At 36.9% G+C, this 127615-nt stretch overlaps 2 protein-coding genes and 1 non-coding gene across 4 annotated transcripts; 1 reads left to right on the top strand and 2 right to left on the bottom strand.

Annotated features, from left to right (window-relative positions):
* Nucleotides 1-32142: 32142 nt before the first annotated feature.
* LOC125231475 (semaphorin-5B-like) lies at nucleotides 32143-98182 on the bottom strand. The gene is given in 21 exon segments (XM_048136957.1): nucleotides 32143-34583; nucleotides 35206-35351; nucleotides 36502-36618; nucleotides 37545-37688; nucleotides 38211-38378; nucleotides 39201-39302; nucleotides 39305-39410; nucleotides 39657-39733; nucleotides 40004-40252; nucleotides 40746-40949; nucleotides 41659-41814; nucleotides 42107-42317; nucleotides 42765-43059; nucleotides 43435-43596; nucleotides 44018-44214; nucleotides 44725-44884; nucleotides 45380-45534; nucleotides 46187-46394; nucleotides 81782-81881; nucleotides 82811-82927; nucleotides 97793-98182. Coding segments are annotated over 20 exon segments (3297 nt in total). The 5' UTR covers nucleotides 82914-82927; nucleotides 97793-98182; the 3' UTR covers nucleotides 32143-34346.
* Nucleotides 35752-35843, bottom strand: LOC125233960. The gene has a single exon (XR_007177910.1). It is a non-coding gene; the product is annotated as a U6atac minor spliceosomal RNA (small nuclear RNA).
* Nucleotides 56432-64941, top strand: LOC125231464. 2 transcript variants are annotated; one of them, XM_048136939.1, is made up of 9 exons: nucleotides 56432-56618; nucleotides 57273-57397; nucleotides 58174-58284; nucleotides 58364-58573; nucleotides 59836-60007; nucleotides 60426-60631; nucleotides 60903-61047; nucleotides 62086-62228; nucleotides 62738-64941. In XM_048136939.1, exons 1-9 carry the CDS (start codon nucleotides 56510-56512, stop codon nucleotides 63065-63067), a joined length of 1551 nt encoding a protein of 516 aa, XP_047992896.1. In that variant the 5' UTR covers nucleotides 56432-56509; the 3' UTR covers nucleotides 63068-64941. The 2 variants fall into 2 exon arrangements, with proteins under 2 accessions (XP_047992896.1, XP_047992905.1); XM_048136948.1 differs by lacking the exon at nucleotides 58364-58573.
* Nucleotides 98183-127615: the final 29433 nt, after the last annotated feature.

Below are 127615 nucleotides of genomic sequence, written 5' to 3'. Positions count from 1 at the left end.
AAAAAGTAAATTAATTGGCCGTGACGTCACTCCTCAGTATTTCATAGTAATTCCATACTAGCAAATCGTTTTGTCAGTTCTTAAAAAGAAGCTGATTTGACTAGTAGGAAACTAGCCTATTATACCGTTAATGGATAAAGTACCTAGGTCCGGGAAGTATGCGGACTGTGTTGTGTGATCTGGGGTCAGGTTGGCTTCAATGATTTGCAAACGGACCACATCATAAGCCCTTATAAGGGTTTAAGCATCGCTTAAACCCTTATAAGATTTACTACTCAAATACTACAGGCGGACCGTATACCTGTTTGCCACCGACGTGATATAAAAAAAAATCTTAAAAGTACCTAAAAGTATAATAAAATTTACCTTTACTAGTGGTTATGTGAGCTGTAGTCCTTAAGCGCTGGTGGCCTAGCGGTAAGAGCGTGCGACTTACGATCCGGAGGTCGCGGGTTCGAACCCCGGCTCGTACATAGAATTTTTCGAAACTTTACATATGTGCGAAATGTCATTTGATATATGCCAGTCGCTTTTCGGTAAGGAAACCGGACTAATTCCAATAAGGCCTAGTTACCCTTGGGGTTGCAAGGTCAGATGGCAGTCGCTTTAGTAAAAGTGGTGCCTACACCAAATCTTGGAATTAGTTGTCAAAGCGGACCCCAGGCTCCCATGAGCCGTGGCAAATGCCGGGATGAGGATGATGTGAGCTGTAGTCCTTCGCGATATGGTTAGAAAAAGCAAAAGTGAAAAACTTAGGTATTTTAAGTCATTATCACAGTAAGTCACGCAGCTCTTCATTCATTTACTTATAGCGATTTCCGCATTTTGGATTGAAAATAAAATTTTATCTAAATATATAAAAGAAGAAACTGACTGACTGACTGACATATCAACGCACAGCCGAAACCGCTGGTCCTAGAGATTCCAAATTTGGCACGTAGGTTCCTTATTATAATGTGTAGAGGAGCAAAAAGAAAGGATTTTTCAAAATTCCCCTCCTAAGGGGGTGAAATGGGGGTCCAAAGTTCAACGTTTAAGATTACTTTTAGTACGCGAGCGAAGCCGCGGGAAAAAGCTTGTTTAATCATAGAACCCATTCACTAAAAATCACGGTTGAGAAATATGACTTGTAAAGGCGAATATCCGGACATACAAAGCAAATCAAGTTGAACGGTAAATCATCGCCATCGCTCAGGTCAATAAGATATACCTATTACGACACAACTAGGCATGCGGCAGTAGTTAAACAGCCCCCTAGAGCAGTCAGTAAGACTGTTGTTTTTTCAGATCAGATTGGGTTAGGAATGGGCCCATTATTAAGCTACCAGTTAGAGCAACAAGTGACAAATTACTGTTATCAAAACATTACTTTGTCTCATTTATGTGACCTTATTTCAAAGGGATGTTATGATAGCAGTACTACATTAGTAATTTTATTAGGAAATAGTCTTAATGTAGATAAGCTTAGCATAGATAAATTGATGTCCACACTAAATGTTATTGAAAAATCTGGTGTGGGGAAAATTATATTATGTGCACTACCTTATGCAGAAAATGTATCATATGACTATAATTGTAAGATAGCTTACTATAATTCTTTAATGTACCATGCCATAGCTGTTAATAAAAAGTACCATTTCTTTGACTTAAATAAATTCATTGAGCGCTTCATGCTAGCTCCACGGAAGGTATTTTTGCCAAAGAAATTATTTGTATATTTAGTGGAGTTATTGGCCTTCAATATTGAGCCAAATAGATGTAATAGTGTTATATATAAGTCTCAGTCAGCTGACAAAGCCAAGGACCCCATGCCTCATTTAAACTAGATTGTAAGACAGCGGAAAAACACCTGAATATGAACGTTGTTCACCAGAATATTCAGGGTTTTTCCAGCAAAGAATTAGAAGTAGGATTATTTTTAGATAGTAATAATGTTGAAGTTATGTGTATTACTGAACATTGGTTGAAACAAGAACAGTTGATATTTGATTATGTTAATTTTAAATTAGCTAGTTTTTTTGCCAGAAAATCTGCTGCTCATGGTGGCTCCCTTATTATTGTTAAAAATTGTATGAAGTGTAAAGAGCGCAAAGATGTTGTAAAATATTCCATAGAAAGAACTATAGAAATTTCATGTGTTGAATTAGACAGATATATTATTGTATGTGTTTATAGACCACCATCAGCTGACTTCAGCATATTTGAATCTACAATGGAAAATGTTCTGAATTTAGTATGCAAGGGCCAAAAACATGTTATTGTATGTGGAGATTTTAATGTTAACTTGCTCGAGTCATCTAGTAATACTGTTAAAATGTTCTGTTTGTTTAAATCATTTAATTTATTTCTTGAACCTACCCGGGTAGGTGTGACTAGTGCAACATGCCTAGATAATATTTTTTGTAACTGTGAATGTATAGATAAGAAATTATTCAACTGTTTTCATTCCGATCACAGCGGCCAAAGGGCAGCTTTCTTAAACGTTATTCATGATACTCCACAAACAATAACATATAGACCCATTACTGGATCTCGCTTGGAATCATTCAAAAATGAAATTCTACATAGTTTGTCTATAATACCATTTTCGCATTATGACTGTAATCATTTGTATCAAGATGTTTTCAATGTAATTCTTAATCAATTTAATAACAATTTCAAAGTGAAATCTATTAGTGGGTCAAAAGTTAAAACAAAGTTTAGTGAATGGGCTACTGTAGGTATTCACAAAAGTAGAAAAAGACTTTATGAACTTTATGGTGAGAGAGAGCTGAACAAGAATTCAGAATTCCTGGACTATGTAAGAAACTACTCAAGAATCTTCAAGAAAGTGTGTTTAACTGCCAAGAAAAACTTTATTAGTTCTAAATTGAAAGTGTCGGACAACAAAGTGAAAACAACTTGGAGTATTATAAATAAAGAAGCTGGTAAATGTAAATCACGCGATTGTCAAGTCAACATTGTATCAGATAATCAACAAATAGTGTCGAACAGCGATGTTGCCTCGGCATTCGAAGATTATTTCTCAAATATAGCCGTTAACACCACAAAATGTTTACATTCTTCTGCGGCTCAAGCCCATTCATTACTTTGTGCTAATGTTAAGAAATGTAATAATTCATTTGAATTTAGTCAAGTAGACTCTGTAAATATTGTTAAAACATTCAAGTCACTCAATTTAAAGAAAACGGAAGACTTATGGGGAACATCAGTTAAAGTAATTAGTCATGTCATAGATATAATAGCACCTTACTTGGCCGTAATATATAATATTTCAATTTCACAAGGCACCTTTCCAGATCTTATGAAATGTAGCAAAGTCATACCGCTTTTTAAATCGGGTGATTCGAGTGATATAACCAATTTCCGTCCCATATCAATACTTCCTGTACTAAGTAAAGTCTTTGAGAAGCTAATGTTAAATGATCTACTGGGACACTTCAACAGACATATATAGATTACTTACAAGCAAACAGTTCGGTTTCACAAGGGGCCGTTCCACGACCGATGCTGCTTCGGTACTCATTAAACATATATATAATTTTTGGGAAAATTCTTGTGATGCAATTGGCATATTTTGTGATCTTTCAAAAGCCTTTGATTGTGTGGATCATGGAACGCTCATTTTGAAATTAGAACACTATGGTTTGTCTATAAATGCCCTAAACTTTATGTCTTCTTACCTTAGCAATAGAACACAAGCAGTAGTTGTTAACAAAACTCGCTCTAGCGGGACTGTAGTCCAATTAGGAGTGCCACAAGGCTCAATTTTAGGTCCATTCCTGTTTTTGGTTTATATAAATGATTTGCCATGTATAGTGAAAAACTTTTGTGAAATAGTACTTTTTGCTGATGATACATCACTGCTTTTTAATGTTGACCGAAAATCTACGGATTACAATGTAATTAATAGCACGTTAGCTGATGTACTGCAGTGGTTTACTGTCAACAATTTACTTCTTAATTCTAAGAAAACCAAATGTATTCGATTTTCTCTGCCGAATGTTAAACCAATCGATACAAAAATACTTTTGAATGATGAATGCTTAGAGATGGTAGATACAACACTGTTTCTTGGTTTAACATTGGACAAAAATCTACAATGGAGTCCTCATATAAAGAAACTAGCAAGCAAATTAAGTTCAGCCGCATACGCCGTTAGGAGAATCAGGCAACTGACTAATGTTGAGACAGCTCGCCTAGTGTATCATAGTTATTTTCACAGTGTAATGTCATACGGTATTCTGGTTTGGGGCAAAGCAGCTGACATACAGACTATCTTTGTATTACAAAAGAGAGCCATTCGTTCTATTTACAACTTAGGAACACGTGAATCAGTAAGAGAACTCTTCAAAGAAATTAATATCTTAACTGTAGCTTCCCAATACATTTATGATAGTATAATTTATGTTGTTAAGAATTTAGACTGTTTCACTAAGAATTCTGATATCCATAATTATAACACTAGAAACAAAAATAAGCTTGCCATAAAGAAGTTTCGTGTCCGTAAAGTACAGAAGTCATTTGTTGGGCAATGCATTCATTTTTATAATAAGTTACCTGACACTGCTTTGAGATTACCCCTCCCAGCTCTTAAGAACTACTTAAAAAAATCATTGATGTTAAAGGCTTATTACAGAGTCGAGGACTATTTGACAGACAAACATGCATGGCCCGAACCAGAAACTACAAAAAACGAATAGCAATTAAAATAATTGTATTATGTATAGAGGACACAGTTCAGATAAGTATGTATGTACTTCTTACACAAGTAATACGAGTATATGCCTCCCTATTGGTATAAGTTTCGTCTGTAAAGAGAAAAACCAAAAAAATGCGTAATATCCTTTGTAGTTCGAGTCTGGGTGAAAATATACGCGCCTTTGAAACGAAAGATGCGTGTTCGTCTGCAAACAAAAAATAGTTATAGCTGTACTTATGTATAGTTTACTAGCTTTTGCCCGCGGTTTCTTTCGCCTTGAATTCGAATTTTGCGGAATGCTTCACACAAATTTCCACCCCCCCCCCCCCCCCCCATTTTAGGAAAGAGGGGGGTTAGAAAGAGACAAAAAGTAGCCTGTCACTCTCCATCTCCACTTAAAAAAATCACGTTATTTCGTCGCATGTATTAGAAAGTTTCATTTATAATATTAGAAAGCTGGACAAAAAACAGACACACACTTTCCCATTTATAATATAAGGATAAAACACTAATATGTATTCTTACGGTGTCATTATTTAGGTTCTATACCAACATTACCAACTCCATTAAAAAAAAAAACTATATCCATTACAAAAATATTAAATAAGTCTCCTTTGTTTACACATGAAAATGTTTCAAAAGCACTAAAATATTTACTGCACGTCTCAGACAATTTAATTTTTATTCTAAAATAGCTTCAATAAAATGTTACTTAAGTATGCGATCCGCTGAACTTTCTTTTAAGCGCTGGCGAAGCACTCAAACTTTTCGAGATACTGTCGAAGTTGGTTATGCTCGTACCTGAAGCTTTAATGTTTTTATTTAGCGGCGTAGAAGCAACTTTATGTAAGGAGACTTTCATGACGCAATATGTATTTTCAAAGACATATTTAACTAGGCTTGTGCCGTTTCGTTCGTTGATCGGAGCGCTCCGATCTCGTTCAATCGCTCCCACGAACTAGTTCGCTCTTTTAGGTCTTTTGCTCATTTAGTTCAGCCAGACCAGCGATGACACGAATAGTCCACAGATAGTATTATTTCGGGCCGAAAGGTTGTAAGTAACCGAAGTTCAATATGAAAACTTGACTTTTTTTGTTGCTCTGCTAAGTAGCTCTCGCTCTCGGTCGGCGCAGTCACACACTCGTTCTCGATTCAAACCGCTCGCGCTCGCCGATCTATATTTAACTCCGTATAGACAGATAAAGTCTAAGAAAAAAACGTACCTCAGTACCATACAGAAAAAGCTACGGTGGCCTAGATGGCGTTACACCTTTGGGATACGCTCGGCTAGATGGCGCTAATATTAATATTTGACATTTTAACACATATCAAGGTAAGAATATGGGCCAAATTGTCAAAACTGAGGTTCAAAAGTTTTAAGCCTGTCTCAAGAGATGGCAGTCCATGCACTGTGATTATACATTTTACTTCGACAGTAACTCTCTATAATACTCTATCCTCTTTGGTATTTTTGGTATTTGTTTTGGATGGCAGTTATAGTATCTTAACATTTGAAAATCATTTTTCATCACATTTGCTGTTTAAATACAGTCTACGTGTACTGTGTATTCCATACAAAAAGTGGTAACAATGGGTAACGAATAATGTATCCAGTTATAGTATCTGATCATACGAATCGTATAGGAAAATGGACGTGGATTGTTGTGGTGCGTTCTGAAAAAAAAAATCTCATCTATTTAAAAAAACAATGTAGTTAGACTCCTTATGTCCGATACTAATCGTTATTAAAATATTCGCCCGTATGGAATATACACGCTGTATATGCAAGCCAAATATATACCTAAGTATAATAATGTAAAAAAATAAGACAGGCATTTGACATGGAACCAAAAAATTTGATGAACGACTTTTTTGCTGAAATATTAATGAACAACTATTTTAACAAAAGTCTTAATGCGATTTCACATTATCCGATCCAATATCGGATGTCGGAAGGATTTCAAAGGCAAAAATCGGTCCTACATCCGATAACGGATCGGATAATGTGAAAACGCACTTAGTCTGATAAAATGTTAAGCTGTGTAGGAAAATCATTGTCAGCTTTTCGTACTCTGATTTTCATGCTACGGCATCTTGTTGTAATTGTAATTACTTATTTGTCTGTTTGCCTGTCTGTCTGTTTGTCTGTCTGTCTGTGTGTGTGAAACACCAACTCTATTGATAAAACGTATTTCACTCGAAATAAACAGGGTTCGAGGATATATATCAATGGATATAAATATCCGATATATATATATATATATATTTATAATTATTCAATACAAAAATTGTTAAGAAAATGTAACATTGTTAAAAATACAGGTTTTATATAATGTGGTAACTGCTTTTTAGTAGATTTTTCCTTATCTAAAGTAGTATTCATAAATAATGCAAAAAAAAAATATACCTTCCATACAAAATAGATATATATATATATGTTGATATATGTATAACATAAATATCCGATATTTTGATATTTATTATAAATATCGGATATTTTCGAACCCTCCAATTAAATGAATAATACATACGGAAAACGACGACCTGTCAGCTTCTCAGCTGCCTCTAGGTATCTGAAAATAAGGCCGAGACGAATACCCCATACCAAACACGTTGAAACATGTACGTTACCTCAATATTCTATATGACATATCTCATGTTTACACGAGCGGAAATACGAAAATAAGACAGAATCTTATATTAGGCCTGGAGGTGCGCGATAATAACATGAATGTCACATGAATATGAGACTATATGTCTCATAGCTTATGGATAAGCAGAGTGACACACGGGCCGATTCAAACGTGCACCGGCATCAGGGTACGTAGCCAAATGGCACAAACGCTCACGAAACGCTCACGAAACGAAACGCTCGTAGATATCTATCTCTATCGCTCTATTGCGTATTGGAGCGACAGACCTAGACTATTTACCTTTCGCGGCGTTCCGTTTTCGTTTCGCGTCGCAGAAATGCCATTCGGCTACGGCACCAGGGTGCGTAGCCGAACGCTCACGAAACGAAACGTTCGTAGATGTCTATCTCTATCGCTCTTGCGTATTGGCGCGACAGAGCCAGACTAAGTACCTTTCGCGGCGTTTCGTTTTCGTTTCGCGTCGGAGAAATGCCATTCGGCTACGGCACCTGGCTAGCCGAATGGCACAATCGCTCACGAAACGCTCACGAAACGAAGCGCTAGTAGATATCTATCTCTATCGCGCTTGCGTATTGGCGCGACAGAGCCAGTGGCGTATCGCTTTCGTTTGGCGTCGGAGAAATGCCATTCGGCTACGGGGCCTGGACGGCATTGAAAAGATGTCATCCTGTCATCTTGCGTCTCGCCCGCGCCAACGGGCAAGCACGAGGGAAATGCATGATATCCGAATGACATGGGTACTTCAGATGGCAGCAGATATCAGTGTTAGAATTTTTTTGCCACTCGCTTTTGTTCGTACGTTTACTCATTGGAGGTGTGAACGTACAAACGAGAGAACTAGTAGGAACGTATTTACTGATGTAAACAATTTTCAACCGATTAACATGTATTATAAAAATTTGGGAACCTATCTGTGTGTGGATACACACTCTCCAAACTTAACTTTATCCCTAAGTGCGCTTTCGCATTATCCGATCCGATCTCGGATGTACTGGAAGGATTTCAAAGACAAAAATTAAAGATGGCGGCTCAAATATATGGGATATCGGTCCTACATCCGATATCGGATTGGATAATGTGAAAACGCACTTACTTAAACCGTCACTCTTGCTATACGTATATAGGTGTTCATCATGGTTGAAAGTTGAAATCTCTATTTTTTTTATCTGACTTTTATAATAAATATATACGAGTATGAAGGTGCTCAAACACAAGCGGTGAACTGGCATGCACCCGATGCACAATAAATGATAGATGCTCATATCGACCCGCGGCCTGGCTGTCTTCCAAACAAAGTTTCATGCAGTTTTGTTATACATATGCTACGATAAAAGTGATAGAAGGATTCTTTTATTCATAAAAAAATGTATTTATTTAATTCATGTTAGGAGTTCAATGATATCAGTGTGATACCTACCACAACTGAATTTAGAATCCCCAATTTGTACGAAAACAATAGGTACGACTACTATTTATAAAACGGCCTAGTAGCTCCATTGACTCATTTTGCCAAACCGACTAAAGACTGTGTAGAGCAGGGAGAATTTTCAGAATCTGTCAAATTACCCCATTACACACACAAACACCCTTCACTCACACTACCTCAATTTACTGTGAAAGGTCAGTGACCCTTAATTTTTTTCAAGAGTGTTATTTTGAGTTTGTAGTCAACTACTGACCTCCTTTGAGAAATTAAAACTGTAAAAAAGGTAGCATACAAGAAGACAGAGAAAAAATACGCATCATCTAGCTTTCCTTCTCTGTTCATGTCTCATGTGACTTAAAACCTAAATATGTAGATAACGTTCCTTATTCAATTGATTGTTTATCTAGGTGTATTTCAAATTACTTTGCACTTCATTTTGCGTTACTTTTCTATACTTAGATTAAAAATCGTCAGCCTGCCTATCCCCGCAAACATTATTCAAAGACGTGTGTGAAGGGCTAAAGGCCGATACCTCCAGGCAGACAATTATGGTCGCGTGATAAATGATAAACCATCAGCCCTATCACACTATTTGTAAGTGCGATAGGGACGGCCCGATGTTATACCATTTATCGCGCGACCATGATTGCCCTGCCGGTCTTCGGAGGCCTGTGCTGTGCATTACGTATATGCGGGGTGTATTAAAGACTAACAGATAGGTACTTTATTCTTTTTGGTCGTTAGGTTTTTTATCAATTTATCATTTATTTTGATACAAAAATAAAGTATGTGTATAAAATAAAAACCTAATGAATAGAGTACAGCTAGCAGCAGTCATGTCAGAGACACAAAGAAAGACAGGGAATATCGACGCATATCTTATCTTATCCAATACTGCCATCGCCATCTGCATCAGACTCTTGATCTTACCCAATTTCCGAGTCCCTTCTCTTAATTTCAGTTCCTTGAGTTGAAAATGTTGAAACTCATACTTAGTATTAAATAAACCACAAATACATATAAAAATCACAATATAATTTTAAATTATGGCTTAGGCCCTGTACCAGTTGCAGTCGCCACGTCTGTAAAGCCCCTTGTAGTTTCTTTTAAATGGAAAAATACCTAGATGTCATGTCATACACATCTGTGATGTAACTGAAAATTAAAAAACATCGCTTAGAGATAAGGTTCAAATTAGCATGGCAAAAAATACAGTGCAGTCAAAATACCATCAAAATACGAAAAAGCATATGTCAATGTCAATATCACTGCCGTATGCCGTATTTCAGGCCATAAGGGCTGTTTTCTCAAATATGAAAAAATCTCAAAAGCAGAACTTTAAATAGTACTTTATGCAACAGGCGTTTAAAGGAGATCAAAAAAGACGAGTGGCGTGGGTAACAATTTGAGGCGAAGCCGAAAATTGTTATTAAGACGCCACGAGTATTTTTTGACTCAGTTAAACACCGTTGCATACAATACTTTTTCTACGACCATGCACTTAGTTGTTAATAGGTTTCTCGAATAACTTTCGTGAAATTCACACTGTTTCCTGTATTTTGACGCAAAGGTTTGCACTGTCAGCTCAGCTGCCCAAAGCCTTCCGCGCACGCGCGCCGTATCGTTATAAGGCGTTGCCATGGTTACCGAGCCAAACAATGCGTTTTCAGTTTTTTCGATACTGCGCGCATGCGCGGAAAGCCGGCGGACACTGGCTTTGGGGAATAGACTTTTATGTAGGGTTTTAAAGATCTATGCACGACCCTGTAAATGACGAATAATAGTTCGGGAGTAGAAAAAAGACTTTCTAGGAAAATTATTTTGAACTTGATAGGTAGAACAATTTTTAAAAGTTGTACAAAAAAATCTGAACTAAGTTTGTAACTATAATTATGAAAAGCATTTTTTATCTTAGATTGCATATTTTATATACATATTATCGTAACGAATTTTCTTTCAAATAAAAAGAGAATTATTAGAATAGGTTGACGGTGTCTACCGTAAACTGGGGTTACATTGACCAATTTGGGAATTTAAACGTAACGTAACTAAGGAAGAAAAAATGGGACCATCAACTTTTTCAGTCTTTTCCTGCTAAAAAGCTAACAAGGTAACAAAATAAGTGATAATATTGTCTTCGGTAAGGAGAAGCGATATATACCCAGAATGTTGCGAGAGGCCATTGAGATCAAGAAATATCCAAACTTTAATAGAGAGGATGGCTTTACTTTACCACCGGCTTGGGATCCAGTAGTACATCTGATAATGGAACAAGCACGACGAAGGCTGTGAGGCATTTGTGTTGTATGGTGTTGGACATTTGCAGTTTGTTTCTTTGTCAATTTTGTGTAGATTAATTGGTTAATTATTTTTTAACAGAGTAATGGTAAAATTTTTTTGAATATTGTATAACTGGCTTTATTAATAGTGTGTGAACCTGCCTTAGAAATCTAGATTATTTGTGGTCATGGTTCGTTAATATTTCTTGTAAGTGGGTAGCTTTTGCACATTTTAATTTTTCCTCAGTCACCCGTTGACCACGAACGCCGTAAAGAGTTCGAAACGTCGGGATGTATTTTAAATTCATTATACGCGATTTAATCCGTTTCCATAGTTTTATTTCAAAAATAAGTGATATCAGGATTATTGTTTTCTGTCACAATGCCTGCACGTATGAAATGTTTCTTTTTAACCCAGTGGTTGACTGGTAGAGAATGCCTTAAGGCATTATGTCCACCATTTGTACTTATTTTTTTATGTGCGATAAGGAATAAATAAATAAATAAATAAATAAATAAATAAATAAAATAATGTACGCAGAAAAAAAAACGATGTGATCAAACATAAACTGACATTGGGGTTACTTTGATACACTATATATTTTTTTTAATGATAATCGAATGTAATCCCTTACAAAAGTATTTTATGTCAAGAAAAGATAAAAAAAAATGGTTCGCAGTCAAATATTACAACTCTTTAACGCTATTTTGGGGTTACTTTGATCAAGAATAAAAATTAACATCTTCGAAAAACCAACTTTTTTTGCAATTATTTCAATATTTATCACAAGAAGCGATCAAATTATCAGCCTCAACAAGTACCGTGACAAAATCAGACAATAATTAACTATGTGTCATTATGGTCAATGTTACCCCATGCAAGTGATCAAAAACACCCCACAGAGTAAATCATTACTTAGTAGTAAATACCTAGTTTGACTTTATGATACAAAATTCAATACAATGGTATAGCTAAACACATTTCTGGCAACCTAATATTCACTGTGAACCTTTTACTTTAATACCCACTACGTTAGTTTATAAGTTTATTTAAACATGAAAAATAGCAATAAACTATGCTTATATTTTGACACGTTATCCGCACTGCCCACGACCATACTTACTTATTCACCGCGTCAGAGCACCATCTAACTATAAAGGTTGGTTAAGGGTTATCATAATATGTGTAGATTTCATTACCGACCACTCATAACATATTTAATCCTTATTTTTTGGTAAAATAAATATAATACGCTCGTGACAGGTCATATTTTGTTCGCAATCCGAAAGAGTCAACCCTTTTCCCTATTCACCCCCTTCTCGACCCTATTCACTCCAACGTTAGGGTGAGCGAAAATTACTAAATAAAACGACATATTTTCAAAGACAAACCGAAGTTCACACTGCCGGAAGATTTTTTTGTGTAAAAAATTAGCAGCACATATAAAAAAACGGCTATCGACGTTCAAAAGTCGGTTTTGGCCCAATTCACCATAAATTACGTTAGTTATACCCGTTCCGACCCCATGAACCCAAAATCTTCAGAAAACGATGTACTATGTAGCCCAATTTTATTTGGTATTTTGGAGGTAACTAGTAAAAATAATTTAGTTTTACAATTGTGCGAAAATAAATTCTCATCTGGCCGGTTTTTTTAACCTGGCCTGGTGGCCTAGTGGTAATAACGTTAGCTGCGTAAGCTGAAGACCCGGATTCGATTCCCGGCTCAGCCACCGTGGGCCTTGTCGTTTTTTCTTTCGTGTATGATATCTATTTCAATATATGTACCTATGTATGTATGTGAACACTTTATTGTACATAAGACAAGTTAGGACATAAAAATACAGTATAGTTATGATGTACAAAGGCGAACTTATCCCTATAAGGGATCTCTTCCAACCTTTGAGCGAATTGAAAATGTATTATTTATATAAACTTGAAAAAGAACAAATCAAAAATGATTCAATAAAATAATTTTATTTCTTCCCTAGTTGTATAGTTTCATACTTATGATTTTTATTTTAAAGTAATCCGTCTATATTATAGCAACCATGGGTGATTTTTGCGGACTTAAGTAGAAACGTGGAGGTAGACAGAAGTGTGATTAACATTTCTAAGTGTTAATTTCTTGTATCTAGTCTAACTACGAAGCAATACATTGACGTATAAATTGCGTCCATATACAGAGAGGTCATTCATAAAAATACCACTTTAGGTAAGTTATTGTATACAATGTGACAAGCATTGACCACACATCCCAATTCACCCCTCTTCCGACCCTAATCAGCCCCTTCGTAAACCTATTCACCCCCTTTGCGACCCGATTCCCCCCATTCCTGATCCCATTCACCCCTCAGGCCGCGGATATTTATTCATCCCGTAAAAATTCCCCAACACAGTTGCATCGCTTTCTTCATGAAAACCATTATAAAAATGAAAATATGTCTTATGATTTTCTGTTATACATAAACTTTAGAAGTGTATACACATTCAAAAGGATAATGAATGATTAAAATGAGTAAAAATCTAATAAATTTGAACGTCAACTTTGACAGACATGAAACTGTAAATAAAAATGTGTGGCTTGCACATTTTCACTGTAATTTTAAATATGTAACACATTTTTTTAGTAACATATTGTGTATAATACTTTTCATTCAACAGATAACTGTTATTGGCCTAAGACTATGTAAAAATACCTATGTAAGTTGAATATTTACGGCTGTTGTCCTAAATACCAATAATAATAATAAAAAAAAAAACATAATATATTATTTTCCTACTTTGATTGCGGAAAATAGAAGGAATATGTCAAGAAATATAATAATATTATATACCCCCGGAACCCTTTTCACCCCAAATTACGGTATTTATTAAATTGTCAAGAGTGAACAGGCATCTTCTGGGCGAGCTCACTCTATCGTAGGCCACGTCTTTGCCTTTGGCTAGTCTGTGGTCAAGAGTAAGCCCATTTATAATTAAAAAAAAAAAACCGGCCAAGAGCGTGTCGGGCCACGCTCAGTGTAGGGTTCCGTAGTTTTCTCAAAAACTACTGAACCTATCAAGTTCAAAACAATTTTCCTAGAAAGTTTTTATAAAGTTCTACTATTGTGATTTTTTTCATATTTTGTGAACGTAGGGTTCAAAAGTTAGAGGGGGGGGGGGGACGCACTTTTTTTTCCTTTACAAGCGATTATTTCCGAAACTATTAATATTATCAAAAAACGATCTTAGTAAACCCTTTTTCATTTTTAAATACCTATCCAACAATATATCACACGTTGGGGTTGGAATTTAAAAAAATCTCAGCCCCCACTCTAATAAAACATTTTTTTTTCATTTTTTATTTTTGCACTTTGTTGGCGTGATTGATATACATATTGGTACCAAATTTCAGCTTTCTAGTGCTTACGGTTACTGAGATTATCCGCGGACGGACGGACGGACGGACGGACGGACGGACGGACGGACGGACGGACGGACGGACAGACAGACATGGCGAAACTATAAGGGTTCCTAGTTGACTACGGAATCCTAAAAATTGTCATTATGTAAAATGTCGGAAACTACGAAACCCTACATTGACGCGCTCTTGGTCGATTTTTCGTCTTAATGCTATGTAAGAGATAATAAAAAATTACACCTCCCAATTTATAATAAGTTTTTTTTGCAAAAAAAATATTTATTGCTCTCCGAGACATTTTTAAAAACCCCTGACTCAATGGGTATACGACGTTTCATAACAGAGTTCCTATGATCACCTTTCTGCTCCATCATCAGATTAGCTCCATGATACCATAATATTGCATTGTCACTTGATTTACATAGGTGTGCAAAATTTCAGCTCAATTGGAAACCGGAAAGTGGGTCAAATTTAGCTTCTACGTTTTGACTCAAACTAACATACCTACTAACAAGGCAAGTTGAATAAAAGCTTGTATAAAGGCTCGTTTTCGTGAACTGTCAAATCACCTCATACAATTTACGGCTGTAAGGCAACCAGGTAGGGTTTATTATTGCACTTTAATTACATATTAATGATTTCTAGCCCGTAAGATATATATTTGCTTTAACAATGGATAGATATTTATGCGAGTGAAAGTGTAATTTAGGTTTTTATAAAGAATCAAATATTTTTAAGCGACCCGATCAGATATGTATGCGGATAAGGACCCTCCCACATCTACCGTCTTGCGATCGTAGCGTCGGGCCAACTGTATGGCTAAGCCGCGCTGACGCGGCGTCTTTTTCCATACAGTTGGCCCGACGCTATACGCTCGCGAGACGCTAGAAAGAGAGACGATGTTTTTGCCGGTCACGGAGCATCACAAATTTTTGCCGGGAACATGTCGTCATATACTTATGTTATGGCCCACTATAGAAAATCAGATATTTTTGCACGGCTGTTCATAGTCATTTATGCTGGTCACCAGCTGGTGTTCCATGAATATTTGGTTTAGTTGAGTGGAGAAGTGCCATTCAAAACAAGCGCTTTGTAAACAACGATGTATTTAGGTGATTTATAATTATTATTGTTTTCAACTTACGGTTACGTGTTCGCGGTATGCACAGAGTAAATCTTTAATGAAATTGAGTCATTTTTTTATATACACAATTAAATTTGAACCAGAAGCACTATACCTATACCCGCTCGCATTCCCCTTTTTTCTATTCTAAGTAAGAATCGATTAATACGTATCTGAATATGTATGAATAAATTAAATTGTAATTGTTTACATACAACCTGTGAAGTTTGGTTGACAAAATTTGACGTAGGTACTGTCATATATATTTTTAAAATGACGTACTGTTAATACCAGCGTAATGAAAATGTATTCCAATGAGTAAAACAAAACATGAAACTTTTTTCAATTTAACCGAACTAGAATGAAATCATTTATACTCATTCGGTTGTGTTCGTTATTTTCTTTGATAATGTGATATATTTTTATTTATTTTTTATGCACAAGCCATGCACCTTTAAATTTTAAATGAGATTGGATCTCCACCTGACATATTTGATTTACCCTATTTATTTTGAGCACAGTTTTACACTGGTATGGTTTTTCGTGTACGTACACTATTTTCTGTCAAAATATTTGTCAAATTTAATTGTCAACGCGGAGCGACCGGCGACACGTCTGCCTCCGACGAGCCGCTCACGGCATCTAATCGAAAGGAGAATTCTGACAGCAATGGCGAATGTATGGAAATTTTACGATAGTTTAAATTTAAGGTAAAATTTCTTTGTTGCCTTTGAGAGGAAAAATATAAAAAACCTCAAAACTTCTAGTCCATTTATCTGGCTTTTAGAATCACTTAATGTTATAACTAAAGTATTGAATTTTTTTAACAAAGTTTACTAAACGGCGACATACGTTTTTCTCATTTTAGGTCAACTTTGCGTGGGTTTATTTATTATACCTTTAATAATTAGAGATTCTGAATAGTCAAAAGTTGTAGACACACTCTTTAAGATAATAACTCCATTTATTTTATTTCATTTAATTTAGAAATGCGAGCAGCATTTGTTAAACGCCGAATGCACTTTTCGAGGATTTCGTACGACCCCCTCTTAAGTATGAGGACAACTTTGAGTAGCCGTATTTATTTGCTATTATATTTTTTTCTTAAAACAAGACATAGGCTTAATAAGGCACATAATAAGGTTCACATTTTGTCCTAGAAACTCGACGTAAAGCAAGTGGTTTAGACAGTATTGACTTAATCCTCCCGAGTAACAATTACGATTCCGGACAAATGCTACTAGAAAATTCACAAAGTGCGTAAAAAACGATACGATTGCGAAAAAAAATTGTACTGTGTGAACCTCAACGACATATGATCCACAAAGCAGAATATCTGGACATAGTCTAGCCATAGTTATTTTTAAAAATAAAGTTCAGGATCTGTGTATGGCGGCCATTTAGAGAATGTGGCATGGTGCTTCCTCTAACTCCGACTTTGATGTCGAATTTAACTATCATACACTGTTTATATCGATTTGGTTTAGGCACTGTTCAAACACCGTGAATGTCAATTAGACTTTGGCCTATGGCTAATTTTTTTATCTGTTTCTCTCATCCTGCTTGCATCAAAAATTTACGACAATCCGGAACGTTGCTCAAAATAGCGTTTTTTTTAATTATATAAATTCACCGCATTTATTCTGCAAGTACCCAATTGAAAAACCATGAAGAGGACTCTTAAAGAATATATTTTGGCAGCATATTAACCTTTGTTTGTTGAAATCGTGCAAACAGTCATTGAAATATTCTCAAATTAAGCCAGATAGGGGTTGTCCGAAATTTATTTGCTAGACCTTAATGAAAGTACCATTAAGTCTCTAAAATAAAATAAAAATTAGACTTTCTTATATCAAATAGTGCTTACCAATACCTTCAGATCATACTCTCGGAACATAATAATATAAAATTATGCACATGTCAACATTTAGACGAGGTTTGTTTTGTCCTTATACTTATCGATACAGTCCTTATTATAATTATTTTATTTAGGTACTATGTCATAGTCATCATCCTCCTTGCGTTATCCCGGCATTTGCCACGGCTCATGGGAGCCTGGGGTCCGCTTCGACAACTAATCCCAAGTTTTGGCGTAGGCACTAGTTTTTACGAAAGCGACTGCCATCTGACCTTCCAACCCGAAGGGTAAACTAGACCTTATTGGAATTAGTCCGGTACTCTATCGGCCGGTGTCGGTGGGTCTATGTCATAGTAACGTAATAAATCAGATTGTAAGAATTCTCTTACTGCTTGTCATTTTGACATGGTTGTAGTGGCCTAGGTTGACTATACATGTACGTCCTTGCGTATGCGAATAAGTCTTGTCATTATCCCTCGACACACCGAGCACGTCGCACTGCTACAAGCGAGCAGGCTAATGCTTCTCGGGATCATCCCACATGCCCACTGAATCGTAATGGCCCGTCCCGTGTGTCATAAACAGACATTGTACTGGTATTTTCTTTTTACGTTGGGGAAATGCATGTACGCATGCCACCCGGCCCGGGGGAACCAGGGGCGATGACGGACAAACTAGTCTAGGACTACTTACCGTCTAAAACCACCAACGAATTCTGTCTCCGCCTTGGAGTGCCGCAGGGTCGCTATATTCACTCGACCATGTACAATAGGCTGCTTGCCTCCTAGTCAAATCAGATTCTTTTTAGGACTGTCAAAAGTGTCAAAACGAATTTGAACGACTTGCTAATATGGGATTAATATGAAATCGTATTGAGTGACGTCACGGTCAATTCAGTTACTTACCAACTTTATATACTTCTACCTGACTTGTTAAATAGAAATTGGATTTAAAAATAACTTTTGTCCATGTTTTTCTTATAATTATCTGATGGTTTATTCCGTGAAAGGTATAAAATATTTTATGTTAAGAACAGTCAAGTTCCCTATTATACTGGTACTGGCTCATAATATGTAGCCACGCTTTTCTCCCATGGGTATCGTAGAAGTCAACTCTAGATTTGGGTTCAATTGTTTGTGAGCGAAGGAGTAGCCTGTCACTGCCCTGCCTGCTAAGCTGCGGTCCCGGGTTCGAATGGGTAAGGGCATTTATTTGTGTGATGAACACAGATATTTGTTCCTGAGTCATGGATGTTTTCTATGTATATATGTATGTATTTATCTATATAAGTATATCGTCGCCTAGCACCCATAGTACAAGCTTTGCTTAGTTTAGGGCTAGGTTGATATGTGTAGTCCCCCAATATTTATTAATTTATTTATTTATGTCACGAATTAAAATACGAGTATCTGAACACGCTTCTATCATATGCTGGTATACTCTTGGGTCGACTCGTTCGTTTTTCGTCACGTTCCTAAATTTGTCCGATTCTGCTTTCGTCAGCCATTCTTCATTCGTCAACTTAGTCTGCAGTCATTATCGTCCTTACCATAATGAGTTGTTGGCTTTTTTCTTATTTCGACTCAATCGTTTTTCGTCATTTCGTATTTGGTCATATTCTAAGTTGGTACCGACCTAAGAAAGAATACGAAAAAACACGAAAAACATAGATTTAACAGCGAACATGCCGAAAGAAGATTATGACGAGTACAGAACGAAACGAATTAAGATGAAGATGAACAACGAAATTGACCGTAGTTGAGAAAGACCATCGATGATCGTGACGAATAAAGAATGGCTGACGAAAGCAGAATCGGACAAATTTAGGATCGTGACGAATAAAGAACGTGTCGACCCAAGAGTATACCCATATGCTCATAATATTAGAGGAGGCGTCTTCACTGTGCGTAGACGAATGCACAAACGCTGACGATAATATCTCTTTCGTAGCTATCTATCTCTATCGCTCTTGGTGCGACAGAGCCAGACTTTACATTTCTGCGACGTTTCGGTGGCGTTTCGCATCGTAGAAATGCCATTCGGCTACGGGGCCAAGAATTATTATTAACGTACCAATATTCGAAAGGGCACATGAAACTGCTCAAATTTCAGCGCCACTTACCAATTGACGGGTTGATAGAAAACGAAATTGTGATATCGCGCACGTGCCAATATCGAACCCGAGAAAGCGAAAGATTTCAATGTTGAACCGCGAGCGTAACGAGTGGTTCAAAAATTGGAATCTTGAGCGTTGCGAGGGTTTCAAGGCACGTAGCCCACGTAGGTTAAACAAACTTTGTCACCGAGTGAAACACAAAATTGTTCACCACACCAACTACTCGCTAGGCCAGACCGGTCGTCAATGTATGCGATTAATGCCTGTCTTGTATATGAAAAATGTCCACATAGCTCGTATACTAAAGACAGAGAGTAAGGTCAGTGTGGGGAAGACCGTCTACCCGGAAAGACCGTCTATTGACTATAACTTTTGTGTTTATATATCTACGCCTCTCACACCTCCGGAGGTATAGCAGTTTTTCATCCTTAATCCATTGGTCTTCGATAAATATCCCTAGGACGAACACTAGTTAACAATAAACTTGATTCGTGTTTCGAACTCGAACATCGAGTTCAACATGGTTCCGCAAAAAATTAAAATAAAATAGCAGCAGTCGGAATATTTGTATATCATGTATGTAACGTAGTCATTTAATAACCGTTCTTTCTGACTAGTACTATTAATCTACTCAAAACTCGCTCAATTTCTAGTTTTATGTTCTGAAATATGTAACTTCGAAATTGTGCCTACTCAGAAAGTCCGGCATAAAAGAGCAAGGCAAGACCGGCATATGATAAACAAGGAGTTGCCAACCTTTTTTAGGCTTTATTGGAAATAAGTCAAGTGTAAACAATATCAATATATAGGTACGTTTTTGGCTTCTGATAGTTGTACCGTTTTTGATTTTAACTTCGAAATACAGTTTTGATTAAAATCATTCGAAAGTATTAAGTAAAAATAAAATATATGTGACATGGTTGTGAAGAATGATAAGAGGTGAACAGAAGTAAGCCTACACTGCACTATTCATCATCATATTTAAGTTGGTAGAATTATCGTAAGTTCTACCCGTTTTTTATTATTTTTGTTTAAGTATATGTAGATTGTGCAACATGCGGCGACAAATATTTCAAAAAAGAGTAGGGTTTCAAGTTGGTCATTATTTTTATGATCAGCATTACCCAACAGAGACCGTATGGGTACCCTTTAAAACGCTTTTGACCGACTATTTTACGGCTACCCGACCGTTAATTGACATTGCTGACTATCACTTTGACACAAAAGTCGTCATGGGTGTCGTCAAATATGTTTTTAGGGGTGCTAATTTAAAAATTAATGACCAATTTGGAATCTGACGTTGTTGACTGCCACTTTGACACAAAAGTCATCATGGGTGTCGTCAAATAGATTATCGGGGGTGCTGATACCAAAATTAATGACCAATTTAGAATTCAACTTTGCTGACTGTCACTTTGACACAAAATTGTGGGTGTCATCAATAGGTTTTCGGGTAAAAATTAAACACTACTTTGGAATCTGACATTGCTGACTGTCACTTTGACACAAAAGTGGTCATGGGTGTGGTAAAATAGGTTCTTGGGGGTGCTGATTCCAAAATTAATAACCAATGTGGAATCGGACATTACTGATTGTCACTTGACACAAAAGTCGTCATGGGTGTCGTCAAATAGGTTTTTGGAGGTGCTGATTTCAAAATTAATGACCAATTGGAAATCTGACATTGCTGACTGTCACTTTGACATAAAAGTTATCATGGGTGTGGTAAAATAGGTTCTTGGGGGTGCTGATTCCAAAATTAATAACCAATGTGGAATCGGACATTACTGATTGACACTTGACACAAAAGTCGTCATGGGTGTCGTCAAATAGGTTTTTGGAGGTGCTGATTTCAAAATTAATGACAAATTGGAAATCTGACATTGCTGACTGTCACTTTGACATAAAAGTTGTCATGGGTGTCATCAATAGATTTTCGGGGCTGCTGATTCCAAAATTAATGGCTAATTCGAAATCATGACATTGCTGACTGTCACTCTGACACTTAAGTCGTTCAGCCCTACTTTCGGTCGGGTTACCCGTAGCTACTTGAAACGGTCAACATAAGAACTCAATCGCCCGTTTTAGATTCACACCCCGTATATGAAATATTAGATCATGCCTGGATCAGAAACAGGTATTACTCGATTAACCTTTTATCCGACTAATAAATCGTTTAAAAAAATTAATCGTCAAAATTAGTCGACGATTAATTTATTCTCGATAAACGTTAATCGAAGATCTTAGATTACAACTCATTAATCGTCCTTTTCAATCGATGAAAACTAATTAATCGTCTTATTTTAATGGTTAATCTTTAGTCGGTTACTTTTTGTCCAACTCTGGTAGTGACTATAGCAAAACCAAGCAATGCTAAGAAATGTTACCAAACTAATTCACGTATCTTAATATCCTATTACCTTTTCTTAATAACAAAGTTTCAAAAACAGATAAGTAGTTGGATTTATATGAGCCTGTAATATCGTGACTAAATTGTATTCGCAGGTGTTCGTTGGTAAAACAGTATTATGCAATATCTGGACCTGAAAAGAAAAGGTTATGAACACCATCTACGGGACATATGCCGGTCTTGCCTTAAAAATAGAAAAATGCTTACATGTTCAAAATTTCAACGTTATTTTATTAATTATCTAGTACATTCTGCCCTGTTATTACGTAAAATAACAATGATCAAGATTTTGGAACCTAGTGTCATATGAAATTACGCGACAACAAGCACTAGACGGTCTTTCCGTGCTCATCGCGGGAGAACGGTCAACCCGCCGAGCCTTAAAAAATGAGATTTTTATCACTTAAAAGTACCTTATTTCACCAAAATATTGTAAAAGCTTTGTAAAATATAATATTTGCTATCCCATAGGACCATGCGCACTACGCCAGACTACATTAATTATAGAGTTTTATCCACTCAAACTTTATTTCAAATAAACAATGCCGGTCTTGCCCGCACTGACCTTAATGAAATTGGCTGTAGCTAATAGACACCCAGATTGGCACTACCGCTCACCACGCGAATCACGTACGACGGTTAACACGGGCAGAGACCAGTAGCCAACTATGGAAACACGTTAGTTGACAACGTAAACGTCAAGGATGACGACGTTAATTGTATGGAGAAAGTTAAATGAATGTTAAATTTTCATAGTACTTATATAAAATTCGAAGCGATGTCCTAATAATATAATACTTTAGTAAGCGATTCGAACATGTTTAGAAACAATCAACTTTTGTACCATTGATAATATAGCGGTGGTTTATTCCCTGATCCCTATATGACAGGTTAACCTAGTTTAGGGCTCAGGACACTATTCCAAGGCTATATTTACATTAACTCCATTATTCATATGTACTTTGAGCAATAACACACATCCCATGTAATAAGCTGACATTTTGATACCTAAATAAAGCAATTTTCATTTTAATTTTCAAAGTCAACAGCTCCTCCGAACGTTTCCTTTAGAGAATCAGAAACTATAATTATCTATCGAGTAACGTATTTTAAAACATCAAAAGCTCGGAATCTACGTATTTACATGTGATTTATAATTATTATTTCACAACATAGGTATGTAATAAAAATTGATTCATAAGTACCTATAGATTTTGACCTACAATATTATATTCATGATACTTTAGGAACGATACCCCAAATGAGGTTCTCTTTGTCATGATTCCTTTTCGTTGTTGTTGATGTATTATATTCCAGTAAACAAGCTTCCTAAACCCAATTTGTATCAAAGCTGAACATCAAATAAACATACAAATACGAAAAGAATACTCTAGTTTAGGTATTGAAGAGAAAATCTTCTATTGAATTATGTAGGAACCCAATAAGTATCTCATGTTTATCTTCTAATAAAATATTAAAAATATCATAGAGTAGAAAAAGTCTTAATTTTATAATGGCTTTTTTAGTATATTCTTTTAGAGTTTTTGAGATACGTAGGTGTTGGCTTTGGAAAGTTTATTTAGGGTTCTTATTTAAAATTATATCTTGAATTGTAGTAATTGTACTATCGAACCAACTGGATCGTGAGTCATGATTCAGTTGGCAGATAATTCGTTTGAAACTTGTAAGGTCTATCGCTTATAATGTCAGGTCGTTTTAAATACTAAACTTTGTCACTACACACATGTCAGTGTCTAATAATTGATAACAAGTTCGTCACCAAGGAAACTCTATCTTTAAGCGAATTTCGATCTACTTACATACCTGTATTGTATCTTGAACAAAATATTGTTGCTGTGACATAGTTTTACAGTGGCCTCGGATTCCAATTGGTTGACAGTACAATGAGAATGAAATCAGTACAATATTTCCGTGTAAAAAGCACCACAAACATTGCATCAAAAGGTGTCTAAAATAATACGAAGTCTCAGTCTACTCCTACTGTTTTGTTTGTGAACCTAATCGTCAACTTTCAATCCCATCAATCCAGATTTGAATTTCAAATGTTTGATTTGTTTTGACCCCGTTCTGGATTTATTCAAGCCCGCCCATCGTTTAACAGCTGACTTATCAAATTCATAAAAGTTTTAGATCGAATTATTAAAATCAGAATCTGGTTTTTTATTTGTGCTTAGTAAAACTTTGGCTAACTGGTAGATGTCCTAGTTAGACGGTAGATATTTCGAACATAAGTTCGGAAAACTCATTGGTACGAGCCAGGGTTCTAACCTGCGACCTCCGAATTGAAAGTTGCATGCTCTGACCGCTAGGGGCGCTAGGCCCCCAGTAGGTACACACAGCAACACCCTTAACTATCCATCAGTAGACTTTAATGAACCTGTAATAAGGATTACAAATGAACAGCTAACAGTGTTGCCGATGGTAAGAAGTATAGCGTGACTATTCATTTCAATTCCGTCCTCAAAGTCGCGTATTACTAGTACCTACTCGTATAAATTGTACAAATATGAAATGCATCCGTAAATCGCTCTAGGTATTTACTGTTTATTCAACAGAAAGAGGAAGAAATCTTAACTGAATGTTCCTCGAACTTTCCATTAAAGACAACGATTTGTTTATTCAAAATGTTGAGAAGGAACAACAACGGAGAAGTTTTCATGTTAAATAAGCTTATTAAACATTCCAGATCCCAGTTTATATTTTAGCTTTTTTTTATTGTTCATTTTTATGTATTTACCTCGTTGTTTCTTTGCCAAGAAAAATGTCGTAAAATTTTGAAATTTAAAACTATGCGAAGAGAGCGCTGCTAGGCTGCTACCTTTCGCACTTGCTCTACACTATCTATGTAATTTTTAACCCCCGACGCAAAAACGATGGGGTATTAATAAGTTTGACATGTCTGTCTGTCTGTCTGTGTGTGTCTGTCGGTGGCATCGTTAGCTTCCAAACAGATGAACTGTTTTAGATTTAGTTTATTTTTGTTTGAAATCTGAATTAGTCAGGAGTGTTCTTAGCATGTTTGATGGAAATCGGACCACCATGTCGGGTTTTTTACAAAATTAAAATTTTTTGGTAAGGTTATTCCTGACATTTACGCTATCGATAACATATTATAAACGGTAAAAATCTTGTGGTAAAGGCTCTATCCCGCCCTGATATGAGTACCTACACATCATACATTTCCAAACAATGTCATTAACATCCAGCCGAACACTCGCAATCAAGTCACGTCGCAGTAATATACTCGGCGGAGTACCTACTAATTTATACGCCGACATGCCGCTGATTAATACCGCTACGTCAGTCACGAGCCTAATTATATCACTGCAGAAACAGATTTAAATTAATGAGATAGATATAACATGAACGTTGCCATTTTGGAAGTTAACAAAATTTTAGGTGTACGAGGCTCAGACAAATCGAATAAACGTCTGAATTCGGTTTAGATTCTTATTAAAAAGGTACCTACAGGTGCATAACTTGGCAAGTTTTGTTTAATATTAGTTACCATACTATTTATAGTTATTTTAACCCCCAAATGCATGAGTTTTTCTTTTAACGCGAAATCAATGTATGGGACAGTTTGCTACACTCGCAAGTAAGCGCGCCAAGCGTCATCAGCGCGATACGTGTTCGCCAAGTGCACACTTCACCTGCCCGAGTTGTGGTCGTGTTGGTCGCTCCCGTATTGGCTTACATAGCCATGAAAAACGTGGTCGCCCCACTTGACACTGCTTGTATATTCTGTTATAGACTTTGATGCCAATGATATGAATATATGTGATAGACAATGGTTTTCTGACTCTCGAAAAAATAATGAACAAATTATTTAACATCGAGTTTAATACCAAATCAGTGTTAGAAGTTAAATAGGCTATCATATTTATACAGATATATAATTATTGGTAAATTTTATATGAAACATTTTACTACTATTAGAAAGGTACATTATTTGTGAAACCCCTATGATAAAATGTTTAAACTTAAAATAATTACTAGCTCTGAAACAATCAGCCTCAATCACATACTAACAATCGCCATAATCCTGTTTTTCACACTTTTTCGCCATTTCATCTTAATCCTGAAATAATAAATAATTAGTAAATCATAATACTATTAAGTTTTTTTTAATTATTTATTAAAAACTAATAAACAATGAATAATAATTATGTCATAAATGTAATTTTGGATAGCTAACTACATATTGAGCCACGGGCCTTCAAAGATACGATGCATAAATGTAGACATCATCATGCATTTAAGGGTTAATTAAATATTGTAGTAGATTTTTTTGTCAATAAATATATGATTGTAGTTGCAGTACAGTTGCATTACAAACCGGATTTATCGACTTGGCAACAATAAAATATTATTTTAATGAATTATCTTAAGATTACTTATCTTACCCTTAATTATTGTAAGGTAAAAACTGTTGTGGCATTTACCAAAAATAAATCGGTTATTAATTACAAACCGCCTCGAGATTTGAAATCTGAAACGATTCCTTCTGCCTCCCGTTTAATTTACAATCCAATTAATAGTTATTTGTTTTACAAGGGGGCAAAGTAGTTGTTTAACCGCACGTGCCAATATTGATACCTGAGCAAGCGAAAGATTCCAATATTGAACCGCGAGCGTAGCGAGTGGTTCAAAAAGTGGAATCTTGAGCGTTGCGAGGGTATCAAGGCACGAAGGTTAAACAAACTTTGCCACCGAGTGAAACACAAAATTTTTCACCACACCAACACGAACAAAATACCGACTATAAAACATCAAAATAAATCAAATTCATCAATTTATTCAATATTTTTGATTCAAAATCATCATTTATAGGGTAAAATCTAGCAGACATATTAAGACATCGGGTTAAAATTTGCATGAAATTACTTTGCCCCCTTGTGGATAAAATGCAATTTTGCTATCTGTTTTCGAATAGCAAAGAATGCCTTTACCAGTTGGTGTGGTGAAAAATATTTTCCCCTCACTACCTCGGAAACACGTGTTTTGTCCTTTAATACCAGCGGGTAAAAACGCATTTATCCACTAGTGGGTAAAGTAATTTGACCTTGAATAAAGTCAAATTAACTGCTTTAAAATTGATAAAAGCAGGTGAATCTAGTAATAAAGATGATTTACCATCTGTGGAACTACTGGAAGCAGTGATAAACGCATTTTTTGCATTGTAGTCTCCTTGCTATAATGAGGGGAAAAGTTTTGTGTTACACTCGGGTGCAAATGTATTTTACTTCTCGTGTGTTAAAAAACTCGCAAGTTCAGGATTCTATTCTCGAACCACTCGCTTCGCTCGTGGTTCAACTATAGAATCCCTTCAATTGCTCGTTTTTCAATTCCAAACTCGGCGTTAAAATACAACTTTGCCCCCTTGTATAACAAATAACTATTATGGCATTTACCAAAAATAAATCGGTTATAATTACAAACCGCCTCGAGATTTGAAATCTGAAACGATTCCTTCAGCCTCCCGTTTAATTTACAATCCAATTAAAATATTTATTAGATCATAATTTTACCTTCCCTACAATAAAATTAGATAACGAAGGGATATTTGATTTCATCAAATTTGAGAGCTCGGCTCTTCCTAATGACGACGTGGAGTGAGCCCTTGGAGGCTTAGTTAAATAACGACGCCCAAAATCTGTAAGGTAAGTAGGTACCTAAGTATATTATATTCTTAAAAAAGTTGGTTTTGCTAGTGAGTGCTCACATCAGTATGAAGCAAAGCGTAACGAGCGTTTTACATACATACATACATACATACGATCACGCCTGTATCCCATAAAGGGGTAGGCAGAGCACATGAAACTACTTAAGCTTCAGTGCCACTCTTGGCATATAAGGGGTTAGATTAGATTTTTAAAATTAAATGGCCTCAGTCCCATTGGTGGGACTATTTTGCCAGTGTCAAGGTGGTATAAGCTTATTGTATTCGATTTTGGTACGGTAAGTACGACGTTGTTCGGTAGTTGGCACTTGTAAATTGATAGCTAGATTTTACAAGGGCACGTGGACTATCGACCGTCGATGACAAAAAAGGGGGCTAAATGCGTTTCGAGATTAATTCTTCATCAGCTTCTCACTATAACATTAGTTTACTGCATAATAAGCTATCGATATTACACTTAAAACAACGTTAATGAGCAAAAGAAGGAGAAATTATTCACGACACGATACCACTAAGATGGCACCCGAAACCGGAAGTCCATATAAGGGGTTGAAAGAAAACGAAACTGTGACATTGCAGTGACAGGTTGCCAGCCTCTCGCCTACGCCACAATCCACAATTTAACCCATATCCCATATACGAGCGTTTTTTTTTGTACGTTTAAAGCTACATGATAATATCGCCGATTTTGAGAAGCAATTTTCTTTTATTTTTCGACCAAGTTAAAGCCACAAACTTTGGTTTTGGAATTTGAGCATTCGTCCACTTTTGTCTTAGGTTATTAAACCTATTTGCTGACAGTCGACCGACAGGTGAACCACTGCCGCCGAAAAGATGGGGTATCTTTGGGTTTTATGAATTTCCAGTGACAGTCGTAGTCGACAGACGCGAGACGTAGCACTGTTAGCGAAAAGGTTAGATATCTACGAGCGTTTCGTTTCGTGAGCGTTTGTGCATTCGGCTACGCACGCTGTTCACTGTAGCTATTTTTCACAAGGGGAAATAGTTATTTGTTATACAAGGGGGAAAAGTTGTATTTTAACGCCGAGTGTGGAATTGAAAAACGAGCAAGTGAAAAGATTCTATAGTTGAATAGAATCCTGAACTTTGCGAGTTTTTCAATACACGAGAAGTAAAATACATTTGCACCCGTGTGTAACACAAAACTTTTCCCCTCACTACAGCGAGGAAACTACAACGCAAAAAATACGTTTATCACTGCTTCCAGTAGTTCCACAGGTGGTAAATCATCTTCATTACTAAATTCACCTACTTTTGTCAATTTTAAAGCAGTTAATTTGACTATATTCAAGGTCAAATTACTTTACCCACTAGTGGATAAAATGCGTTTTTACCCGCTGCCATTAAAGGATAAAACACGTGTTTCCGAGCTAGTGAGGGGAAAAAATACTTCCCAGCAACACTTCGTCTAACGCAAAAATAAACAGCGATATTTGCCGACTTCCCTCGGGGCGGTTAATGAAATCAAGTGAGAAAACTTCATTGTTTGAGGATAGTGAAACCAAAGTCGAAGGTAAACTTGTTTTAATGTGCTAATGATAAATAAACAGGTACTGTCGAACCTCTAACTATTTATTCAGATTTTTTATGAACCTAACAATTTTAGCATGCATTAAAATACCGTGTGACTTAACATAATTTGTAAACCATTAATCTTATAAACCGGATTTATACGTCATTTTAAATTACCTTGACCTGATTGTCATCGTTCTGACTATTTTGAGGACGTTTGTTTGTTAAATCTTAGTCCTTGACGTCAAAAAATCAATACGAAATGTTACCACTACGCATTAAGTATCTACATAAATAAATAAATAGTGTGTGAACTGTGGATATCGATTCACAACTCAAGCATTGATACATTGCTCTCTGTGCACTGTGTAGGCATTAGGCAAACTAGATATGTCCTTGTGTTCCTGGAATCTGTATGACATTCGGGATTAGAGCAAGAGAGGTGGATTCAGAGTTTAGAAATTGGATATTGACCGATTGGTTCAACTCCTTCGTTGCTACGGGCCGTAGTTTATAGGCATTCAGCTAACTTACGAGGATATCGAAATCATTCAGCTCAAAAAGTTTATCGTAATATACTCCGGCACCGATTGGTCATATGGGGATGTACTGAAAATAAATAAGCATAATATTTTTGGATTGGAAATCACCCCAGGAGCATCGTTTGTCTAACGTGCTCATCAATATGTATTGTTTATGTTATCTCTACAATATCCTTGCAAACTAATGCCTTTGACTTGTGAGGTAAATATAGACAAGACGTGTGTATATACATAATTTACTGACTATTAATTAACGTCGTAGGTAGGTACCTGTGTTATTCGACGGCACAGTCACACCAATTTACGGGTTCAGTCATCTGTGAAATTTTTAAATTGAAAATTGTCATTTTCCATTTCATTGAAGCTGTGTATTTAAAAAGTAGGTACAATTATAATACTTTTATCCATATTTAATGCATCTGCAGGAAAATTAATGAGAGGAAATTAATGAGAGCAAGTATAATTATCCTACTAATTGAAAGGTTTAAATAATAATGCTAATGAATAACTCTGAGTGCGGTAATTATACAAATTATTAATTAGTGTTTAATATCCAAGTATACGAAAAAAATATTTGCTTAAAGGAACATTGAACGATATCATAATGAAATAAAATAAACCTAGTGTTACGACAGCTCATAAAAAACAATCATTGTTTTCTGAATGATCGCGTGGTTTGAAATAGCAACCTCAATATTATTATTTATAGTAGGAACTCAATCAAATATTATCAACATCAGACATTTATTGGTTCATAATATCAATAATATGGCATTACCTTTATTCACTACGTGCACAAATGTTAGGTTACCTAGCGCCCACAAATCTGACGATAGATTAAAGGGCGACCGAAAGGAGTGTTTTAAATTGGCATATTGACAAAAGTTACGAATAGGCTACTTGACTCTAGTCAAATCAGCTTCTTTTTAAGAAGTGTCAAAACTAATTTGAACGACTTGCTAATATGGACTTAATATGAAATCGAATTGAGTGACGTCAGGGTCAATTCAGTTACTATATTTTTTTTCTATTACTCTCACTTATTTTATTAAATAGAAATTGGATTTAAAAATAACTTTTATCCATGTTTTTCTTATAATTATCTGAAGTTTTATTTCGTGCATGGCATTAAATATTTTATTTTAAGAACAGTCAAGTTCCCTATTACCTATTCACATGTGTACCTATCGTACAACTTTGTGCAAGCACCAAACCCAGTCGCTGAGGCCGAAACCGGCCGGGACAAGATGATGTGATGATGATGATGATGACCTAGGAAACTACGGACGTTAGTGTAACTATTTACAGTAAAAAAACAGATATATTTCTGACAGTCTTTATTGTTATTAAGTAGAAGCTAACAACATCATCAATCTGTAACATTGTATATTTATGTAAATCAGGGGGGTTACCATGACGTACTAAAGACGTTCAGTTTAGGTTGAGAGAAAGGGACACAGCTATAGCAGTTACATAGCTCCGTCCCTCTCTCTCAACCTAAACTGAACGGCTTTAGCACGTCATGGTAACCCCCCAGGAATGAAGGCCCTTGGCGAACAAGGCCCTAATCTCTAGAATACATCGGTGAGTTAATACGAGGAAGCCTCAATATTATAATAGGATATAGCAAAGGTGTCTGCCTAAAATAATACACCCTACAATGTTTTACAATCCCAGTCGTTGTCGGACAGAATAGTCGTGTTATGCATTTCGTCAGTACTTTGAAAAACCTAGTAATTTACACTGTTAATCAAAGTTAAAATGCAGTAACTCAATGTGCATCCCATACATAGTACTTTTTTTATTTTCTTGGATAGAGGAAGATACAAGTTTTTTTTTCAAAGTAGTGACGGTATTTATAGGCGAAAAATATGTAAGGTACAGCGGGACAAATCTCGACTGGGGGGCAATTGTAACTAATCCATTTTTTCCATTATTACACTATGATGTTAAGTTCTACATGTATCCACTGAACACGTGAACCTATCATATACACTAACCACAGACCAACCCCTATAGACATCCATTACAAGACGACTCGTGGTCGCCAGCCTTCCTAGTATTTGCACTGATATAAGCGCGGGCGCTCGCCGTGCCCGATCAGTAGCGACCAAGTAACAGACCCGAAAGCAGCGCGTGTTTTTCGCAGTAAAAAAATTGAAAAAGGGTATTTTGATGTCTTAAAGATGTCCACCTGTAGTGTGGAAAGGTAACAAGAAGCTCAAATTTAAAAACAGACGTCATTACATTCCACATAAAAGTCATATTTATAATTTATTCAGAGCCGGCATAGGTCAACTTACATTGGCCACTTACGCGTCAGTAAAGGGACAGTCCCTTTCATCTGGCGCGACTGCCCGCCGTCCTTGAAACGGCCAATCACAGCGCGCTTAACACATTCCCCGCCCGCTCCTCGCACCCCTGGCACTGGTGACTCTTATCGCGAACAAAATATACAAGACTGCTACTCTATAGGAGGTTCTCTGTGACACTAACATATATAATATAACCGGTTGACACTCTGTTTAATAATGCAAACATTGTAAAATATGAAAAAATGGACCAGTTACATTTGACCCCCAGTCGAGATTTGCCCCGCTGTACCTTAATGTAATGTATCATTACATTCATTACAGTTGTATGAGCCATCCTTAAAAACACGATGTACCCGGATAAAACACCTCCAGGGCTACTCTAAATAAAAACCGACGATGACGATAGGGATTGTTAGTTATAAAAATTAATTATTTTAAACAAAAATTAATAGACAAACAAAAACAAAAATATTCATATAAAAATACAAAAATATATCGTGGAGCAGTTATCTCCGTGTACCGAAGGTATCAAAATAAAAAGAAAATGTTTTACATTCCTACGATCAGTCGCCTTACTAAAAATATCCTATTGTTTTTATGTAATTTCTGAGGTGATTGGGTCCAAGGAGCAATTGCTTCGATAACCAAAATCTGGAAAGTATAAGGACGTTTCTTCGCTGGAATTACTCCATGCCTTTTCCATATATTTGTACCTGTACAAAAAGCAACACTCCACGGACACAACTATCTCAGGTAACCTTAAAACATAAAATAGTGGCTTTCCTTTAGAGAAGGACCCCTACCCTTCAAGTGCATAAGCACTTTACCAACATTATAAGTTGGAAGACCCTTTTCTGGTAAATTGTTTAGGCATATGAAACGTAAGGTTCCTTATCTAATGGAAAGTAACAATTATAATAAAATACTTCGACTCAACATGAGTCATGCTCAATGTCGTATTGTCAACATTCAATAATATAAGTAAAACTATAGTTTTCAGCTATAACTTGCGTATATAATCATTGTATGTATACATAATATCCCAAGGCACCTGATTTTGTACTAAGGACTATGTGTAAATATATATAAATTTGATATATCTTAAATAATTACTATTTACATTAATTTTATCTTATTTACATGGCACATGATTGGCTTTGTCATATTGGAAATGCCTAATTTTAGTAGCAATAATATTTACAGTTGTAATTATTTAACTTAATAAGCTTACTATTCAAGATTTTATAAAAATAGATTATTTTTACAATTTTAATCACCATGGCACTGGATTTTTCATAAAATTCACTCATTCATAATCGCTATCACATTAACAATACAAGGAATCATTCAAACACACAATATTTTACAACAACCCGTAATAACTAGTAGGGCAAAAATTCAAAATAATTAAATTAGTCATTAAATGTCAATATTTAATTTTGTAACAGCGTCTATTGCTTCTCAAACAGAAACATGTCGTTTCCAACAATGCTAAAAAATTGTAAAATAACGCTATTTCTTACTATCTACTAATACCCATATTTAAGGCACACAACGTCAAACCCCATCGGTTGCAACCAGTGTCATGTGTCATCGCCAACGGAACACAAGGCTAATATTGCCCCATAAAATATTCCCATCAGAGATCTAATAAAGCACTACCGTCCTTGACTTTGACACGTTTCCGCCATATTTAGACTGCAATATGAAACTGGAAGCGTTTGTCTGTTCGTGTCTTTGCAGCTACAAAAGTAGCACAAAATTATATTCGTCAAGTTGGTTAGTTGTATAACCAACATGATCCTCAAACACTGATTTAAAACTTTCGATTAAGTCCCGTTTACAATATTCAACATGATCCTGTAATCGATCTCCATGTTTTTATAACCAAGACCTAATGATCGCGCGCGATCAACGCGCAGCGCGACGTGCAACAAAAGTGCAGCTGTCGAGATCGCTACTGATTCACTGCCATTGCTTGAAACTAGAGACAAAACTATATCCCAAGATTTGTTGCTTAAATAACGACTACCTGAGTCAACAAGCCTTATGAGCGAGCTATATTGTCTCACTCATCATCCTCCTTGCGTTATCCCTCCATTTGTCACAGCTCCTGGGGTCCGCTTTTGACAACTAATCACAAGATTTGGCGTAGGCACTAGATTTTTACGAAAGCGATTGCCATCTGACATTCCAACCCGAAGGGTAACTAGGCCTTATTAGCTCACTACGAATTGTAAAAAGAAAACCTAAACGGGTAAACCCGCGGGCTAACTACGAGCTAATAAAACTTGTCCTCCTCACTGTCAAGGTTGTTCCTATTATTAGGCTGGTTGGAATGCCGGCGCAGCGTACCCATGGAGTCGTATTCGTTAGCGATGGCCTTGGGGTACAGTTTCGGTGTGGTCGCAGTGTTGTTGTGGTTGTTCGCGTTCGAGATGTTGTTGCTTTTGGAGAGTAGGATGCCGCTAGAGTTGCCGATGCCCGTGAATGATGGTTGGCGCTTTGCTTTGCGAGGCTGAGGAAAAGATTTGTTACTTGTGTTATTCTTAATACTTACATTATTTTTAGTTTACCCTAATTGTACGCGAAGAAATGCTTTCGTATGCTGTCCTCTGACGGTAGCATTTTCTCAACTTTAGGGACATCTTATGAGAAAGTTCAATGGGGTAAATTGCTAGTAGCTGTCCCCCTTCCAATAACTGGCCTTCTTTTACTAAAAATGAACTCAGTATAGTTTGATATAAGTACTTAAGTTTTCGTTGTAATTTTCTTTTCTTTCTTTCTTTTCTTTTGTGAATATGTGTACCTATGGACTAAAGTTGCCTGAAATAAATGATTTAATAATAATAGCTCATTTTAGCATAACGTGGCCAGTTACTGAGAGGTGGCCAGTAATAGAATATTTATGCCAAAGCGAATTCTTTTTACAGGTAAAGAGAATTCAGGGCAGGGCAGTAACTGGCAATTTACCCTAGTAGTAGCAAGACATAACTCAGAAAAAAAAACAAATAAAGTCTACGAAGTCCTGAATTTTAAAAATGATCTAAATGACAGAAATTGACAGAAAATTACTTTCAATTAATCAATCAATAATACAAGCATTGCACAAATTATTAATGTTACAAGTATACACTTACAACATCCTTCAACGGGACTGTGACATAGCTGTTCTGCTTGGCCGTAATATAATGCGGGCTAGAAGGCACGCGAGTCGACCGTCGCCACGGCAGGCGCGTACCGCGTCTTTGGAAGTATATCACCCCCGCCAAACACACTAGGCAGCCTGAAACAAAAATATAATTGTAGATCTCTGAAGTACAGGTACCAGATATATCGGAACGGCACACGGTGTACAGCCCTAACATTAGGGCTTGTTCAGATATTTTTAAACGCCCCAGTCACTCCTATATATCTGATGGCTGATATAACTATACTAAATAATAGAAAAACAGCAATGCTTTATCGTCATACAACACACTTAAGTCTACAACTTTCCTAGGCCACGCCCCTCGGCAGATGCGTTAAGTAAAATAAATAAAAAGTCACGAAATATTTTCATGTTAAACGATATTCATAAATATAAACTACAAAAACAAAAGTTGCTATTTTTAAGCATCAAACAAAATTATCTGTAAATACAAAAACCGTTCATTTTAATAAAAACAAAGAAATTTTTTTATTAAAAAAAAATGTGGTCAAGTTTGTGCCCTTAACCATTTTGTGTGTTCCATCCTTGTCAAGGGGAGTGCTAACCGTCTCTCCTTTCAATAGACACGGGCTGACACAGTTTGCATTTCCTTATATACTAACTGCAGTCAAAACTTTCATAGCGCGTTTTATGAAATTCATAAAAAAAATTACAAATACGAGAATATTACAGCACTTTCTTGTACACCGGACCACAGTAACACTATAATAATGCAATGAAGCTATTATTACAGATTAATATACTTTGCATTGGAGTAAAATCAACATAGTTGCGAAATTCAAACAGACTTAACCCGGTAGCGCCATCTATCGATAGTGTTGCACAACTGGTACAGCGAAGGTCATGAGTATCAGGCAAAATAAAGAGAATATACAATTTATGAGTACCAACTTAGCCTTTAAAAATAAAAAAACAACATTCAGCAAAGAAGTAACGTTTCGTAAACATATTTCAGACGCAACACGAGAACTAATTTCTCCATACAAACACTTTCGACTGTCTCCTCCCAGTCGCCCATTTCTCGAAGCTAAAAGTTAATTTACAAGTAGTCACTTTCTAATTTCACAAGTTGAAAGGAGACTGCCGCTTGTAACTTTCAGCTTTGAGAAATGGGTCACAGTGGCCTGGTTTATAAAACTAGACTTTAACAATGATTTTTTAACACAAAAGTTAGAGCTCTTATTACTTTGTGTACTGCCATGGAAATTAAGACCAAATAACTTACCCATAGCAAAGGCAGCTACTACGCAGCCGACGATGCCTCCTACACTGAGCGAGTCTCCCGCCCTCACGAACGAGGCCATTTCTACGCTGTCGCTGTAAGCGGGCAACGCGTATAGTTCTGTAAAAAAAAAATACGGCGTTAACGTTTTTGAAACGATTTAAAACGTAGATGACATTGTATTCTGTGAATGACGCATATAATGTTTCCGTGGCAACTTAAAGATGTAACAGTGGGGGAAGTCGAATTGAAGTTTTGTACTTTAGATATGGCTCATGGCGGATTTGAAGAACGATATGTTAGAATCTAACAAGAAGTTTTACCTTTGAACGCCACGGCTGACGTGCGGGGCGTGTCATTGTGAGCTTTCAAAGTTGTTACCGGCTTGTAACCACGCGCGTCAGGTGACATCGTTAGCCAAATGGTTAGGGGTTAGGTTCAAGTAGGGTCTTATCGATACTTGTAATATTTTTAAACGGGAAAGGGTGTGTACCTGTTTGTCCTTCTTTCACGGCAAAACGGAGCGACGAATTGACATGATTTTTCAGGTAGAGATAGTTGAAGGGATGGGGAGTGACATAGGCTAATTTTTGTCTTTTTATAACCCTCCACCTCCCTTAAATGGGGGTTGGAAGTTTTTATGGAGAATTCAGCAATATTCGAGTTTAACGCTGACGAAGCTACGGGAAAAGTAGCGTACCAGAAGAGAGGCCTATGCTGAGCATAGCCCTCTCTTCTAGTACGTAGTGGGCGATAAAGGACTGATATGATGATGATGAAGCTACGGGGAAAACTAGTTTTATCAGGGACGGCTCACTCCGCGATTCTATCACCGCGCTACAAGTACATGTCGGCGGCCGCGAGCATTCAGCGGCGACGACCTTCGTGTGCCGCAATAAAATTCAATGTCGGCTGGTCGTGTGTGGTCCGTTTGTTAATGTAGGTAAGAATTTAGAATGGCGGCATTTTGTGAACATCAAAAGAGTGAGCCTTCTGTACTTGTACTATTATATATTCTGTGGTTGTATTTATATTACAGTACTGACCGTTACTCATGTCGTCGTTGTCACAGGGCGCCACCTGCAGCATGGCTCCGGAGCAGGCGCCACTGTCGCAGCTGCGCCGCCGGGTCCGCTCATTGTTCTCACACTCGCTCCACTCGCCCCACGCACTCCAGTTGCCTTCCGATTCTGGATAAAGATAGTCTTTTTAAGTAATGGTATTATCAGCAGTTTCCTAACATTATCATATATTTAAGATGTGTAAAAAAGTAGGAAGTTAGCCGACAAGGTGTTACATAATTTATTTCTTACAGACGCCTCGACCGCAGTACACAAATGGCAACCTCGAAGCCTACACAGTAGGAGTCTTCGTTAAATAAGGAAACATTGGCAATAGGTTCTTGCTATTTGCAAGCACTACCGAGCCGCCTCCACCGATACTATTATCGTTGCTAGACGCATCACTAGTGCTCGCCATAACATCCGCGAGTGATAGCGAGAGTCCGATAAAAATGGTTTATCATCTGGACGCTCAGATGGTAATGATTCTACAATAGTGCAGTGTGCGTAGCGGAATGCACAAACGCTCACGATAATATCTCTTTCTTAGCTATCTATCTATCAGACTACATTTCTGCGGCGATTCGCGTCAGAGAAATGCCATTCGGCTACGGGGCCTGGGCTGCAGTGTGAGCAGCCTGTAGACAGTACCTGCACAGGGCAGCACGCAGACGCGCGTCTCGAGCGCGGCGCCCGCGTCGGCGCAGCCCTCGCGCGAGCGGCACGTGCGCGTGCGCGAGCGCCGCCCGGCCGAGCCGCACCCGCCGCGGCTGTCGCTGCTAGTGCACGGGCTCCAATCTGACCAGCACGACCATTCACCTGAAACAGAAGTACGAATTAATACTTCTGTAATGGCTGTGAGGGATTTATGCTAAAATGAAATAAATAAGACAGGAGAGCGAGAGGAGACCTTATCGAATGTTTTAAGATCGTTGCCCACTGTTACAACCTCCCCGACATTCACAAAGTAGTCGCTATGAGAAGTACCAGCCGCGAGACCCGAGGTCACAGCCTAAAACTGATTCGCACTCCTACTACTACTAAAGCTGCATATCATTCCCTATCCAATCGTGTTGTAGTGGCTTGGAACCGTTTACCGGATAGTGTTGGTACTGCTCCCTCAGTGAATGTGTTTAAAAACAGACTAGACAAGTGGCTTTTAAATAATAAGATAGTGACATGACTTTGCTAACTATAAATCATGAGACACTGTGTGACATAGGCTCATCAGCTGAATAGCTGCTCGCCTATAATTGAATAATAAATTAGAATGAAATTATAAGTCGTAAAGTAATGCTCGCCGCCACACAAGGCGCAGAGCAGGCGCCCCACGGCTCCCAGCCTGCATCGTCTGCTGACACGCATAGGCCTTGCGGATCACAGTAGCGTCACATCTCGAACACTGGCGATCAAATATATGAAAGAGGCGCGTTCCTAGCACACGTTCCAATCTCGTGCAGGTAAACGCGTACGATGCTTGTATGAGTGAGATATGACAGGTCGACTGTTCGCGTTTTTAACAAGCGGTAACTGTGAGGTAACCGAGAGGGGGTGGGCGGCACTTTCAGCGGGGAGCGGGAGTGGCCGTACTGTACGATAGTACTCTTTATTATACTGTGGTAGCGTTCCTCCTACACATACCTGAACAAGCGTGAACGTTGCAAGCACGGAGCATGTCCTGTGCTCCGGCGCAGGGTGGCCGCCTGCAGCGGCGCCGGCGCGCCTGCTGGCCGCCGCCGCAGGAGCAGAGCAGGCGCCCCACGCGCCCCACGGCTCCCAGCCTGCGTCGTCTGCCGATACGCATAGGCCTTGAGGGTCGCAGTAGCGTTCTTCTTCACGGGCGAGTGTCAGCTGGTGAGAAATAACGAACATATTACTGATAAGAGAATTGCAATCATTCGTAGACGAGGAGCTCGAACGCTGCCAAATTTCTGGCGTATCAACGCCAGCGATGAAATAAACCAATCTTGTTAAACTTGTTCGGAAACTTCGCTCATTTTATATTTCGTCAACTCGGTATAAACATGATAGACCGCTTGTTCATCTTCTTTGTCAAAGAAATATTCGAAAATGCAGTACAAGTACTTCTCTACTCACTTTTACTTGTTCCGGAGATGGCGCCTTACATGAGAATTTAAACCTCTTTTCGGTGTAACTGCCATCCGAAGCATTACCTGTGAAAATAAACATAGAATTTGTAGCAATCATATCACGTTGTAATACAATTTATAAGAAAACTTAATGACCACAAAGAAATGATTATAGGTGCCATCAATAACTTTTATAAACGAAAGGAATGAACACCTACATAAGTTACCAGTAGAGTGCGCGATCTCATGTTGCACACCTGATCGATCCAATTTTCCTTCTCTCTTCCTCCTGATCTCGCATGGCAGTGTTAAAGCAGGTTCTGACCTGGCACTCTAGCTAGGATTGTCTCTTACCCGGTATCTGCACCCATGGTGTCCAAGCAGTTCCTTTCCTGATCTCGCAGGGCCGCATGTCGCAGACCTGACGGTCCACCTTGCCGCCCTCGCAGTCGGCGCCGCCATATTTAGGTTCAGGGTTGGTGCAGGTGCGCTTGCGCTCCTTCCAGCCGGCGGAGGGCCCGCAGCCCGGCCCGCCGGCCGCGGCGCACGCGGACCAGGGGCCCCAGGCTGACCAGCCGCCGTCTACTGGAGCTAGCGCTGGATCTGAAATTAAAAAGAAGTCGGTTAATTAGACTCTAGATACTACTCAGTATTTACACCCTTCGCGTTCTTCCGAGCATCATGTTCGCGCTTTTTCAACCGGTAAGGTCCAACATTTGGACATCGTGTGACACCAGTAACCACCTGAAGGTAACTTGAAAGGCGTGCAGTAGTGATTTCCGCGTGAGGCGGATTTTGTGAGCAGTAGTATTTTCCAACACAATGTCAAAACTTACTTTTGTTTTGTGGTTACGGATATTTTTCAACGACTGCAATTGAGAATGTAACCATATGTGAAATGGTTTGTGCTCCTTTAAGGGTCCAATATCTCACTCACCGGGACAGGGTGGTAGGTTGCAATACTAGTGCCCTGACCGACGCACACGCGACCGCCATGTTTGGGTTCAGGAGCGGTGCAGGCGCCCCGCCGCGACTTCACGTCAATGCCGCAAGACGTAGAACATTTCGACCAGTCCTGTGTATATGTTTCACTCACCGGGGCAGGGCGGCAGGTTGTTGCAGTACAGGTCGTTAGTATCTTGACCGACGCACACGCGGCCGCCATGTTTAGGTTCAGGCGCGGTACAGGCACGTCGCCGCGACTTCACTGCGATGCCGCAAGATGCAGAGCACTCCGACCAGCCTGACCACGCCGACCATCCGCCGTGCACCGTGCAGTTAGTTACCGATATGCTTGCGCCTGGAAAATAGAAAGAAATGTAACATAATGGTTCATATGGACAGTTTCCGTTTCGTCTGCCACGCCGAAAACATCGACTTCGGAAGACAGATTAAATAGGTCGTCTGAAATGACTTCTTGTCTGAAATCTATTTCAGTTATAGTATGAATTTTCTGAGATGAACGTTTCGCTAAAGCCGTAATCTGTTAAACAAAGGCCTTTGTGTCTATTGTTGACGGCGGCTAGCTCCCGTTTAAACGGCACGTGCTGTAGTCTCAGTGTAGTTAAAAGCAACTATCATGATAGCAATAAGGTTCAAATTTATTAAACAGTTTGCAGTATGCAGGTAACTTTTTTTGAAGATGACAAAACGTGTTATCTCCGAAAGGGCTTTTTATGGATTTGAACCTTATTACTATCATGATAGTTGCTTTCTAACTACACTGTGACTATAGCACGTGCCGTTTAAACGGGAGCTAGCCGCCGTCGACAATAAACACAAAGGCCTTTGTTTAACAGATTACGGCTAAAGCGAAAAGTTCATCTCAGAAAATTCATACTGTACTACTGCGGGGAAAATCAGTTAATGATGGTGTGGTGTAAGCCGACTGGTGTTGCTTAAAAGATCTACTGAGGGAGTGATTGAGCGATAGTATTTATGTCACACGGTTTTTGAAATGAGTCATATCCAAATCCGAACATAATAAATACGTCAATAAAATTGCTTACCTTCACACGTCCGGCCGCCGTTCACCGGTTTGGGGTTGTCACATTTCCTCGTGCGGCACATGCACATGTCTGGCTTCTCGTCCCCGTACACAGAGTGCGACGTTCCGTCCTGCATGCACGGCTCCCATTGCGACCATGACGACCAGCCGCCGTCCACTGCAGCAAAAACCATTTTTAATTAAGAACTTAACATTAATATCAAAGCTTGTTTATAGCCATAAACATACTGAATAAATTCAAAATAGAAATTTCAGTTTCAGTCAAAACAAATTCTATCCTAAGGACAACTTCCCATCTACCCACCAACATTTTTGACTGGCTTCTTGAACTGGTGCAGTGTTCTGTACGAAGTACGCGTCATGTAGGCGTCACATTCGTACACAGGTGTCACTGTGAGTGTGAGCGCCAACAAGGCTCAACGCTGATGCTATATATCTGAGTTTGGTACCTGGTGCAGTCTTCTCCGGGCAGCTAGCAGTATTCTGCACGAAGTACGCGTCATGTAGATGCGTCGATGTCCGCACACAGGTGTCGCGGGCGTCGTCCCACCCGCAGTGCGGGTCCGCCGCGCCCACGCAGCCGGAGCGGCGGGCGTGCCGCGAACAGCGCTCGCTACCGATACGCAGAACGCCGTTATCGTTGCCGATGTATAGCGACATCTGGATCGGAAGATTGGTCACGTTAGTAAAATCATTTACATCTAAAACCTAGAACACAAATTGTAAATACTAAAGTAGCTGGTAAAAAAAATATTATAAGAGAAGATAAGGTATAAGAAAGATATTCACAGCAAAACCCTTTCCATCCTTTAGCCTCCATCTCTCCAGCAAACACGCGCCATCATACCGCGGCAACACAGCCAGTTTCAACACATTCACTATCTTGAGTCGCTACGAACAGCACCAGCTATTTCCCCACGTATAAGATATAAGGAAAATACTAACCGTATCTTTAACAAACTGCATGGCCCGCACTGCGAACCCCTTCCCATCTTTTTTCCTATCACGGCAATACAGCCACTTTCGACACATCGCTATCTTTAGTCGCTACAAACAAGACTAGCTGTCTCTCTACGTATAAGATAGTGATATTATAAAAATACTCACCGTATCTTTAACAAACTGCATGGCCCGCACCGCGAATCCCTTCCCATCCTTCAACCTCCACCTCTCCACTAAACACGCGCCATCATACCGCGGCAACACAGCCAATTTCAACACATCACTATCCTGAGTGGCCACGAACAACACCAACTGTTTGCCAACATTCTTGGACTGTGCCACGTCGACGGTGACATGGGTGAACCGGTCAGAGGTGATGCGGTAGACAGGCTCGTCAGATATGGGCTGGATGGGGTAGTGCATTAGCATGTAGTTGTGGTACTCCAGACTTTGTTGATTTCTGAAAAGAAAAATGATTGCAAAGCATATGTTAACTACATTAGAAGATATTAGAACTTTATATTTTATTGATAAGCGGCTCAATAGTTGCCGGCTTTAATGTTTAATGAGTAATAAAATAAATGTCAGGAGCCAACGAATAGTCAATAATTGAAATTATTATGGGAGAAACTATACCCCTAGAAAAAAAAACTTAGATACCTTCATCTCGATCACATAGCAATCAAGGAATACTGTTTTAGTTTTCATGTTTTATCTATAGTAAATGATAGACTTTGTGCATAAAGAGAAGTATCACAGAATGTAAATGGCCCCATACCTTCCACGACTCCCCTCTATCCGTACAGACTCTAAGTATTTATTATGTAGAACTTACCTTGGATTTTGTACGCATCTGTAGTGCTCCCTTGCCCAAGTAGAAGGCGTTCTGTGTTCCCAGGACGACGTCGGGGTGCTTTGAACCTTGAACGGGCCTTCAAATGCAGCATCGATGTCCGACATGTTGTATATGCATACAGCACTGCCGGCTATACCGTTTCTGCAAAAAAATGGAGAAATAAGTTAGCACAATCTTTATAAAATCGCCGATCACAAAGAGGGACAGTTTTTACTAAAATAAATTATTTGGATTATTCATTACTCAATTATATTTTCTCTCTTAACCAACTTCTTTTAGATCGCATGAACGTTTAGATCGTATCGTAATTTAACTTTTTGACAAACAAAAACGTCCGCAATCGATGATCGTAATCGTAATTTTTTTCTAAAGATAGGTGGTGTGGCGAATCCAGAATCTAAAGATCCAGAATTATTAGGTAGATAGTGGATGGATATGCACATTGATTCTGCTCCTGTGAGTGTGTCACATGTGTCTGAGTCAAATGCTTAGCGACCTGTTTTTGCCAACTTAATTTATGACTGTGGTGTGGCGTCGTAAGCTACAGTAAGGACACACATACCTGGGAGTAGTGAAGGTGGCAACTAGAAGCTTCTCCTGCGGGAGATACTCGACGCCCTGCACCTCGTCATAATGGAAGGGCACGTCGCCAGGCACGGAGCACGCGAGGCGCGCCTTCAGGAATGTGCTCCAGTTGTCTCGGTACAGCTGACTGCCGCCGTCGTTCTTGCAAACTCGGGCGATGCGGGAGTATATGGCCTGAGAAATAATGAGTGTAAATAACTATGTATTTGTTGATTAGACCTTCAAAGGCGTAAAGTCCTATAATAGTATCACCCTTTATACATTCTAACAAAGTATGGTCCGACAAGAAATTGTAGAAATGAGAAAAGTAGCAACCAACACTATAGTTAAAGTAGTGTCGTTTCTTTTAAATTAATAGGTACGTTTAAAGGAACGGGCGACACTTCACACTACAATGTACTTAGCCAAATTCTAATTTGTACAATTTTTGACGGACTGTACGCTATACATTCACTAAATTGAATGTATAAAAAACATTCTTACGATACGAGAAAAGAAACATTAAAATAAATATCAGTAACAGAACTTGACAGTGTTTTTGTTTTCGTTTGTATTTGAAATCTAACATAAAATAAATAGAGAAGGCTTCGCAAAAGCAACACAACAGGATAATGATAAATTATCTTGTTTAAAAAAGTTTCAAGTAAGTAATTGGATTGCAAAACGGAATGCAAATATTCTCACCTTGCCACAATTCATGAACTCGACAGCGTACTCTCTGAACACGAAGTATACATAGAAGTCGTCTTCGAAGCTGCCAACGAACTCTGGCTGGTTGAGCCAAGTGAGGTCGTATTCGCGGGTGCGGAGCGTGCCCGAGTTGTGAGCTGAGGCGCCACGCGTCCTACGGGCGAAGTAGTTGGTTAGGGTTGCGGTAGATGGCGTTTATATCAAAACAGCAGCTAGATGGCGCTAATATTAATATTTGTCATTTTAACACATATCTAGCTAAGAATATGGGCCAAATTGTCAAAACTGAGGTTCAAAAGTTTTAAGCCTGTGTCAAGAGATGGCAGTCTATGCGCTGTGATTACACATTTTACTTCGACAGTAACTCTCTATAGTACTCGATCCTCTTTGATTTGTACACACAAATTGATTGAGTTTTTTTTTTGGAGTTTTTAAGAAACGAGTACACATAGAAGTTATATTTGTTGCCAAAATAGTTATATTTGGTGCATGCATGTGTAACCTACATCCGTTTTTAGATAGTTCAAAGATTGTTTTTCAATATATCCATCATTTTAGTTTATCAAAGGCCAGTTTATGAGTAAATATCCTGGTACATTGCAGTTTGTGAATTGGCGAAATCAGTTCTAAGTTTTGTAAGTAAACGTACCTGTAAATAGCGGTCTGCGAACTGGCGAAGTCGGTAGGAGTGGCCGCATAGAACTCGCCACTGCCGGACAAGATCGTGGTAACGTTCGAGTGCGGATTGTACGGGCAGTTCGCGACGCCGGACACCCATTCCGTCACCGTGTTTATTGACTCGATCTGTAAGGGAGAATAGTTATTTATTATACAAGAGGGCAAAGTTGTATTTTAACGCCGAGTGTGGAATTGAAAAACGAGCAAGTGAAAGGATTCTATAGTTGAACCACGAGCGAAGCGAGTTGTTCGAGAATAGAATCCTGAACTTGCGAGTTTTTTAACACACGAGAAGTAAAATACATTTGCACCCGAGTGTAACACAAAACTTTTCCCCTCACTATAGCGAGGAAGCTCACTGCTTCCAGTAGTTCCACAGGTGGTAAATCATTTTTATTACTAGATTCACCTGCTTTTATCAATTTTAAAGCAGTTAATTTGACTTCATTCAAGGTCAAATTACTTTACCCACGAGTGGATAAAATGCGTTTTTACCCGCTGGTATTAAAGGACAAAACACGTGTTTCCGAGCAAGTGAGGGGAAAATTTGTTTTGCTACTAAAAGTTAAGGTTAAACGAAGCCGTTTTACTACAGTTTTATTTACAAACGGGACGGGAATATACCTTTACTTTAATTTTCTGTTAGTAGATTCCGAGTAAATAATGAATAATCTGGGTTTTCTGTTCTTTTCAGATATGAGGTCACACACCTAGTAAATGCGTATCACTGAGGTAAATCGAGACATAAATCACTAGTGTCTTTTCAACTTTATCTTACCTCTCTCCAGCTGCACTCGGGGCTGAACGCATTAGTCCCGCAAGCGAACAGTTTGTGGCCGTAGCTGAGCAGCACTTTGACGTAGTTGTGGCAATCGTCCTCCGTCTGGCCTTTGTCTTGGCACAGCTTCGACTTGTTAGCAGGTGCTGGCCAGTCAGCGCGCTCTAGCGGCCGCAGGCCCCGAAGTGAGAGGCGGTACAGCGTATCCCTGTGATAAAAGATTGTTTAGTCTGATATGATTGTCAATTGGACGTAGGTAAGCAAAAATTATCCATCCTCTAAAAATTGCCATTTTGAATGATTTTTGACAGCAAATTTAAGTATAATTGACAGATTTTGTGGATCCTTTTCCTTAAACAGTGCTCTGTAATCCTAATTGCGAAGATAAAAGATCCTTAAGCATTGACGATGATGGTGTTTCTGTTAGTATAGTTAAAACTTTATGACTACGCTGGCTTACAGTTTATTAGGTGTTCAACATAAATACCGACGTCAGTGTGTAACTTTAAGTTTACATTGTTGTCACGTGTTATGAGACCGTTGCTTTTTACGACGTTTTTTATAGTGATTCGACTGCTGCAGATGAATTTTCAGTCATTCTTAGTTATGTAAGCGCTTTATTAGATTTTTAGAACGAAGTAGTTAACAATTAGGTAAACAATATTGACTTATCACAATGTTCAACACAACCACCCAAGATTTTGATTACCTCAGGTTTATTAATACATGTTATGGATTTTCTAGGGAAATATAGGTTATCAAAGGAATAATACGATTGTAGTTTAATTTATTCGAATGCTACCGGGAGGTCTAAGATTTCTAATAATTAAGGAAACTGCAGCCAAGTACCTGTTGACGGTGTTGTTATCGGTAACGATAATAGGACTGATATGACATTATACACGTTAAACTTCCGTGAGACATATTCGATAATAGGACTGTTATTATATGTTTATGTTTCGGGTCAATTCGGGGGCGAATTACTTGTCGTAGCAATATTATGGCAAAAAATTAATTATTTAGGACTGATATGTTTATAACGCATTACTTACGTAGTATTATGCAAAAATAAATCTAAATGCCTTGATGTTATTATCGCGCGTATCGTAAAGTCAAAACCATCGTAGTCAAAGTAATATGCGCTAGTCTAAAACCACCTTCAATAAATACTGTTCCATAAAACCTATCTTGCACACCTGAATAAACAAACCAACAGATGATATTTAATTATATGGTAACTTTAGATGGCAAAGATTAATAATTTTATTAAATTCTGTACCTACAGTAGATACATACAATTATTACAAATACACAATACAAGTACTTACAAGTACATATTATTTATGGACAGCATATACATATGTCTTTATTTGAAGAAAATGCAGCAAATGTTTCCCTCGTACCACTTTACTGAAAGTTTTTATTTCGCGCCTTATTCCTTACCTAAAGTGTTATTTTTAGTAGGTATAATATGCATCTTATAATGCGTTAGGTACCTAACTAATGATGAACCAACAATCAAATAATTGCTTATTTGCATTAGCGCGGCCTAATCACTGAATGTCAATCATGTCATATTTTTTATAGAAAAATTATAAACGAAAGTGTGAAAAGCTAAAAAATTACTAGTACCAATGATTCGCAACGAAAGGTATAAATGTGCGAGTAAATAAGTCATAAAATAAGGCTGTGCACTAGACCGCAGTGAAACCTAACACCCCGGCACAATCGTAAGTTTCCTATATCGAATGACCCCCACGGCCACCACAATGACTTCGATCCGAGACAGGTATATGGTAAAAACTATCAATTTATACTAGTTGCGTTCAGTAATACTTTTATAGAAGGTTCCGTTTAGTAAAATAATATTTTGTTAGCCCTTTAACGAATTTTAACGAGTTCAGTGACACTCCATTTACTCGTACCAGGACATTCGCTAGGTGCATCACATTGCTTTCTTTGCTGTCTGCCCCAAACACACCTGTGAGTCCAACTAAATATATATTACCTAAAGCCTCTAAGGCACATTTGAGATTAATTAAATAACACATATTCGTTGAAGGCACTGAGTGAAAATCGTTCAATATACATATGAAATCACACACGCGTTCAAGGCATTATGTGAACGGAAAATTATTAACACGAATTACTTCAACCCCATGTACCTATACATTGTCGAAATTTCGCTATTGAAGAAGTGTCTTGTTGTTAAGCTTGTGAATCTTGTTAGCTAAATATTGTAAATATCCGTGAAACATAAATAGATAACGAAATCACAGTGTAAAAAGTCCTAATTTATTAGACTGTGACCAAGTAATTGCCTCTCTTTTCTTAGAAGTAAGGTTCTACCACGCAGCATAGCTTACTACTTCAGTCTTTATTTACTAAGTATCTTGCTAATATACTGTTGAGTGTAATATTTCTAGCGTTGTGCAAACTGTGCACTATCCGATCGGGAGCTCGTGCAAGAGTATATGATTCCATGTTTGTGTCGTAATTATAATCATAGTATAAAACTAAATGCGTCAGGGAAGTCAGGGGACGGTGAAATTGCAGTTAATTTTACAGATTTAAGATAGATTTCAAACTGATCCAAAAGACTTGTCTGTTTAAAGCTCATGTTTTAACTCTTAAATGCATGATGATGTATATATGCATCATATATTTTATGGCCCGTGGCTCGATATGTAGCTATCCACAATCACATTTATTGCTTAATTATTATTCATTATTTATTATTATTTAATAAACAATTAAATAAATTAAATAATATAATAATTTACTATTTATTATTTAAGGATTAAGATGAGATGGCGGAAAAGTGTAAAAAAAACAGGATGATGGCGATTTTTAGTATGTGATTTAGGCTGATTTTTACGAAGTTAGTAATTAGTTTATGTTTAAACTTTTTATCATAGGGGTTTCACAAATAGTGTACCTTTATAATAGTAGTATTTTTTTTTAAATAAAACTTACCAATAACGATATATTTATATAAATAAGATTTAGCATATTTAACTTCAAACACTGATTTAGTATTAAAATCGATCGTATAAATATTTTTTTATTATTTTTCCCAGAGTCAGAAAACCATTGTCTATCACATAAGGTAAAATACCCCATAATGGACGGTGATGCCATTATGGACAAAAAAACACAAATGCTTAAAAATAAGTATCTAAAAACTGACGGCTATGTACCATAAACTAGAGTTGTAGAGCTGTTTAATTTTGAAGTTTCAATTAATTCGGTTATTTCTGAATGATTTGGAGACAAGATAAAATTCACCAGTTTACTGAAAAAAATATCAAGGCGAATTCTTAGTAATGTTGCTAAGAGAGATGAGTTCATGTATAAAATAATAAAAAAATAACGCACGGCGTAATCTTGAATGCGTTTTACTTACTGCATTAAGCATGAGATAAGGTATAAAACATACTAGTTTGTTGCTCCAAAGATATAAAGAAATGACGTTATTTTGCAAGTGTCCATTACTGGACCCGAAAAACTGCCTACCTCCTATGATGGACAAGGAACAATTTACAAAACCCAAATTTACAAGAAACAATCCTATGTTAAAATAACCTAAACTAATTGTATTTATGGTGCATAAAATTGACTCATTGCGTATCAGTTGGCTTTAAAAGTAAAATTTTAAACTTATTTCACTGTCCATAATGGGGGATCCATTACTGGAGAACTGCCGTCCATAATTGGAGAAAAAACACCTAGTTTTAATTTGTTAACTATGAAGAAACCAATAGGAGTATCTATTCTGCAATACGCTTGAAATGTAGAATAAGGATAGGACATTCAAGATTTAACACGCTTGGCGGTAGAATTTTTACATTTATCAGTGAAATATCAAAAACAGGCGAATTTTTTTCTTAAACTGTCCATGATTGGGTTCGTCACCTTATATTCATATCTAGTTAAAGGAAAAATTCATGCATTTAAGGGTTAAAGCAATTTAAAAATGGATCGTCAACGGTCAAAAACAGTTAATTAAAGCAGTTGTTAAAAAATTTTAGTCAAATCAGACGTGAGATCTCGTAGTGAACAATTTTAATTGACTTGTTTAAATTGAGATTGTGTTTTGAGGCCGAAATGCCAATTAGTCAAATTAAATTGTTGCCTACTTTGTTGTCTTATACGATGGGATAGATTAAATCCTGACAGATAAGGATTAAAAAAAATAACTTCGTTGTTTGATGGTCAATATATCCCCCTTTCACTAATAATGTAAGTAAGTTAATTCTTAAAAAACCGGCCAAGAGCGTGTCGGGCCACGCTCAGTGTAGGGTTCCGTAGTTTTCCGTATTTTTCTCAAAAACTACTGAACCTATCAAGTTCAAAACAATTTTCCTAGAAAGTTTTTATAAAGTTCTACTTTTGTGATTTTTTTCATATTTTTTAAACATATGGTTCAAAAGTTAGAGGGGGGGACGCACTTTTTTTCCTTTAGGAGCGATTATTTCCGAAAATATTAATATTATCAAAAAACGATCTTAGTAAACCCTTATTCATTTTTAAATACCTATCCAACAATATATCACACGTTGGGGTTGGAATGAAAAAAAATATCAGCCCTCACTTTACATGTACACTGAAAAAATGTCTTGGTTAAATTTACGAATTTTTTATTGGTTGATTGCAATTTCGTAAAATTTAGTGTAATTTTAGTTAATATTACAAAACCTGCAAGATTGAAGCTACGAAACTAACTTATGTTGATGTCGTAAACAAGTACTTTTGTAGATTTTAGATGCAAATATGTTAAATTTACCAAACTGTAACAGTATATTTTACAAAACTTCTTGTTTAGTAAATTTTACAAAATCTCCTTTTAGTTTTTGTAAATACAACACGTTATCCATACCAAACTGTATTAATAAAATTTACAAAACTATACGTTTAGTAAACAATACAACATTTCCTTGTAGATATTAGCAAACACAATTTGTTAAACTTACCAAACTGTGTAAGTATAATATACAACACTATTACTTTAGTAAAAACTTCAGCAAAACAGTTACTTACACTTACCAAACTGTATAAGTAAATTTTGCAAAACATTGAGTTAAGTCAATAATACTAAATCTGTTATTACATTTAACTAAATCCCACAGTTGATTTTAAGAAAGTGCTAAGTTCATTTTTATCTTTGCTTTAGTTAAAAAAACAAATACATTTTTTATTAAATCTGACGAAACTGTAAACACGATTATACGAAAATTTCGTGGAGTAAAGAGTATAATTTACAAACATTCATGATTAATTTTAAGTCCATAACTTTAGCAAATATAACTAAATATTTCAGTACATTTTACGCAACTACAAAGTCAATTTCACAAAAGCTACATTGTAAAAATAACATAATTTACAAAACATAATGCTTACATTTTAAAGCCTTTACTTTAGTAAACAGAACTAAACACTTTTTTCAATTTAACGAAATTTCAAAGTTGATTTCATGCAACTGCGATGTTGATTTTACAAAACAATCACGTTTAATTTTACAATCTTTACTATAGTAATTCTAAATATTTTCTTTATTAAATTTAACGAAGCCGCAAAGTTCATTTTACAAAAGGTACACCGCAATAAGAGCAGAAGCGACGAAACATTCTCGATAAATTTAACAACCTTTACTTTAGTAAATGTAACTAAACCTGTTATTATTTTTACGCAACTGCAAAGTTAATTTTACGTATATATACTTTACGTGTATATACTTTACGACCTTTACCTTAGTGAACAGAACAAAAATTTATTTTACGAAAGCTGTATCACAATAATTACAATAAGTATAATTTACGAAATAGTCACGATCAATTTTACAACTTTTTAATTCAGTAAATGTAACTAAGCCTATTATTAGATTTTACGCAACTGCAAAGTTGATTTTACAAAAGTTGCATAGTGAAAAGCGTATTATTTACAAAAAAAGATAAGTTTAATTTTACAACGTTTACTTTAGTGATCAGAACCAAACCTTTTTTGGGATTTATCGAAATTGCAAAGTTGATTGTACGCAACTGCGAAGTTGATTTTACAAAAGTTACATAGTGAAAAGCGTATAACTTACAAAACAATCAGGTTTAATTTTACAATCTTTACTTTAGTTATTCTAAATATTTTCTTTATTAAATTTTACGAAGCTGCAAAGTGAATTTTACAAAAGTTACATAAGAGTATAATCCACGAAACGTTCTCGATCAATTTTACTACCTTTACTTTAAGTGTAACAAAACCTGTTATTATTTTTACGCAACTGCAAAGCCAATTTTACGAAAGTTACATCGTGAATATAACATACGTGATTGACGGATGTTTTATCCCCGAACATATTTTAAAGTGATAAAATTGGAAGCATGATACGCCGGGGTGACTTAAAACGAACACCTTAAAGTTATCTCCTTTCATATAAATAAAATACCGGCCAAGAGCGTGTCGGGCCACGCTCAGCGTAGGGTTCCGTAGTTTTCCGTATTTTTCTCAAAAACTACTGAACCTTCCCAGTTCAAAACAATTTTCCTAGAAAGTCTTTATAAAGTTCTACTTTTGTGTTTTTTTTTTCATATTTTTGAAACATATGGTTCAAAAGTTAGAGGGGGACACTTTTTTTTTCCTTTAGGAGCGATTATTTCCGAAAATATTAATATTATCAAAAAATGATTTTAGTAAACCCTTACTCATTTTTAAATACATATCTAACAATATATCACACGTTGGGGTTGGGATGAAAAAAAAATCAATCCCCACTTTACATGTAGGGGGTACCCTAACAAAACATTTTTTCCACTTTTTATTTTTCCATTTTGTCGGCGTCATTGATATACATATTAGTACCAAATTTCAGCTTTCTAAGTGTTAACGGTTACTGAGATTATCCGCGGACGGACGGACGGACGGACAGACAGACATGGCGAAACTATAAGGGTTCCTAGTTGACTACGGAACCCTAAAAAAGGAATTACTGAAGTCGGATCACGGGTGCCTTTGTAGGTAGGTACTCACTGATCACATTTTTGACTGACTGATTTTTTTTTATATTAAAAAATCGTCATCATTATCATGAAAATAATCATCATCATCAGGTTCACTTTATGAAAGTGCTAGTTTTCGAGAGAAACTACTCGAGTTACTTAAGAAAACGCCGGTATCACCATACATTGTGCCTTTAAAATTTGAGGAGTTCCCTCAACTCTTCATGGATCCCATCATAAGAACAGCTCCAGATTAATATGGGACCACCTTGGAGGTAGCTCCTTTCAAACAATTCGGAGTAATCAGTTAACATAGATAAAATTAACCCGAATATATAACCTCCTTCTTCTTTAATTTCAGTAAAGAATAATAATAATAATATTAGTAAAGAAATCGGTTAGAAAGTAAGTCAGTTTAAAGACTTTCGTGTTTTTGTTTTACTTACATATTAATATTGTAAAATTACAATTATTTACCAAACTAAACTATTAAAAACAACCCAACCTCCTATGTACCTATATGACTATTTTACAGCTTTGTGCATGAGTGAGAGGGCGAGATATGTAAACAAGCGTGCGCGCACGGGATAATGCGTATGTCCCTCTCGCTCGCCCCTTTCACCTGCACCTGCAGTGTTGCCAGACACCCCACTTTTTCATTTTTTTCAATGCGATTTTGTTATTGGTCCGCTATCCACGTTAAGCTAATTCGAATCCGTTTTTTAGGGTTCCGTAGTCAACTAGAAACCTAAAACCGAAATAAATTACATATATGAAAGAAAAAGTGACCAAGTCGTCTGGTGCCTGAGGCTGGAACCACCAGAGGACTTGGTCACTTTTTCTTTTTTAATTTATATACATAGTAGTGTGACTACTTTAAGACAGCACAAGTTGAAATATTTTCAATAGATTATAATTTAACTTGTGTTCATTAGAACTAGAAACCTTTATAGTTTCGCCATGTCTGTCTGTCCGTCTGTCCGTTCGTCCGTCCATCCGTCCGTCCGCGGATAATATCAGTAACCGTTAGCACTAGAAAGCTGAAATTTGGTACTAATATGTATATCAATCACGCCGTCAAAGTGGTAAAATAAAAAGTGGAAAAAATGTTTTGTTAGGGTACCCCCCTACATGTAAAGTGGGGAATGATTATTTTTTTCATTCCAACCCCAACCTGTGATAATATATTGTTGGATAATTATAAAAATTACTACGGGCTTACTAAAATCGTTTTTTTGATAATATTAATGTTTTCGGAAATAATCGCTCCTAAAGGAGAAAAAATGTGTGTAGGCGGGAGGATGGCAACCTGTAATTACAATGTCACAATTTCTTTTCCTTACAACCCATTAATTGCCAAAAGTGGCACTGAAACTTGAGTAGTTTCATGTGCTCTGCCTACCCCTTTATGGGATACAGGCGTGATTGTATGTATCTATGCAACTGTGTGACACTACATATTCGCTAACGTCTTTACAACGAAGGCCGGCAACAAACAGTCTTAAAAATTCATAATCTTATAAAAGATTTCTATGCAAATTGACACTGACGGATCTGTCAGTGTCAGTTTGAACTGTCAGTTAGCATACAATTTTTTTTTAAGATTATGAATTTTTAAGACTGTCTGTTGCCGGCCGAAGTCAGGGTTGAAAAGGCCGGTGAGTTAATGGATCGGAGACTATGGAGTATGGAACTGACGAATCAGGCCCCGTAGCCGAATGGCATTTCTCCGACGCCAAACGAAAACGAAACGCCGCGCCATTTAGTCTGGCTCTGTCGCGCCAATACGCGAGAGCGATAGAGATAGATATCTACTAGCGTTTCGTTTCGTGAGCGTTTCGTGAGTTTTTGTGCCATTCGGCTACGCACCCCGGGGTTACGCCGTGGCTTGCGTGGACGACGGTCGCGCGACGGCGATGCGACGCCACAAAATCAAACCTTCGATATCTATGGAAGTAGGCGATGCGACGGCGACGGTCGCGCGACCCACGCAAGACACGGCGTTTGGAGTCCAAACAATGCCACCCGCGGAACCTCCTTCTGGCTATTTTTGGAAAAATGTCAGTCGGGTTGTAGCTTTATATTATATAGATAGATAGCACACTCACTTGAACTTGACAGCTGTTGCAAATTTAAACTCATAACCTACTGTTTTCAGTAGGTAATGTTAACATAACAGTTCCGTTTATTTCTGTTGGTTGGTAATGTTGCACGGGAAGCATGGTCACGCGATAGACGATAAAATATCAAGCCGTCCCTATCGCACTTACAAATAGTGCGATAGGGACGGCCTGCTATTTTATCACTTATCGCGCGACCATATTTGCCTGCCTGGTCATTGCCTATGATATTTGAACGCATTATATAGCGTTTATGGTATTTGGGTAGATAAAATATTTTTTTTAAGTATATGCGTTACCAATGGATATATATGTTTATAGTCTAAAAATATATATATTATAAGTATTTTATTTCATCCCTTTTGAAGTCGGGTATCTTTTTTTATTAAAAAGTTTTTATTCACTTATTTAAATAATCGATTAATGTTTATTGGAATTTATTATGATTTTTCTACGGGTTTTCAACATTGGGTATTCCATAAATCCGAATCCTTATTTAAAAATCACCGCGTTTCAGAAGTGCAGCTCCCGCTTTTTGCATTACGGCACCTGGCATCACTGTGTAGGCCGTCGCCGTCGCCAGGGTTGCCAACCGTACGAGGTTCCTCGTACAAATACGAGATTTATGGTCTTACGTACGAGGTACGAGGATACTATTAACCTCGTACAAATATGTACGAGATTTTGATAATATGGCCAATTGGATATATATTATTAGCATTTTGCATCTTTTTACACCATTTACGCGATGATTGTCTATGGCAGCTATCGCTTCAACAACCACACCGCACCGCACCTTGGAATGTTTTCACGAAAGTGAGAGCGAGAAAGTGTTATTTTTTTATCGCTATCACTTACGTGAAAAAATCCACAGACGCGATGCGGTGCGATCATTTCTTAGGTACTTTACGGAGTGGTCCCGATAGTATAATATGCTTAATTTTATTTTAAACACGTTTTCGATGCATAATACTAATATTTTTTATATGTACGAGGTTTGAAAGTCTAAATACGAGAATTTTAGCTGAAACGTACGAGGAAGTTTTGCTTTACGGTTGGCAACCCTGGCCGTCGCCGACGCCGACAGGACAGCACTTGCTCGTAACAGTCGTGACTGACGCTCGTTCGATCCGGCCGCCATTACCGCCGTTGTTAAATTACATGTTGGCTTATTCCGTTTTAGTGTGGTGTTGTTGTAGAATTTAGTGTCGAAAATGGCAGAAGCCGCTGAAGTGTGCAGCGAAGAAGAAGACAACAGGATTATAGGATTAAATTATCTAAATGAATGGGGTTTATCTCCAACCACTATACAACGTTTCGCGGGTGTGTTTTTTAAAATAATTATTGCATCATTATTCCCTACTTATCTAATTATGTATCTAATTGTGTGATCAATGTATGTATTGTAGGCACTAGTAAGTATGTGATTTCTCTTTTATAATGCTTGGATCCTATTGAGTTTTAATATTACGTAATTTAAAAATGTACGAATTCCAGAACGAACTTTAGTAAGGACTAAACTTGTTTGTTCGCACTTGGTCTTATCTAAGAATTAGACAACTTACGACTAATCATATTTTTAAAAATTATGTTTGTAGAGACACAAACATGCGGCGGTTACAAAACAAAATACTTAATTCTACAAAATCAACAAAAGTAATTCTTAGGTACATGTTACCAAACTGTCACTTTTAGCAAACTAAAATGGCGTCTCTTGTTAACCCCCGACGCAAAAACGACGGGGTGTTATAAGTTTGACGTGTCTGTCTGTCTGTCTGTCTGTCTGTCTGTCTGTTTGTCTGTGTGTGTGTCTGTCTGTGGCACCGTAGCTCCCGAACGGGTGAACCGATTTCGATTTAGTTTTTTTGTTTGAAAGCTGAGTTAGTCGGGAGTGTTCTTAGCCATGTTTCTTGAAAATCGGTCCACCATGTCGCGGTCGGGGGTTTTTCAAAATTTTAATTTTGTGGTTATTTTTAGATAATGACATTGGTTTCACGTTAATGGAAGAGATTCAGGACGCTGAATTAAAGGAATTAGTGCCAAATTTAAAAGAAAGGATTTTATTCAAGAAAGGGCTCCAAAAAATACGTGGGATTATTCATGTAAGTATTTACCTAGCTGATTATTATGTTCTCGTGCTGAAATTATTTTTTCAGTAGAGATGGTGTTTTTTTTTACACACTAGTGCGAGAAGTGCTTCATTTCTTGTTAGGTCGAAACTTCGGAGGGCCATCTGTACTGAAAAACGTCGTACGATACACGTGCGAAAAGGAACTTCCTTTTTCGCACTCGTATCGTAATGTACTTGTGTGTTGTTGTATCGTGTTCTTCTACATGACTAATGGAAATGGTGGTGGAATGCATAATATGCCCAAATGATTTGAGGATCTTTTTGCAGCATCATGGTTGAAAGGTGCTTGGAGATTCTAAACTCTCTCAAAATGGACTTGTTAGTTCTATGGTATTTACAAATATAATATTTAAACAAACACCCATTTATTGTATCATAGTTGTTGGCGTTCTGTAGAGACGACCGGTCTGGTGTAGTTGCTAGTGGTCTAAACTGATGGTCCTGGTTTCCAATCCCGATAAGGGCATTTATTTACATGTGTGATGAACACGGATATTTGTTCCTGTCATGGATGTTATTTATGTACATATTCATAATTCATCATTCAATTATGTATGTATTTCTACCTATAATTATAAGTATGTTTGTCGTCGCCTGGCATACTCCTGGCACGCTTAGTTTGGGGCTGCATTGATCTGTGTAAAGTGTCTCCATAATATTTATTATTTATTATTTCTGCCTACCATAATGGGATTCAGGCACTTTGTTTTGTATTATCTTGTAAAAAAATTACCATTTGTTTTCCAGGAAACTGCGTCTGAAGATACAGCTTCAATAAGCGATGAGTTGGTTTCACCGAGCTCGCCGTCAAGCACCATTAGCTCCGGAATAAGTGAATGGGGCACAGAGAAATCTCATGTAAGTTTTTATGCATTTTAATTACGTCGAGAATAGTTTTATTCCTGCATCTAATTATTTTATTTTATTTCTCTATTAGGAACAAATTGATTTGAAAGATATTCTGAAAACTACAAGTTTTGGCGAACTGTGTCTTGCATCTCCAGACAAGCCCCTCAATAATGCAGCAAGGAACCAAATAGTTCGAATCATTGTAGAATATCACATCAAACGCTACAAAAGAATGACCAGTCAAGATTTTGACACATTGTCCAATCAAATAGTAAAGCTGTTTCCTTCGGAATACAAGGTTCAAATAAGTATTAATTTTCGCAAAGTAGTAGTAGTAGTGACATAGTAGGTAGAAGTCGCGTCGTATTCAGGGTTCGAGGATATACACTACACAGTGTTTTTTTTTTTTAAGTAGGACAGTATGGGGAAATCGGAAACCATAGAAGATACACTTACAGAGAAACTGTCTATTAAGGAAACACTTAGTGACAAAACCCCTTCCTTTTGTAACAATAAAGATTTAAAAAAAAAAAAGTATTATTAGAACATGACATTTGAATTTGGAACGTTTTATTTAATATCAAAAGGATTTAATTTAAGAATTAAGGACCTCCATGTTACCACCGCGTTGTTTAGTTGACCAAAACTTTGACTATACCTACTCCAAAATTGTTTTCACAAAAAAATACCTAATGTTTCCTTAGACAGTTTCCCTGTATCTTCTATAGTTTCCGATTTCCCCATACTGTTCCACGTTACAAAAAAACACTCTGTATATCAATAGATATACATCAAGCTGGGTTCGACGATATATCAAAGATTTTGTGTTTTTGTTGATTTTGCCTGTTAATAGAAGAAGATTGCCCGTGTGGTAACGGGTTAAGAATTTTCAACACCCCTTTTCTTCCCGTGGGTGTCTTAGAAATCGACTGTGGGATATGGGTTAAATTGTAGCGTATTTTCGAACCCTGGTCGTATTAGTATGTAGTTATATTAGTGGTAGTTGTAGTAGTAGTAACAACAGGCGGTTTTTCTCTAAAAAGTGAGTAGTAGTTCTCCGAGAGCACGGGGACAACGCCGTCCCTGAAACGTTGGAGGTCAGTTTAATATGTAGTCAGTTATACGCTATTAAGTCCCCATTAAAAATAATTACACAAATAAATGAGTTTTTACTTTATAATATATATAGGGATGTTAATATATTAGATGATTTGTTTATGTTTCAAATATGTAGTTAATTTGATAAATTTTATAGCCATTTGAAATAATTTTACACTTTTTTTTTCCGTCGTGGCTGAATGCCGATGGATCTGTACCTTTGATGCCTAATCTGTCAAAAAATTACAATATAGCGGAAGAATGTTTAAAATGTCACCGTATTTAAGAATTATTTTGCTTAAATTTAAGTATTTACTTTGCAAGAGTGTTAAAAACTTTGTGTAAATCCCGGGCGGTAAAAGGATTGCAAACTTGAGCCATTAAAGCATATAGGCTCGCTTTAGCAGTCGTCCTTTCCTTTTCGCCCTTAATAAACAATCTAATGAAACAGACAAATTACAGGAGACATATTACATCCCCAGTCGGAGAGTAGGAGAAAAAACATATATTCCTGCACAAGCGAAACTACCTACTCGCTACCGTAATCAGATAAGAGTACTAAGGAAAGCTGGAGTAAAACCACTACCCACCAGCAGTGACAACAGTTCCGATACCAACGATGATAACATTCCAGGTAGGCATACTGATGACATTTGATGTGTGTATTCATAGAGGTTTTATGTCATGGTTCTTTTATTTATTGTATACTATTATTATTTATTGATCATGGGAGCCTGGGGTCCGCTTTGACAACTAATCCCAATATTTGGCGTAGACACGAGTTTTACGAAAGCGACTGCCATTTGACCTTCCAACCCGATGGGTAACTAGACTTCATTGGGATTAGTCCCGTTTATCCTCACGATGTTTTTCTTCACCGAAAAGCGACTGGCAAACATCAAATGACATTTCGCACATAAGTTCCGAAAATCTCATTAGTAGAAGACGGGGATCGAACCCGCGACCTCCGGATTGAAAGTCGCATGCTCTTACCACTAGGCTACCAGAGCTTTTATTATTTATTGTTCATGTGGGTAATTTTTCATAACCAGGTTCCAGTGCTGCTGGTATTTCACCAGAAGTGGCCGAGGAATACAAGTTGTGGTTGAAATTTAACAAAGAACCATGGACAGACATTTTGGATAAGTGGAACCAGACGAGAAAATACAGACTGGCATATATTGCTGAAGAAAGATATACAATCCTCGATATCCTTACAGAATGGCCTAGCCTTAAAATGAGCCTAGGATATAAATTGGTATGTTTTTTTTTTGTATTATACTGGATTCAGCGGTATTCAAATTAACCATTTCAGTACTTATTACGATTACGTAAAAGTAAACTTTAAAAATATTTGTTGCTGTTTTTAAGTCATTAATTTATAATAAAATATGGTAGTAATATTTTATTTCGGTTAATTGGACAGTACTTAATCATATGTATAAGACAGACTTTAAAATAAAAAAGGGTCAAGTAGCCTATACGTCATCGATATGTATTTGGATTCACATGCGTCATATGGCTTTCAGGTTGAAGCAGATTTTGACGCTATGCATCCACATTGCGAACTTAATTTGTTTAAAAAATGGCCATTATTTATGGCAAAAGCAAGACCCATATTGAAAAATCTTAAATCACCTGATGTCAATTTACTGGATGAAGAACTTGAAGAAGGTAAGTTATTTATGTGGGAGTGATTATCTTTTGTTCGTTTTTATAGCCGACAGCTCATAGTTTACTAGCTCGCGGTGGGACCAGTGCCTTAAGTAATAATAGTTTTATGTATAACGATTTCTAGCATATTTATTATCAGCTATAGCGTTTTATCAGCTATATACCCTCTGCAACAAAGCCCCAAAATAGTTTAGTTTACGTTTCATTATGTACAGTCAGCTGCAGAGAAAAGTAGACACCCTTGCATACAAATTTGTAACTTTATTTTGGGCTTCATTGCAGAGGGTATGGCTGATAAAACATACAAATTTGTATGCAAGGGGGTCTACTTTTCTCTGCAGCCACAGACCAACCCCTATAGACATCTATTACAAGACGACTCGCGGTGGCCAGCCTTCCTAGTATTTGCACTGATATAAGCGCGGGCGCTCGCCGTGCCCGATCAGTATCGACCAAGTAACAGACCCGAAAGCAGCGCGTGTTTTTCGCACAAAAAAATTGGAAAAGGGTATTTTGATGCCTTAAAGATGTCCACCTGTAGTGTGAAATGGTGTGGAAAGGTAACAAGAAGCTCAAATTTAAAAACAGACGGCATTACATTCCACAAATAAGTCATATTTATAATTTATTCAGAGCCGGCATAGGTCAACTTACATTGGCCACTTACGCGTCAGTAGAGGGACAGTCATACTTCTGTCCCTTTTCATCTGGCGTGACTGCCCGCCGTCCTTGAAACGGCCAATCACAGCGCGCTTAACACATTCCCCGCCCGCTCCTCGCACCCCAAACACTGGTGACTCGTATCGCGAACCAAATATACAAGACTGCCACTCTATAGGAGGTTCTCTGTGTCTGCAGCGGACTGTACGTACATGTGTATTTAAGTATGTTGTACGTCTGTACTTGGGTGTTTATAGATGCCTACTTTTTTTTATAGACACATACGTGTATATCTCACAACTGCTTGTCTTTGCCCATATGTATATAAGTACTTATAATCTTCATAAGTAATTTATAATTATTCTTTGTTTCATTTAGATGCCAGAGACTACATTTTCTTCAAATTAATGTCGTACAAGATGCCGCCTACGGTTAAAGTGCCAATAAAAGAAAATGGAAAAAAACGATTTTACAAACCCAGCATTGTGGAGTCGCAGAATTCATTTATTTTACACGTTACGGTGAGTACTGTATTAAGAGTAAATAAGTTATCCGGGATGGGTTCAGATCGGGTCGCATATAATTTATTGTTATAATATATATATCTTCTACGTTTTATTCCAAAAATTTGTTTTGATTTCTTATGTGTCATTCAAAACTTATTAGAAGTTTACATTTGCAAAATATAGGCTTACAAGTTACCATGTACAGAACGGCGCATGCGCCGCCGATCCGCTTTGAAAACGCTCGCGATCTTCTCTCTGGTTAGAACTGTAATTACCTATCATGCTATGGAATAAACCGGTTTATTCTGTTCTAAACCGATTAATCGAACGAAACCTTTATGAAAGCGCTCCCTTAAAAACGGTTTGAAAATTTAACCGGTATCTGAGCCCTGCCGCCACCATTGTGCTCCGCTAACGCTTCGCTCTCAAAACGCGCTAGTGTGGCCGAGCTTTAAAGTAGTAAAAAACATCAGCACCGAACGTCATCTCTAAGAATCGCCCACAGTATAATGTTTTTGTTGCAGAACCAGAGTGAAATTAAAACCAAACTGGAGCAATACCAGAAAATGCATCTAGCCAGAGGAACCACTTTCCAACCGCTGGTGATTGTTGTCGGACCAACGAGCAGGGACTTGCAACATTTCTACGTAGCAGTTGAATCAGTTCTCTACAAGGTAGACCAACTGCTAAAAGCTGTCGATGTGTGCTTTAAATTATTTAATACTGTAAATTTGCAGTACCCACTAGAATGTTTAAGTGTATGGCAATTCATACAACGTTTTTTCTATGACTTTCAAAACAAAAATGACAAGAAGATCTCCTGTGTCTATTGTTTCATATCGGATCTGATGTAACTGAGTAGGTATCTTTCAAAAACTAAAGAAATTCTTGTGGTTTGGGATAGTAGTCTAGTGACGATGTTTATTTGTTTCAAGTGTTTGTTTGAAACAGCAAACCATCAAGATCTTATTCACCATTTGAAATTTAGTCACGATCTATATGATAACTCGATTTATCGATGTGCACAATCGAATTGTTTCAGAGAATTTCAATGTTTACGTTCCTTTCGTCGTCATATAATTAGTCATAATGTCTCGGACCGGAACATATCTTCAGAATTTAACCCGCCACTTAACTTTAACACTGAGAACGTTATAGATAATACTCCGGATACGTGTAGCGTTAATGTATGCTGTAGTAGTCTGCAACCCACATCTGAAAGTTTAATTAATAAAGAAGAAAGTTTACGGAAGTCTACTGCAGCATTTGCATTATCGTTGTATAGCAATCCTTATTTAAATCGTAAATGCGCTAGGAAAATTATGGACGACGTTTCAGAACTAGTAACTGGTGTCATTGGAACTATATTGTCTGAATTCTCACCTAATGACCAAACATCGAATAAAAACATAGTTGAAGCAATTTCCCATTCTTTTGACGGCTTGGATACTGAAAGCCAAGTCATTAAATATCTTTCTGACCTTAATATTTATGTACCTCCAAAAAAATTTACAATTAATGAAAATGTAACTGTAAATACAGGAAATTCTACGATAATGCTAAGACCTAAGTCGGAAACTGGAGCGATCGTACCTTTAGGAGCAGTTTTAAAAAAAATATTCCAACTTCCAAATTTTCTTAAATTCAGCACTTCTAGTATTCCTGACACCCAATCTATATCAAATTTTATTCAAGGTAATATCTGGAAACAAAAAATGGTCGGAAAAATGGATGAAAAGAGCTTATACATTCCATATTTTCTCTATTTTGATGATTTCGAATGCAATAACCCCCTCGGTAGTCATGCTGGAATCCATTCTATTGCTGCTACCTATTACACATTTCCAACGTTGTCAGCAGATCATGCCTCACTATTAGAAAATATATTTGTTGCAATGTTACATAAATCGTCTAGCAAAAGTCATGGAAATGCTGCAATTTATTACGAACTTATAAGGGAGTTGAAGAGTTTAGAACAAGACGGCATAGATTTAGAAACCAGTGAAGGTAATATTAAAGTATATTTTATACTAGGGATGATTATTGGGGATAATTTAGGACTAAACACTGTTCTGGGCTTTGCTAAATCATTTTCTAGTAACTATTATTGTAGAATATGTAAGGCTCATAAAAATATAATGGGAAAACAATGTAAGCAAGATGACGGTTTAATGCGAAACCAACACAATTATAGCACTGATGTCGAAATCAACAATGTTACAATGACAGGTATAAGTGAACAGTGTGTATTTAATGATATTAGCAGTTTTCATGTTGTTGATAATTTATGTGTTGACATTATGCACGATATATTTGAAGGCGTTTGTCATTATGATCTGACTCACATTATTCTGTATTTTACAGAAAGCATAACATTGTTCACTTTAGTCAACTTGAATAATAGGTTACAATTATTTGACTACGGACCTAGTGAGCTAAATGATAGATGTGGAATAATAAAACATGAACATTTAATGAAAAGCAAATTTAATATGTCTGCATCTGAAATGATGTTCTTTGTACATATATTTCCTTTGTTGGTGGGAGACTTAATACCTGAAGATGACAAAGTATGGCAATTCTTTCTTACACTGCTAGAAATTATTGACATTTTACTTTGTAGGGATATCGATAATTGCACACTATTGTATTTAGAAACCTTAATAAGTGAACATCACGAAAGTTATGTCAAACTATTTCACGACAACTTAAAACCGAAGCACCATTTTATGGTACATTATCCGCATGTCGTAAAGCAAGTAGGACCTTTAAGACTAACATGGTGTATGCGATTCGAAGCCAAACACAAACAATTGAAAAGAACGGCATCTCTTATAACGTCTAGGAAAAATTTGCCATTGACTTTATTAATAAAAGAACAATTGACTCTTGCTCACAGACTTTACACTGGAAAAGGATGTGAAACAAGAATCGAGTTGGGTACTAGGACATCTGACACACTGAATAGTATTTATGAATATATTAAAGATGATATAATTTCTGACGATGTCAATTTAGCAAATGCTTTTAATTGGGTTTATTATAACGGTATAAAATATGTACCAGGAATGATTCTAATAATTTCTAATAGGACATGCTACAATTTTTTAAAGATAAAATTTATTTGCGTTTCCCTATCAAGTAAAAGCATTTATTTTCTAACAAAACAAATTGATTACATCGGATTCAATTATCACTTGCAAGCACACCATCTACATCAACGAGAAACTGGTTTATATAAACTAATTATGCCACAAGATCTGATTTACGCACCAACTCATTGTCATATTATGTCTAATGGAGACTCTTACTGCAGAATCAAATATATTTAGTGTCAAAATCTTTACGGGCAATTTTTTTATACTGATTGATGTAATATTCTACTGTTCACCAAAATTTGTAGTTTTCAGCAATTCTTTTAAATTAATTTGTTCCTAATAGTGAAATAAAAAAAAGATTAATAAGGACTAAAACTATTCTAAGAAGCATAAAAACTTACACGATATTTATCTATGCATCAGTCGCTCACTCCAGAGATAATGGCCAGGGAGCGAAACTTTGGTGCCGATAACAGACGAATGACGTCAAGCTAAAAAATATAGTGTTTATATGTTTTCCCGTGTGGTGACGGGTTAAGAATTTCACCACCCCTTTCTTCCCGTGGGTATCGTAAAAGTCGATTGAGGGATATGGGTTAAATTGTGGCGTAGGTAAGAGGCTGGCAACCTGTCACCGCAATGTCACAATTTCGTTTTCATTCAACCCCTTATTTGCCAAGAGTGGCACTGAAACTTGAGTAGTTTCATGTGCTCGATACGTAGCCTTTATGTTTTTATGTATGTAGACTATGGATACCTGATTATGTCTAGTCTAGTTTGATTAAAAAGATGTAATATTATGTTAAAATTTTAAGCGTCCTGCATACTTCGTATCGTAATCCAACGAAACTGTGTTTTTTTCATTTACTTGAGGAATGCATCATCAGATGCAGTGACTGACGTCAGAATGACTGCCCACATTTATTATTATTCTATATACTATGATTGACTACCCATTTGCTACATACATAAAATATTTTTTCCAGATTTTTTAAAGCAAAAAATATAATTTTGTAAGCAAAATGTTTTACACATGTACGTACATATAGTTGAAACATAAACTAAACTTTCTTTCAAACGAAGCCCGTTGCAATCGTTGCAGCCAGATAAAAAATTAGCCAAATGCTTATCTTATTACCGGCAGCAATAAATGCCAGTCTATAGGTATTTTCTGGTCTGGTTCCACTTATCCAAAATGTCAATCCATGGTTCTTTGTTAACTTTCAACCACAACTAATATTCCTCGGCCACTTCTGGTGAAATATCATTATCAGATCCTGGTTATGAAAAATTACCCACATGATCAATAAATAATACAGTTTAATACTTAGCTGATTACTAGGGTGTTGCTTATTTTATCGATTTTAAAATGTTCTATGTCTCACCCCATAAAAATGTTCTCTGCCACTAAAAAACGTGTATTTTTTTTTTTTTCAATTTTTTCCGTTGGATACCTTCGTCGCTACCACACACTGAAAATTTTGATACCTCATACAAAATAGCCGGGTCCACACCGGCCGCACGCCTTGCGAGGCAGTGCCTTGCGCGCAAAACGTCTGTGCTCATGCGAGCACGTTTGCCTCTCCTTTAAATTAGCTCGCCAAGATGGCGGCCCTCGGTCAGCTGTCAAATATTTCTGCACGAGAGCACATATTTATTGCCGTAAATCGTGAACGATTTACTATTCTTTTTTTCCTTATTCAAAAGGTCGCCGTCTTGCCAAACAAATTTGCTCGGGCGAGGCAAACGTGCGCGCATGAGCACGGATGTTTTGCGCGCGAGGCGTGCGGCCAGTGCGAACCCGGCTATATGTTGTATGAAGAATCAAAATTTTCGATATGTGGTAGCGACCCCTAAAATATAACGGAAAATTAAAAAAAAAAATACAATGATTTTTTAGTAGCAGAGAAAAATTTGAGGGGGTGAGACGTAAAACATTTTAACTCTTATGAAATAAGCAACACCCTACTGATTACGGTAGCGGTAGGTATTAGTTTCGCTTGTGCATGTGCAGGAACAAAATTATGATTTTTCTCCTACTTTCCGACTGAGGATGTAATATTTCTTCTGTATTTTATCATGTAAATAAATGTTAACACAAAGTTGAAAACAAACAAAGTAATGAAAATAGTTAATTTCAATACCGCTGAATCCAGTATGAGTAGTACAAAGCATACTAATATATATCCTATGCTCATTTTAAGACTAGACCATTACGTAAGGATATCGAGGATTGTATTTTTTTCTTCAGCAATAAATGCCAGTCTGTATTTTCAGGTCTGGTTCCACTTATCAAAGTAAATAGTTGCATAAATTAAAAAAACTACTGCTATGTAGGACCAACGAGCAGGGACTTGCAACATAGTCCCTGCTCGTTGGTCCGACAGCAATCACCAGCGGTTGGAAAGTGGTTCCTCTGGCTAGATGCATTTTCTGGTATTGCTCCAGTTTGGTTTTAATTTCACTCTGGTTCTGCAACAAAAATATTATTCTGTGCGCGATTCTTAGAGATGACGCGCGCGATTTTTGAGAGCGCAGCGTCCTACTTTCCAACTGGGGATGTAATATCCTGTATTTTATCATGTAAACGAAAAACTCATTGGTAGGAGCCGGGGATCGAACCCGCGACCTCCGGATTGAAAGTCACATGCTCTTACCACTAGGCTACCAGAGCTTTTATTGTCGCCAGAAGAGGCCGAGGAATATAAGTTGTGGTTGAAATTTAACAAAGAACCATGGACAGACATTTTAGATAAGTGGAACCAGACAAGAAAATACAGACTGGCATATATTGCTGAAGAAAAAAATATAACTTATATATATGTCACCGTAAAATTGTAAAAACCGTTAGTTTATAATTTCATGTGGTTTATATTTCTTGTGGTTTAATATTTAGTTTTGGAAAAAAAGTCGTTAGTTTAATTAAATAATTAAAAAGTGACTAGTATGTATGTACAATCTTAAACAATTAAAATATAAAAATTAAAACTAAAGTACCTTAAAATATTTAAATTAAACTAAATTAAACTATATCAATTAATAAAAAAGACCTCCGTGAGCTGTACCGGGTGCAAAGGTGCCCATCAAACTTGCCGCATTGCCACGTTGGATGGCAATATACAATAGGGTGGAGCGTGCTTGTATGGAGAAAATTAAAAATTAGAAATTCATAACGGAATAGGTATCGAAAGTTGTGGAAAAAATTGTAGATTATATTTCTGGTATCAAATTTAAAATTATGTACTACTTTTAGCCCTCTACCAGCCGTAAAGGCAAAAAAAAAAGGTAAAATTAACAAATAAATTAAATATGTCCGATGTCAATTTTTATTTTTTATTATTAATTTATGATATAAAAAAACCTGTTATTAAGTGAATTTAACCATAATAATGTTTAAATTTATTAAACAATAGTAAATAATGATAATTCAATATTTCATTTTTAACTCAATAATCACGTTATCATGCGAAACACGATAAACGAAGTAACAAGTACAATTTATTTTTTGGGTTGTCTTTTATATGAAAGGACAAGGATATAAATAAATTGGTTTGGGTTTTTGCGTTTTTCTTGATTTTTCCTACTTTTACATGATAACCAAAAGTGACATTTTAGGCGTTAATTGGGCAATTTAAGCATACTTTGAAGCGTTATAACCAAAAAATTTGGTTGGACTGATATGTTGTTCAATGTACTATGAGTTTATTTTGATTGATAGCTTTTCTGTCACATGCTTAGAATATTTTTTTAAGCACGAGTTATATATAAATAGGATTTTTTGGAAAATTCCAAGTTTATAGTAAATTTAGGTCTCAGAAAAAAATGTTTTAACGTAAAAAAAACTGAAATTAAAATCATTTCTGACACCAAAGGTGGTGTTTAATATATAAATGTAAAAAAATATGTAAAATTAAAAAAAAAATATTTTTTACTAAATTATACTAAATTAATGGTAGAGGGCCAAAATATAAAAAGTATATTTATCTCATAATCTGAAAAAAATTACGCATTAGTGGTATTCAATTGCATATTTCCAAAATTTTTAAATTCGCTCCACCCTAATATACAACCTCTGCACCAGGTACGAGCCCGCACGAGCATGGGAGGTCGTTAGTTTATAATCTAACTAGTAAGATTATGAACTGACGAAATATTGTGATCCGTAACGTTCACAATTTAACGGATCCTTTTTCGTTATTAGATTATACTCTGACGTAGTGAAACCGTCAAATTGTAAACTGTCACATGCGTCAGGAGCTAGCGCTCTGAATTGTCAGTTTATTGTTAGATCGTTCCGTGCCCATAGAGTACTTAACATAAAATAAATAAACACTACAATCACAGATGTCAATTAGTAGTAGTATAGGTACATTACACTTCTTTTGTTTTGATTCATCGACACTCGTTTCCAACTTCCTCTTTTTCGCACTTGTATTATTCGTTTTTCAGAACCTACATATGGCCCTTTAAAATTTGTTGTGATTGTGGTGTCTGTTTATGTTAAGTACTTTATGGGCACAGAACGATCTAACAATAAACACCATTCAGAGCGCTAGCTTCTGACGCATATGACAGTTTACAATTTGACGGTTTCACTACGTCAGATTATAATCGAACGAAAAATAATCCGTTAGATTGTGAACGTTACGATTCACAATAACTCGTCAGTTCCTAATCTTACTAGTTAGATTATAAACTAACGACTTTTTGCTAAAACTGAATATTAAACCGCAAGAAATATACAAATTAAACTGCCACATAACAAGCAAAATAACTGACAATTTTGTTTCTTTGGCAAGTTCGACCGTTTCCTTAAACATCTTTATATCATTTATATCTAATTTTGACGATAAAAGTTTAATTAAGGTTTTTGATTGATATCTGTGATTGCAGTATTTGCAGTGTCTATTGTGTCACTCTGTGGCCAACTGTGAACGATCTACTATAACACGTTCCGACGCCATGACAGTTTACAATTTGACGGGTTCGCTTCGTTAGATTATAATCTAACGTAAAAATAATCCGTCAACTTGTGAACTGTACGTTACGGTTCACAATATTTCGTTAGTTTATAATCTCGCTAGTGAAAACTAACCGTTTTTACAATTTTACGGTGACATATACACTTCAACCACAACTTATATACACTTAGGTGTAAAAGTGTCCCAATGTTACTATCTTAATCAAATGTAAATAATTAAAAGATACTTAAAATATTTCTGAAATAGCTATATAGTGGTACTGTTCATGGTTTAATTATCTTCCCAACAGACTGCCAAGTTATCTACATATGTAGATATTTTGACATAAAAACATTAAAATTTTACCCTTTTTATTTTTCGCCCCATTTGAAAAATATGTCTCACAGTCAATTGCAATACAATGATAAAAAATTTACAATTCAGTTATAATTAAACACTTAAAATCATGTCACGATTTTAAAGTAGGTACATAGTTGCATAAATAAAGTTAGGTAAAAAAAGCGAACGGAGCAAAACGAGCGAAGAACTAGCCATTGGTACACTATTTCATTGAATCGGAATTCTGTAATAACATCAAACCATAAATATAATTCAAACTATTGCTATACCGATTTCAAAGAGGATAAAATTCCCTATCTTAAAAAGTATTGCAATTGACTGTGAGATATAACAGTTATTTACATGATAATTACTGGAGAAATTTTACATCCCCAGTCGGAAAGTAGAAGAAAAAAACATATATTCCTGCACATGCACAAGCGAAAGGAACCACTTTCCAACCGCTGGTGATTGCTGTCGCGTGATACTCTGCAGCTGGACCACCTCGCTTTATTGTGCTCAGATCACAGTGGTGGAATGTAGGTACCCCCGATGTAGCTTTTACACCTCGACGGAAATTACATGTACCTCTGTATTTTGCAAGAAATATGTGTTTAAAAGGGGTCCGGCTGCGGAGTAGTACTCCCCAGCCGGACCACGTCTATACCCGCTGATATCACTGACTTCATGATATAATTTAACTATCACATGACTGTACAGTCGACTACAAAGAGATGAATCCACTTTTTCACCTTATTACAATGCAATAAGGTGAAAAAATAGATACATCCCTTTGTAGTCGTCTGTACCTGTTGTGTACCTTTGAATAAGTTGTTTATTTCTATTAAAAGTGGTCATATAAATTATTGTTAAATTATAAATGTCTTGAATTTAGTGATATCAGCGGGTACAGACGTGGTCTGGCTGGGGAGTACTACTCTGCAGCCGGATCCCTTTTAAACACATATTTCCGGCAAACTACAGAGGTACATGTAATTTCCGACGAGGTACAAAAGGTACATCAGGGGTACATTCCACCATTGTGATTTGAGCACAATAAAGCGAGGTGGTCCGGCTGCAGAGTATCACGCATAGCTGTAGGACCAACGAGCAGTGACTTGCAACATTTCTACGTAGCAGTTAAATCAGTTCTCTACAAGATAGACTAACTGGGTGAATCAACTTTTCTTTGCCAGCAAAATTACGCATACTTCGACTACATGTGGTCAGAAAATTTAATTTGTATTTAGTGTAATTAGTTTATACTTATTATATTAAAAACAGATATACAAGCTATGCAATACATCAAGTTTTTATAGGATTTGCTATTTTATTACTTTATTTCGAGCAGTGACCCAGTGGACATAGCTGTCCCTCACTTTTGTATGAAAAGTGTCTCTTCCACTGGGTCACATATAGATTTAATTGTAAATTTTTTTTTTTTTAATTATTCCCTTAATGTAAAATAAAAATAAGGATCTTTATTCACGATGGCCAGGTTAAAACTCACAAAAGTAGAGCTAATAATAAGTATGGGCAATTCTTGCAAAAAGCAAGAAAAAGTTGATTCACCCAACTGCTAAAAGCTGTCTATGTGTGCTTTAAATTATTTAACGCTATAAATGAATAGTTATTTACATGATAATTACTGTAGAAATATTACATCCCCAGTCGGAAAGTAGAAGAAAAAAACATATATTCTTGCACATGCACAAGCGAAAGGAACCACTTTCCAACCGCTGGTGATTGCTGTCGCGTGATACTCTGCAGCTGGACCACCTCGCTTTATTGTGCTCAGATCACAGTGGTGGAATGTAGGTACCCCCGATGTAGCTTTTACACCTCGACGGAAATTACATGTAGGTACCTCTGTATTTTGCTAGAAATATGTGTTTAAAAGGGGTCCGGCTGCGGAGTAGTACTCCCCAGCCGGACCACGTCTATACCCGCTGATATCACTGACTTCATGGTATAATTTAACTATCGCATGACTGTACAGTCGACTACAAAGAGATGAATCCACTTTTTCACTTTATTACAATGCAATAAGGTGAAAACATAGATACATCCGTTCCCTTTGTAGTCGACTAAACCTGTTGTTTACCTTTGAATAAGTTGTTTATTTCTATTAAAAGTGGTCTTATAAATTAGTGTTAAATTATAAATGTCTTGAATTTAGTAATATCAGCGGGTACAGACGTGGTCTGGCTGGGGAGTACTACTCTGCAGCCAGATCCCTTTTAAACACATATTTCCGGCAAACTACAGAGGTACATGTAATTTCCGACGAGGTACAAAAGGTACAACAGGGGTACATTCCACCATTGTGATTTGAGCACAATAAAGCGAGGTGGTCCGGCTGCAGAGTATCACGCATAGCTGTAGGACCAACGAGCAGGGACTTGCAACATTTCTAAGTAGCAGTTGAATCAGTTCTCTACAAGGTAGACCAACTGCTGCTAAAAGCTGTCGATGTGTACTTTAAATTATTTAACGCTATAAATGTATAATACTTACTAGAATGTTTAAGTGTATGGCAATTCATACAACGTTTTCTATGACTTGCACAACAAAAATGACAGGAAGATATCTTCTGTGTATAAAGGTTATTGAAAATAAACAAAGTAATGAATCCAGTATGAGTAGTACAAAGCATACTAATATATATCCTATGCTCATTTTAAGGTTAGACCATTCTGTAAGGATATCCTGTCTTGTATTTTTCTTCAAAAATAAATGCCAGTCTGTATTTTCAGGTCTGGTTCCACTTATCCGAAATGTCAATCCATGGTTATTTGTTAAATATCAAACACAACTTATATACACTTAGGAGCAAAAGTGTCCCAATGTTACTATCTCAATCAAATGTAAATAATTAAAAGATACTTAAAATATTTCTGAAATACCTATAGTAGTAGTACTGCTCATGATTTAATTATCTTCCAAACAGACTGACAAGTTATCTATATCTACATTATAATAGAGATTGTAGTAGATATTTTGACACAAAAACATTAAAATGTTACCCTTTTTATTTTTCGCCCCTATTGAAAGATAATTAAATCATGAAAAATACTACTATAAGTATTTCAGCAATATTTTAAGTATATTTTAATTGTTGTAAACTGTATTATTTATTGATCATGTGGGTAATTTTACTTAACCAGGTTCCAGTATACTAATATTTCACCAGAAGAGGTTGAAGAATACACTTAGGTGCAAAAGTGTTCCAATGTTACTAATATCTCTGGTTCCACTTATCCAAAATGTCAATCCATGATTCTTTGTTAAATTTCAACCACAACTAATATTCCTCGGCCCTTTCTGGTGAACTAGATGTCAATCCATGGTTATTTGTTAAATATCAACCACAACTTATATACACTTAGGTGCAAAAGTGTCCCAATGTTACTATCTCAATCAAATGTAAATAATTAAAAGATACTTAAAATATTTCTGAAATACCTATAGTAGTACCTACTGCTTATGATTTAATTATCTTCCAAACAGACTGACAAGTTATCTACATTATAATAGAGATTGTAGTAGATATTTTGACACAAAAACATTAAAATGTTACTCTTTTTATTTTTCGCCCCATTTGAAAAATCTATGTCTCATAGTCAATTGCAATACAATGACAAAAAAAATTACAATTCAGTTATAATTAAACAAATCATGTCACGATTTTAAAGTAGGTACATAGTTGCGTAAATAAAGTTAGTTAAAAAAGCGAACGGAGCAAAACGAGCGAAGAACTAGCCATTGGTACACTATTGCATTGATATCTACGACAATTTTTATTATATGTACTCAGATGATAACTTGTCAGTCTGTTTGAACGATAATTAAATTTAATCATGAACAATACTACTATAAGTATTCCAGCAATATTTTAAGTATATTTCAATTGTTGTAAACTGTATTATTTTTTGATCATGTGGGTAATTTTACTTAATCAGGTTCCAGTATACTGTTGCACCAGAAGAGGTTGAAGAATACACTTAGGTGCAAAAGTGTCCCAATGTAACTATCTCTGGTTCCACTTATCCAAAATGTCAATCCATGGTTCTTTGTTAAATTTCAACCACAACTAATATTCCTCGGCCTCTTCTGGTGAAATATCAGTTTTCGTTTCGCGTCGTAAAAATGCCATTCGGTTACGGCGCCTGGAATGTTATCGGAACTGTTGTTATATGTACATAAATTCGAGGGTTTACTGGTGAAACCCGATAAGTTGAGCAAACAGGTTTTTGAAATTCGAACTATGTGCAATTTTCACAATGATGTTATTTCAAGGACAAATTATTTGTGTCCGTCAGGATCGCGTGAACGATGTCTGAATCGTCACAAAATTTGCACCAAATAACTGTACCCAAACTGTACTAAACTGTACCTATAGCGAAAAAAACTGTACCTCAAGCAATCACGCATTAAATAGATAGCTACATGGACACGCTATTCTGACGTCAGGTTGGCGCGCATAGCCGTGTATCGCCCCAACGTGTGGGAACTATGTTCTGTATCATATATCAATAAACTGTACCTAAACTGTACTTCATAAAACTGCCAAAAATAATATTTAAATCACACGTGATATCGGTCAAATCAACGACAAAAAAATTTACTGCTCATTATGTTATTATGTATGTTTTGCCTATCAATTTGCAACAGGCGCTTGTTTTCTCGTAATACATGCAATAAATGCACATTATAGATTATTATTATTAGTTTATTGATATATGATACAGAACATAGTTCCCACACGTTGGGGCGATACACGGCTATGCGCGCCAACCTGACGTCAGAATGGCGTGTCCATGTAGCTATTTATTTAATGCGTGATTGCTTGAGGTACAGTTTTTTTCGCTATAGGTACAGTTTAGTACAGTTTAGGTACAGTTATTTGGTGCAAATTTTGTGACGATTCAGACATCGTTCACGCGATCCTGACGGACACAATTATTTCGATCTATCGGGTTTCACCAGTAAACCCTGCTCCTGAATTGTAAGCGGTTTACGTTACCTATGACAATCGATTGCTATTTATTTACTAGAGTTTGCATTTAAGGTGGAATGTCCCGGGTTGAGTTTCAATAGATGGCACCACTTTTTAATTTAATACGTGATGCGCAATCTGTTAATAAATATAGAATTATTGAGACGAGAACGGAATAATTATCTAAGTAGACAAAGTTGAACAGGTTAAAAATAGGACGATAATTGTATGAAAATGAAAACTTATTTTTCACATGCTATGTTTTATGTCAATCGATTCCAAATCTATCCAGTATATTTGTATCCTGGGGTCAACTTACGGTGCTCCCATATTGGTTGTTATGATGTTTATAATGTTTTATAACACTGTGTAACAAGGACAACGTAACGTAATGTCAATGCCATCGCGCTGTCCCTGTCAGTGTCACACAATGTTATATAACATTTATAACAGCCAATGTGGGAGTACCGTAACTGACAGCGATTTAACTTTCTGTTAACAACTGACGCTAATTGATGAAATCAGAATAAGTGTTAATTTTTATGAAAATTGTATGATAAAACATTTCCTTGATTTGTGGCTGTTTTAGCCGAATTTTTTTGGCTTCATAGAAACTTAGATCCTGGATAGGAATGGGATCGACTGGCATCAAACAACCACCACTTTCGCGTGTAGGCACGGGATATCTGTATAAGGGACCATCCACACTCATGAGTTGCGGTGTCTCCGCCACGCCGCCTGAATGTAATTTAAAAAACGTCTCCTCAGTAGGTACATTCTGTATAGGAAGGACGTAAGTTGCGGCGGGCGGGGCGCTGCAACTCCGCCGCGCCGCCTGGAGGAATTACATTCAGGCGTCGTGGCGCAACTCCGCCGCAACTCATTGAGTGTGGATGGTCCCTAAGACAGACAAAAGCCCACTCTGTATAAGTTGTATATGTTGAGTTCCTCGCGGGCGCGGCATCATCGAAAGTCATGGGTAACAACTACCGGTTTGTCATAAATTAGTTAAAACACTTACTCATAAGTTAGAGATATTTTCTCATTTTCGTTATAAGTAATTAAAAATTAAAAGGTAAACAAAAGATGATTATTTTAAAAATTAAATAAATATTTTTTAGACTCAACTTGTTTTTTATTTTATCGTTCACCCTGTTATTACAGATGTGATAAACCCATTTATTATTTATGTCGTTGTGTATATGTAACTGTGCATAATTTTAGACATTTATAACTAGATATTTATGTTACCACGCAGTTTCATATTCAGGTTACAAAACAATAATGTTTTAAACGCAAATTATGCACAGTTACACGATAACACGACTCAAAATTAATTATTTGTTGCTATACATGTGAGACCTAGATGTGTGCCAATTTACTGTATGTCTATTTTATAAATTTTAACTAAATGGCTTTGTTATGTTTTGGTAGGTACCTATATTGTACAATGTGGTGAACTGGATCAAGAAGCTTTTTGATTCAGCTTAGGATTATATTGTAATGATGATAAGTTTTGTTCCTGTTTTTGCAATTGCTTTATAGTAGGTAAAGGTATTATGTTTATTTTTTTATTAACTGCACGACAGCGATAGTTTAGCGTTTTCGCATAATTTATCGTAATTAATTTTGTACGATTATGTAAACTAAGTTTGTAGTTTCTACTATGCTACTTGCAATTTACCAAATATCTCTAATAAATTGTATTGAACGGCTTTTGAGAATTTTAATAGATTACTTGAGCATAATATATATTAGTTTGGTGTAACAAAATCATGCTTCGTAATTTGTACGCAAGTAAACTATTAAAATACACAAAAGCCGTTTAGTAAAACTTATTAAAGATATTTGGTAAATTGCCCCTAAGGAGGGTAGTAGAAACTACAAAGTTAGTTTAGTAATTCGTACAAAATTAATTGCAATCAAATATACGAAAGCGCTTTTGTAAGTAACCTATTAAATTCCACAAAAGCCGTTTAGTAAAATTTATTAAAGATATTTAGTACATTGCACCAAAGTAAAGTAGTTAAAATTACAAAATTCCTTTAGTAAATCGTACAAAATCACTTGTGTAAAATATGCAAAAGTTAAGTAGTATATATTACTAGAGTTGTTAAGTAGAATTAACTTAAGTTACTTTCGTAACCTATACATTCCTTAGTTTAGTAATATCTACAAAAGTTCAGTGCGTTATACATACGAAAGAAACTTAGTAATTATTACAAAAGTATATTACTTGATTCTACTAAACAAGTTTAGTGATATCTACAAACGTTCAGCGCATCATACACATGAAAGAAATTTAGTCATTATTGCAAAAGTATATTACTTGATTCCACAAAAGAAGTTTAGTGATATCTACGAAAGTTCAGTACGCTAAACATAATAAACAAATTTAGTAACTATTACAAAAGTCAATTACTTAATTCAACTACAGGCGTTTAGTGATATTTACCAAAGTTCAGTGGTAATACAGACTAAAGAAATCGGTAACTATTATGAAAGCAAATTAATTGATTCCACGCAAGACGTTTAGTTGTATCTATCAAAATTATACGTCATACATTTTTTTAAATTGAGTTATTTTTACGAAAGTTAATTCGTATATGCTACGAAATTAATTTAACGAAAAACATAAAATCTTTTATCAAATTATGAAATCAATTTCGTTAATGACACAATATAAAGTTCGTAAAATTGACTAAATATTTCTGTTAAATGTACTAAATTGGCGTGACTCCACAAATGATTAGTTATACCAAACTACTTTTGTAAAGTCCTTCACGAAATTAGTTTTGTATATTCCATTTACTAAACTAGTTTTGTAAAAAGCCGACCAAATTATCCGCGGACGGACGGACGGACGGACAGACAATCGAAACACTAGTTTTTTATGAGCTTAGTTGATAATTTTCTTTACCGCAGTGAATGAGAAGCTTCCTGCATGAACAGTGGACTTGAAAACCACTTGCTCAAACAACTGTTTTAATACTTGTCTATTCACTCACTACTTGAAGGGCCCTCTATTAAAAAAAGCTTGTATAAGGTAATCTGTCCGACAGGCGTTAACGCTGTTTTATAAGAATATAGACTTAGTCGTATTGACAGAGTGCATTTCGGTACATTTCTCTTTTTGATCGCCGCAACAGTTCTCACTGGCTAATATTACGTGATCCGTATACATCGTAAAGTTTTGTGTTTATACTACCGCGCGTAAACTGTGTACTGTAGCATTTGTAGCCGAGGAAAACATAAAATGCTGCACTTGCTGGCATTACAATGGCCTGGTTTAGGTAGACTGATATAAGTCAATATGTATGTTGAAGATTCCTCGTTCGGTTAGCAGGCAACGTCGTGACGGTTTCTTGTTTTATTTAGGACTTAGCATTAAGCAGCGATTTGTCAATAAAGATTCATACATGCATAAAACATACACAAACCATACTTATAACATACTACAGTAAATTGAACATGAACCTACTCGCTCCACAGACTAGGTACTTCGTTCAAAGTATCATCTGAAGCGTATAGATAAAATAAGTTGGTGTTGTGGCTTGAATTGAGTACAGATCATACACAAGTTGGTTGAGATTAAGTATCATCTGAAGCGTTTAGTAGCTTTAAGTAACCACCCTACCGATTCACCGCACGGTTGTGGTTTAGAATTACGAGGCTAATATATCTCGAACTTTATTTATGACACCTATATATATAATAAGTTTTTACGTTGTTGAGTACCGTATTTAAAGGAACCCACCCCGGAATTTGTTGTGTGGTTGTCATAAAAAAGACAAAATACTTAAATTATGCGTTATACTTTATTTGTGCGTTTTATGGTGTTTATTAATATAAACATTCTGAGAGAACCTAGAACGTCCTAGGTCCTAGGAAACTCATAAAATTGTATAATACAATAGAACAAAGCAACCAGATCAGGTTAAATTCAACATGAATTTAGTAAGTTAGGTCAATAAACTTATCGAACGTTTACGCCAATATCTTTCTAGTTGACCTGACAATCGACTTGAATATTATCAGCCATATATAACTCCTACTTGGGCTTATAACTTTATAGTCCCGAGTGCCAGTTTCATGAAAGTTATACGGCATGTAATGGCGATTTCGTCGTTATTTTATATTATTATTAGGTATATTATATTTTATACAGGATTTTGTAGACAGTCGGGCACGTAGCAGATTTCTACGGGTGTGTAAGCCACGCCATAATTATGGGTACACGACTGCCCGTGATCTTCGGGCCGATTATGCCCACTTATCATGCGAGGGAGATGAAACATTATCGTGTCATTTTCTTATCGACTGTTCGGTACAGAAAGAAATGAATGAGCAGGTACTTGGTACAGAAATAAATGAGTAGGTATCAATTTACTCAATAATAGTAATACACAACTAAATGAGTAGGTACAACATATCTCGTAGCAAATTCAATTTGAACGGTTATTCATTCCAAAAATTAAGCAGTGTCCTCGAGATTCATTGATTTTTTCCTTGTACGTACAGTCTTTACTTACTTCGTTCCTTACAAGTGCAGTTATATTATAGAAAAGGTAAACACGTTTTTTTTATTAATTAACATACATGACGAGTAGTTACAGCCCCGCTAAGAAGATAAATCGCTCAGGTGCCATTACGGGAATGGGCATTAAGTAAATCTGCGTAACATTGCCCACGAACAGCCTGTGTCATTGCTGCGAGCGCGATGTTCTAGGACTAAACCGATTAATATGGTCTGAACATCCGTGAGAAGAGTCAGTAATGGGAGATCAGTTTTATGCTGGTCCAAAGACCCGATAAACGCAAGCAAAGGCAACACCCATTGCGTTTTTTGCGTCTACTCATTTCCTTTTACCGCGACATAATATTAACTACCAGCAGCGGATGAACGAGTGGTCTTACACGTTTTTTAGTGATCACTACTTATAAGGTTTCTATTTCACGGTATTTCGCAGTCGCTCTGGCCAACTGGGAATTCTGCCTTGCTTTTTACAATAAGATCTAGAAGTTTTTTGTTTGTTGTGTATAATTAATCACTGTCATAAATCATCAAACGTGCCGGCTGGAAAATGTCATGTTAATTAGCGAGTAGCAATTACAAATGAATTTTAATATATGCGCATACATGTACTACAGCCTACAGTAAACAAAAAAGTATATATACAAGGGTCTGTACAAGTAACTTTGTAGGCATTAATAAACCGGTTGAATAGACTATTAAAGAAAACGACCTTTCCTTGATATTTATAAGATATTTTAGATTTTTTATGAACACTAAACTAGTCAAGTATGATTGCATACAAGATTTAAAAGGCGATCGTATCGGTAGTTTATGATAGTAGTTTAATATAGGTAACGTTAATAAGTGTACGCAGTACCTTAAACAGTTTTATGTGACGATCATTAGAATACTATGTTTTCATAAGATCAACTTCCAAGCTCTTAAATCGCGAACAATCTGGCGATCAATAAGCACGAAATTACTCAACAAAATACCAAGCGCCAGACAACATTATTATGCATTTGCAGCGGCCTCAAACGCGAAATCAAGCCATTTGTATAGGTGCCTAGATTGAGTTGCAGTGACATTCCGCCATAACCTGTCCGGTGCAATGATAAGCAAGTACCTGGCAGGTGAATGACTCAGTGTTTGTACAACTTATTAGGCACCATTTATCAACATTAAAATCGTATTAAGATAACGTTTACGGGTATGTTTTTATTTATTTTAAGCTTTGGGTTGTAAGTAATAATGCACCGAGTTTATAAAGTAAAAAATGATTTAATTTTGTTCGTAGATAACGTTCTGAATCATTTGAAATAAAGTATTCTCAGTTTCATAACTTTCTTCGCATTTTCGTTACATGATCCGTGAAATTTTCCAAGACTAAATAATTTATGAGAATACCTACATGTAATATTCATACAAGTCTTAAGTTGATAGTTGTGACAGCAATTATGCGCGCCTTTTAAGCTATCTGTAGCCAGTCCACCGTCTCAATCAAAAGTCATTGTAATCTGCGAAACCTCAAACATGTCCACTTTTTCCCGTGCTAATTGACTCTCAACCGTATTACCGTAAACATGTTAATTAAGCAAGGCCGGAATGCATTTCGGCGTGGTACATTCGCGGACATAAATAGCTAAGGCACTCACCTTGCGCCCACGATCAGCTGGTCCCTTGCCACATCGAACAGCAATTGCGAAAATGACTTAGTGCTGTTATCTTCGAACATATCGCTGTCGGACGCCAGATCTGTAACGGAGGAAACTCGTTAATTTGCAACAATGTAAACATGGCGTACCCAAATTGAGATACGGGAAAAGTGTTACTCATTTACCGAGCATATTGGCTTCAGGCGTAATAAAGTATCCCATGATTGCATATCACTTTAAAGGACATTCAGTGACTTTGAAATTCCTAGTTTTGGATAACAGATGTTTCGCTAAACTTAAAAGTTTATTAGTTTAGTAAGCATCAGCCAAATAGACATCAATATTGCAAGGACCCGAAATTAGTTGGACCCCGGATACAAAACTTAGATCGGCACTTCCAAGCTGTGCATTTCTAAAGCAAAGGGCGTTTATATGTAAATAACTGCAACAATAAGTATATAGCAAATCAAAAACATACGATAACTCTACGGCATGAATACGTATCATGTTGAATTTCTCACGAGCGAGGCATACTCTCGTGCCAGCTATATGGTAAATACTCTATTAGCTGTGTAAACTTTACGACGGCACGTCCATCAAGCAGATAAGTCGTACGAGCTGTTTCGCGGTAAATATTTAATGTATTTACGATTGTTAATTAAAGCTCGTGAGTGCCGGGACGACCTCAATGCAAAATGTGGACGGAGAATTAAACCTGTTTACATATTCTTCACGTGTATTGTGGTCATGAAAAAACATTTCTGAGACGCTTTGGGGCTTGATTAATTCGAGATGTCGCCGCATTTGCATTTTATCTCTCAACAACGCATAATGCGTTAGCATACGCTCTCAATGTCAACGAACTGCACGTAAGTCAACTTTGTAGCAATTTTTATGCAGACACCGAAAGCAAATGAAAAGGCCCTTTGTATTCACCGGCTTTTGAAAATGCTGGGAACAGTTGTATGACCAAAACTTAAGTGTAAAGCATATGTTTACGGGCGGTAAAGGAATATAAAAGAACCTCACCTTGTCTGTTGACTATCCTGAACTCATCTTCGGGCAGTTGCCCCTTGCTCAGAGTTCCGAGTAGTATTAAAGCAGCGACTTTGTACAGTCTGGTCCCCATCATGGCTGGCAGTTAAACTGTCGGACAAAAGATAAGCTCACATTAAACACAAAGGCTGGCACTTGACGTGTTCTCTCCATAAAGAGATGGCAGGAACTCAAACCACACAGCACTTCCATGCACCTAATAGAGGTTTTATGCAAATCACTGTCTATTTTTATTACTTACATACAAGTCAATTAATGAATATCTCCTTTATGGTAGCCGAATGAGTCGGATGCTCTAGTTCAGATACAGACTGGTCCAATGTTTTAATCAAGCCAGTTTGAAGTACGTTTAACATGCAAGCCTCATTGAAATCGATCGATACTCATTTAGGTTTTTGTTATAATAAAAAGTGGTCAGTCTGGTAATAGACTAATAAATAAGTCAATGCCAATCGTATCGTATGACTATATCGTACGTAAAATGTTTTATGACTACCAATAGAAGTGAATTGACTCTGTGATTTCTCTCATCTGATTGCTGTTCTTATCTTATCTTCGGAGGTGGCAAGAGTGTCGTGATTAATGATTACGTTATTGCATCGATTAGCTGGTAATGCAGTCATCAGTGCATCGGGTACGGTACTTTTGAAATCATTGTTGTATTTAAAGGTCGTGATTGAAACGGTATTTATTTATATTACATCGATTCACATGGGAAACGTTTGATATAACATCACCTCATGACTCAGGATGAGCAGATGACTACAGAATAGACAAACCTAAGAACGTTTGTCATAGAGTAATAGAATCGAAATCGGATTACCCATTTTTTTATCTCTCTAAAAAAACTGCACTCGAGAAAAACGACTGTATAGTAGCTAAACGTTTTCAGTACTTATTTAATTGATGTAAGATTACTTGCATCGAAAATTTTAATGAATGAAACCGATTACTATTACTCGTAATTACGACAAAAATACGACGTTATCAGACGTAGGTACCTACCTATTCACGTCTTACTGACAACAAGGAAGGACTCAAGCCACACTACTGATATCTCCGAATATGATAGTGTTTTTATCAAAAGCCAGCAGATACCTAAATACTTATGTTTTTATGATTTTATACGTCAGTAATTACAAAATTTTGCAATGTGTACCTTTATATGATTTCAAGATCCCTAATATATATATTAACACTTTCGAAACCGGGCTCTACGCGGCGCTACGACATTTTCGCTACATACGGGGAAACCCATGTAATCGGCTACGCTTCTACGAGCGGTGTGCCCGACAGTCGGGTTCTTGGTAGCGAAAGTGTTAAGACTGATAGATTGAATATTGAAGATTTATTTTAAGTTTTAGTCTATTTTGATGTATAGGGTTAACAAAGGCTGTCTTTTATAATATAGATTATGACCTTAAATACAATAACAGACGACCGGTCTGGCGCAGTCGGTAGTGACCCTGCCTGCTACGCCGCGGTCCCGGGTTCGAATCCCGGTAAGGGCATTTATTTGTGTGATGAGCACAGATATTTGTTCCTGAGTCATGGATGTTTTCTATATATATAAGTATTTATATATTATATATATATCGTTGTCTGAGTACCCACAACACAAGCCTTCTTGAGCTTACCGTGGGCCTCAGTCAATCTGTGTAAGAATGTCCTATAATATTTATTTATTTATTTTATTTATTTATTTAATAACATTGTACAATATAATTGTTGTAATACCTATACAGTCCAATTAGACTATAATCGTACAATAGGTTCAGCGAAACATAAACCTTAAAAAGTTAGCATATCAAAAGTTGGACACGCTAATAGACACAACAATGCGCCAACATTTTTATCGAAGCGTAGTATGATACGACGTTGCTGATTCAATAGCTAATCAAGCCCTTATGCTTGTTATTGAGGTATTTGTTTGTGTAAGACTCATAATTGTGCCAGCGTAGGCCGATCCATCATTATTTAACCAACTAATAATTTTCGTAACCCGAAACCGACGGGCCGTCTGATAACATACGTCTGCTTATAAATTCACTATTTAATCTGTATTAAATATATGCCTCAAGTGCGTTCAATAGATTCGACCCACATTTGGAGAGCTCCGTTTCATATCTGAAAGATAGGTGTGTATATATTAATGTTTACATTAGGCAGGGTACAGACAGATAGACTAGACGGATTGACTAGCCGGCATAGCCATTGTGGCGCGAATTATAGTAACTGAATGTTTAGACGGTATCTAGGATCTATAGGCAGACAGTCTACATCATTATTAAAATCTCACATATTACTCGTATGTTTTACGTGTGTTGTTTGATATATAATGTCACCTCAAACTAAAGCATGCGAAATATAAGATTAAAATATCCATTTAAAACCTCAAGATATATCACTTACTAAAACGAGCTCATGGAATTCAGCAAAAAAAAAAAAATGTAGTCCTTACCCATTTTGTAATTAAGTATTTATTACAAGTTACAACACAATATTATGTTTTTTTTTGACAGAAGCGCATTGAGTGAGTCTGTTCGGATTTTTTCTAGGTTATCCCAATAAATAAAACTTCCCGTTTGTAAGTGTTTGGTACTGGTTTATTTAACAATTTTAACACAGAGTACATAAATAATTACACCGACTGATAGGCGGTAGGGTATTCGTGATGGGGGACGAGGCGGATAAGCCGCCCGACCCGGGTGGTGGCACTGGCACTGGTGGCAATTCCACAGCCTTGGCGAACGTTACAGAAATGATGGATATAGACATTCAGTCCCGGAAAAGAGACGCCGCCAAGGCTTTGGAAAAGTCACGACAAATTCTCGAACCCAGCGAGAAGCGTCAGATGCAAGGTGAAGTCAACAACGCCTCTGTTTCAACCGTGTATAAACACCCAGACCTCGACAACAATACATCCCGGAAATACGACGTCGCTGACAGTGGTCCGTTTGTGGTACACGTATCTCGAGAAGCAGCACCCAATGCAGGAACCTCTTTACAACCTATCAGAGTAGGCCAATTGTTTGCTAGAGACAGTGTCCCTGGTATCAAAAGGGACGGTATTAAAGCCCTAGGACGTAATCGCGTTGCCGTCGAATGTAAATCACCAGCCGACGCCAATAACCTCATCTCAAACCAATGTTTGACTCGCAACAAACTAATAGGAGTAATCCCATCCTACCATGTCTCTCGTATGGGTCTGGTCCGCGGTGTTCCTGTGGATTGGTCGATGGACGAATTTGTATCCGCTACAGAATTGAAAGAGGGCACAGGAAAAATCCTGAAAGCCCGCCGCCTGCAACGTAAAGTTACCAAGGACGACGGCTCCCCATCTTGGATCCCTACTCAGTCCGTAGTCGTTACATTTGAAGGTCAAACCCTTCCATCAAAACTATACGCCTGCTACACGTCACTAAATGTAGAAGTGTATGTTCTCCCTACTATCCAGTGCAGAAAATGCCTGCGCTTTGGCCACATTCAGACACAATGCAGATCTGATGCTCGATGCTATAAATGTGCCCAAAAACACCCTGGAGAAACCTGCAACGTGGCACCGGAACATATTTGCTGCCTGTTCTGTACAGGCCGCCACTTGGCTACTGACAAAAATTGCCCAGAATTTGGTAGACAAAAGTCAATTAAGCTACTCATGTCAGAACACAACATCTCCTACCAGGAGGCTGCAGCTCGTACTCCTGCTGTGCGTAAGACTTTTGCCGAAATTGCTAACACAATGTTCAGTACCCCACCACCAGCGTCCCCACGCAGACCTTCCACTACTGAGCCTCCCTGTACATCAACGTCATACCGCAAGACAATATACCGCCCAGTTAGACCAAGGACCCCCCTTTCTCCCGGATACGACCGTCGAGCTCTCCAGAACATTACTTCTACTCCCCAATCTCAGATGCCAAATGGACACGCTCTTAACCACCATCCCTACAATGATGATGTTCCCCCTACTGACAACTTTATACAGTCCGGTGTTGCCTTCCTTGAGGGCATGATCACCAGGTTAAGAGACTTAGTACCGCCCAACGTTGCCCAAGACATGAACTCTCTAAAACAATCTCTATCAAGTTTAACCTTTGACAATGGCTACTATGGCCTCATTCCTTCAGTGGAATAGCCGTAGCATTAATTTAAGAAAGCCAGATCTAATTAATCTAATAAACTCGCACTCCGTAACTGTTGCGGCCATCTCGGAGACATGGTTACGACCGGGTTCCCGGTTCCGGGTCTCGGGATTCTCATGCCTCCGGGATGACCGTGATGACGGACATGCAGGTAGTGCCTTATTAATAAATAGAAATTTCCCTTTTTCCCAAATTCAACTTCCTCCTCACACCCATGAAATTAACGCAGTTGCAGCTAATGTCATAGGAATAAATATCATTTCAATATATATCCCCCACCCTAATTTAAATTTAATTCCAGATCTTTCCACTATTTTATTCTCTGTTCCACACCCCCTTTTAATAATGGGTGATTTCAACTGCCATAACACGGCCTGGGGCTCATCGCACAATGATACTTTCTCCTCTTTCCTCATTGATTTATTTGATGATATTAATGTCTCAGTAATCAATGATGGCACACCCACTCACCGGGTGTACCCTGGCCAGAACCCCAACTCTGTTTTAGACCTAACTGCATGCTCTCCTAGCCTTTCTTGTCTTCTCTCATACCGGGTTCTGAGCCAATCTTATGGAAGCGATCACTTTCCCATTGTTATGACAAAACCATCGTCAGTGCCCCCTGTATCTACTCATGAGCCTCTCCTTAAGCACAGAATCGATGGAGCCGACTGGCCCAACTATTGTTCACACGTCGAGGAAAAACTAAAAGAAATCAACAAAAACTTATTAAACCCTTGTGACAAATATAATCTCTTTAAATCTTTCGTTCTTGAAGCGGCCGATAAGTTCATCCCAAGGAAAAAAACACTTAATTCGAAAATCCCATCTCCCCCTGGTGGAACGCAGACTGCACAAAAGCTGTCAAGGAGCGAGACATGGCAGAACGTAAATACAATAGATCAGGCCTAACTTCAGATTTCACCCTTTTCAAAAAAATATCTGCTCAAACTAAACGCTGCCTTAACAAATCAAAAAAAGCAGGATGGAAGGGCTTCTGCGAAAGTCTAAACCCTAAAACCCCTCCATCTTTGGTATGGAGAAACATTAAGAAATTTAGAGGCTCCTTCAAATCAGACCCTACATCATCATGTGACCCTTCAACCTGGCTAGGTGAATTTGCCAACAAACTAGCTCCTCCGTTTGTGCCTGAGGAATGTTATACATATCAAGACACTCACCCAACATATCATCATTTTGACAGCCCTTTTACAACCTCAGAACTGGATATAGCTTTAAGAGGACTACGTAACAGCTCACCCGGGGAGGACGGCATCCCATACTGCTTTATCCAAAAACTAAGTCCCCCTTGCATTGAATTCCTCCTACAAATATACAACTCGTTCTTCATGTCGGGGGAGGTCCCAGAGGATTGGAAGTCACAGATTGTAATCCCAATCTTGAAGCCAGGCAAGGACCCGCAGCAATCCACTTCTTATCGCCCCATAGCTCTATCTGCCACTATGGGTAAAATCTTCGAACACCTGGTGAAGAACAGATTGGAATGGTTAGTGGAAAACAAAAAAATACTAGCAAACACCCAATTCGGTTTTCGAAAAGGAAGGAGTACTATGGATAGCTTAAGTATACTAACCTCTGATATCAGATTGGCACTCTCTAAAAAACAGCAACTAGTTGGATGCTTCCTTGACATTTCCGCTGCATACGATAATGTCCAACTACCTCTGCTCAGAGCAAAACTGCGTCAGCTGAGCATCCCATCGAGAATAGTCGACATTATTTTTAAGCTATTCATGGGCAGAACGATTAAAATTCGGTTTGGGAATGCTATGTACTCTCCGCTTACTGTATGGCGAGGCCTTCCTCAAGGATCTGTCCTTAGTCCCATTCTTTATAACCTATATACCTATGATATAGAGCAATCTGTCTCCCCTTTCTGCAGCATCCTCCAGTATGCAGATGACTTGGTCATTTACTCCACAGCTCATCATACCGACGAAGCAGCTGACAGACTCAATGAGGCTCTAGCATATCTGAATGACTGGTTAGATGATCATGGTCTATCTCTTTCCCCTTCTAAAAGCTGTACAGTGACCTTCACACGTCGGCAAACTATTCCTGCCGTCAACCTTCAATATGAGGACCAAATTATTCCTAGCTGCAACTTTGTGAAGTTTCTTGGTGTATTTTTGGACTCCAAAATGTCTGGTATTCATCACCTTAACTATGTAGTTGGTAAATGCGAGAGAGGTATCAATGTTCTCCGCGCCCTTTCTGGAGTCTGGTGGGGTGCACACCCCTACTGCCAAAAGCTGCTATACAATGCACTGATTCGTAGCCAAATTGATTATGCCTCATTTATTCTCGAACCCTGCAACAAACAGGCACTCGGTAAATTGGACAGTATTCAAGCCAAATGTCTGCGAATCATTATTGGAGCCATGCGTTCCTCACCCAAGAATGCTTTACAGGTTGAGTGTGTGGATCCGCCCCTCTTCATTCGAAGGCAACTTTTGTCAGACCGATACGTATTTAAGGCCTGTTCCTTATCGGATCACCCGCTCACTTCAAGATTACAGGCCCTGTCTGATGAGGCATCTGTAAATGCATATTGGACACATAAAATACCACCCAGAATTATTATTAGTTACAGAAAACTTTTGAACCTTCCCTTCCCACTAAACAAAACAAATATCAACCCCCTATTTGAAACTGATTTTAATAGCTTAATACATTCCCCTAACATAATTCTACACTTCAATATTGACAAAAATGACCCTGCTGCAGATATCACTTTTAATAAAGAATTAAATAAATGGCAAGACTTCTTACCCATTTTTACTGACGCCTCAAAATTGGGACCTGGAAGCTATGTGGGAGCCACGGTATGGATCCCTAGGTATCGTATCCTCCTACCATATAAATGTCCACCTCAGGCTTCTGTCTTCACTGGCGAATCCATTGCTCTTATGGAAGCCTTGGCATATGCTGAATCGCACAAAATCCCCAAGGCCATAATCTTCTCAGATGCTAAAAGCTGTCTGCAGGCAGTAGTAGGCAACCACCTGAAAATGAAATTAGTCTCCCCTTATATCCTAAAAATAAAACAATTGCTCTATAAATGTCACGAAATAGGTTTACAGATTGTCCTTGCCTGGATCCCGGGACACTGTGGCATTGCTGGCAATGAGGCAGCTGATATGTGGGCTAAACAGGCCACTCTTAACGGGTTGGAAACGCATAGTACAGTACAATCTGCTGACTTAATGATGAAAGCCCGCAGTGATGCGAGGAATGACTGGCAGGAATTATGGAACTCTTCTAGATTACAAAAGGGCAAACATTATGGTAACATCCAACCAATCATTCCCTATAAGCCGTGGTTTTCTCGCTTTAAGTCTACCCACAAATGGATCACGTCTACTATTTGCCGCCTACGTTTGGGACACGTATGCACCCCGGTGTTTCTTTGCAAAATTAGGGTACGGGATAACTCCCTGTGTGAGTGCGGGCTCGATGAAGGTACCACGGACCACATATTTTTTAACTGCGTCAGGCTCAATCACTCATTATACGACGTCCTACCAGACAGTATTCCACGACCTATCAATTTCCAATCTCTTCTATCTTTTATGGACCCTCCCTTCACTAGTATACTTATAAAACATATCAAAGAAAATAACATAAAACTATAATATCTCTAAAACTGACTCTACCTTTTTTGCTTTGCCTCCATCTTGCATCTTACGTTTCGTTTCTACCGCGTACACTCATGCTTTCTTGTTGTCTATGGTATAATTATATATTGCTCTATATATTGCTCTATAGTTGCTTTAAAAATAAAATATTAATAAATTTTAAATCCTTTTCTATCTTCCTTTCATGTCAATAACTTTCGAATCTATCTTCTTCCAATGCCCTTCATAATTAAGTGTTGTTTTGTCTGTGATGTCTAAATAACAATTATTCTTCCATGTCCATGTCAGGTCACCAATCCTTCCCAAAATCAAAATTCTCAGTTCACCGAACATTCTTTACGTGCGTTGTATGTTGAGAAACGTCGTTATTGGCAAACACAATATTATATATACACACCTTTACAATTTTTGTTAGCGCAAGCTACCGTATATTTAGATCAAGTGTAGGCGCGGCAGGTGGATAACCTCTAGGTAAATAAAATCGATAAAAACGTATCAATTTTATACGAGTACAAACATTAATTATGTAGTTAGTAAGTGGGTAATCGCAATAGCCTACATCAGGATAACTATGGTCATTAGCTTGATAAAGCGACATCTAGTTGACTTAAAGTAGCACTTAGTTAAAAGTAGGTTAAAAAGAAATCAATCATATGTATGTTCGTGTAAGTGCATAGTTAGTTGAGACAAATTATTCGTGTAGCTAAGAACTCATTATTTTTTTTAATGAAGTATACAGTACATTCTGCTTTAAAATAGGTATAATTATTTTACAAGTACAATGTAAAATACCTCTTTTTAATGGCAGGGTAGTTATTACACTTATTATAAAGTCAATATATTTTCTAATTGACACCATTTTCAGAATATTTATTAAACTTTATCATCAAAATGAGTATGTGCTAGTTACTATAATTACTAGTAGGTAGTTAAGACACTATTAGCGACTAGGTACATCAAATAAAAATAACCCTAATAATGACAGTAATGACTCTTAGTAACTACGTCAGTTTTTCATTATTTTAAAAATATTTTTTTTGTAATCACTTCGCGGTTTTAATTAGCCCTCGATAGCAGTTATTTATCAACTTATATTATGTTGCAATAGTAATAACGTGTAATGTATTTTAAATTAGTTATTACAATTCAAGCAGAGCAAGTGTGTTAATTGCCGTAGCAGGCCTGATTTAAATCGTAATCGTTGTGGAGTGACCGACACAACGCAAACAAGGCACAACCTTAAGAGGATAGGGGATGGTCATTCTCCATATGAACGTCTCATTTTCCACCCTGGATTGTAACGCCGTGTCTTGCGTGGGCGACGGTCCCGCGACCGTCGCCGTCGCGTCTCATACTTTTATATCGATAAGGTTTGATTTCGTATGCGTCGCATCGCCGTCCCACGGCGTAATAGAGATATTTGTTTTGCACACTTGTTATTTAACGGCACGCGCGAATATTGATACTCGGGCAAGCGAAAGATTCCAATCGTGAGTGTAGCGAGTGGTTCAGATTATGGAATCTTGAGCTTTACGAGGGCGTCAAGTCACGCAGGTTATACAAATTTTGCCACCGAGTGAACATTTTCACATCACGAGGAAAATGTTAACTGTGAAACATGAACGAAACGAAACTAAATCAAATTCAAAATCATCATTTATACGTAAATTCAACCTGCCAGTTTTACGCATCAAGTTAAAATTTGTACAAAATTACTTTGCCTCGTGGATAAAATGCAACTTTGTAATTTGTTTTGGAAATATCAAGAGAGTCTGCCAGTTGGTGTAGTGACAAAAAAATTTTTACACAATTCTCTATATTTGATATTTTTCCATAATGTAATTACTTAATGTCATTATCCAGCAGGGTTAGCACATGACTGGCGCGAGAGTATGTCGCCGCGAGATAGACTACCTGTCCTTATGCCATTAATACAATTAGAAGAAGTGTGATCTATCTCGCGGCGACAAACTCTCGCAGAAATCATGTGCTAATCCTGCAGGGAGGAAAATGAGAACACGCGTGTAAAGAGAATCGATCGTCCCCTTCCCTCTTAACAGTCTTAACACAAACAAGGCACGACCTTAAACAAACAAATAATTTTAAAGCATTACCGCCTGATTGACCCGGTTCGATACGGAAAGTACACATATAGTAGTGCTCCTTAACAGATAAGATATACGGCACTTATATGTTATCGCTCAATAAGTATAGTAATGGAAAACGTGCGTTACGGATTGTGCAATCCTGTAGAGTAAAATAGTATGGGGTTAAAAGCATAGGTAGGTGCAATTAGAAACATTCAGTAGATAGTTTAGACGGGCTTAGACCCCAAACCATACATTTCACATCTTTGATATTATGCTGTAGTTTGTAATACTGGGTACGGAGTAATTACATCAAAATCGAATGGTCTCTGAACGACGATCGTACTGGTTTTTCATTCTTCACAAAAATTAGAGCATTTTCACCCCATTCTCTTTAACCTGTGTATCAGTATGATATAAGATATAAGTTTTCAGAAAGTCAGAACTGATGATGGAATGCAATTTTGCAGTTTCTTAACGTACCAATTATGAAGGATAAAAAGCCACACTCGTAAACATGAGCCTGTTTGATGTCCTCAGCAAGAATATGAGTAGGTAAACAAGCCAAACGACTCCAGTGTGCACGCAAATGACATCTAACCTACTCACGGTCGATAAGGTAATATTCCACCGGATGCAACCTAAACAAAAATAGAATAGATGCAACTAGTGCAAAACCAGATGGGTGTTAACATGCGGTAACAAGGTATCATTTTGCACGCTTTTCAAACAAAACTAGAGTCCATCGTGTCTCGGACTTGCCGAGATCCGGTTGGTTAATAAGTGCAAAAAAACTCAAGTTGGCATCTCCGCTACGAAGGTTTTGTTCACTTAAGGAGGGAAAACGTAACCATTCTTAGGTTTCCCGCTTCCTAAAATTATATTTGAAGTTTCTACGCGTGCTACAGATTCTCCATTCTCTTTGGTCTTCTAGTACCTCATGTTCTCTTCTTAGAATAGGGAAATAGTTATTTGTTATACAAGGGGGCAAAGTTGTATTTTAACGCCGAGTGTGGAATTGAAAAACGAGCAAGTGAAAGGATTCTATAGTTGAACCACGAGCGAAGCGAGTGGTTCGAGAATAGAATCCTGAACTTGCGAGTTTTTTAACACACGAGAAGTAAAATACATTTGCACCCGAGTATAACACATAACTTTTCCCCTCACTATAGCGAGGAAATTACAACGCAAAAAATGCGTTTATCACTGTTTCCAGTATTTCCACAGGTGGTAAATCATCTTTATTACTAGATTCACCTACTTTTATCAATTTTAAAGCACTTAATTTGACTTTATTCAAGGTCAAATTACTTTACCCACTAGTGGATAAAATGCGTTTTTACCCGCTGGTATTAAAGGACAAAACACGTGTTTCCGAGGTAGTGAGGGGAAAAATAAGTTATTCGTAAAAATCTATAAACGTATTTGTGAAAAGCTATAAATCTTTGTCCATCTGATGATTTTAACGGCTAGGTTGCGGAAACGACATGTCCGGGCTATCTCATACATGGAAAGCGAAACGCTCCAAAAACTAATTTCGGTGTCGTTTCGCAACCACTTTCGCACAGGACTGTACGTAATTACAGGTACGTAGAGTGCGTACGTGCCATCAGCCGTGTTCACACTTGTGTGTTTGAGTCGGAGCACATAAGTAGTAAACACACTGAACAATGGAGTCCCAGAGTCGGAACAAGGGCCACTGTTTCTCGGAATAGCGTCGGGCCCATATATCAGAGTGAACTGGTTAGGATCGCGCGTGCTGGCCGGTAACAGTCGGCTATAGGTATACGTAGATACCTAAATTTGGGTTTTGCGCGTAGCCACTACAAGTAATAAAATTCGTTAAAGACGCCGCGTCGGCCACATCTTTCGTTTTGCGGTTAAGTCTGAATCGAACATCGAACTGATTAATTTTTATGATCTCGTGAATATTCTCAATGACGTATAAGTAGGTACATTATTTATGAAGTTCATTGATATATCACAGTCAAATGCAAGGACTTTAACGGTCACATAGCAACCGTCAAAATAGTGACGGTTAGATGTGACTAAAGGAAGATGGAAGGAAGACACTAATTAAATCAGCCAGCCAGTTAAGGATCTAAGTACATCTGCTTTCTCAATATATATTTCCTCTTTTTTCAAATTTCTTTTTATAATTTGTATTGTAGAACTGGCCATAAAGAAGAAGATAGTTACAAATAGTTGTTTATAGGTAGATATATGATAGCAGTAGGTAAGTATATGTAAGCATTCATTAAAATCAAGTGAATAGGTAATGAATTTAAATTCTTAATGAAGCATTGACCATGAATTAGGTACTTAGTCAATGGTAGGAACTCAAATAAGATATTGTTGTGTTTCATATGTTAATATACATAATACATAACATACTCATGGAAGTATTGTAAAATGAATTGAGCAGTAAAAAATATACAGATTTAACCCATAACTAGCTTGTAATAAAAATAAATATGTAATTACAACTTTAATTGGTATCAATATAATTAAATATTCTTGGCTTTGTATGCATTTAGTTGACAAGTTTTTACAAGCCTTGTATTACAAGTGTGTTTCCATGACAACCCATACGATTTGACAGTTCGCGCACTTGTAATACAAGGCTTGTACCTTTCGAGAAACGGGCCCCTGATTTCTCGAAGCTACAAGTTACAATTTACAAGTGGTAGTCAATGTCTAATATGACAAGTTGGAAAGAGACATCCGCCTGTAACTTGTAACTTTCAGTTTTGAGAAATGGGCCCCAGGTCCTTCCCTCAAACTGGATTAAAAATAATACAAACTATTTACAATACTCTATGTATATTAAAACACAAATGTTTAATTGTGTATCAGAAGTAATTTTACCCAAACCACTTAAAACAAGCATGTAAAACATGACATAAATTAACTTTACAACTGACAAGCTAATATTCCTGGCGACCTAACAAATGACTAGCTCTGCCTCGTCAGACAAACTTAAATGAGCTTTTAGTACTCTACACATATATATATATTAAAGAACCTCTATTCCTAAACAATACATGTTCTGTGACCTCTTAATTAAAGTTTAATTTTAGTATTGTTTTGTGTCGGAAATTTAAATAATATGAAATTTCAGACACTAAACATGTGAATAAAAAAAAAAATTCAGTCAAATTGAGAACCTCCTCCTTTTTTGAAGTCAGTTAAAAAAAATGAAGGCACACCTATGTTTAATTTTAATGGCTATTTCTTTCTAAACACAATTTATTTAACACAAACCTAACCACAAAATTAAAATTTTGAAAAAACCCCTGACATAGTTGACCGATTTTCATGAAACATGGCTAAGAACACTCTCGACTAACTCAGCTTTCAAACAAAAAAAAACGAAAAAAATTGGTTCATTAGTTCGGGTGCTACGATGCCACAGACACACACACCCAGACAGACAAGCAGACAGACAGATAGACACGTGAAACTTATAACATCCCATTTATTTTCATTAGGGGTTAAAAATATATAACAATATTTAAAATTCTTTTCAACTCTCATTCCGATTGATACCACTCAGCGACTACTAAACAATAAATGAGTTTGGCCTCATCTAAATGGTGCTGTGGCCATGGTTATGATTTGATGTTCATTGTGAGAGTAGTAATTTGCATTTTCGTTGGCACCGCAGCCCACAATTGAAGCTTGTAACATGTAATCAAAGCTTGAGGCAAATTCAACTTGTTTTTTAGAAGTTTGTGACTTTGCAAACATCAAAAATCTTTAGTTTGATATTGATTATGTTACATGTTAAAGTGTATTTCTTGGGGTACTATCAGCTGCAAAAGTGCACAGCGAATTTATGAATGAATTCATTCATAATTTCTCCATGCACTTTTGCTGCTGATAGTACACCAACAACCAATGATAAAAATTATAGACAAACTATCTATTCAAACAAATATCCTGTTTTGATATCATTCCATACAAAGTTGCTATTTTTTTTTAATTGACTCTTTCAGCATGTAATCAAATGAAATAAAAGTTGTATGAATTGTGTGTAAAAAAAATATGTGGAATTGTAACTCCAGCTTTTGAATGAAGTCATCAAAACTAATGTTGTCAGTTTGTGTATTCATTTATTCCAGAATATTGTACATGGCCCATTTTGCTCTGTGGTCCCATTGTTTTATATTTACAAACAAAGATGGTGTCATTTCCATACAAAATGAAATGTCAATTTACATGTGAGTAAACTGATTTATGAGTTTGAGCCATATTGTGTGTTCAATTTTATTGTTAACTTAAGTGGAAAGGGGGTTATTAGAATTATGAGAGTAGACTATGTTTGTAAAATATTCCTTTTATGCCATAGAATGTAATGACAAGAAATGTTACTGTTTGGTTTTATCTAGATAACAAGTAGGTTTTTGATAATAGGTACCGTCAACCGGGGTGACTTTAGGAAATTTTGGGGTTACTTTTATGGTCTTTGAACGGCTTTAAAATTAACATTATTCATAATTTACTGAAACTGTTCATATAACTAGTTAGATCAATAAATATTCTTGTAAATGTACCATAGAAAATCCCGAATTTACTTACAGTATGACTTTAAAACTAAATTTTCAAAGTAGCCCCTGCGTTTTAAAGTCACCCCAGACTGAAGTTCTTACAAAAATGTGGGTATATTTAATAGGCAAAGTTGTAATTTTACTAAATGTTTACAAGCTGGAGATCTGGCAGTAAAGTCTTCGGAAAAGGCAATTGTATAGTGTGTGGGCTTCCCTACACCATTATATTTGCGTAGGCACGTAAAAGTTTCGCAAACATCCTTCCAACGCAGTTCTCGTTTGAAACCAGTAAAAATCAAGCTCATGACTCCATAAATCACGTTGTATTCTTGAAAAACTGATTTAAATTAGATTTAGTGAGTTTTACACATACAAAACAAGAATGTGTTCGAAACATGAAAATTCGTAAATGATTCTAGAAGCACTCATTATAATATGATTTAACTTCAAAACTTCATGCGAAAGTAGAGTCCGTGAAAAAATTAAGTTACGAAACAAGACACTTCATTCTTACCATAAACGTTATGTGGGTGAAGTCGCAACAAAATTCAAGTTCCAATAATCCAGTGGCGCGAGTGAATGAAGCCCATTCTCCAATATCCAGTTTAGACCATTGTTTAATTCATCACTATACGCTTTTTGTTCCGTAACTCGTCCCGATCACTGTTTATATTTTGTTGACACAAAACGAGGTTGTTGCCGTTTGCTCTTCTAACATCTGGACTTGACAGATTTCACTTGATGTAACTAGTAAATTAATATGTTCTCACAGGATAAAAACACCGATTACTAAGTAATAAGAGTCAAATATTGTAAAAACAATAGTTATACACTTGTAAAAGTCAGAGAACAAGCCAAGGCAGCAAGTGGCTGGCAGAGATTGAAAAAATAACAAAAGCGACGACCACCGCCACGCAGAAGTGTGCGTGAATGCGCGCGCGCTACTTGCTACTTCTCCCGCCCGCGGAAAGTATTGCCAGCATTTAATTCTTAATATCCGAAAAACTTGTAGGTAATTAATAAAAATAGTATGAATTTTTTCTTCTAATACGTACCTAATAAAGCCGAATGAATGATCACCAAGAATCTTAGAACAAAATTTAAGCACCATTTTACTTTGTAGTCTCACATTTTACGCTCTTTCTTTGTTCGGCAATTTCGGAATGCGTCAAAAAAAATAGACATGTGACTTGTGAAAATCGTGTGATTAAAAAATCAATTATTTTTTAATTAGACTCAGCTCAGCTATATTGACATTGAGCTATATTGATTAATTAATTACATACATACATACAATCACGCCTGTTTCCCAGAGGGGTAGGCAGAGATCACGGATTTCCATTTACTACGATCCTGACAAACCACTTTCGCTTCACACACTTTCATAACGTTTCTCATACAGGCTCGTCGGTTTCGAGTACTTCTGACCTGGCCTTTTTGCAATATTTCCCCGATTTGATAAAAAAAAATTCGCCTAGGTCTTCCACTACCAACTGACCCTTCCACTCCTTTTTCATATACTTTCTTCGTTAATCTCCTCTCATCCATCCTCTCTACATGCCCAAAATTAATTAATTAATTATTTTAAAAAAACTTTGTTTTATTTGGCGTTTTGAACCTACACAATTACTGGGGCCCGTATAATTACTTATACAGTATTACAGTACCTGTATAATGGAATTATTACTTGAAATGGCACGAACATCACAACACCAGAAAAATAAAACTCACTCGTCAATCTTTTTTTTATCTGTAAAACGGTTTGTTGGCGGTGCGCTCCATCTTATCTAGAAATAACAGTTTAAGTACCTATTAGATACACTAATCTACCCTAGGGACTTCCTTTAGAAAGTTTCACGTAAATAAACAACACGTTTTAACGCAAATGAACTATGCAGCATCGAGTAGGAAGTTTACGTTTTAATTAAAAAATAAAAATGTCCCCGCTTCCGGTAAGTTCTTGAAGAAAGTAATGGAACAATTTACATGATTGGTTGGTTTTTCGTATCTCTATCTCAGTAGGTTAAGAAGAATTGGACCGGCGCTCCAAGACGAAACATGTTCAATTTTTGCCGGAAGCGGTTTTTTTATGTTTTATGAAATCTGCACGGGAAGCATGGTCGCGCGATAGACGATAAAATAGCAGGCCGTCCCTATCGCACTATTTGTAAGTCTATCGCGCGACCATGCTTCCCGTGCTGTAAAATTAAGTAGTGTTCTTATTTACTTTACAATTCGGTAACGCATACATATATTATGTTACCTGTAGATGACAAGCCCGAATATTTACTAAATGGCAAAAAGTTGTTAACAAATGATTCTAATATAGATACAGTGAGCTGCGAAAGTGCATGGTGAATTTATTCATAATTTTTCCACGAAATTTTGCAGCTCACTGTACCTATACAAAAAAAGAGTTAAACCCGCTACCGCTGGAATCCATCAATAGCTTTTTATTTTATTCCCTTTAATGTAAATATGTAATATAATATTCTTGTTCAAAAATACTTCTGTGTACACTTCATAACAATTATAGTCAAAACACTTTTTTCTCGGAGTTCTCCAATACCCGGCAACACCGCCATTCAATGTCAGGCTTTGATTGCATACGTATACGGATGTTCACGCACACTGGCTACGCTGCGCTGTGATTGGCCAAGAGCTTTGTGAGTTTACCTCAACCCGCGTACGAACGTCCTTGCGGCCACCGACCGCGGTGCCTCCATAGCTATAACTATAACAACTAAACTATTATGTTATAGGATAGGTTCCAATCACAGACTACTTTAAGAAGATACTACGTGTTCCAATCCAAGATTATTATGATATCTATTGCATGTTTCATAAAAAGATTGAAACATTAGAATACTTATTACTGCAATATTTCATTAAATATTATTTATTTATGTTAGTTATAATATTAAAATATTATGACTATATATTTATATTTAGGGTAATTATATGGTCGTTTTATCGACCACCTGAAAGTAGTAAAATTTAGCATTTTGTGCAAATTAACACTAATAAATAAGGAACGGAACAGTTTAATAGGTTTTTAATTAGATTTGCATTTCTGTTCCTATACCTACTGTTGACCCGACTATCATGTATTATGCACAATTTCCTAATTATACTAGGTAATTGGCATTTGTTGAGAACTTACCCTTTCCGATTTCCAACCGTCAACATCAATAATTATAAAAACGTCTCAAAATCCTCAAATACATAATGCTATATCTCTAGACGCAGATAAGATAAGATGATCCTTGTTTGATTGGTTCATTATAGGTCCCTAATCCTTATACTTCCTAGCTGTAGGTACATAAAGTACCCGTAGGCAGGAAGGACAGGTTGGCTTGTAAAAAAATTAGGAACTTTAGAAGTTACTTAAATGAACACTGCCGGAAGGAGCAAGTTAAGGTAACCCAATCTGAAGTCTTAAGTTTCCCTAAAGTGGTAGGTGCACAATTGCAGATCTACAGTTACCTACCTAACTTCCGATCGTCGTTGTAAGTCTTCTGTTCTGGGTAAGTGGGTTTGAGCAAATCTAGCTAAATTAATAGGTAAATAAGTTTGAAGGAGCTTGTTTTTGAATGGTCGGAACAATGTAAAACTAATACGTACCTAAACATTTTGTCAGCAATAGACATATTAAACATGTAAAATCGGGTAACTCACGTGAAATTGTCGAAGATGTTTCGCTCCGTAACGAGGAGCATTTTCATTGAGCACGCGTGATGCCGATAGTATCCCGACGCAGACTCACACACATGACAGACAGTGACAGACATGAGACATGTTTCGCTCGTCGTTACGGAACGAAACATGTCGAGCGATCTTCGACAATTTTACGTGAGTGATTCGATTTTACATGTTTAATATGTCAGTGTCGCACGGTAGTTTTTTTGTTATTAAAATAGTCATAGAATTTTATTTCTGTGAGCAATATTAAACAATATTTCGAATTGATGTTGATGACGACTCTTATCTTAAAACTCTAAAAAGTTAAAATTTTACCATAACTTAATTTTTTACGGCAGGATAGTGCTTAAGTAGGTACTAGCTTTTAATTTACTTATTAAACACCATTAGTGTGCATTATTAGCTGCACTGCACCGCAAATTACGTACCTATTAGCTTCGAGTAGCAATGGATCTAATATAAGTTTCGAGTCTCAAAGCTATTTTCAAATAAACATTGAGTAGGTAAATAACATTGTCTTGTGTGAGTCTTAACACTTAAATGTTTATTAATGGGACAAGGTTGACACAACCGGTCAAGTTTTTTTAACGCATTATTTATTATGTCATCCCTGATCAAAAGGCGGCAGCGGCAGGCGCTAATCTTCTTATAAATTGGAATCTGTCTTGTTTCTAATATGAATGAAGGGCCTAAATCCACATAATATAAAATGAATACCAAAACCGGCCGTCACGTCGGACCACGGGACCATGATCATGAAGTGGTTTCGTGGTTACCCATCTGTCTAAATAGATATTTTAAATAACCCAAAAAGAGCTTAGCCGAATATGATCGCTATACTTTTAACGAAATTTTATTTACACATTTCAGATACTAAGTCAAAGCATTAGCACAGAACAATTAATATTCTGTGCTAATGCTTTGGCTTAGTATCTGAACTTATATAGTAAGGACCCATGGCACAAAATACATATTAGTACAAGCCCATGATCCAAAAGTAAGAGGGACACATTATTTTCATTCAGTGCTATTTATTATTCCATGCATTGTTTTAATAATTATACCTCAAACGGTTTGTGCAGCATTAGGATCTCGATTAAAGCTCCTGTTCAGCGGGATTTACTTAATATCTATAGAATTATGCCAAATATCAACTTTTTAACACTAATTTTGGACGCACATTGACTACATATTGACTACAAAACCATATAAAAGCTCTTAAATTAGTAAATTTCCACTAAGGTTGGCAATAATCAAGTTTATTTGCGTCCTGCCCATTTTCCGCTCCTGTAATTAGGTCATTTAAATAATATTTGTGACCGCCATATTGCATAACTTTGCTACGTGGGTGCGAAAACGAATGCCTATGCCTACACAACTATGTAAATTACTGCCATGACCACAGTTCGTTCCTTGTTTGATTACAATTATTATTTTTACCATGCTGGCATACCTACGTAGGTATAATAACATAAATAATATACGACATTAATCGGTATACTAAATACGTTCATAATGGTATTTTAAGTGCGAAAACTGACACATGCCTAACGAATTATTCTTACTGAGGTGTGAAAATGAAGGAAATATATTTTTTAAATATTATTTATTACATATGGCTACTGTAAGCTAAAATGCCTAAAATACAATTATTATGTATAGATTTATAGGCATTTAATAAATTTACCTATAAGTACATAAAGTTGGAATAATGGGTTTAATGTATTGCCAAAATAGGTTCTAAACTCAATATTTTTAGCGGCCAGTTATATGGTGTTTTACCTTATAAATACAACTACTACAAGTGAAGACTACATTTCACTCGAAACTGGTGCAGCTGAACTGAGTTTATTACAGCAAACTTCAAAATTGCATGGCCACTTATGAATGGAATTCATTCACAAAAAGCATAGGTAGAGGCATCTATGCACTAGGTGGCAAAAATACAATGTCACTATAGGTACATATAGTTACTACAGAATAAGAAATCAGCACATTCCGAACGGAATGAAACCTAATACGAAGGAACATAGTCTTTGCACTATCGTGCCCAGTTTAACATTAACAACTTAGTGACATACTTATTTTATTAATATGGCCTTAATACTAGCCCACCCAATTTGTCTGTGCAAAAATAATATCTAAACAAATTGAGAAGTCAAGAGATAAACGGACTAAGAACTTAACGTGCAAAATACGACTTTGTTAAACTGACTTTAAAGTGTTGGATAATAGAGCTCATATCATATCATGAGGCAAAGGGGTTACTTGTACTATGATGATAAGTAATTAGCAGAAGTGTGAAGGTTCTGAGGTTATCTGGAGTAAAACAACAAGAGTTACCGCCGATCTTCGCACTGAACTATATTCCAATCGCTTGGCTTAGCAATGTGTGAATTGTGATATAGGGCTTTTATTAATATCCAGGAAATGCTATGTCAATAATGAGCTCAAATGCTTAATATTTTCTACCTTTGTCTACAAATAAAGTGATAATAGTTATTTGTTATACAAGGGGGCAAAATTGTATTTTAACGCCGAGTGTGGAATTGAAAAACGAGCAAGTGAAAGGATTCTATAGTTGAACCACGAGCGAAGCGAGTGGTTCGAGAATAGAATCCTGAACTTGCGAGTTTTTTAACACACGAGAAGTAAAATACATTTGCACCCGAGTGTAACACAAAACTTTTCCCCTCACTGTAGCGAGGAAAGTACTACGCAAAAAATGCGTTTATCACTGCTTCCAGTAGTTTCACAGGTGGTAAATCATCTTTATTACTAGATTCACCTACTTTTATCAATTTTAAAGCAGTTATTTTGACTTTATTCAAGGTCAAATTACTTTACCCACTAGTGGATAAAATGCGTTTTTACCCGCTGGTATTAAAGGACAAAACACGAGTTTCCGAGCTAGTGAGGGGAAAAAGACTTTACAAATACCGAGTATTTTTTCGCTGACTTGCTCTCATCAACATTAGTTCAGTGCTTCGTTACCTAATGATTTCTATCAATTAGTGTATCTTCGGGCTATTTTCCGCAACTGGATGACTGAAGGCCGGACTGCCATCAGCCATCGAGTTGCGGAAAATCCCAACTCCTCTAGGCACCTTTAATTGATAATTGTGATGTTGAGTAGAACCTCGGATGGTCTGACATGACGGGCTCTCGGGGAGTAGAGATGTTTGATGAGAGACTGACCCTTCTGTCTGCATTCGTCCTCGGCATATGGGACTACCTGTATTTCTGTAATCCATACTAATATTATAAATGGGAAAGTGTGTGTGCCTGTTTGTTTGTCCGTCCTTCACGGCAAAACGGAGCGACGAATTGTCGTGATTTTTTAAGTGGAGATAGTTGAAGGGATGGAGAGTGACATAGGCTACTTTTTGTCTCTTTCTAACGCGAAAGCCGCGGGTAAAAGCTAGTAACTGGTATAAAAAGATATAAATATCCAAACATATGTAAATACCTGTTTACTCTCAAATAACGCATGTGTCTCAAAGATTTCACTTTCATCCTGCATGCAACTACGCGCCGAGTTTGTTCACAAATTTTAATCTCCTTATAGAAGCATGCACTCTGTAAGCGAATATAATAGGAATCCTAAGAATCGGCCTCTGGCTGTACTAATTAAATCTAAGACTACGCACTTAAACCAATTAGTACATGGATCCCTATCAGTTTGACCCAATTTAAAGAAAATTTGAGTGATGAAGTCAGCCTATGGCAGGCCACATTAATAAATAAATAAATAATAAATATTGGGGACACCTTACACAGATCTACTTATTTAGCCCCAAACTAAGCAAAGCTTGTACTATGGGTGCTAAGCGACGATATACATACATACTTAAATAGATAAATACATACTTATATACATAGAAAACATCCATGACTCAGGAACAAATATTTGTGCTCATCACACAAATAAATGGCCTTACCGGGATTCGAACCCAGGACCGCAACTTAGCAGGCAGGGTCACTTCACTACCGACTGAGACAGACCGGTCGTCAAATATTGTAGGTCAATAATCTACAAGTTTTTATGTAAATACTTATTTAGTTGCAGAATATTTAAATACACATTCATAGATACGAAATTCATCTCTCATGATTCAGTCGTACCTACCTGTCCGTCTTGTTAGGGGTTCTCATCTGATACGTAGAAGAATAATCAACTGTTCATATTATAATGTAATATTTAGTCTATAATTTATCGCTTAAACCTAATAATCCGGAAGCAATTACGAAGATTCCAATTAAATCCGCTCTCAATTCTAAGTTTTATTGTGTCATTGAGTCACTAGTGTAATTTTACGAACACCCGATACTTAATACGTTCAGGTCATTGATCTTAATCCATTTATTTTTAGTTAAGGTGATTGGTTGTGTTAAGTGAAGCAGAAAAAATCGGAAAACAGACCCCCGTCATCGAAAGTAGCTGAGCACACAAGCAACCGGGATAAGCGAGAGTGCGTGAACTAATTGATATTACGTATTATTTTATTAGGTAGATTAGGCAGCAACCTTGCTGCTAAATGACCTCATTATCACCTAGATTTTTAACTGATTTTGAAAGAGTAAGGGCCCATTTAGACGGTACGAGAACTCGTATACGAGTTTCATTACTTTGCCTATTTGATTGGTGCGATGAGTTGTTTGTAACCTTAACAGTCAGAGATGTATCTAAAATCGCATGCGAGTTCGCACTCCGTCTAAACCAGGCCTAAATTCTCGATTCTCGAGACTCGATTTAATTTTATTATAAGCAAATTCCTACACAAGTTAGATAACTACTTTGGAGTGGGATGTGTAAACTAGAAGGCGCTACAGTTGTCTACAATAACTTTTGTGTCTACTTATTATTTAACGTTTCTAGTTCCAATACTACCAATACATTATTGCAACTAGATACCCGTGTTATTCGCTACTGGACGTAACCGAGCACTTGTTAGTGCGCTTTCACACTATCCGATCCGATATCGGATGTTGGACCGATATCCTATACATTCAAGCCGCCATCTTTGATTGTTGCCTTTGAAATCATTCCTACGTCCGATATCGGATCGGACATGAAACAGAGTAATGTAAGTGACCAATTATTTGCATGTTTTTTTATTCATGGTGCTAATTTAAATATCAATATATCTAAGGATTAAAAGTAGGCTTATCTAGAGATAAATTAAGACTTCAATTTGCATCATAAATAAAAAAACATGCAATGAAGTGGTCACTTACATTACAGTTACGTGGAATTGCCCAAGAGTATAAAACAATATCTTTACGATTTAAGTTTAAGGTTTCCCTAGCGGAGCAGAGGTTAGCTAACGGACCTAACATGTAGGTTTCATACACCCATATAATAATTAAAAGAGTACCTACATCATAGTATGCGCCTCGTATGCACCGTTGTGTCTCCGAATATTTTCCAAAAAAACAATGGACAATTTTAAAAAACTGCTCGTATTTCTATTTCGAAATTTACAAATTTACTATTTCCAAATGTATAATTGTATATTCTCCCTCATTTCCTGTAAAAGTTCCGTGATTTCTCTTAATAAATAATATAGATAAGATAAATATTATAGAACATTTTTTACACAGATTGACTGAGCCCCACGGTAAGCTCAAGAAGGCTTGTATTGTGGGTAATCAGACAACGATATATACATATAATATACAAATACATAAATATATACATAGAAAACATCCATGACTGAATAAATGCCCTTACCGGGATTCGAACCCGGGACCGCGGCTTAGCAAGCAGGGTCACTACCCGCTAGGCAAGACCGGTCGTCAAACATCTCTTACATCTCTGTCTGTAGGTACTCGGTACCTAGCAGTGGCGGCTGGTGAAAATTTCTGCTGGGCAACACTGAGCAAAAAGAAACCTACCTTAACCTTAGGTACTTTACTAGTAAGTAATCAATTTTAGGCAAGCCGGTGGGAATCGGCTTCTATGGACCAGCCGTTGCTGGTACCTAGTTACACTAGTTCCACATTGAAACTCGTAAAGCGATGGTAATACAGAGCCAGCTTGCTTTACAAGCCACATCCGGAGCAGAAACCATCGAGCTCATTACAATAATCTGTACGAATGAATTATGAACTAGCCGAGTCAAGTGCCAGTGGAGGATATATTTAGGATATAATTATATACGGTTGAAAGCAGAGGATGAAGAAAGCCACTCTGCTGGCGTAACTGCTAACTAACTAACTATTTTGGCTCAGCTCTTTATAATTTATATATAGTAGTGTTACTACTTAAAAAAACAAATCAAAAAATATTTAATAAAATAATTTGATTTGTTCCCTACATCGATAGATGGCAGCACCATCTCTCTCGCTATATCGTAATTTTGCAAAAGGATTCATATAGGAGGTGCAAGCACAAATTGCTCGCCCTTAGAGTTGGTCAAAGGCGCCTAGCCTTCAGAGATAACATACACTAGAGAAATTTCGACGGGTACCTCGGCGGTCGGGGTGGTGTAGCGGTCGAACACGTCAGCCGCGATAGCTGGAGACCCGGGTTCGATTCCCGGCTTCGCCACCAGTGGGCTTGATCGCTTTTTCTTTAGTGTATGGTATCTATTTCAGCTTATAATTTATATATAGTAGTGTTACTACTTAAAAAAACAAATCAAAAAATATTTAATAAAATAATTTTATTTGTTCCCTACATCCTGCGCAGCCTCTTGCCAGTCACTGACTTGAAGTCGACGCAGATCCGCCACCACACTGTCCTCCCAGCGATACCTGGGTCGTCCCGCCGGACGGCCACCAGCCGGTCGACCCAAGAACGCTCTCTTGACAGCCCGATCGTTTCCCATTCTAAGTGACCGAACCAGCGAAGTCTGTGGGCTTTCGTTTCGCCGATGATGAACTGCTGCATAATTTAATTACCTAATACCTGCCTTGTTTGACCTATTCGTTAGGTACGTTAGATATTTAAAGAGGGGCTAATGCAAATTTGTAGTTTTTCGTTGAATGTTTTTACGCTTTAACCAAAGAGCGATGATAAATAAATGGTATGAAATAATTCTGAAATTAGAACCTATCCACTATCTACAACATTTCACAACATGACATAACAGTAAATAAAATACAATTTAAAACAAAAAAATTACAAATCACCTAAAAAAAGCAACCGGCTATTATCTGTTGCATACGCCCGGTAAGCGACTCGCTCTAAACTTGGCACTGCCTAATACCTACTCTACGAGTTGTCATCTCTGTTTACAATGTTTGACACCAAAACGGTTTGATTGCCCGTGATATCTATGTCATCATTGTCATCTGTTATCTAATGACGCACTCCGCAAGGTCATCTCCAGATTAGATTCGTAATCCGATATCACGGCGAGGATTTTCATTCTTTACTGGCCTTGTCTGAGATTTAGCAATATAGTATTGGAAGATTAAATCGCAGTTATAAATAAGATTCATTTAGAGACAGGCTTAACTTAAACCTTGTATTGTTTTCGTCGTTCAGACATTTAGGTCCCCCATTGCGATACAATTTAAGATACGTTTATAGATGAACAGATATGGCAATGAATGTAACTTACGCAAGTTACCTATAAGACGCACGGTGTGCGAGGTAAAGCGTAGCTAAGGTAATGTTGTTGTTTTTGAAAATACGAGTTTATTATTAACAGCAAGTTTTTTATATTTTGCTTTTTTATATTTACAAGCTTTGAAGCACTATTCCGAAAGATGATTTTTGGTTGTTTCACCGAATTTGGCGTGTCACCGAATGAGGCGAGTTTACCCTACGTAGGTAGGTCTTGTCCTGCCTAGTGCCTAGTCCTCTTTCCCGTCTTCGTCTCTTGCTTATTCGGTTCGGGGTCACCGGCTCACCGGTCAGTTATAATTGTTATATATAAATCTATGCAGCTTACCTATTGTCGGTACATAGATATTTGATACACAACAAACTAAAGTAATGTCGGTCCTCATAGGTGCGTTATCAATTTAGGATTTCAGTTTTGACTTATCTGATTTTATCTGGGTATGCTAATCTGTTAGGAGTGATGACTTCAAGCAAATAGATCGAGCTCTGTGGGGAACAGGCTCTGGACTGGACAGGGAAGAATGGAGGAATATAACAGTAACTAATAGGTGCCTATGGCAAGATATCAGTACCTAAAGCAGCAATAACTATGTCGGTATTATAATGGGTCTTATGAGTTGCCATGCCTTCATTGCCTTCTTGATATGTGTTGAAGCAACTCAATCCTCATAATGATCTATTCTTGGCTAGCTCAATGTTCCCGATTCCCAGAATAGATTCTGGACGTGTATTGTGATAGTTAACAGAAACAAATTTATTGATATAGGTCAGTTACATAGCTGACAAACCTTATCTTGGCGCATTCATACGTCCGCTTCAGATGCCTATTGCACGCAAATTATAATTGTGATAAGTTGATAACTAACCTCAAAAAATATTTTTGGTTATAACTTTCCAATTACAAAACGACGGCCTTATAGAGAGAAAGAACCAATAACACACTCAATATTGCATCAGGATGTTATTTAAAACTTGTATAATGAAGTTATTATCTCGTTAAATGACTATGCTCAATAAATATCGTCAGTTTTAATTCTCACGTTAATTCAATTATCAGTTTAATCAATTACCAGCCAATAGTTTCTACATGTTTTATGTGTTTTCGCCAACTTTCTGCCAATATCCTTCTTAATCGGAAAGGTGTTACCTGGCGGAAATCCGCATTAAACTGAAATGGCGACTTAATTGCCTTTAATTTATGGCCAGTTCTATTAATTTTGCCAAGAAAGACATTAGTTATATTAAAACTTAATGTAGATACGTCCTTTCAAAGTTGTTAAACATACATGGTTCGTTATTCGGCTCATGTTTTGGACTAATTGCATGCAGTTCTGGTTCATTCAGCTTCATTACATAAAATAATTAAGATATACTGACCCGTTTTGTGCATAAGTACCTATTGTTGGACACCCACTTACTTCCGTAGGTAATATAGGTAAGCAGTAGGTAGTATCGACCCTTTAGTTCTGTTTGTTTATACCATGTTGGTGGCAAACAAGTTTACGGTCCGACTGATGGTAAGCTGTTACCGTAGCTTATGTATAGCTGCAATTCAAAATTATCTGCGATTTGACGACACTTTTAAAGCATGTACATTCATGATTTTTTGAAGATCTGTGTAAACCGAAATGTCTAAAAATCCTCTGTTCATATCAGATCACCTTAATTTTATAAAACAAAAAGTACCTACTTACTTTTTGTTTTATAAAATTAAGGTGATCTGATATGAAAGATATGCCATAATAATAGGACTTGAGTCTATTAGATTAGGGTTGGCTTGAGTGGTCAAGATTGCGGTTAGAAACTTGTTAAACCCTCACTTTTTGTGTCAGGTTAATATACAGCGCATACTGCACGAGGTGTCATTTTTCAATTACACCCTTTGTTTTTGGTCATCAATCTTTGAAAAAAAACTGGATCCGTTCACATATTAGTAGGTACCATGATTAATTAACAGAAATATGATACGATGTACCTAATAACTAAGTGATGCGAAGATCTTGTTTTATGCGCAACAATAAAACCTCGCATGTTTCCAATTATAAAACACCTACCTGTATGGTATCTATTTCAGTTTATAATTTATAAAACACCTATTTAAAACCTGTTTCTAAAAAAATATCGAACATAATGTTTCTTGGTTGTATAACAGTGCAACAGGTCAATTTTAGATAACACATAGACAGAGCGACGCCATATTGCTCTAGAGTTAGGCCGAGTTAGAGTAGGGTAAACTCGCCTCATTCGGTGACACGCCTAATTCGGTGAAACAACCAAAAATCGTCTTTCGGAATAGTGCTTCAAAGCTTGTATCACCGAATTAGGCGTGTCACCGAATGAGGCGAGTTTACCCTAAGTACATTATTAGTTTACCCTAAGTACATACGTATTTCTGGACCAATATGACATTCAAAACTTTAAGAAAAGAGCATACTCCTGTCTTAAAGGCCGGCAACGCACCCCCCAGCCTTCTAATGAGCAGCAGTGATCGCTTACCATCAGGCGACCTGTCTGCTCGTTTGCCTCCTATTTCCGTTCGTTTTCCAATAAATAAATAATAAAAACTGCAGCAGAATTAAATGATAAATATTTTCTGTTGGTCCTATAAAGTCGGTACAAGATATTAGTAAAATTTATGTATATAAAAAAATGTAATTCTCTTGTGGTCGCTAATGACCTTGTTGTTAAAAAGCGACCTTAAATAAATAAATTTAAAAAAAAGATATTAGTAACTCAAATTTACCGCATTTATGAGAGTGAGCTTATCAAATTATACAAAATAAGAGCTCCCAAATCAGTGCTTCACGCGATTTTTCCTAAACGAGCATCAGAAAAAAAATCATTACTAATTAAATAAGCTTTTTCTTCAATATGTATTCCATCTATCCTTGAGATGATAAAATGTTTGAAACAAGTGCTTATTCTGTCTTTTAGTATGGGTAAAGTGTACAGTTTTATCGATGAATATTGTACATTTTACAATATATCGGCTTTTTTTTTCATAGCGCTCTTAACAACTTCTATTTCCAAGAATCAGTGCAGACCGACATAAGGATGACCCAAATTTCCTTAAAAATATTTTCCTTCTTATGTAAATCCCAATATGCGACATGTACAGTCAGCCATAAAAGTGGTTAACCACTTTTCGACATTATGTGTCTAAAATAGAGTCGAAAAGTGGTAAATCACTTTCTTGGCTGACCGTACCTACATGCATGACATTTCTGTAAGGTTGTCCCGCAGTCTACTTCTGTCTGTCCCATCTTCTTCTTCAAAATTTTACAACTCCTCTTTTACCTTCAAAGCTGTTCGAAAGTGCTTAAAGAACATTATCTATCTCTCCTTTAGTGATCGTATAAATCGTATTGCTATATTTACTCTGTGGTTGGTATGATTGCTGTATATTTTTGGTTTGATACTATATAAATATCTGGCTTGTTGTATATTACTATTTAAGTATGTTTATTTAAGTCTATTTATATTCTCTTATATGTGTATGTTTATTCAATTTGTGTGTTGGACATTAGAATAATTATGTTTTTTTTTTTATTTCGAAGCACCTACTCTTTTTGATTATGTTTGTTATTTCCGCTACCCAAAGGTTGTCTGGTAGAGATCGCTCTTTAGCGATAAGACCGCCTGTTGTCTGCCTCTATTTATAATCATTTGTTTTGTCTCCACTGTATCTTTTGCTGAGGTGTGCCAATAAAAAGAAATATCTATCTATCTATGACAAAACTAGAACCAATGAATTCTGGTAAAAACAAAACACATTCTTTAAGGCTCGATTTGCAGTCTCACGTTACGTTACCTACCTACACCTTACCTTAGTAAGATTTTTATTGGAGATGAATCTGATTTTTATTTAATTGCATTTAAATAATCTTTATTTACATGAACATATTTACATAATTATATAAGAAACTAAGACTAAACTTAAAAGCTAGCTAATGTCTAAAATAGGTCCTTGAGGCATTGTACCAAGGATACTGGCGACATTTCCTCGCTGTGTCGCAATGCTGATACGTGGTGCGAGGAAGTCGCCAGCTCTTCAGTCACCAGTTACCTCAGACGCTTCTCGATTTCTGTGAACAACTTGTTCGCGCTGGGACCCCATGTTTCTACGCCAAAAGGTACAAAAATTGAGTTATTCATAATGTTCATAGTCTTAATGACGAGTTCCACAAAGCTACTCCGCATTCTACAAGGCACAATGAGCTCCAGAAAGAAAGTGAAGCTAACGGCACCGCACGTGGGTGCTGTCAGCTCTGTCTCCGATTCGGCCCGATTTGGTCTTTGCAACCAAAGAATCATATAAGAATAGATCCGGCACAGTATTGTTTAGAAACCTACATACTTAACCATGAAGTACGAGCCTACATATCACCCAAAATTATTAAAAAGGCGGCGGAGATTTTTCTTGTTCCTTTACCTTTGGAGTTACTCATGTAGAAGTATGTAGTACATTCATTTTGTGATATGAAACTGTGATGGCAGTAGGTAGTCTCCGATTTGAATTTAATTTCAAATAGTCTAGAAACGTTAAGAAGAACGAACACTTGGCTAGCGTTCGGATTTCTATCCGAATGCTGATAGCCAAGCAGCAATTGAGTTGAGACTTGAGAGTAGTTGCATGTGATTAGATCCTTTGGAATAAAAAAAAACATTATTCAGAAATGTATTTATGCCCTTACACTTACAGTACCGACAAAAAAAAATAGATTGTATTGGAAGAGTAGCGTCCACAATCCACATGATACTTTGCTAAATAAACACTGAACAAGACATGGAGACATAGCTCATAAGTAAATATATTGTATCTCATAGAATTCAGTTGCGCTTCTGTACATTTATCATTTATCCTCATGCTAACACAAGCCTTTTGTGCATTATCAAAACACGCCCATAAAACTACCTACGTGAGCAAACCGCAACGTTGCCACTCGCCAATATATATTACATAATTCCCAAATAAACAGTAAAGTAGACATGTAAACATAGACTGTACACAGATCAAATACTGTAGTTGCAACATAGAACCTAGTTGCACTTCTATACTTTTATCATTTATTGTGCATTATCAAAACACGCCCGTGTGGTCCCTCGAGATAAAACTACCTACGTGAGCAAACCGCAACGTTGCCACTCGCCAATATATATCACATAATTCCCAAATAAACAGTAAAGAAGACATGTAAACATAGACTATAGTTACAACATAGAACCTAGTTGCGCTTCTATACTTTTATCATTTATTGTGCATTATCAAAACACGCCCGTGTGGTCCCCCGAGATAAAACTACCTACGTGTAACAAACCGCAACGTTGCCACTCGCCAATATATTTCACATTATTCTCCATTTTATTACACGTGGACGGTTAAAATTATATCGCGGCATAAAACTTGGTGTCGTGAGAATTTGGAAATCGTCCTTTCGGTCGGTTGTAAAACTGTTTTGGGGGTTTTTATAGCCTGCTATCGCATGGAGGGAGGCAAAGGGCTAAAGAAATTTAAATTGTTTTTTAAACCGTTACCTGTAACTACTTATATTTGTTTAATGATAGATTTAGACAACTTCGCTCCTATTTTATACGTTTCTGTGAGCTATCTTTTTAATAATGCTTGTTTTATTTGTGTGTGTGCTTATACTTTTTGCTTATTTTAACATAATATTTCAATTTTACAGCGCATTGGCCTATAAGTATAAGCTGTAATGCTGTGAAATTTTTCTTGGAATAAATAAATAACACTTCGTTTCAGGCTTATAGATAGTTAAATGCAAAACTAACTTATCAGTCTGTTAAGTAGGAAAGTACAGGTTGAGGACTGGAAGAAGAGTATAAATCTTTAATTACCATATTTGCACACAAATGAAGTAGGTAGCATAGTGGCCAGAAGTTAGCTAGCGAATCCAATATACTTAGGTATGTTTCTGAAATCCTACTTGCTTTCTCTTTCTGTTTTAATAAAAAGTAAATTTAAATAATTATGTACCTAAATCAGCTTGATGCCAGAATAGTTTTGGTAAATGAACTACAACTTACTATTATATTTTTTGCTTATCGACCATTACACATTTCATAGGGAAGTGTTTTTGGCGTTTAAGTGCTTTTCAGTATAAAAGATTAAATTCAAGGATAATACTTTATCTGGGACACTTTTAGCCGCACTTCAATGATTTGGAATTTGGTTAAAAGCATCGTAAACAGCCAAACACGCAGTCAACAGAGGATGTGGCCGATTTGGTGCATTTGATTTGTTACTTTGTTGTGACACTTTTGTGACGGCATTGTGTCGCGATCGCGAACCTACCTGAAAAGGGTATTCAATAGGTACTTTACACACAAAAAATATGACACAGAAGTTTAACTAGTATACTAAACCTAGTTGCACTTTAAAACTTTTTAGGCAGACAAACGTCTGTTCATTTTACATTTTCTGTGTACGGGGCCTTGTCATTTATACAATAATACAATCACTAGCTCGGAATGATAATCTTCAAATGAAATACATAATAAAACATTTAAGTTACAAGCTATTAACAATAATTACCAAAACGGTATTGTTTAAGCTGACAAGGATGTTGCAACGTACCTATCTTGCTCAAGCATGATCGGTCAAAGGTAGAAGAAGCTAGAAGTTCAAGGATAACGAAGATGGCACGACTTTATGATTCCGTTGTAAACTATAGCGTTGCCATGTCGTGGTCGTTATCGCTAGAAAAACTCGACTTTGTTATATGTATTAGGTCCTCACACTGTCATCAATTAGGGGTAAGGGGCCAATGTTGAAAAGGTTTCTATGCCGAGATGCTAATTCATACGTTATTTGACATTTTAGTAAACAGCTAAACGACGTCATTCGGGCAATAAGCTTCATTTGGCAGATTCGCACGTGCTATTTGGTCGTGATTGTCACTTCGTAAGTAGCGCGAGCTAGACACACGGTCGATTGATAATAAAAAGATATATGTACATATATAAATGCTATGAGGCCTCAGAGACGTTGCACGCTAGTATAAATATACCCATTGTTGGGTTGTACTGTAAGGTAAACATGTATTCTTTTTATGGCTACTCCAAATTTGGAAGAGATGCCACTGTTACAAAATAAGGATTCTTAATACATGATACATATAATTGCTTCGACCATAAAAACTGCATACGTGCTTGCATACAGACAATGTTTATTGGTTTTGGAATAACCTATCGCATTGAAAGGTTTATGATAACCGCAGGATTGATATGATTGGTCACTGTTGCTCAAACTCATGCATACAAATACGATATGAAAGTAATGACAGTTCACATAATTATCTTATGTTCTTAAGTCACATTCAGAACTCGAAGCGGACTAAAAAGAAGGCGGAAAGTAAAAATTAGTTAGCTGATGAAAAATACATGGATCTAGGGCATAGGTTAATATTTACCTCACTTCTACAGTAAGTAGCAATTTCCATTTCCACTGTTTACCAAATGGAGTGAAATGAAATAGAAATGAAATACGTACAAGCATGGTACAAGCTCTCGAGACTATCGGTGATTAGTCATGTTGAGGATCTAATCGACCTACTTAACATAATCACAATTAATAATATATACATACCTTGGGTCGTTTATGAACATTTCGAGGACTAGCGAAGACGATTTATTAAAAGAGAAAATATGATATTTCTGGAAAACGTAGTTGAAACGAAACTTTTGCTTGTCGTGGTACAGGCTCCATCATTTATTAAATGATCTCAAGGAGATAGTGAGATACCTATGCAACAGGCTAATACTTATAAACATGTGCATTTTATAAGGAAGATTATTTTGCAACTAGCTTCGAATTAACGATTAGGGTAAACTCGCCTCATTCGGTGACACGCCTAATTCGGTGATACAAGCTTTGAAGCACTATTCCGAAAGACGATTTTTGGTTGTTTCACCGAATTAGACGTGTCACCGAATTAGGCATGTCACCGAATGAGGCGAGTTTACCCTACCTACGACTTAAACACGTATGGTCTTTAAGTAGCTTTATAAAGAGGATTTGAAGGATTCACGCCAACTTTGCAATGTTGATCTCAAGATTTTATCAAGATTTATTGCCGTCAAACACAGTAAGTCATTAAGCGATATTAAGCCGACAACTACACTAAGTATGTAGGTCTTTTTTACTGTTCAATTATCATACTTGAATAATCGTCTAGTGGAGAAATTCCCCAACTTCCCTATTCTCAATTTGACTGAGATGAAATTTCACTGCGTACTTACGCGGAAACAGAAGAGTCACAGAAAGTATAGGGTCCCTTAAAATCCACGATTCTTATTATTTTTACAAAAACAGACTATACATATACCTAATAAGAAACAATATTGATTGTGATGTTCCAATCAAATCAACCTTTGTAAATGAACCCCAATCAAATGAACTCAACAACAGATGATTCAGCGAGATATCTCGTCCTCATGAGACATTGTTTACGTTCGAAGTACACACTGTATGGTTACTAGTTACCCGTCCAGTTATCTTATCGAATGCATAAAGTAAAGGCATGATGTGCCTAGGCATATTGTGAGAGTGATCTCATCTATATCTTAGCATTTAGCAGCTGATACTGCTGTTCCTATCGTAAACACCTCGTATGAACATTGAATACTCCTTCTATTAGGCATCTAATCTACATGGTAAGCAAGACTATATGTACTGAGGGCTGTTAAGACCTTTATTTATTGTATTATATACGTTATAGATAAACTGAGGCAGAGCAGTATTTTGCATTCCCTCAGTAGTTTTCCCACAACTGCCTTACCTACAGGAGTGTCAAAAGTGGCATAGATATTGACTAATTAAGGTTACTGTCACACCCGATCATACATATCAGTGTCATATCAGTGGCACAGTATAACAAAGAGTACTATCGTACAGTATGGCCACTCCCGCTCTCCGCTGAAAGTGCCGCCCAACCCCTCTCGTTTACCTTATAGTTACCGCCTGTCAAAAACGCGAACAGTCGACCTGTCATATCTCACTCATACAAGCATGGTACCTACGCGTTCACCTACACGAGCTTAGAATTTTGCTAACGCGCCTCTTTCTTATATTTGATCGCCAGTGTCCGAGATGTGCATGTGGTAGCTATATTAGAGGGTCGTAATTAGGGATTGCAATCCGGTCCGGCGGATCCGGTAATCCGGCCGGATCCGGTGCTTTTTTCATGCTACCGGATCCGGTGAAATTCGCCGGATCCGGTACCGGATCCGGTAATTTAATTTAATATGTTAAAATAGTGCAAAAAAATAACATTTACGCTAACATTTGAACGTAGCTTAACAGGGGATTGAAATGCGGTCTGATTTCCAATCAAAAAATAATTTAATACGTACGTTTTTTGCATTACTAGGCCGTTTGGATGTAAAATAATGTGCTCAAATGACGCTTCGCGTTTTCTGGCCAAACACTATCAGAATCAGAATCAGAATCTCTTTATTTGTGAAAACATAATAGGTACATTTTAGGTGGTAACAGTACATGTTGTTCTCTATGTATGTGTATGTTTCTGTATGTACTATCCGAAATCAAGACCTATTGAGTATATGCCAGCAAACACCCATTAGTGAGGAAACCGCGACACAAAAAGTACATTGGTAGCACACAATTCCAAGAGTTCCCTCTAACGAAATAACGCAACCATTTCTTTCGGCTGGAAATCACCCGCCGCTGGAAGGAGCCTTGGCTCCGGGCGCCCTGTAAACTCATGGAAGCGGTCCGTTGAGGATGAACTACGAGCGACCGGGTCGAGCTGGAGCGAGGCCACGAGGGTAGCTAAAGACAGGAAGGCATGGCGCGAGCTTGAAAAGGCCCTTTCAGCCCTTTGCATCTCTGTGGTGACGTAGGACTACAAGAACAACAACGTTTTCAGCATGATACAAGAAGTATGAGGGGCACATTGCTACAATAATCATAAAAAAACAATTCAAAGCTTAAATATGAACATTTTTAATAGGTATCCAGTAAAATTGTGGTTTCAGCAATAGCAAATAATACTAAGGTCAATTACTCTTGATGATTTTAATTTAGCTACTGTAGTTTTTTTTTTCTTTGCGTGTGAGAAAAGTTAACTGTAAAATAACACAAAACATAATTATCTTTTTTTAAATAGTTATCTCATAATGCATACATGCATAATGTCCGGTAATGTTATAATGTCCGTTCTTAATTGTATCTTAAAAGCTCTATAGGTATTACTGTAAAACAATACAGTAAAAATAATTTTGTTATCCTATGAAAGTTTAAAAAGAACGAAAGAATTTTATCTGCGACTGATTATTTTAGTAAAATTTACTTATTACCTGGTAAAAATGTTGATTTCTAAGCTTTCAACTTTTGGTTTATTAATCGTGAAGCAAAATACCATCATATTTCTCATATTATGCTGAAAACATACAAAAAAAGTAACTATTTGGGTACCTTTAATCCTCAAGGCCAATCCGGCCGGATCCGGCCGGATCCGCCGGATTGGGACCAAAATCCGGCCGGATCCGGCCGGATTGGATATCAGACCGGATTGCAATCCCTAGTCGTAATATATATCTGTTTAAATTGTAATTAATAAATTTTATGTATATTCTTTATATGTATCTATGCCATTACAAGTTTTAAGGCTAAATTGAATTTTACGCCGCATTCCAATCAAGTAATCCTGACTTTGTCTGTTTGAATTACTTTTTTTTTACTTTTAAATGTAGGTATATATTTTGTACTAGAATAAGCACACAAAAATATCAGAAAAATCAAGATATTTACTCGAAGCTATGAGACAACTGAGTACGCTTGTGCAGTGGACGAAACGAAATACTGAAGTTCGACCATTATATGTACTACTACTAATAGGTACGTCATCAAGTACCTATCTAATGTAGATGTTCTTGCTAATAAATATACCTACAAGGCTAGGAAGTAATGCCTGCATAATTATCGATATGTTTACCCAGGTGTTTTATTGGTGAGAAGCCCCGGAAGGGATTAATCATTATAGTGTCATTGCCTCGCCTTGTAGCCACCATGTGCGGTGTTTAATACTCAATCCTGTTATTTACTAACAGGAATAAATAATTGCTTCATGGTAGCGAGAGACGTGTCATTTTTATATTGACTTATAAGTTATTGCCACTTTATTTACTGGAAAGACTTTTAAAGGTACTTATTTCAAAATATCTTCAACTCTAAGTACTACGATTTTGTTTTGATATCGGAAAGGATTTTCAAACATACAATTTAATTGATAACTTTTTTTAAATTTTGAAGTTGATTAAAAATGTAATCAGTTTGTAAAGTCTCATTCCACTTACAAAAGGGATCATGTATGTAGGTAACTATTAGGTACATATGTAGTTGTTTTCGTTTATGCCTGATGTTGCGGTAATTTGTTTTAAGTTTAATTATTTCGGCACGTCCATGATGTGAGTTTTCTAGTTTATATGTAAGTTGATGTACCTACTTTTCTTCCTATGTTTTGACAAAATCGCAAACACAAAAGCAAGTTAAGAAGTCTTTGCCACGCAATACGTTATCAAAGTTATCAAACATGACGGCTCGGCTAACCTAATTATATTTATAGTTTTATCGCAAGCGTAGGTGGTTAGAAATATGACTGCATGGGTGTTACCTTATCGTTATTTATCATTTTGATAAACTATGATAAGGTGAGTACAATAACACCGTATATTAAATTAATAGTGGCTATAAAGTATAAGAAAACTTAGCTCTAATTATTTTTTTACTGTGCGAAATGTACTCGGAATACAATACTTCTTTGCCGGTAGATCAAAAAATGTTGTCCTCTATTTTTTAACCCCCGACGCAAAAAGGACGGGGTGTTATAAGTTTGACGTGTCTGTCTGTCTGTCTGTCGGTCTGTCTGTCTGTCTGTCTGTCTGTCTGTCTGTCTGTGTGTGTGTCAGTCTGTGGCACCGTAGCTCCCGAACGGATGAACCGATTTAGGTTTAGTTTTTTTTGTCTGAAAGCTGAGTTAGTCGGGAGTGTTCTTAGCTATGTTTCATGAAAATCGGTCTATTATGTCACAGTCGGGGGTTTTTCAAAATTTTAATTTTGTGGTTATTCAACCAACAATAATACATCTTTGCCAACAGAAACAAAAAATGGTGTTCTCTGTTCAACCCCTGACAGGCACATACATATCTAGAATTACAGATAGATTTGCCTATTTATTGCCCGATCAATTTCATTTTTAACTCCCGAGCAAAAACGACGGGATGTTATAAGTTTGACGGGCCTGTCTGTCTGTCTGTCTGTTTTTGTGTGTGTGTCTGTCTGTGGCATCGTAGCTCCTGAACGGATGAACCGATCTAGTTTTTTTTTGTTTGAAGGCTGAATTAGTAGGGAGTGTTCTTAGCCATGTTTCATGAAATTCGGTCCACTATGTCGCGGTCGGGGTTTTTTCAAAATTTTAATTTTGTGACAGGTTACCAGCCTCTCGCCTACGCCACAATTTAACCCATATCCCACAGTCGCCTTCAATGCAATGTCACAGTTTCGTTTTCTGTTAACCCGTTATTTGCCAAGAGTGGCACTGAAACTTGAGTAGTTTCATGTGTTCTGCCTACCCCTTCATGGGATACAGGACAGGCGTGATTGTATGTTGTATGTATGTATGTAATTATGTTTAATTTTGTGGTTAGGTTATTGTACCTACTAATTAACTGATCGGCTGGGGTACTGAACAACTTCATTCAGGCAATAAAAACAAGACCACAGTAGTTGTGTTGAACCACGTTTATTACTTAGAAAGCTTAATGTGCAGGAGCAGGACTAATAATTACAAGTGTACTATTTTATGTCTTCGCCTATTTCAGATCTCGGAGAAATTTCGAACAATAAAATATGTCTGCAGGCTTAAAAGAACGGCGGCTGTCTATCATAATAATTATTAGAACTTTTATGTAAGTGAAAGAGTAACTCATGACATGCTAAATGACAATAACACAACCATTATAGGTACAGTGAGTTGCAAAAGTGTATGGCGAATTTATCAATGAATTCATTCATAATTTCTCCATTCACTTTTGCAGCTGATAGTACCTCTGCTGACCTGAACACAATATTTTATTCCTACGTCTCTTGTTTAAGGGCGTTCCCTGCGCCAATGACCTTCGATTTGAATCCATTGATATTATGATATTTTCTAAAGCCTACCATATTAACAGCATCGTCTCGTCGGCGATATAGTATCTCATAATTACTTCACAGCTCATTGTTTCTGTGATATTTAAATTGGCATCATAGTTGAACTATTTTAGGGTCATAACTTTTGTTTTAATTAGTTTTAAATTAAAATCTGTCTTAAATTTTTAGAAGAGTCAAAAGTAAATTCAAACATGTCCATTTAATCTATGCAACACCCTCACTAAAATTAAATTTCGATAAAAATGTTTTTTAGACAATGTTTAAAAATTCGTTAAAAAATAAGTTTTTTTTTTTCAAAATATGGCTCTTAGTGCGTTTTCACATTATTCGATCCGATATCGGATGTCGGACCGATACATTACAGGCGCCATCTTGGATTTTTTCCATTGAAATCCTTCCGACATCCGATATAGGATCGGATAATGTGAAAACGGACTTACGAATAAGTAGAGATAAAAGATTGAAGGACCGATGGCCGTTGGTTTTATAATTTTATCTGTAGTGCAAATTTAGGAGTTTCAACTCAAAACTTGCCAAAAATCGATGAAAACCATGTGGAGCCCCTAAAAGGTAAACCGTTTCTCTAGAATGTCGGTAAAGGCTAAGATAAGTCAAACAAGGCAATTCTGCAGTTGCGCTGCGTAGAGGGACTTTCTCTCGGTTTTAGTTATAAAAAAAAAAATACAGGAACATATTAAGCGCCATGTTTGTACTGGACGCTAATTTAAGAAATGCTTTATTAAGGCCGCGGTCGCGGTACTACGCGGTCTGTTCTCGTTCCGGGTCGGCCATGCTATGCGATTTAAGCTATGAACCCGTGAAGGTAAGAGTTTCAAATGTGCAACTTTTAACTTTAAGACGATACAGGAGGGGTAAATTCTCCATACAAACACTCTCGACTGTTTCCTCCCTGGTTTTTGAAAGAGTATTTAGTTTTTCAACACAGATTATTATTATTTTTATCTGTGTCGGACCGTTTTGATTTTTTTAATATTCTTATTTTTAAAGACGCTAGAGCCCATCAAAAATTCCAAAAACGGCCTTATTGATTATGTTATGGCGTAAAAAAAGGTAGGTATGGTATTCAAAATTGGTAACAATTAACCAAAAAAACTAAACGGTCCGACACAGATGATTTCATTGTTATTCAGATCCTCAAATATCGTTACGATTGACTAAGTTTTGAAGGAGGAAACAGTCGAGACCGGAACCTCGATTTTAAAGATTTTTTCGCAATATCTTTTAACCAGTTGTTCTGAATGGACAATTTTTTTTCGATAAATCTAAATTTATATAGATAAGATATCATACACAAAAGAAAAAACGACAGGGCCCACTGGTGGCCGAGCCGGGAATCGAACCCGACCTTCCAGCTTGCATTGCTAAACTTAATCTGGACCTTCTACATATCCAGCAGTGGTCTGAGAGGTTTGGCCTCTTTGTGAATCCGTTAAAGTGCCAGGCAATAGTTATAGGTAGTTCCAAACAGCTTGCTAAATTAGACTTGAACACACTTGTTCCTGTAAACTTTAATGGATCCCCTATACCATTTAACGAAAATGTTAAAGACCTGGGTGTTCTTCTTGATAATACCTTGAGTTGGAGGGCACAGGTTACTGAAATCAGCCGTAAGGTCATGGGATCACTCCATTCTCTTAATAAACTGAAGCACTTCCTACCAATCAAAACGAAAATTGCATTAATTAACTCTCTCATACTGCCCATTATTGATTATGGTGATGTGTGTTATCCGGATTTAAATGGGGAACTTCTCGATAAGTTGGATCGCCTGCTTAACAACTGCATCCGCTTCATATTTTGCCTCCGCAAATATGATCACGTTTCCTCTTTTCGTTCTCAGCTTGGCTGGCTTCCCATTCGACAACGACGCAATAGTCGCTTGCTTTCCACTCTTTATTCTGTGCTCAACGACCCACATTCTCCGGTCTACCTCAAATCCTTTTTCCAATATTATGGAGTTTCTCGCGACCGTCTACTTCGCTCTACTGGCAACATGTCTCTGTCCATCCCTCCTCACCGTACTGGGTTCATGTCACATTCGTTCACCGTGCAAGCGGCTCGTCTCTGGAACGTACTTCCTTATAAAATTAAAAGCGCCCCAACTAAGTTCTCTTTCAAAAAATCCTTACGAGCTCTCTTTGCTAGCAGAATGAAAAACTCTTAGTTTCACATGTTTCGTATATATATATATATATATTTGGTATGTATAGTTATATGTATGTATATGTATTTGTAAATTATATGTGTACTTATGTTTAGTTTATTTAGTATGCTTTCTTTTATTTCCTTTGTTTTGATTCTACTGTTGAAATTGTAGCACCGCTCACAGTCTCTCTGCTTAGCCTTGAGGTTGACTGGTAGAGAATGCCTTAAAGCATTAAGTCCGCCTTTTGTACTGCAAGATTTTCTTTTGTGCAATAAAGATTAAATAAATAAATAAACCCGGGTCTTCAGCTTACGCGGCTAACGTCCTCACCACTAGACCACCCGCCCTTTTTTTTTTCTTTCGTGTATGATACCTATATAAATTTATAATTTATATATAGTAGTGTGACTACTTGAAAAAAGAACAAATCGAAAAATATTCAATAAAATAATTTGATTTGTTCCCTAGTTCGATAAATCTAGTTAATAACACTAGTATATTTAACTAAAATTCCCAAATTGAAAGGATTTTAGCATTTTCGCTCCTGTAGCGTCTTAAGCTCGCAAGTTTTGCTATCACACCCTTTATCATTACATTATTTTTTTTACTGTTATTGTGCCTATAGGTTCTTACATTAGAAAGCAATAAAACGGTATGCCAAGCTGCAATTTAAGAGGATTGACCAGAATAAACTCTAACAGTACTCGGGAACAAAGTTGTGAAGTAACAATACAATTACTATGGTAATTTACTCTACATTTCGGAATAAACTTTATTGTCCATCATCAGTAGAATGTTACTCTGAAACGTCTCACAAAAGATTATAGGTAGTCCATTTACAACCTTAAGGCATTAAGCTAAATTTTATAATCGAGTGGGTCTAACTCAGTGCAGGGTAACTAGCCAACGTCACAATATCTTACACTTCGTAAGCGTAAAGTAGATAGATCTTCCTATCACTCTTCTACACACGGAGAACCTAAGAGATTGTAACGACGATTAATTTCGTCGTAAAAAACAAAAGAACGTCTCTTTGATTTTTTTTTGGATGCGTTTTGACTTACTCAAATAACCTAACCACAAAATTTAAATCTTGAAAAAATCCCCGACCGCGACATAGCGGATTGATTTTCATGAAATATGGCTAAGAACACTTCCGACTAACTCAGCTTTCAAACAAAAAAAAACTAAATCTAAATCGGTTCATCCGTTCGGGAGCTACGATGCCACAGACAGACAGACACACACACACACAGACAGACAAACACGTCAAACATATAACACCCCGTCGTTTTTGCGTCGGAGGTTAAAAAGCATTTTTTACCAGCAAATTATTTTTTAATGGTAGGTAACTCTGAAACTAGGAGAAAATCAGAAAAAAGTATATGTCACTTTAGTCTTCAAATATGGAATATAGATCAGTTATATGTACCTAATATACACCGTTAAAATTAGTCGGTTTGCTCATTTACACCGTGTGTAGAGTGGCGCGACAGAGTCAGGCTGGGTTTCGATCGCGAAGCGTCAACGATTGCCACCTTGGCTAGGCCGTCTGTCATCATTATCATCAAACGTTTCGTTGCATTTGGAGAAATGTAAAATTACATGGGTATTATAATTTGAATCGTTCCGGTTCTTGCGCAATGCCACTGGTGACTGGTGTGAACATCCACGTGTGATTCGTTTAATATCTGTCGGTAAAAGGTACAGTCAGCATGGCATTAAATATAGCTGCGGATAAACTGCCAATAAGTATGCAATATCTATGGATAATATGGAGTCGTGTATACACATTTTTGGCACTGTCCGCTTCTGTATTTAATGTCTTGACCACTAGATCAAGCAAACGTATCCACTTAGCGTGTCAAATGAACTCAGTGAAATCCACTGAGTTGTCCGTCTTTAATCGCAGCTTGCAGCTTTCGGGCGTCAATTTTTGTAAGTTAAAGTCAACAAAAACATCAAGAACCTAACCACAAAATTAAAATTTTGAAAAAAGCCCCGACCGCGACATAGTACTTAGACCGATTTTCATGAAACATACCTAAGAACACTCCCGACTAACTCAGCTTTCAGATAAAAAAAACTAAATCTAAATCGTTTCATCCGTTCGGGAGCTACGATGCCACAGACAGACACACACAGAGACAGACAGACAGACAGACAGACAGACAGACATACACGTCAAACTTATAACACCCCGTCGTTTTTGCGTCGGGGGTTAAAAAATAGGTATTTTTAAATATACACCCGCGTCATTCTCGAATGCTCATTCAGGGGTGGGAGTAGGAGTAGTGGCAGGGGCGGCTCACTCCGCGATTCCATGGCCGCGCTACAAGTACATGCGGGCGGCCGCGAGTTCGCGGCCTAATCAGGGGTGGCTCGCATTTTCACGGAACGCTTGTTCGCACTTTCTATTGTTACTATACGTCGCGAGTTTTTTTAAAGGTTAAAAGCGATATCCGCGTGTGGAATGGCTAATAACGCTTAGTTAAACAAACATTATGAACAAAATAGGACAATCTTACACAGATCTACTATTGATTATGTCATTTATGGCCCACGGAAACGTTCAATCAGGCTTGTGACGTTGGGATTTAAACTAAAATACTGTATATACCTAGAAAGTACCCAAGACTTGAATATAATACCATAACATTTTATCTGAGTATAATTTTTTTTAATACATAGGCAACCCTAGCGTCCGACGCTGCGTACGTGCGGCTCGTTTCTTTGTAATAATTTTGTAGGTATTTAAAAAGGCGGCATTTCGTGAACTTCAAAGCAGTGGGCCTTCTGTACTTGTACTATTATATATTCTGTGGTAGTGGGTACCGGGTACAACACCTCGTCGTATCACTAGGCCCTATGGGGTCGATCCCAGAAGACGTTGGCAACATCAAGGGTCTGCCGCCGTGCCGGCAATCCATCACGCAAAAAAACCGCAATTTTATGACGCCGAGTTGCGGAAACCAACGAAAACCTAAACTCATAACGCACAAAAAATATCTGCCAAAATATTGATGTATTTTTTTTGCGAAGTGTTCATACAACATTTATTAAAGGAATCTTCTCTTTTAATAATCTCTCGTAATATTTCGGGCATTATTACCATAAGTATCTGTGATCATTACATAACTATAAAATACTATCCACCTTATCTCCAATTAACAAAAGTTTTCACAAAGATAATATCGACACATGTTTATTTTATTTAATCGCTCAATATTTTCCAATTAATTTAGCAATATTAACAAGCTATCCAAGACTTATCCCGTGAAGCGATTATTAAATATCATATTTAATGTGTCGGAGACGGCTTGCTTGATATGGCGAAGTTGCCACTTTCTATCATTGCGGCCATTTTAGCTTGAGCTGCGGTCGGGAATGACATTACGGACTGTTGGAATAGATTGTGGAATGATGTGAAGTTGCTAGCGCCCCGTGATGGATCAAGGTTTATTGGTGATGGAAGTTTCACTTCGCTTCTGTTTGCCTGGGGCACGGGTGATGGTCGTAGGTGTTTTTGTTGATTAACATTTGGTATTTTGTAATTTCAACGAGTGGTAACATTTTTATGGACATTGGGTGAGAAATATTGGCGTAAATTGTGTTAATAGAGATGTAGGATATTTAAGATTGATTAAAAAATTTGTTAAATCGGTGACAACCTTTGAGTAATTATGTTAACTAGAGAGGG

Source organism: Leguminivora glycinivorella, chromosome 1, assembly GCF_023078275.1.
Source record: "Leguminivora glycinivorella isolate SPB_JAAS2020 chromosome 1, LegGlyc_1.1, whole genome shotgun sequence".
NCBI lineage: Eukaryota > Metazoa > Arthropoda > Insecta > Lepidoptera > Tortricidae > Leguminivora > Leguminivora glycinivorella.
Note: the sequence above shows the minus strand (reverse complement) of the source record. Positions and strands in the feature narration are given on the sequence as shown.

What these genes read in the sequence shown, in the direction of transcription:
- LOC125231464 (XM_048136939.1), top strand. Translation starts at nt 56,510, where the DNA reads ATGGCAGAAGCCGCTGAAGTGTGCAGCGAAGAAGAAGACAACAGGATT. An exon ending in CACTATACAACGTTTCGCGG is followed by an intron (nt 56,619 to 57,272) that starts GTGTGTTTTTTA and finishes GGTTATTTTTAG; the next exon opens with ATAATGACATTGGTTTCACG. An exon ending in GGATGAAGAACTTGAAGAAG is followed by an intron (nt 61,048 to 62,085) that starts GTAAGTTATTTA and finishes TGTTTCATTTAG; the next exon opens with ATGCCAGAGACTACATTTTC.